Genomic DNA, 110,910 nt, shown 5'->3' with positions numbered 1-110,910 from the left:
TTTATGAAACAAAAAAAAATTAAATATATATAAAAAAAACATATTACTTAATTAAAGCACAAAAATATTTTATTTAATTAATACATAGTTTAATGTCCAAATTTATTCCATATATTGTCAATCAATTTCGACATGGAGGAGATCTCCATTTTGGTGTTTTAATGGCCGGAAAACACAGCTTAATCGGAGAAGATGGTGACCAAGAAGCTATCGCTGCTTTGGAGAGAAAGAAGGAAAACCCTAGCAGCTATTTCGAACAAATGGAGAAATGAAATGTTTTCTCCTTTGCAAAAAATCGTATCCATTCACGGGTTGCCACGTCAGGCTGGAAATGGCCCAAAATCAGTTCACGAAGACCCAACAACATGTTCTTCGGCTACTATTCCCTATATTTTCGATTTTAAAAAGGCTAAACACATCCAAAGTGTTGGTCCAATGCAGTTGGACTGTGTGGTGATGGAGCATCAGGACTTTGCGGAAATGAGCAACATCACTACTCCGTATAGAAGATAGATATCATCACTCATCAGTGAATGATAATAAAAATGTATATTTATGAATATCAAAGGAACACGTTTGCTGCGTCTAAAGATAGATACTTGAGATATTTCTTTTCACGCAAAAAAAGTAAGAGACAAATATCTCACAAAATTCACAAACATGTAATAAACAAGACAGGGTATATTAATATACCGAGACAATTACTGGGTGACAGAGAGCCTTGAACTCTTACCTAAACCAACAAAGCTGAAGAAAATTAATAAATTTTTGACCCAAAATATTTTTAACGGGTGCAAACACATGCTTGGCTTGCTTGGCCTCAACACCGGCTCTGAGTGTACAATGGCACGAACCAGTACATTTTATCACTTCTAAATACCTTTTAAACAAAAGAAACAAACAAACTTTTCAGAGCTTTGATTGTGTTCTTTTATTAAGTTGAGAATTGACCGTAAAAGCACGAGTTTGTTAGGCAGACAAAGATGATGGAGAGAAAACATGTTCAAAGTTTGTCTTACGGCCAAGGTTGTATGGCCAGGTAACTATATGCTTCTCATATGCCTAAGATAAAAAAACCATTAGTTTGGTCAGTGAGTTTATTATCATTTTCTTAGGCATGTTTTGTTTCTTCATGTTTTGCGAACGATTTGCTGGGGAACTACTTGAACCGGTTAATGAAAATCTTCGGGATACCGAGTGAAATAGTTCACATGCAAAATCTTCTAATAAAGTCCACACGTGTTATCCGCTAGCGTTAAAGTTTTCCCTGGGCGTTTGAAAGAACATGTTATACGGGTCGGGTTGTTCGGGTGGTGTAAAATTTGGATTTTAGAAATCTATGCCGAATAGAACCGAAATTAAATTCAGTTTGGTTTAAACGGGGTTAATCGGGTCGGTTATCAAGTTTTAAAAAGCTTCCGAGAACAATTGTGACTAGATACAACATAAACAGAGTACAAAAACAACAAAATAGAACACAAATCACTTGCCTTACATTATAGAAGATAAGCTAGTTTTTGATCGAGTTTTACATCTAGCAACCATTATAGACCCAGAAGCTAATAAGCTAGCATATTATCATGTTTTAGCTAGCATATCATCAATGTTTAAGCTAGCTATTACATGAAGAAGCGCCTACATAACCATCCAGAAGTTAACAACTCTTACCAGAGTTGTTTGCTGTGTGATATGATCCTCCCAAGGATTCGGCACCTTCGAGTTGGTAGATAGAGACACCTTGATTCTAAATACGATGAAGTCTCAAGAATAAGGATGGTGGAACGAATGGTCGCACAAGAGTTGCGGAAAGACTCTTGATATACCGGTTTGATCTTTTAGCCTCACACCAAAAAGATCGGATCTCTCAGCCTCGCACCAAGGAAATCGGGGTTTTGACTATTGGAATCACACCAATTAGTCGGTTTTGATTGTTGGAATCACACCAAGCAATCGATTTTGTTCACAAAGAATAGAAGAGAATCACTCTCAAAGAAAAGAAAAGGTTTTGATAAAAAGTTGGATGATTATTTCATTGATCTTACATGAGTTTATATAGGAAAGAAAACTTGGTAACAAAGCCAAGAACTAATTATTCTTGAAGACTAAAACATTAAAGATAGATAGTTGAATGAAGATTCAACTCTTGGTGCATGTATCCCTCCCTCCAAGGTGCATGTATCTCTTTTTGTGTCACTCTTCTCTGGCCACAAAATAAAATGATTATTTTGGGTTTTCTTGGACTTGAATTAGGCTCAAAGTGGGTTGGACTTGATAGACAACATCCCCAATATAATTTTTCATGCTCTCTTTGGGCATAAGCTCTTGAATAAGCCCATTTAGTGCATTCCTTAACTGCTTAGCTTTTGCTTTAGTTATTGGTCCTTCAGGTACAAGCAATGGTTCCTCCGCTACAAGCTCCTCTGGTTCAAGCTCAGCTACAATCTCAGCTGCAAGCTTCTCCTCATTAGCTCCATCCATGATCACATCACTGTGACAAAAGCATGCTAATCCGCATCAAAAAGTAGACAAAAGAGCAGCTTCAAAAGTCAGTACTATCCCCTGTTATCTCACTACAAGAAAACATGCCTATTGCAACGGCAAGATTTGTCGCATATCCCTCGCAAAACGGTCATAGTGACAGATTTCCGAGAAACGTCATTTCCTCGCAATACGCGTCTCGCAAATTGGAAACCGAAGCACTTCCCTCTCAAATTTTGCAACGAATATAAATCCGTCGCAAACCACACGCAAATTGCGATGGTCAATATTACTCGCAACTTTCTTGCAAAAAGTATCATCATTAATTTTGCAAGAGTTTTTCGACATCATTTCCATCGCAAAATATTAATAATCTTATAAACTCAGAAATATGTTTCCTCGCAAATTTGTAGCAATTATTTGCATTCATCGCAAATCCGTAGCATAAATTTGCTACGGATTTTGGTTTTTTTTTTTCATTTTGATATTTGTATTTTTGATTTTTGATTTTATATTTTTACATTAATTTTTATAAACAGAAAATGTAATCAAAATAGAAAATAAAATTTAAACATATATTTAAATTGAAACATTTCTCTTGATTAGCAAAAATAAATTGTCTTTAGAACCATGTTCAAAAAAAAATTAAAACTTATACAGAAATTGTCTTAAAAAGATGGTGATAGAGAGAGAAGTCCGGTTCCGGTTCCGGTTCTTGTTTTGTGCGAGTGCCGGTAGCAGTGTCGTCTGCTGTCTCAGGTAAAGTTGGATTGGTGCCTCCTGGTATGGTTGGATTGGAGCCTCCTGGTATGGTTGGATTGGTTGTTGGATTGGAGCCTCCATCTTCAGTCGTCCTCGGGGTTATGCTTCCAAACTTAGTAGCAAACTCAGGATCCTTCCCGGCAAGGTAGTCAAAATATGCATCATTGCATTTTTTCTTCATTGTCTTGAAGTTGATAGGCTTGAGTTGCCAGAGTAGTGGCTTGAGTTGCGAGTGTAGCTTCAGCGACAGCGAGCTTCTTATCAAGGACACCGGATCATCAGTAGGCTGAAGCGATGGACCAAAATGGGCTGATGATGCTTCATTTTACAAAGAACCAACTCCATAAAGTCTATTTTTCTTCTTCGGAGCAACCTGTCAGCACTACAATCAACATATGTATTAATGCTTCATTTTGCATTAATAGCCGTATGAAAGAAAGAAGCAACAACAAACATACAAGCTTCGGATCATAGAACAGACACAACAACACAAACTTAGCATATTACAAACTAATCTTAGCGTACCATATGACAAATTTAAACACAAGACAAGACATCCAATAAAACACAAGCTAATCTTAGCATATCACAAACTAATCAGTTCAATCTTAGCATATCATATGACAAACTTAAAACAACACAAACTAACACAAGACAAGATATCCAAAAAAAACACAATACAATAAGGCAACAACACAAAGGAGTTAGAAGTTTACCTTGACGCAAATTTTGTTCTTGGTATGACATTGTTCCTTGCATTATCCACTGTCACTGTAAAAACCTTTGAGATTCCCCAATCTTCTATGCAGTCCAGCAACTGCCTTGCAATGGTGTCTCCTTTGTGATTTGTGATGACCTTAAAGCTAAATATTCTCTTCTGCATTTCCCAGTTAGCATTGATCCAATGTCTAGTGATCACCATGTAGTTGTAGGAGGTTGTCGGAGATGTCCATATGTATGTTGTTAAAGAGACCCTTTGTTTTTCAACAATGAACAAGTTCTTCAAGGCAGCTTTCTGTTCCAGGTAGATCCTAACAGTTTCTTAAGTGCATTTCCTCCTATAGAATGTCTTATACATAGGGAAGACATTGAAACAAAACCTTTGCTAACCCTCAGATTCTACAAATGAGAATGGTAGCTCATTGACTACTACCATCTCATTTACTGACCTCCTAAACATATGTGGATCATACTTAATCACCTTCAAGTTCCCTTTGTTATCACCACTAAGAACCTGCTGCTTTTCCTTTTCTACCCAATCCTTGTACTGCTTACACATACGTATGTAACCTATCATAGGACTAGTGCCTACTGTCTTCGAATAAAAAGATATCTCTGCACCATAATACTTACAGTAGCTCTTAGTGAGATATTCATCTCTTTGCAGAAAGTGTTCCCAGCAAGGTGCTCTTTTAGCATACTTCTTCCGTGCTTTCGGTGGCTTATCAGCTCCAGAGGTAGGTGCCTTACGCTTATTCTCAGCTTGAGTTTGTTCTGCTTCTGTCACTTGCGGTTCAGGTGGAGGTTCCATGTCGATGTACTCTTCAGACATCTACAATATACAAAAGGAAAAGAGATTACTATTTGTTAATCTCAAAACATTCAAAAAAACACCTAAATCTCAGAGACAATCGAAGTTTTAAAGTAAACCCTAACCATATATGACCCAAATTAATACAAATACACAAGTTATGACCGTAAACAAATCGTAGGACAACAAATAAACAAACTGTATAATAATATAATCGTTTATGAAGAAAGCCCCAAATTGATTTTAAAACCCTAACCCTAAATGAACTAAATCGATACCATAACACAAGTTATGACCATAAACAAACCGTAAGACAACAATTAAACAAGAGAATAATCGTTTATGAAGAAAGCCCCAAATTGATTTTAAAACCCTAACCCTCAATGACCCAAATCGATACCGTAACACAATTTATGACCATAAACAAACCGCAAGACAACAATTAAACAAGAGAATAATCGGTTATGAAGAAAGCCCCAAATTGATTTTAAAACCCTAACCCTAAATGACCCAAATCGATACCATAACACAAGTTATGACCATAAACAAACCGCAAGACAATAATTAAACAAGAGAATAATCGTTTATGATGAAAGCCCCAAATTGATTTTAAAACCCTAACCCTAAATGACCCAAATCGATACCATAAACATAGCGAAAACTTAGAATAACATACACAGAATAACAATTAATCGAAGGAAGAAGTGATTAGGAGAAAGAAGAAAAGCTTACGTTGCAGATTAGGGTTTGAATCCCAGAGAAAGGCGAGAGACGAAATGATGAAGATGATGTCGAAGATGATGAAGCTTAATCGAAGATGGAGAAGAGAAGATTTGATTGAGTGAAAGATCGGAGAAGATGAGCAGAGATGTTTTTTCCGGTGTCGCCAAGGAGAGGAGACAGAGAACTCGAAGAAAAAAAAAGAGAGAAGTGAGCTCAGGGTTAGTGAAGAGCAAACCGTTTGGGACAATTCTAATCAGAATGCGGAGTCGGTTTCGGGTTGGCTCGGTAATCATAACCGATCGGTTTTACCTAAACCAAAAATTGGCAGCCATATATATGTCAGGTTCCTCGGTTCTGTTTGTCCGGTTTTCGCCGTCATCCGAGGGCGAATAATAAGGCATCTTTACAATAAGGACATGTCGAGCATGTTTTTTTCTGCATTTGTACTTATAAATATGCTATCAGATCAATTGGTGGCAGCTTGTCCTATGGGAAGGTTGTTAAAGGGTCGGGACCAGGGTTCGAGGAACGCCTGGCACACCAATAACCTACTGGTGGATTGGGATATCTATAGTGAGGGGTTAAGATCGATGCTCGCAGGGCAAGTTTGAAGTCCGTTTGGGCGGCTAGCGGTGGGCTAGCGGGGTCTACGGACGGTCCGTTGGGGCGGCTAGCGGTGGACTAGTGGGATCTGCAGAACAGATTGTCACATTATGTCATTATTGACACACCACGTCACGGTTTTTTTTTGAGAAATAAAAAAAATCATAAATCTTATGTAGATGCTTGGTTTTAACTTCATGTAGTTTCTAATTATCTTCCTAGTTACTATGATGCTTTTCAAGAAATCCAAAAATTCCTTACTCTGTTACGGAAAAGGATATTATTGTAGAAGAGCCACCAATAGTGGGATTGAGACTTAAAAAAACATAGACAATAGTCATTGTCACATATGAAAATAATAAGTCATCCATGGATGATGATCAACTTAAATAGGAGACAACAAAAGCAATTAATTATTTGCAGCTATGTGGTTTCGATATGATTAAGATTTAATTAGAGTAAATTAAGAGTGTGGCAATGTATAAATATTTATGCTCGATTCTAATAGAGTTTATTGATCTATAAAATATTTTTCAAGTTCGTAAATGCTACGGAGGAAGTAATTCAGAGAATATGCTTATATTGGTAAACTTTTTTTTTTCAATGTTAACCTTGGTTTTTAAACAAATATTTTTTTTAAAAAGTTTTGTATGTAAACATAGTCATAAAAATTCAAATATCTTCTAGTCAGAAAAAATATTCTTTAGTATATGTGGAAGAGCCAGCTATGTTAAGAAATATATTATTAGTATATATGAAAGATGCATCAGTGGTAACAAAAAACGAATTGTAAACGTTTTTTTTTAACCAAAAAACCTAAATGCCCTATAAATAGAGCTTGTAATTACAATCTAAGAAATCACAGAACAGATTTCTCCAATATTATACTACATTATAGTTGATAACTTGATACATAGAGTATAAAACAAGCAAGAAAATGGGCATCACAAAGACTTCAGTGACCTTTTTACTCTTGATAGTATTGGTAGCTTCTTTGTCGAGTTACAACGTCTTGGCTTCAGGTAACATTTTTATTTCTATGTTGTTTTTTACTAATTTAAGTTTCATTATTTGAAAGCAAAGAACATTGACATATCTATAATCTACATATGATTGTATATGATATGTATGCATGTGTGGTGACTTTGTGGACATGCAGAGATCAAACCAACAGGGAGAATCGATGATATGTGCCCGACTACTTGTTCGGCAACGTACGGGAATGGTAAATGTAAAGTAGATTGTATTAAGGCTGGGTTTGCATCCGGACAATGTGCTACTTCTGATATATTCAAAAACAAATGTTGTTGCGCCAAGTGATCATCAAAACCAATATTTGTCTTTGCAATTAGCATTGATAGTATGTATTTTTTTTTTTGCCATGATGAACACAAATGCAATAAAATTATCTTGTTTTATGTCTTTCTAATCAAAAGTACCAAGTATACACTGTATATAAGTCCATCCAACTATCACCATGCACAAGTTTTCTTTTTAAGATAAATTATATAAAAAAAAAAATCATAAACTTTATTTAGATATATGCTTGGTTTAACTTCATTTAGTTTCTGATTATTTTCCTAGTTACTAAAATGGTTTTTAAGAATTCCAAAATTTTTCTTACTCTCTGTTATGGAAAAGATATTATTGTGTGTTTGATATACATATTTTAAGAACAAATACTCTAACCATAGTGGGAATGGGACTTAAAAACAATTACACAATAATCATTGTCACATATGAAAATAATAATTCATCCATGAATGATATAATGATGATCAACTTAAATAGGAGATGACAAAAACAATTAATTATTTGCAGCTATGTGGTTTCGATATGATTAAGGTTTAATTAGAGTAAATTAAGAGTGTAGCAATGTATATATATGTATGCTCGATTCTAATAGAGTTGATTGATCTATACAAGATTTTTCTTGTTTGTAAATGCTATGGAGGAAGTAATTAAGAGAATTTGATTATATTGTAATATATGAAGCAATTGGCTTATGCTTATGTTTAATTAACACTCAAACTCAGATGCGTACTTTTATATATCCATCATAATGATGTTGAAACGACCTGACCCGTTTTTTTTAATAATAATAATAATAATAATAATAATAATAATAATAATAATAATAATAATAATAATAATAATAATAATAACTAACTAACTAACTACGACTAGTGGTCCCATACCCACTAGCCATCTAACCACAATCACAAATAACAGCAGAATAACAATACCAATTAAATAACCAATAATAATCCATAATCAAATAACCAATAACCAATCCTAACCATTTCAATGTGAAACAACAAGAAACACCAAACCGGCAATCCTAATAATGTTTCTAATGACCCAACTCTAGCTAGCAATGCCATACAACATCCAATCGAGTCCCTAGAACATCTTCCTCTTCATTGCCTTGATTCCACGATCACACTTTGCCTTTACCTGCACCACAAACACAAATTGAGATGCATGAGTATTTGATAAATACTCAGTGAGGAAATCCTCCCATCTACTGGGCTATACACACAAGCAACAATGACTCCAATGTTCCAAACAATCAACAAACAAAACACACAAACCAGGAAAAACGAACATCGTCACACTGGAAGGGAGGTGTCGACCGACACCAGCCTAGTGTCGACCAACACTGGCACTGGTGTCGACCGACACTGGCATTGGTGTCGACCGACACTACCACACAGTGTCGATCGATGCCCATTTCTGCTGGTGTTGATCGACGCCCACCTGCAACTACGATCCGCACGAAGCCGAGAGTCGAATCTGGCTTCCCAATCTCCTCCAAATCATCCAATACTCAAAACCCATGCCGGAAACATCATTAGGAACCTGTATAATCCAATCCCCAGCAAGAAAACACACAAAACAACAACAAACAAGCAAGAACAAGGAAATCAAGGGTTTAGATTAGCCATGGTCATGCACTCACCTCTTTGCAGGAAGTTTCTGACCAACAATGAACGAATCCACACTCTCAGCAAGCTTCCCACACGTTCCTAGCCTTGAATCCTCACTCCCACAGCAAGATCTCACCCACAAAGCCTTTAAATCTCACAATCTCCCTCTAGAACCTCTAGAACAGTTTTCTCTCTTTTCTTTTCTCTCAAAGCGGCGTGAGACAATAAAAACACGACCCTAGGTCGTTTTCTCCTTTTTAAACCTTGGTCCAATGGTTTCCTTAAACTAAACCGGTCCAAATCAATAATTAAAACAATCTGGTCGAACCAGAAATAAGTGGTGTCGACCGACACCAACATGGGTGTCGATCGACACCCACCCCCAAAACGCAGAGTTTTGGTTTGCGGGAGTTACAGATGTTCACATTCATATAAAAGTTTTGAAATCGTCTAAATAAGAAGGCATATGGTGTGGTTAAGATTCATGACATGTTTACTTTAATTAGTGCTAGCTAGTAAGGAGATATGAGCCATTGATGTGTGTGTATACTCGATTGAGATGGTCAACGTAGCTGAGCCATTGTCCATTTATGTGTGCGGTATGCTTGATTTGGATGGTCAGAGTTGTTTAAAAACATTTTCTAAACAATTCTAAATAAATTATCTTTAGGAGGGTAGTTTAAAAAATAAAAACTAGTCTAAAACTTGGAAAATTTCACCAAAAAAAATCATCAACTCCATGGATGCGGGGGAAATTACTAATTTTGAAAGAAAATGCTCAAAATGGAGTTGTAACTATTTTCTAGACCTGTATATGATTCTCAGATAATTCGATAAAGTTAGTATATGATTTTATTCTAGCATCCGGTCAACCTTATTTTTTATTCAAGGTTAACCTTGGTTTTTAAACAAATTCTTTTAAAAAAATATTTGTATGTAAACATAGTCATAAAAATAAAAATATCTTTTAGTCAGAAAAAATATTGTTTAATATATGTGGAAGAGCCAGCGATGTTAAGAAATATATCATTAGTATATATGAAAGATGCATCAATGGTAACAAAAAACGAATTGGAAACGTTTTTTTTTTAACCAAAAAAACCTAAATGCCCTATAAATAGAGCTTGTAATTACAATCTAAGAAATCACAGAACAGATTTCTCCAATATTATACTACATTATAGTTGATAACTTGATACATAGAGTATAAAACAAGCAAGAAAATGGGCATCACAATGACTTCAGTGACCTTTTTACTCTTGATAGTATTGGCAGCTTCTTTGTCGAGTTACAACGTCTTGGCTTCAGGTAACATTTTTATTTCTATGTTGTTTTTTACTAATTTAAGTTTCATCATTTGAAAGCAAAGAACATTGACTTTGTGGACATGCAGAGATCAAACCAACAGGGAGAATCGATGATATGTGCCCGACTACTTGTTCGGGGACGTACGGGAATGGTAAATATAAGGTAGACTGTATTAAGGCTGGGTTTTCATCCGGACAATGTGCTACTTCTGATATTTTCAAAAACAAATGTTGTTGCACCAAGTGATCATCAAAACCAATATTTGTCTTTGCAGTTAGCATTGATAGTATGTATTTTTTTTTTCTTTTTGCCATGATGAACACAAATGCAATAAAATTATAATATAATTATCTTATTTTATGTCTTTCTAATCAAAAGTACCAAGTATACATTGTATATAAGTCTATCCAACTATCACCATGCACAAGTTTTCTTTTTAAGATAAATTATATATAAAAAATCATAAACTTTATTTAGATATACGCTTGGTTTAACTTCATTTAGTTTCTGATTATTTTCCTAGTTACTAAAATGGTTTTTAAGAAATCCAAAATTTTTCTTACTCTCTGTTATGGAAAATGATATTATTGTGTGTTTGATATACATATTTTAAGAACAAATACTCTAACCATAGTGGGAAATGGGACTTAAAAACAATTACATAATAATCATTGTCACATATGAAAATAATAGGTCATCCATGGATGATATCATGATGATCAACTTAAATAGGAGACGACAAAAGCAAGTAATTATTTGCAGCTATGTGGTTTCGATATGATTAAGGTTTAATTAGAGTAAATTAAGAGTGTAGCAATGTATATATATGTATGCTCGATTCTAATAGAGTTGATTGATCTATACAAGATTTTTCTTGTTCGTAAATGCTATGGAGGAAGTAATTAAGAGAATTTGTTTATATTGTAATATGTGAAGTAATTGGCTTATGGTTATGGTTAATCAACACTCAAACTCTGATGCGTACTTTTATATATCCATCATAATGATGTTCATATTCATATAAAAGTTATGAAATCGTCTAAAGAAGAAGGCATATGGTGTAGTTAAGAGTCATGACATGTTTACTTTAATTAGTGCTAGCTAGTAAGGAGAGATAATCCATCGATGTGTGTGTATGCTCGATTCGGATGGTCAACATAGCTCAACCATTGTCCATTGATGTGTGTGGTATGCTCGATTTGGATGGTTATAGTTGTTTGAAAACATTTTGTAAACTATTCTGAATAAATTATCTTTAGGAGGGTAGTTTAAAAAGTAGAAACCAGTCTAAAACATGGAGAATTTCACCAAACAAATTCATCAACTGCATGGATGCAGTGGAAATTTTTATTTTTCAATGAAAATGCTCAAAATGGAGTTCTAACTATTTTCTAATCCTGTATATGATTCTCAGATAATTCGATAAAGTTAGTATAAGATTTTATTTTAGCATCCGGTCAACCTTATTCTTTTAAAAAAGGTTGACCATGGTTTTAAAACAAATTAAAAAAAAAAGATAAGTTAAGTTTATTGTGAAAGCGTCTTGAAATACTGAGAGAGTCATCAATGCATATGCTTAGTCACACATTACACTTTTTTGCATCTACAGTTTACATTTTACATGTTAAGTTATTTTATTTTCTTAAAAAACATAGCATTTTAAGTTGGTAGTTATATTATTAAATTGAATATTGATCAGTTAAAATTTTCATAATAATAAAAATTATATATATATTTGGTAAGATCACTTTTTAAAATGATACAAGTTTTACATCAATAAAAACTGATGTTTATTTTAATTTTTGTTGTCATAAATTAATAAAATTTGATGCTAAAATAAATTATGTTAATAAAATTAATATGTACTTTTATTATTATTTTAAAACGTGAAAGCCTCCTTGATCCCGATGGATGGTTAATGCTTCTACATCAGGAGATATGGGATTCCGGAGCCAAAGATAATGTGATTTATGAATTATGTAGAATAATGCAGAACTAGGTACGGATTCGCACGTATGTGCGTGATTGATTTCAAAAACTATGTTTACTATAAGGTTTGTAATATAGTATGTACACATAGAGTTACATTTATAGATATAATTATGTACATAGAGTTACATTTACAGATATAATTATTTGTTAAATCATTTACAGTTCAAACTTATATTAGTTTGGTTTCATTCAGTTTGTGATTTTGGAAATAATAAAGGTTTCAACATAAAATTAAGATTCACAAAACAACAAACCCGAATCTAACGTTTATCGAATTAATGATTAATCAGAACTGTATATAACTTGTAAATTATGAAACGGATAAAAACTATCAAAAAGATTAAAACTTCTCGAAACGAATAACCTGAATTCTTAAGCGGGTCAAACCCGTTCTAGTAGTCATACTCCATAAGGGATATAATATCTTTTTGTCTATAAAAACCCATCTCTCGAAATCTTTAAAAAATAATATTAAATATCTATAAGATTTTATATTTTTTAATATGTTAATTTTGAAATTAAGGAATCTTTAATATATGTCAGTCTTATATATTAGAAATTTTCTATATGGAAAACTCAAAATTAGTATTTGCATAAGTTTAAATATTTTATAGTTAAGAATAAATTTAAGATGCCGTCAAATTTTTAAAAAAAGATTTTCCAATATCTATTATTCAAAATTAATTTCAATTTCCTCTTTGGTCAAAAATATTTAAACAATAAAAAATAATATTATTTATATTTTTGAAAATATTATTTAAATATATATTTTTACATCTCATGTTATAATTTTTTATCATATTACAATAGATAGGTTTTGAAAATAATTTCGAAAACATGTAGGGGATAATCTTTATTAATATTTGAATAATATTTACCAATTTTAGAATTTATAGGAACAAAATATTGTGCATATAAATAAATTGAATAGCAATGACAGTTTTATGTAATATTATAGAATATTAAGGGCAAGTAATAAATTGGGCACAAAGCTCTCTGGCGATGACACGTCAACTTTTCTTTAAGAATGCTTCTCTTTTAATATAGAGCTTTTCTTTAAGAATGCTTCTCTTTTAATATAGGGAGATTGGCACTGTGGCACACTTATGTAAGAAAGTTGTGCAAATAACACACTTCTTGTCCATAGGGCACTTTTGGGCTGTAAGAAGACTGACATACCCTTTAACTAATGTCTCTGAAATCGGAAATCGTAACTAGAAGACTAAGCGACATCGTTTTTGTTGTTGAGGAGATAATTCACTTTTGTTTTTTTTACAAACTTATTATTGGGATCAATTATTTTTTTTTGACCCCGAAGTAAAAAGTATTTTCTCGTCTTCCGTCACTTTGGAAACCTAGATCCGCCGCTGGCGATTTTCTGGAAATTCCTTCCGTCATAGTCTTGAAAAATAGCAACCCATGTTTCAGTCGACCTTGTCGTCAGTGTTCGTGCATCTATTCCGATGACAGGTAATCGTCGTATCACTGGTTTTTTCATACGTCCATCAATTGAGAAACCTTACTCACCAACAAAAACCAGTGTAGAAACGGCGGAGGAAAGTAATTCGGAGTGGGACATTCGGCTGCCTCCACGGTTATTTGCAACAGACCGCTACCCAGATGCAAGGCTTAACATATACTCAAAACCCGATATTCTCAATTTAATACGCGATGTGCTGAAAGGGACACAAGAAATGGATCGGATTTTGGATTCACCATTGGGAGCCTTGTTTAGTTTATCGGTTGCTAAGTGTCCAATATCTTGCAAGTTACTTCACGCTCTATTATGCATACTGGTAATATCCAAACAGAAGTATGAATTGTGGATAGTGTTCGGTGGACAGCCACTTAGGTTTTCTTTGGTTGAGTTTGGTGCTGTAACTGGTTTGGATTGCCGAGAGTTCCCTGAAGAATACGACCCAGATTACGACCATGTTACTGAATCAGAGGAGAAAAGTTTCTGGGATGAGTTGATCGGAGAAGATCGGAAGAAGACATTGGCGGATGTTAGTAAAGTCTTTGAAGACCCATTAATCAAAGATGGGAACAAGAAACTTCGGCTTGCACTGCTTCTTATTGTTGATGATGTCCTAATAGCCAAAACCCAGACACATCGTCCGACTTTCAAGTATGTGGAGATGTTGCAAGACGTTGATGAATTCCTCGCTTTTCCTTGGGGGCGAGAAGCTTTCTTGAAGATAATAGCGTCAATCAGGCCAGAGAGTAGGTTGCCAATAACTCATGTTAACAAGAGACTGAGAGTTGTGGATAAAAGCAAGGATGTCGTTGCTACATTTACAGAGAAATTGCAGCAGAAGACTATCCGGTTGTCAGGTTTTCCTTGGCACTACAGTTACTTGCTTATAGCAACATATCCGGCCTGCTGGAGAAGATACCAGGGGCTAATGACAGGAGGACCATATTGGACTGGGATTCACTTGTGTTTCCCAAAAACAACCTTAATTTGAGAGACATTCATGTTACGGAAAGAGCAGGCAAAGTAAGTATATTGGTTTTTCTTAGTTTTTTTGGAATCGTGGATAGTATATTTTTCAATAGGTGACCACGTGGATAGTATGATTACTAACATATCCGAGTCCACAGTTGGTGGTTAATTCGTATCGTGTTGTTGATCCACCGGACGAGGGCTGGGGAGAGTGGGATGATGAAGTTAAAGACAAAAAGATAATGTATTTGGAGGCGCCGATAGTAAGAGGACACGTTTTCTCGAAAAAAGAGTGGTCAGGAGGGGATATGTCATTGCCTTTAATTACCGTTAGAGACAATAAAGAGAAGACTGTGTACAGAAAGCACATTTTCCCCCGCCAAGGAGTTCAGTCGCAAAAACTTTCAGTAAGGCGAGGGAGCTTCAAAAAGAAGAAAAGTCCTACAGTGGTGGATGACGTTGAAGGTACTGAGTTGTCTGAACTAAAGAGTTGGTTCGGGAAGCAGTTAGGTGATCCTAGGACCGAATATGAAGTGACGTTCAAAAAGTTAGAGGGGCAGTTCAAGAAAATGCAAGGGAGGTTGAAAGAGAAAAAGAAGAAAATATGTTTGGGCAGAAAGTTTCGTCAAGTTCACCGGATCAATAGGAAAAGTATTAGTTACTCCAGTCAAAAGCAAATGAAACTATATCGGCGGACGAGGATATATCATTGAAGGGGGACAATGTTGATGGCGTTGGTGCTGATAATGTGGCTGATTCAACGTCGAAGGCCAATGATGGGGCAGAGGATGTTTTCGCAACAGAGGTCGACCGAAGTGGTGAGGATATTCTGGAAGGTCGTCACAATTGGCATCAATATGTTGCTGAATTACCACCAGAGGTTAGTAACAATTTCCCATAGTATGAATTAAGCTAGTTGATTTGCTCATAAACTTTTTTGTTTATTTCATTTTGTTAGAATGAACCTGATTGGAAGTTTGGCGTAGATGTTTGTCCTGAACTGACGGTCAAGGCAATAGAGGTTTGTCCATAGTTATCCCATTTTTTAGTGGTATTGGGTCGACTAGCTGTAGTGTTCCTTACAGAATGTAGTGTCATAGTAGACGGGAAGTCATATGAAAAAATGTTCGGGATCAAAGGTGGATGTGAATGATGAGAATGATATGCGAGCTAATGAGTTAGAGGTGATATACATATTTAGTCTTTAATTCTTGTTAGTATTGTTATGAAGAAATAAACTGTGGTGTTAGTTAACATCGATCTGTAATAGCAGGTTGATAGCGGTTATGACTTTACAAAGGATAACAACTGTGGTGGAGACAATGGTGTAGAAGACAGAGACGGTGAGAGGAAAGACGAGTTTCAGGTTGGTGTCTCTTCTGTTTTGTTTCATGATACATGGTTAGAAGAGTTTTATTTGTTACATTGCTTAAATCCCCAACTGACTTTCACAGACGGAACAGGGAGACAATGTTCATGTTGATATGATGGATGTGTTAAGGACTCCTTCGTCAGAAAGGGTTAGTGTGTTGTGTTTTTTTCAAATTTTATTTTAGTATCAATGTATGTATATTGATCAATCTGGTTGTAATACTTACATACAGATCGGGGCCAGTAGCATGGAGAGGTTGTGTTCGGTAGACATTCCACGATATGACACCGAAAGCAAACCTCTATTCATTGTAAGGAGACAAACCATTTGAGATAAATTATGATTCGTTTTGTAATGGGAAAACGTCGTAGATATTATTGTATATGTCGCAGGACTCTCATGGTGTGTCCTGTTTATCTGATGTGAAGCCTATCTATGATACAGAGGTGAAAGACATCGTAGATGAGGTAAAACAGGTACCACAATCATTCAATTTCTTAAGTAAGCGAAATGTTACTAATTTTTTGGATGTTTATTGTAGAAGAAAGCAAAGGATGATGGATCTGCAGCACAATCTACATTGGAAGATGGGTGCCAAAAAATGAATACAATCCTTAGGTCATTGTTTGATCCTAACAATGACACACAACAACATGAGAACATTGAGACGTCGCCGAGTGGGTATATTGAGGTAAATATGTTGAGCTAGTATTACTTGTTATATATGTATTTTTGTATAAATTCAACTGAACACATGGATACGATTTGGTGGTCAGGGAGAACGGAGAAAAGTTGCTCATCGAGAAACTTTCGAAGAGGAGGTGAGGAATAGTTTTTCCGTAACTTTTATCTATGTTGATAATGAATGATGGAGAAGATAAGAAATTAGAAAGTTGTAGCAATAGCTGTAGATTAGATCTCATGAAATTGAACACATGGATAATGATTTGTGGACAGGGTGAAGGGATACAAGACTGTGATGAAGAATTTGGTGAAGATAAGGTGGTAAGTAGTTGGTAAACAAGTGTTATATTTTGTAGAGTAATCTAAATGTGGTTATATAGTTATGTTAGGAAACTAGGATGTGGGAAAAATTACATGTTGTAGCATTGATTGTATGTTACTGAACATATGGATATTTATTTGTGGATAGGTTAGAGGGTCAGTAGTTGTTGAAACTGGTATACGCAAGGCTTTCACTGCAAGGCGTTCACTACAAGGCTTTTGTCTAATTAGTATATGCTATACATTAGTATCTAACTGGAACCATCTCTCCGTCAATCGGATCCTTTGATTGTGTGGTACTGAACATATGGATATTTATTTGTAGATAGGTTAGAGGATCAGTAGTTGTTGAAATTGGTCAGGAGAATGTGAATAGTTGGCTTTGAACCACATTTTGATTTGTTTAGTTAGCGGCGTTGATGTCCACATGGATGTGAGTAATAAAGATGACAAGTTATAGCTTTGATTAATGTTATTTAACATATAGCTACATATTTGTTGGCAGATAAAAGGTGCAGCAGCCGTTGAAGCAGAATGTGGTCAAGAGAAGGTGATTGGTAGTCATATAATATCATTTTAGTATTTGGTGTTAGCGATATGGGTTCAAATAATTATGATTTTATTCATGGACAATGGATAATCATTTTATTAGTTGAAGCATGAACACCTCATTCGGTTATAGTTAGTTTTTTTTCACTGAACATATGGATACAAATTTTTGGTCAGGGTCATGGGTCACCAGACGGCGCACAACATATTTGTCAAGAGAAGGTGTAGAAACGTCCTAAGGAACCTGATATTGTGGTTTTATTATCATTATGGTACCTTGTAATTGTGTTTTGTTATACCGTTTAAGTTTTATCTTTTATCAACTATTAGGTCATCGAAGCATCAGAGACTATAATGAGCCTAGCCGCAGAGAATGTATCAGATGAGGTAGATCATGCAGCGTTGTATTTCATGATTCACATTGTGTCATAGCATTAATCTGTCTATATGATTGTTTGGATATAATACGAAAATCAATCTTATTGTCCACATGGATATGGGTATGTGTACAGGTGAATCATGTATCAGACGTTGAAAGGGAGTTTGATGAAGATAAGGTGAATAATAGTTTGTAATGACATTTTTTCAGTACAGTAATCTTAGTGTTTCAATATTTATAATGTTTAGTAAGTAACAATTGTGGGTGTTAATGGCAAAAACAATAAAACAATTAGGTGAGGGTAGTATCAGAGACCATACTGAGACTAGCGTCAGAAAAGCTCGATGATCAGGTACATTGATTATGTTTGGCGTTGTACATGTGGATGTGTATGCGGATTAACTAAGGTTGTTTGATAGTGTTGTTTTAGGGAGTTCCGGAAGTTCCATTGACCCATATTGAGGCAGTTGAAGGCTCGTCCAGCGATGAAGCGGAGGTATAAATAGTTGGCATAAATCTCTGAATGCTTAGTTTGAGGGGATGACGTATGCTAACATATGTTGTATAATCCTACAGGAGAGAGAAGTTGGACCTGAAAATATTTTAGATGTAAGTGATTCTTCTCCACCACAGGAGAGAAAGGTTGCTATATTGACCGAAGGGGAACAAAAACTTGTTGTTGAGTTCTTGAAGAAGGACCCTCACAGTCCTTCGAGAGGGCATGATTTGTTACCTCAACTGGACACCACTCTGTTTAAATCCTTTGAGAAAACGTTGAAGGAAGCACCTAACACGTAATTAATGTTTTTCGTTGTATTTTTTTTGGTATAATATTCTAGTAGATACTAATGTATGGCGTATACTAATTAGATAACGCCTTGCAGTGAACACCTTACACGTTGTAGTCACCTCATTGACAACAAGTTTTTTCTGGAACTTGTTGAGCCACAGAAATGGGTGTCTACATTGGTAATTCCTGCTCTATTTAGAAGGATTAGTCTGTATACCTAATGGTTTGGGATTATTTAGGTCTTGTTTTATTGTCTTAAACATTATATTGAGGTCATGGTGTCTTTCTTAAGACAAAGATATAGATATGTGCTAGAGAAGGAGCGTTCGACATTTGCCTCACCTTGGCTTGGGAACTACCTCTTTTAGAAGTACAAAAGTTTTTCAGTTGCAAAGAACAAGTATAGAGTGCGGTGGAGAGGATTATTGGACCGGTATTTCCCAGGTAGTCCTTGAGACTGGTTTGAGAATATTGACATGATATATATGCCGATGATCTGGAAAAACGAGCATTGGGTAGGACTCGCCATAAGCCTACCAAATTGGTGCGTTTACATCCTTGATCCAAATGTGGATTTGTATGATATCAGAAAGGTGGAGAAGTTTGTGGCTCCGGTTGTGGAGATGTTACCGTTCATCATTCACAAATTTTGCAAGCCACCCATCTCACAGACTCATGGATTTGAGAAGTTTAAGTGGGTTAGATTTGAAGGAATTTATGTGAACAACTGGTGCGGTGCTTGTGGCCCGGTAGCTATGAAGTTTCTCGAGATTCTTGCGAATGACAATGGACCAGAACAAATGGCAGCCATCACAGACGAGATTGTTGATGAATTCAGGGCTCAATATGCAATGGAAATCTACACTGAATTAGTTGCCCTTATCTATACATCACAGAACGAGTAAATGGCATTTGGTTTTGGGCTGTTCTGTGTAGTTTAATGTACATCATGTGTATCGTGTCTCTAGAGACAGTTAATTTGTGTGTTTATTTGTTATGATGTTCTACTCATAACATTGGTGACTTAAATCAAATCTGTAAGGTTTATTTTTAGATTTGTAACTTCTATGTGGAAAAATCTGTAAAAGCAATACTTGTTTTGTTGTTTAACATAGACAGGAATTTAGAAATGATGGCTTATCCACAACATTGCTGACCATACAGTACCGAGGTTGTGTGGATAGGAGCTAACTGTTTGTTGCGTGTTTACGAGAATATGTGTGGATAGATCTTAACGTTTAAGGTCCACAGAAATTTGGATAGGTTGTTTAACACAATGTGTGTGGACAGGGTATATATTACGGTATCCACAAAAATACGTGGTCGTATCTACAGATAACATAAGTGAATTATGTTCATAATTCTTCCAGATAGAAGTTCTTAATTAGGATTGGATTTTGTATATTTGATAATGAAACATTGGAAGCATAACAAGGTTACACAATGGAAAGAACAAGGGAGAACCATCATTTTCATACTAATATCACATATAATAGTACAACGATGTGGTTTTCCTAAGGGGACTGTTGCTTACAGGTGTTTGGCTGGTGTGAGGGTCTTCTGCATCGGGGGCATCTAGGTCTACCCACTATCGGCTGCCTCTTAGGTGGGTGTAAGTCTTGTCGATCGATGTGGCTATCATGGATTGGTAGATTTGTTTATGTGGGGAAGGCATAAGTTGGGGCCCATTGACCCGCCCTAGTGTATTGATGGACCAGAAAATCAAACGCTGACCCTTTGTTAAGCTCCGCCAATAGAGCGTACGGATTCTGTTTTTCAAGGCATTTTCGGAAAAAAGCATTGTAGCTTGACTGTGACATGGTCCACCAGATGAAATGTTCAGATTTGTCTAGACGAACTATTGACAGGGTTTCGTTGGAGAGGACTGCATCCTTGCAATCAGGCCCAGCCTGTATCAAATTTTTAAAAGCGTCAACCCCATCCTGAGCAACTAAGCTTACAATTTTTGCAAGCAAATGTGGAGGGATGTAAAAGTCGGTGGTGGTCGTAACCTGCACAGATATTGAAATAGTTAAGGAAAAAATAATTGAAAGACGATATGAAAGAAGAAGTGAGTTGTTGTTACCTCCATTTGAAACACAATGCTCTACGGTTTACGTAGAAGGTGAGAGACTGTCTAAATAAGTGAAGGTTAAAGACTGGACTTGACGGCTATGATTTGATTTAGGAGAGGAAGAGTAAGGCATAAAGTATTATTAGTTTAAAAAGCTACTTATTTGCATCGAGGTCGGAATGTTTTCCGCCAGTAGTTTGAAAATGTTTGGAAAGTATAGTACATCAACAGTAGGGAAAGTAGGTGACAACTTTGCATTTATGAGTTTCTTTCAGCAGTAGGAGAAGGTTATATCTGAAGGGGAAGGTGATATCTGTTTTGTCTAATTTTGTGGATAACATTTTGAAAAACGTGTAGACAAGGTTTGTGTGGCTGCGGCTTTGAGGCTATTGTATAGAGGAAAACCCTAATGGTAAATCTGTCCACACATATTTCCTTGTTCACAAATGTGTGGACAGAGAATATTTAATGTTGTCCACGAGGAGACAGGAGTAGTATATTATTTGAAGGAAAGTCACACAGTAAGTATTAATAGATCCCTAACAATGAACAAGAAGACCTAAACTGTATGAACCCTAAACCCTGAACTGCATTAACCCTAAACCCTGACTGCATTAACCACAAGCTGTAAACCTTAAAACCTAAACCCTAAACCCAAAAGGGTAAACCCTAGACCCTTAACCCTAAACCCTAAACCATGGACACTTAAACGTAAACAAAAAAAAACAAAACCCTAAACAGTTAACCCTAAACCCTAAACCCCAAACCCTAAACAATAAACACTAATCCCTAAACCCTAAAACCAAAAGGGTAAACCCTAAACCCTTGACCGTAAACCCTAAACCATGGACACTTAAACGTAAACAAAAAAAACAAAACCCTAAACAGTTAACCCTATACCCTAAACCCTAAACCCTAAACACTAAACACTAACCCCTAAACCCTAAATCCTAAACCCTAAACCCTAAACCCAAAAGGGTAAACCCTAAACCCTTAACCCTAAACACTAACCAATAACCCCAACACCTACTAACTAAACACAAGACTGAATATTACCCACTTACTCTAAAGTGTAAAACATAAATGTTAAAGATTGAGGATGGTGTAGAGTATTAATGCGAGGAAAGAGTATTGTGTTGAGGATATGGACATATTAATTGGAGGATTGAGGATGTGGTAATGTATGTTTGACTTAATTTAGCAATTTATTGTGAACTTATAGTGGGCAGCTATTGGGTGTGTATTGTACTAGCTTTTAAGAAAATCCTTTATAAGGTGATAAGTCGAACATTATCTAGTATCCACATGGATTCATGGCATTCAGCAATACATAATCCACGTGGACATATCCATGGAAACATAACGATTTTGGGGGTATATTGGGTTTTGTCTTAATAATGTATTTTGGTCTATATAAACGTAGATTGTATCTGTTAGTCAATTGGTAAAAATGGTTCCGACATACAAAATCGTTTGTGAAAACTGCTCTCATGGTAAATGCGGTCATGGTCGATTACTACCACGAAGACATTTCCCTCGTCCTCATAGTGCTCGGACACGTGTGAGTGACCGCTACCCAACTAAAGAACCTATCACTGAGCCTCTTGTTCGACTGAATCCTGAGGTTTGTTTTTTGTTGGTTTTATTGTTTTTTAAAGATTTTAATTAATAGATTTGGTAGATATGCTGAATTTACTCGTTATTGCTTTTACAGATCCCTACACGTAAAGATCTTTACATTCCAGCACCAATTCTGGCAAAAATTTTAAGTTTGGTAGCTCAGGATGACATCAAACATTTGAGGAGCTGGCTTGTCGCAGGATGTGCAGGTAGAGTAGCAGTTCACTCTACGGAAACACTTTCCGCTGTTAGGAAGGATCGCAATTACGATTTTGTTAGTTGGTCAAGACCCAATTCTGTGTACGATGACTTTTTTGGGATGTGTTTATACGCCAAGAATCCTTATGCTTTGTATGTGAAAAACTTATTCTTAGCTTTTCAATGTTGTAATTTGAAAGAGGCAATTGCAGTGGTGAGTACCATTAAACATGTGTACCCAATTGCTGAATTGTTGTGGATAATGTTGAATAGCTGCGAAGGGACTTTGGATATGGATTTTTACTGGAACTACAAGAAGAAGTCTCGATTTGGGGATGTTGATAGGCTGGCTGAGTCTCTAATGTACCATCCACACAATGCGGCCAAAGCGATAGGGGACTTATTCTGATACTTGGCACTTTGAAGATGTGCCAGAGTGCTGTTTTGCCCACAAGGCGCTGCAGGAATTCAATGGGGAGAGTTGTATCGAGTGTATCTTCTTCTTCCTTTCTAGAGATATACTGCTTTTTTCTTAGGATCAAATAATATTGGTTTTAAAATTATTTTGTATTTTGCATTATAATTCTCTGAAACTACTGAAATGTAAAATCTTTTTAAGATGTGGTAAGATCTCTATTTCTGACCTCGCAAATATGCTAATCTAGTATGAAATTGCTATGTGTGAATATCCACAAGCTAATAGTGGCTAGAACCCTAATTTGATAATCTAAAACTTGGAAAATTAGAATACCTGGTAAATGTATCCATCATTAAATGAGAAATCCAGTCGTAAGAGTAGAGAAGAAATGCGATGTTGTAAATGTCTTTTAGCCGTAAAAGATTGCTGTCCATGTGGATAGATTTTTGGTGATATTATGGAGGTGTCCACGATTGTGATTTTTTGGGTTATTAGCTTGGATGTACTTTCTTAATTTACGGATATTGACCATACGTGTATTGAACATAAACAAGTTAAACTCGAAAAGGTATCCATTCATAGGAATCTGGAGATATTGCATATATTGAAAATTAAAGCTAAACCAGACATTACGTATCAACTGTTAAAAAATAGGAAATAAGTGCATAAGTACATTAGGTATCCGTAGGAGTTTGGTGATGTGGTTATGCTATCATAGATAGCAAAAATGTGGTGTCATGATGACATTACAATAGGTATTCTCTAGGTGAACAGTAAACAGAAATTAAACATCGGGGAAACGCACTTCCAGTTTACACCAGTCAATTGGTGGTGGAACTTTGCACTGTTTGACATCAGCCGCCGCTAACTCTCGGGTCTCCTCCAACCGCTTGTGCTCTGCCTCGATATCGACTAGTTCTTGACCCAAAATCTGATTAAGCTGGGAGAGTTGAGCGTCAATTAATTCAACTTGATGCTGGAGTGCGGTTGCCTCCTCCTTCTTCTTCATATGCTCATGCAGCATATGGAGGATTGATGTGAAGCGATCTTTTGTCTCCGCCTCAACCACTGCTCTAGTCTTACTAAAGGCCTCATAAATGGTCTCAAGTGCTTCTTCTTCCCACTCAAAGTAGGAATTGAGTTTTGGACGTTTATCGGGATTAGCGTCGTCCATGTCTTCCCACTCTGAATCGAAGGGCCAACGTCTACTGGAACTTTCACCGGCCATAACTTGATTCTGTAAATGAAACAACCGAAACCAACTTTGGTTAAAACAATACGTGAAGATAAATAAAAGAAAGGAACTAACAAATTGAAGAGAAGTTGGTTTATAGAAATAGCCGGGGTGATTGCCTATAGAACACGGCGTGAAGAGGTGGATGTTGAAGATGTAGGAAGAACTGATGATATTCAGTGATGAATGAGAGGATATTTATAGATAAAATGATCGAATAAGGAGTTGTAGAGAAGGCAAATGAACAAACGACAATGAATGTACATATAACCAAACGGTACAATGAAAGTAGTCGAACCAAACGATAACTTCTAGTTACAATGACTCTAGTCGAACAATACCTACAATGAGACTACACGAACGAAACGATACGATTTATCGGCATATGAGTTTGGGCCACTTTACACAGAGCTATCCACCGATTGCTGTACATTTGGATAGACTATTTGTAATAAATTTATATGACGGTGTCCACGATTGTATTGTTTTGGGCTCGTAGCACTGGGTATCAGCTATTCCGCATATAGACGGTAATTAGAAGTTGACTAACAGCTATTGATGTCAATTGTTGAACGATTAATCCAGTATAAGCAGGGGTGTAAATAGTTGACCATCTCGAGCTGTCCACACTTAGGTATCCATATGGATTATACTATGTTGTCCATATGTAATAATGTAAAGAAGGGAAAAGAGATATATAGTGGAACGTTTCATAACTCATAACGTTTACAATAACATTAAGTAAGTACGCCATATGGATTGGATATGACAATGAGACTACACGAACGAAACGATATGTTTTTTCGGCAGATGAGTTTGGGCCACTTTACACAGAGCTATCCATCGATTGTTGTACATGTGGATAGATTATTTGTAATAAATGTATATGACGGTGTCCACGATTGAATTGTTTTGGGCTCGTAGCATTGGGTATCCTCATGGATGGACTATTGTAGAAACCTATTCCGCATATAGACGAGAATTAGAAGTTGACTAACAGCCATTGATGTCCATTGTTGTACGATCAATCCAGTATAAGCAGGGGTGTAAATAGTTGACCATATCGAGCTGTCCACACTTAGGTATCCATATGGATTATACTATGTTGTCGATATGTAATAATGTAAGGAAGGGAAAAGAGATATATAGTGGAACGTTTCATAACTCATAACGTTTACAATAACATTAAGTAAGTATGCCATATGGATATGACAATGAAATACTTAAAGTGATACTAATATTGCTGACGACACTTATCCAGCACTCACCTGGAAGGGACCAAAAAATTGCTACTCAGCACATACCTAACTCATATCGGTTACCGCAGCCTTGAAGGCAAAATAGATGTCAATTAAAAGTGAGCAAAAGTAAGTGTCTGGTTAAGAAGGCCCCAAAAAATTACTCATAGCCTTCTAAACCTAATGTTCTTCACCAAAAGATGCAAAACACCATCAAATAGGATTGGTACACGTAGAAATGTTGTGTCCTATCTTCTTGCATCTTGAACACCTATTAACCCTGGCAGTGCCATTTGAAGGTTTCTTGGGGGAAAAAATATACAATTTAATACATGATCAATCGCATGAGAAACATTTGAATAAATAGATGAAGCTTAGCCCATTCTTACCGGATATTCACCAACAGATGGAATTCTGGTCTTGATTGGCCTACCAGATGGCCGACGGGACTTTGGAGGGATTATGTTCCTCCTAACAACTTCATCGGCCATGCCCAGATCATTGGGGTTAACTTCAGGATTGATTACTCCTGCGTAAGTAGCTACCCATGTAGAAGTCTTATAGTACATGTCTACTAGTGTTGTTGGTGGAATACCTTGGTAGTTGACAGCGAACATTGCGTGTCCACAAGGGATCTTTACTCGATCGTATTGTTTGCAAGTGCATTTTTTCAGGTCCAGAAGGACATGGTGCTTCCCGTTGAACAACCCCACAATTTCATAACTCCAACTTGAAACAGTTGCAACCTTGCTTCCTTGTAATAGTGATATGTTCTTTGTCATTTGTATATCAACCTCCGGAGTTACCAACCTGTTGTGTCTGGTAGACTTTTTCCTCCTTGCACTAAACCAGAGTGTTAACATAGCCCTAATAAACTTAAGCAACTCCACTACTGGTGACGCCCTACCCTTCCATAATGCTTTGTTCAACGATTCAGCTATATTGCTGGTCATCAGATTGTAACAGTCTCCCTGAAAATATGCGCGTGACCAATGAGCAGCGCCGATTTTGTCAAGCCATCTAGCACATTCCATGTTTTTTCCTCTAATTTTTCCATACATCATCCAGAAAGAGCCAACTGTGTAGGCATATGCAGCATTAGTGACCAGTTTTTCAAGACCTTTGTTGTGAAATTTGGCATTTTCATTCCACGCCAAGTGGACAATACAAGCGGCATGATGAGATAGGGGGAAAACCCTATTTTTAGCAATGTAAATGGACTGACATCTATCAGAAATGATGGTTAGGGTATTGCTGTCAGCGATTATCCGTTCAAGCTTTTCAAAAAACCAAGTCCATGCATCATCATTCTCGCTATCTACAATAGCAAAAGCTAGAGGGAATACTTGAAAGTTACCATCTTGGCCACTTGCTGTCAACAACACTCCTTTGTACTTACCAGTTAGATGCGTCCCATCCACAACAAGAACACGTCTGAGCTTACTAAAACCTTGTATTGATGCACCAAATGCCAAAAACGTGTACAAGAACCTTTCACTACCATCTTCCTCGATTTCTGTTTTGATTTCTGTTACAGTACCGGGGTTTGCGAGCTTCAAAAGATGCAAATATTCAGCCAGTTGATCATATGAATCTTCATCAGAGCCAAACAAATTGTCTATAGCTATTCCCCTAGCCCTACGACACTTATTGTATGATGCTGACACCTTTAGGTCCTCAAGGACCAATTGCTGCAGGTCCATTGGTACCGGGGCTTTAGATGGGTCGCTAAATTGTGCTTTGAAGACAACAGCAATAACTCGAGATGACGCCTTCCTCATGTAATTGCACCTTGTTTCAACTGGGCATGTATGTTCCAAACATGCTTTACGTATCTCATAGTATCCATTTTTCAGTTCTTTAGCCATAATCCTCGAGTCGCATCGCTCACAAGAACAATTAAGAACAAAGTAGTCTCGCTTCGTCCGGGTTTGTTTAAAATGGAACTGTTTCTTAATTGCTTATATGGCTAAACCTATCTGGCAATCTTCTTTGCTGGCGAATTTTCTGCCCTTGTATATATGCCTTTATCATCGTCGTCAATGTTAAGATCAGGAATCTCATCCCTCTCATATTCTATGTCATCAAACTGAGGAGGAATATCAAACTCCTCATCATCAACATCTTCTAACCTCCTTATCGGTGTAGATGGAATCTGTTCCTGTCCACCATTATGTGTCTACGAGGTTATTGTACTATGGACAGGTTCACTGCCCGTTGGGACACCACTCAAACCGAAAACCCCACCAGAATCCATACCAAATCTCTCATCTTTTGGTAATGATGTCCCACTGTTGTCGACAACCCTATGGTCAAAGAATTCATTCGTGGTACACATAATTTCTATAGGATTAGCACGACCAAAATGATCTCCCACAAAGTTTCCCCAAAATTCTCGATCATAGCCTGTAGGAGTAAGAATCTCTTGAGTTGGTCCTTCTTCCTCTTCTTCTGCGTCTTCTTCTTCTTCAGAACTATGACCCCAGTCTTCAACATTACCCTCAGCCTTGTACCCAATACCTCTTCTCCAGTCTTCATTGTTACAACCTTGTTCCCAATACTTTGACTCTATTGCATCAACCTCAGCCAATAGCGATGGATCAACTTGGGTGGTAGGTATTATGGGGATAGTTGATTTCCTCCCAACAGTTCCTTCCATTTCAATATCAACATCAATTAAAGTGTTATTGGTATCAAAACTACACCTCCCACGCTTTACACTATTACCGAAACTACAACCAGCTGAACTTCCAGCAGACACACGCTTCCCACCTTTACCATTAGAAACTCCAATTTTAAAATTTTCCTCCATTTCAGAAAGACGTTCGAGGACGACATCATCCAGTTGGCTTCCAGGTGCCAACTCATCATTGCTTGTTGGAAAAATACATCCAGGCGACTTACCATAGAGAGGAATGCCACGACCAGAAATATCAGAAACTGTATCCCCTGTTTCAAACTCATCTGTGTTTGTATCTCTGTTTCTAGACTCTTGGAAGTTGACAAACATATTTAAATGACGGTTCTCCCTAAACAATTGCTTGAAGTAGTCTAAGCCAACATCGGTAGTAACAAGTACAGGAGGAGTTCTCTCACCCGTGGTGAAAAGCAGGTTGTTAGGAGGAGAGAAGCTGAAAGAAGCCTTCTTCTTCAGAACGCCGAATTCGAGTTTTATAGTCTCCTCAAGTTCAGCTAAAGTAACAGTGTCGGATAGGGGAACGACCTTCGAAACCAGAAACTTGTCGACCTCAAACGTCCAAACGCCATCCACAGAAGAAGCCCGCTCACCACATAGGAAAATACAATGTCTAACGTGCAATGAAGAACGTGTATTGGTTTTTCGTCAAACACATAATTGCAATCCACAGAAAAGATACAAAAACGAAGATGCAATCCACGGTAAACAACCTAAAAACGGAAAAGACATTTATTACCATGGCCGCCATGTTCTTTTCACCAAAACCCTATTTCTTTTGTGTTTCCCATATCCACACAAAAGATTATATACGGATGCCAACATCAACTTGGAGGAACAATACACGTGAAAGTCATACAACCACAAGATCAAATATGTTTAGTTACCAATGGAAGGAGGAGATTCTTTTGGTCTAACAATTTTAGTTAGAAAGTAAAATTTGGTTAGAAGGAGTTAAGGGGTAAAATTGTATAGATAAGGGGTGAACAATGTAAAAGCAAGGCAATAAGTGCCTTGTGGACAACAAGTGTGTTATGATGCAATAAAATGTATGAAAAGTGTGTTAGAATGCAATAATTCCTTTAATATATAGGAGATGTGTGATTATCGGATACTAGTACCAATACCGATGGTTGGTATGATCCAACAAAACTGTAGATCTCCGGTTCCCTTAATTAGAGTAATATATAAGAGTATCCTCATTAACAACATGTTATAAAATAGAAAGTATACAGATATTAGACATTGGCTTAAAAATGAGGCTAGTTTCCAAAATACAAACATAAATATGACATGAGAGACTAAACTTCAACATTGTTCTCACTTTGGTTTAGTTCCACTATCTTCTCCTTGTTTCTGTAGTGCAAAGTGTGGAAGTAAAAGCCTAAAGCCAAAACTGTTCCTACCAAAGCACCAATTCTAGGCCAACTAAACTCATCATCCATAAAATCAAATGCTAAAACAACAACCAACGCCATAAGTGGTGAAGCACACATATGAACAATATTACCGAAAACACCCGAAACATAGAGCACCAGACCTATCAGCCCGACTGCCCAAACCTGCCACGACAAAGCCAATCCAACTAAACTCAGAACGTAATATGTTTCCCCTTTCTTAAACCTCTTGCTATCTCCTTTCAATTCCTTATACTCACCGCTTACAAACAAACCCACAAGACAAACAAGCGAGGCAACAAAAGAGATACATATTTGCATCTCTAAGACCATTCTAAACACTCTCTTGTTACCATATCTTTTTGCCTTCACCAACAGTTTCTCGAAACCGAGTTGAGCTAAACAGAGAGATAGCGCGAAAGCAACCGAACCAGAGAAAGTTAACCAAGCTTGGATGCTGTAGAAATATTCGTTTTCAACCGGCTCTCCTGCAAATTGAGGACTACCAAAAGCATAGCTCACAAGAGTGAGAAGTATCGATATGACGATCCATCTGGTAAACTTGAAACGGTTAATGATAGCTGTGAAAATCAAGGTAAAGATCAATTGGGACGCGGAGATTAGCAAGAAGAAGCCATAGTCTGTGTATAGCTTCCCGAGTGCGTACAATTTGCTGTGAGCAGCAACAAGAACACCAAGGGAGAAGTAAAGCAAGATGAGACGAAAGGAGAGGAAACGAGTACTGTCGGTGTCACGGTAAGGTTTTGGTGAAGGGAAAATGAAGAAGAGAGGGATGAGGACTGGAAACGCAGCGTTTTGGACCAGAGCTTGCATCCATGTTCCTTTGTACTGTAGATGTTTGTTATCATCTTCTCCACGACGGTCTTGAACATAGAAGAAGTTCAAGAGAAGAATAACGAGACAATTTCCTAGCATAACTAAGAACAGACATAACGCAACAGCGACCCACCATTTCTTTTGCTGTAGTTGCAAAGATCGTCTAGGACTCAAGATTTGGTCTGGTTCTGGATTCTGAACATGTTCTGGTTTTGGTTAAAGAAAATTCGGAACTATCAGTTTAATTATTTATTTCAAGAACAAAAGCATTTAACCGAAGTTAAGACAGTGAAGTTACCACGAGTTGTTGTCTGTTTGGAAGCTTCGGTCATCTCCATGATTTTTCTATGCTCTCTTCAAAGATTTAAAAATTATTATGTACACTTGATTCTCTGTGGATATTATCCATATCTTGAGAATGGTTGACGAGAGATGAGCGTTAAACAATTAATTATTAGCTAGCTAGAAAACGACTCATCAGTTATGGTCCCGGTCCACTCGTTTTTGTCGACAAGTTATAAACATAAAATAATTATGGAATGGATTCTACCCAACATACATCAAATATGTAGTATGAATTTATTGAACTAATATTAACTATGAAAATAGATATATATTCTAATAATTTGTACAAAATTAAAGATTAAAAATGTAAGAAGAATAAAACAAATATTAGAATTTTTTTTCAAAAATCAACGATCGTATTATTCAGCTAAACACATAACCCACACATGAGCACCTAATTCTAAATATTTTGTAATTTAGAGGCTATATATATGTATCACCTCTCCCTTTCATTTGTAATCAAGTTAGAAAATTGTTCCAAGTCATATTTCTTAAAATTCTCTCTCACATTATACACTCTCTCTATTATATTAGTCTTCCAACACATTAATAGCTACAAAGTTTATTCGTTTAATTACGATCAACTATATCAATGTCTTCGTTTTCTTCCAACCATAGTGATTAGTGACAAATCTCATTAACTGATGAGTGTAGTAAATAAAAATAAAAATCAAACTAAATAGAACAATTAACAAATATATTACACAAATTTCAGATCAATACAACATGTTTTGGATTCAGGAGAACAAGAACATATTTTGAAACAGAAACAAACATTTGACATGAGAGACTAAACTTCAATATTGTTCTCTCTTTGGTAAAGTTCCACCATCTTCGCCTTGTTTCTCTTGTGGAGAGTGTAGAAGTAAGATCCTAAGGCCACAACTGTTGCTATCAGAGTACCAATTCTAGGCCAACTAAACTCATCATCCATAAAATCGAATGCCAACACAACAAACAAAGCCACAAGTGGTGAAGTGCACATATGAACGACATCACCAAACACACCGGAAACATAGAGCACCAAACCTATCAGCCCGACCGCCCAAACCTGCCACGACAAAGCCAACCCGATCAAACTCAGAACGTAATACGTTTCTCCTTTCTTAAACCTTTCGCTATCGCCTTTCAGTTCTTTATACTCGCCACTCGCAAACAAACCCACGAGACAAACAACCGAGGCGACAAAAGAGACGCATATTTGCATCTCCAAGACCATACTAAACACTTTCTTGTTACCATATCTTTTTGTCTTCACCAATAACTTCTCAAACCCGAGTTGGATCAAACAGAGCGATAGCGCGAAAGCAACAGAACCAGAAAAAGTTAACCAAGCTTGGATGTTGTAGAATTCTTCGTTTTCATCAGGCTCTCCTCCAAATTCAGGACTACCGAAAACATAAATCAAAATGGTGGTGATTATCGATAAGATAATCCACCTGGTAAACTTGAAACGGTTAATTAAGGCTGTGAAAATCGTGGTAAAGATCAACTGAGTCGCCGAAATCAGAGTGAAGACGCCATAGTTTGCGTATAACTTCCCGAGTGCAAACAATTTGCTGTGAGCAGCGACAAGAACACCAAGAACAACGTATAGGAAGATGAGACGAAATGAGAGGAAACGAGTATTGTTGGTTTCCTGGTTAGGTTTTGGTGAAGGGAAAATGAAAAAGAGAGGGATAAGGATTGGAAACGCAGCGTTTTGGACAAGAGCTTGCAACCATGTTCCTTTGTATTGTAGATCTTGGTCACTCTCTTCTCGGTTGTCTTGAACATAGAAGAAGTTCAAGAGAAGCATGACGAGAGAATCTCCGAGCAAGACTAAAAAAAGATATAATAAAACAGAGATCCACCATTTCTTTTGATTTAGCTGCAACGATCTTCTTGGACTCAAGATTTGGTCTGGTTCTGGATTTGCTGATTCTTCTGTTGTTGTCTGTTTGGAAGGTTCGGTCATCTTCTCCATGAGTTTTTTCTTCTGGTCTCAAGATAATATGTAAATTTTCATTCTCTGGATTGTTATATATATATATATATATATATATATATATATATAATAGTTTTCTAACTTTGATAATGATTGAGAAGAGTTGTGCGCGTTAAACAAACAATGACTAGTTCCATCTTGGCGGCGATATAAAAATATCTCTAAAACTTGCACGTAATCATGTGATCCCTTGACACAGATCAGATTTGGTACTTTGAAAATGACTTCTCTCAGTTTAATTTTTGGACATAATCACAATTTGTACCTTTTACCACGCTATTACTAGAAAGCTATTATATTATTATAATAATAATTTTAGTTTTTGACTAGTGAAAACGATTAGATTTTGATAGTAGAACATCGAACTTAGTATTAAAATAGTTTTGGTTTCTTATAACGTATATTTATATAATCGCAAATCATGGATGAAGCTAGTAATTTTATTGAAATGTGTAGAGTTACATTTATATCTATTCTATTAAAGCTAAAGTACTCACTAAACTCAAATTGGACCATAACTTTGTTTTGATAGGTTTTTCATTAAAAATGATTAGAGAATCACTTAATTTAATTAAATTATCCGATAGTTTCGATTTATTTAAATGACTATTATACCCATGGGTCGATCACTTAAAACTAACCGGGTCGGGACGCGGATCCTCTGTGACCCGAAAATAGAAGAAAAAAAATTTGCGAATCTGTTTGTTCTCTAGATTAATAATTTTTGGATCCTGTATATTATTTGATTCAAAAATAGTTACACACACAACCAAACCGAGGTATAATCCCTATAAATAAGGAAAACTCGTATGAGAGTATTTAATGGCTTCATTAATATCAAATATTAACTACTACCATAATTAATCCCTATTATTATTACAAATATTAATAATAATGAGAAATCTTTAACACTTATCAATTGTGACTTTGTTGCTTCTAAAATAATCAATAGATTAAATACGAAATTGTATATAAATATATATGTAAACTTATTTGATTTGATTTTATATTGTGAGATATTTACGGAAACAACAAATCAACTTAATACAATTAAATAAAAACAAATCATCATTTAGTTTAGATTTTTTTAACATTTCCTTAACGAAATTATAGTAATTAATTATGATTAGTATAAATGGAAAAAATAAAAACTGCAGAAATTATATATATGTAAAGTTGTAAACTAATTTACAGAAAATGTGTATTGTATATCCCACATCGACTAAATATTTTGGAATATGGTTCATAATCATTATAAATATATGACTAATATGTTTTGAGTACAAATGAGCAGGAAGCTTGATTTATCAGGTCTCCAAATTTAACAGTTTAATTTGGTATTATATTTGAGTATATTTAAACTTTTAAAAAGTAAACATATTATAATATATTTACGTTTTTTCAAAAAGTTTAAGAGATTATAAATATTTAAATTTTTATAGAATGTTTAAATTATTATAAATATTTGAACTCCGTCGAAAGTTTAAAATATTATAATATATTTAAGTCTATAAAATATTTAATTAATATTAATATTTTCACTCTTAAAACTTTTAAAAGTAAAATCTCAAACAAATCTGAGATTTTTATTTTGTTAACTTTATCTACTTAGTAAGAAATCAAACAAATAAAAATTAAGATCGTGAGGGAAAACCTCAAACAAAGACAACCAATGTTGTTTTTAAAGAAGTTTTCCAAAATCTCCATTAGGAAAAGAGGAATGGTAATTTCTTCCTAAATATTTGGTAAATCATAATTTTTTTTTGAATAATATCTATACTAATAACTCTATATTTATTCTATTTTGGTGTAAAAGTTATGGTTGAAGCGGTTAAGGAAGGAGTATGATACCTCCATCAGTTTATAAGTCATGTCTAATAATACGTATTTTTAATTTTTTTTCTTCTCTTATTGTTTATTTTGGATATTAAACATTCATAAACACAAATTATTATTATTATTATTGCTACAGCACAAATTATATATTTTGTTAGTTACTTTTTTTGTAATTTGTATTTTTGTAATGTAGATTTTTATTTTCACTTATTGTCTTTGTTTATATATTGTTTATTTGTTTATTTGGGTTATATAATGTATGAATTTGTATATTTGTATTTTTTGTATATTTGGGGTTATAGCTATCCAAGAAAAAGAAAAATTATCGGTATGTGGCAAGAAAAAAGAAAATTAAAAAAAACAAATTACTAAAAATAAATATAACCCCAGCACGGGAGATTCCCTAGTAATAAACTAAATGCAAATCACTTTGAATGTTGACATCGCCCTAACAAAATTTTCTACAAAAGTGGATTAATTAAGTAACTTAGTTGTACCTTTTAACTAATTAATTAGAGTTAATTAAACCTTACTTAACAATAATTGATGATGTGTCATTAATTATATATTGGGCTTTTTTAAAGATTTCATTCTTCATTTATTTTCAAATTTTTAATTTTTTTTTTGTAGCTCAAACACCGGTTTGGAGAGAACTATTATTTACACTAAATATTTGAAAAAACTTATTTAATTCAATCATTTCTAAAATCTCACATATGATAAATTTTTGAACCTTATTGTAAGAAACACTTTTTATGCATAATTATTAAAGAAAAATACCCTGAAATAGTACTAAAAAGGTTTTATTGTCAATTATATAGCATACATTCTATACATTTCCAAAAATAATATTATTTAACACATTAAAATATTTAAAATTAATTTTTAGAATTTTTTTTAAGGTTTAGGTTATCAATTTTATATTTAGGGTATAATTCTAAAGAACTATGGTTTAATATTTTGAATTTGAATTTTTTATTTTGAGATATTAGTTTTAAAATATAGTGTTATTTTTGGAACTTATGAAATGTGACTTTAAGTTTGAAAGAAAGATTTAAATTAGCGCTATTTTGTAATTTATAAGAAAAATATGAGAAGCAATTTGGGAATAGAAAAGAAAAATCAAACCAAAAGGGTTGTAATTGCTGACAAATTTCACACACAGACTTTCAAACTAAGATACCTTTAGCGTCTCGTTCCTAACCCTTAAAAGAAGAAGAACAAGCTGTAATTGAGAGTCAGCGGTCAAGTCTTGTGAACAACATCGAACACGCTTATATATGGATATGCTTCAGACAACTAAATATGTCTTCCCCACCAAATTAAATAAGGAAAGCTAGCTGGATTTCAATTAATTTTCCATCTTTTAAAATTAAATTTATTCATGTTTCATTATAAAGATTTGGTTGGTCTCTCAAACTTGTTTCTTTGACTTCATAATTACACTTGATAATTTGAATCCCTCATTATTAGACCTTTTAGAAACAATACACCCATGAACGTGACAGATCTAATCAATTATGTGATATACTGTCAAAGTTTATCCTACTATAACTACTTCACACTTTAAAAGGGTTTCCAAAGTTTTGTTTTCAACTTAGGTATTGACTGGTTCTCCCGCTATCTCCCGTAAACGCTGCGTTTGCGGGTGGTAGCGGTTGCTAGCGATTGGAACCAATCACATAAAACGTTCTCAATCGCTCCTAATCGCTCCCAACCGCTTCAAATCAATGAATTCCAAAAGCTGCTTCCTACAAGCGTTTGCGGTTGCGGGCGATTGCGTTTGGAATTTTTTTTAAAAAAACTTAAAAGAATTCAATCATAATGAAATTCTTTTGTGTTATATCTTCTATCTAACTATTTTATTCATTAAGGATGGGAGAAAATGAAATACGGATATGATTACAGAGATTATAAAATAAACAATTGGAAGAAAATAATATTCTAATTAACAATAACCCGGAAAACTTGATGTAAATTTAACGACGCATCGCACATAAATTCAAAAAAATCTAAATAAATATAATATTTCATCAGAATTTTTTAAAAATGAGATTATTTGTGAAAAAATATTAAAACAAATCACCAGTGACTCTTCTTAACTCTCACTTAACCATTCCTACCGATGCAACTACTGACCCACGATCTAAAAGAAAAGAGAAAAGATCTACGATCTAAAGCATATATTTTGTCATTTATCAAATTACTTGATTAAATTTTTGGTGAAAAGCCAAATGCATAAAGGAATAAGTATTTCAATATGAAATTTATTTATTTTGTGAATAATTATTTTAGTATTTTTTAATAAATTTAAATTATAAATCAAGTTTAATTAAATTTTTTGTGTATTTAAACATTTCTATATTATATCACATTTATTATGTTCCAACAAGGGAGGATGTGGATGGTGAACCCAGTGCTGTTAAGGCAAAATCACTAATGGTAGTCCCAATGGAGGGACTGTCCACCATTTGATGAGCATTCTAAGCTGGAATTGCCAGGGATTGGGGCGGCCTCAAGATCTGACAATTCCTCGTCTCATGGAATTGCGTAAAAAACACTTCCCTGAGGAAATGTTCTTGATGGAAACGATGAACTGTAAGGATGTTATTGTAGATATTCAAGTCTGGCTTGGTTATGAGAATGTATATACTGTGGACCCTGTTGGAACCTGTGGTGGGTTAGCTTTGTTTTGGAAAAAGAGTGTAGATATATCGGTGTACTATGAGGATAAGAATCTACTAGACTTAGCTGTACAGTTTGGAGAGTATAGTTTTTTCCTTACCTGCGTTTATGGGAATCCCAATTTCTGCTATAGACACCAAGTTTGGGAAAGACTGACAAGATTTGGGTTATCTAGAAAAGGAAACTGGTGTATGATTGGGGATTTCAACGAGATTTTAAACAATGAAGAAAAACTCGGTGGTCCAAGAAGAAGTGATAACTCTTTTCTACCATTCTCTACCATGCTTAAAGACTGTGGAATGTCGGAGCTTCCTAGTTCTGGCAATGGATTCACTTGGGGAGGGCGTAGGGGAACCCACTGGATACAAAGTAAGTTGGATAGATGCTTTGCTAATAAGGACTGGGTGTCGTGTTTCCCTGCGGCTAATCAAGCTTTTCTCCCCAAAAGAGGATCTGACCACAGACCAGTATTGGTAAGTCTTGTCTCTTCGCAAGATTTATACAGAGGATCTTTTAGATTTGACAAGAGATTGCTACACAAGCCAGGAGTTAAAGAAGCGATAAGCATGGTATGGAGGCAATCTGCTATTTCGGCTCCAGCTCCAGTTTCGCAGAGAATTAGAGACTGTAGAAGAGTGCTTAGTAAGTGGAAGAAGGAGAATGAGATGAACTCAAAAGTTAAAATCATTGCCATCCAAAACGAATTGGAATTGGTTCAGTCTTCTTCAGATCCTTCTGCATCTAGATTAAGATCTTTGAAAAACAAGTTGGTTGAAGCGAATAAGGAAGAGGAATCTCACTGGCAACAAAAGAGTAGAGACAAATGGATGCTTGAAGGAGACAGAAACACCAAATTCTTCCATGCTTCAGTTAAAAACTTGAGATCTAAGAATGGTTTGGATAAGCTCCAAGATCCAAATGGCATAGTGCACAGATCAGAAGCCTCCAAAGGTGAAGTGGCGGCCAGTTATTTTCAGAACCTCTTCTCCACTTCTTCTCCGGTCGATATTCAAGCAATGCTAGAAGGTGTTACTCCCAGAGTTACTGATGTGATGAATCAATCGTTACTAGCTAAAGTATCCAAAGAGGAAGTTAAAAATGCAGTTTTCTCTATCAATCCATCTAAAGCTCCTGGGGCTGATGGGATGACTGGTATGTTTTTTCAACAATACTGGGATATTGTCGGTCATCAAGTCACTTCTGAGGTGTTGGCTTTCTTTGATTCGGGTATCTTTCCAAAAGAATGGAACTTCACTCAGTTGTGCCTCATACCAAAAAAGGTAAACTCTTCTCTAATGAGTGATCTAAGACCAATTAGCCTCTGTTCTGTACTGTATAAAGTGGTGGCCAAGATTATCATGTCAAGACTCCAACCCCTTCTTTCTGAGATAGTGTCGCCTAATCAGTCTGCTTTTATCCCGGAAAGGCTCATCTCAGATAATATTCTTATTGCTCATGAAGCCATTCATGGATTGAGGACAGACAAAGTTATCGCGAAGGAGTTTATGGCTGTCAAAACCGATATGTCCAAAGCATATAATAGAATGGAGTGGAGTTACTTAGAAGCTTTGCTGTTGGGTCTCGGGTTTCATCAACGGTGGGTGCAATTGGTTATGTTCTGTGTGACTTCAGTCACTTATACTGTTTTGATAAATGGATAGCCTTTTGGTATTATCAATCCTCAGAGAGGACTCAGACAGGGGGATCCCTTATCCCCTGCCCTGTTTGTGTTGTGTGCAGAAGGACTTACTCATCTTCTCAACAAAGCGGAATCAGAGGGTAAGATTAATGGTATCCAATTTTCGACAGAAGGTCCGGCTATCCATCACTTGCTATTCGCAGACGACAGTCTGTTTATGATCAAAGCTTCAGAGGATCAAGGTTGTGCCCTTCAAAAGATCCTTTCTGATTATGGGGAGGTAACAGGACAATTGATTAATCTGGAAAAGTCATCAATCACTTTTGGAGCCCAGGTAGAGCAGTCTTTAAAGACAATGATTGCAACTAGGTTGGGGATTTTTAAAGAAGGAGGAGCAGGTACCTATCTTGGCCTACCTGAGTGCTTTAGTGGATCCAAAGTGGAGAAGTTAAGCTACATTCATGATAGAATGAAAGGTAGAATGTCCGGTTGGTTTGCAAGGACCTTGTCCCAAGGAGGAAAAGAGATTCTGCTCAAGTCGGTGGCTATGGCAATGCCAGTGTTCGCTATGACCTGCTTCAAGCTCCCAAAGAAAACTTGTGAGAATTTATCTTCAGCTATGTCAGCATTTTGGTGGGATTCAACAGAAAATAAAAAGAAAATGCATTGGATTTCATGGGAAAAGCTTTGCTTACCAAAACATGCGGGCGGACTGGGGTTCAAAGATATCCAAATATTCAATCAGGCTCTTTTGTCTAAACAAGCTTGGAGAGTGCTGCAAGACAAGGATTGCTTATTTGCAGGTTTTTTCAAAAGCAGGTATTTTCCTGATAGCGATTTCCTTAGTGCAACTCTTGGCTATAGACCCTCCTATGCATGGAGAATTATCCTTCATGGAAGGGATCTTCTAAAAAGAGGGCTCAGACAGATGATAGGAGATGGAGCCTCAACCTTTGTATGGTCATCTAGGTGGGTGCTAGATGGGATCATGAGAGCCCCTCTTATGAAAAACATTCTGTTTGATCTGGATCTTATGGTGAAGGATTTACTGGATACCACTACTCAATCTTGGGACTTGGCTAAGTTGCAATATCACTTTTACCCTAGGGATGTGGAGCTAATTCTCAAGATCAAACCTGTTATGTCTTCAGAGGATTATCTGATTTGGGAACACACTAAGAGTGGTGCGTATTCTGTCAAGTCTGGTTACTGGGCAGCTTATCAGAGAGAAAAGATTGATCTACTAACAGAAGCTTTGATGCAACCCTCAGTTTTACCCATCAAGAATCAGATTTGGAAGATCAGCACTGCTACCAAAATCCGTAATTTCTTGTGGAAAGTAGTGAGTGGAGCTATTCCTGTTGCTGATAAAATGTTATCGAGAGGGATGAAGGTTGACTCTAGATGTCAAAGCTGCGGTTTGGAAGGGGAATCAGTCAATCATGTACTATTTTCTTGCACAGTTGCTAGACAGGTTTGGGCTAAGTTTAATTTTCTTGTCCCATGCAATGGGTTTGATTCTGAATCAGTTTTCCAAAACATCTATTATCTACTGTTGGTGAGCAAAAATTCGAAATATCCTGTGGAAGTTAGAACAGCCTTCCCATGGGTTGTATGGCAGCTCTGGAAAAACAGGAACTTATTCTCGTTTGAAGGCAGAAGTTTTTGTGCTTCTAGAACAGTAGCCAAGATTAGAGATAATGCTTCACAGTGGTTTCATGCGCAGTCCTTAACTGCTGCAGATGCGATATTTGAGAGGTCGAAAGTGGATTTGGGGAAAAAAGGTTGGTATCCTCCGGTCCAAGGATGGAAAAAATGCAACCTAGGATCTTCATGGGATAAAGAAACGAGTACAGGAGGAGCTGCTTGGGTTTTAAGAAACGAGAAAGGGGAAACTCTTATGCATAGTCGAAGATCCTTTGCTTCAGTTTTTAGCAAGATGGATGCTAGTCTTCTATGTTGGTTATGGGCAATTGAAAGTATGAAAAGCCTAAACTTTGATAAGATTGTTTTTGCTTCTGAGGATTCGGCTCTTATGGGAGCTGTTCAAAGACCTCCAGCTTGGCCTTCTTTCAAGTTTCAGTCACGCTCTATAGGTAATGCCCTGGGAAGTTTTTTGCAGTGGAAAATGTGGTTAGAAGAAAGAAGCTCTAACCTTGTCGCTCATTTAATCGCAAAGAGTGTTACAAGAGAGGATCGCCGTCAATCTTATGTAGCAATCGGATATCCTTTTTGGCTTCATAACCTTTTTGTCTCTGATTGTGCTTCTATTCGTTTATAGAGCTCTTCAGGATGGCAATTCCTGTACTTTTTGGTATGCTGGTTAGTGGGTGCTTTTGTAAAGATAAAACAGCTAATATCCTTTCTAATATATATTATTCAGTGAAAAAAAAAAAATTATGTTCCAACCGCTATTGCACTCGCTGGTCAACCAGTCGTAAACCTCCCGCAAACACACCAATTTTAAACCGCTAAACCCATCGTTCAAAACGCTTGAAACCGCAATCGCCCGCTTCCGTAATCTCCCATAACCGCAGCGTTTGAACCAGTCAAGCCCTTTGAAGATTACTAAGCTAATAATAAGTTTCTCTCAAAAACTCTCAAACCATCCTTCGTACTTGATAATTCATCCCGTATCCCAACAAATTGTTAGAATCTTATTTAATTAATTTGATTTAATTAAAGGAAAATTGGTAAAAATAACTATAAAAAAATTAAGCTGCTAACCATTATAACCATTAAAATTTATATTATTGAGAACTTCATTTTTACCAGCATCACCCATTCACATTTATCACCATCACTCCTTACCATCACCGGCCATCACCAATCCCTCCAATCACTAGCTCCGGCCAATATTGCTGACTACCGACCTCCGGCCACCACTACCGGCTACCGACCTCCGACCACCACCTTCGGCCACTAGCTCCGTCCACCACCACCGGTTACCCAGCTCCGACCACCCACCTCCAGCCATCTGGTAATAGGGAAAACGGCCAATTCCCCCTGAACTAAGTTACTTTATTGTATTCATGTATCAAGTTTTAATGTGTGCTTATAACCACTTGAACTAACTTATAATTTGAATTTACTACATAAACTATTCAAATGTGGTTGAAACCCCCAAATTTCCGGATGTCGTTAGTTACACCGTTAACGTAGCTGACTTGGATGCCACATAGACTGAATAAAACGACATTGTTTTGTTTTTAAAAAAAAAAGATTTTAAGAAAACGCGAGCTTAGATGCTCGAACCCATGACCTCCGACAACAATATACAAACTTGACTCCTAATATGCTATTAGAATTCTCAAAGAAATGCTATACATAAATATACTTATAATGTTCTTCGTCTTCTTCTTGTTGATTTAACATTGGGATATCTACAGAAGTACAGATTATGAAACCACACTCATATCTTCCATAAACAACTTTCTCTTCGATTATCACAATTTTTTTATAAACAGATCTGACATGATTTCTTCTTGAGATTAGCTTGAAACATAGAACAATTGATGAAATGCCCATAAGTCATTGATTAAAAATTTAAAATCAACCCGTAAAAATCAATAAACTCGTCTCAGACATTAGATCTTTCACAAACATTGAACAATCCATGAATTGGACTAGATCTCCAGTTTTCACTGCTAATGGAAGTGTAACGGAGAAGAGTAGACCCGAGCACAAACGCGACATAGTTCCAGCTATGATCAAGCGATTCTTCTGATGGGAAATTGAAAACCGGCTTTAGATGGGTTTGGTGGCCTTCCGCTTCCTGCGCCTGTACGACTCTTTTCCTCTTCAATTACAAACTGTAGACACAGAACCGAGGAGGAAGAAAAGAAGAAGAATATAATATATATGTTTATGTTTGACGCTATAACCATAATTGTAATAGCTCATCTGGTATTGGCTTACATGGATGTTATATAGGTCAAGGGTTCGAACCTCAAAGATGTCTTTTAAAAAAAAAATCATTTTATACGTAGTTTTTAGTTCTTTTTCTTAAAATACAGTCTATGTGGCATCCAAGTCAGCTACATTAACCGTGTAACTAACGGCATCCGTAAATTTGGGGGTTTTAACCATATTTTAATAGTTTATACAGTAAATTCAAATTATGAGTTAATTCATGTGGTTATAAGCACACTTTAAAATTTAATATATAAATACGATAAAGTAACTTAGTTTAGGGGAGAATTGGCCATTTTCCCTCTAGCAATATTGTGTAATTTCTTTTTACTTCTTTGGTTAGTCATCTAATATTCAGAATTAGTGTGCTATATTCTTCAATATATTTCTAATTTTTTCTATCTAACTAATTAACCCTTAATTAAATTAAACTAAGAAGAGAACATGTGTCTATTAGTGAACATACCCGTACCTTCACTCTTCGTATACGTCGATTGGAAAGGACACATATACATTGGTTGTAGAAAAAACGTTTGGAGTAATATATAAACACATCACTTGGCATGAACAAGAGATATAATAGCTTCGTCTCTTTTTCTTCTTCCCATAAATTTCTGAAAAAAAAAAAAATAGAGTATGTTTGCCAGGATCACCAAAGGTGTGTAATATAGAGATTGATAATTGAATCCTCAAGATAGACGTCCACTAAACTACTTATACCATAATAGAGACTAAATTCTGTCTTAGGAGATTGCTTGAAGCAAGCCTCCTCCATCATTTACCTTGAAGAAGAGAAATCATCAAATGAGTTTCTATTTGATATGTGTTTGATGTGCTTCTATATTCTGGAAAAAATACAAATAACATATGAAGTCATGATTCCTATAACTCGATTTGATTCAAACTTTACTTTTATCTATGTTTACCGTTCTTTGGAAAATTACTTGGTCCCAAATTTGAGTTGAGCGTCAAAGTGCCTAAAAAACCCATCACACGAGAGTTGCTTGTAAATTTTTAATTGTTGACCTATCATATATTCTTTTGAATCAATTATGAGAAAACCATTTTTTGAAGTGGTTTTTGTTGATTTTACCATTTTTTGAATAGTTTGTTGATTTTACAAAAATTTAATTAAACATGCGCTTTATTTGTTATGTTTGGGTTTAGTCGGTTCTATTTGTTCTTAGGGTTTAGTATTTGGTATTAGGTACGTATTGTATTTTAAAAAACGGAAAATACGTATTTTTTTCTTCACAAAAATGGTAAAATCCATAAACTTTTTTAAAAATGGTATATCCAAAAAATTTCTTCAAAAGTGACATTATTAACAAGTGTCCCTATTCTTTTGCTTATTAAATAGAAGTCAACTCATCCAGGAAAAGTCAAAAAGGTTCCCAAGTTCTAGCTACCAATTGGTGATGTGATTCTCCCCAGAAATCGACGCTCTAAGGTAGGTAGACTGATATTCTTAGAATTCCGATGACTTGTGAAGCGGATGATAAGGGGTGAGATAAACTCAAAAATCCTTATGCCCCAAAATCTCTTAATACAAACCAAACAAAGCAAGGCGGTAGAGTTTTAGATAGAAGCTTCGCGGAGACATATGACAAGGTGTGAGAAGAATCCCGAAAATTCTTGTGCCCTAGACTCTCTTATAACGACTCTTCAATCCTCAGCTAATGAATGGCAACATCAAGTGCTGTATAATCACTTGATATACCGAAAACTCATTGTTGTAACCCACCAAAGAGAAAGAACAAGTTCCAAAAGGAACAAAAGGAGTTTAACCACTCTCAAATAAAAGATAAAAGAATTCTTGATTGCTTGATTTCTCAAATGAGATTACATGTGTTTATAAAGAGATAGAAAACTTGGACACAAAGCCAAGTATTATTCTTGAAACTAAAACACAATACAGATAGTAAGTTGAATGAAGACACAACTCTTGACGCATGTTTCTCTTTCCAAGTTGACTTGAACTCTATTTTCGTCACTCTTCCACCACAAAATAAAGTGATTATTTTGGGCTTTCTTGGGCTTGTATTAGGCTCAAAGTGGACTGGACTTGATAGATATCATCCACAATATAAATTCCCATGATTTCTTTGGCCATAAGCTATTGTATTAACCCATTAAATGTTTCCTTGATCTTTTCTCTTTTTGACTCCTTGGTCAACCTTGCTGATGAGAAATATATTCCCCTTGGTCTTAGTAGAAATGCCTCTTGGTTGCCAAACATAATTCTGGAAGCACCTAAACCAATTGGACCTAAAACTCTTCATGTGAAGAATTAGATTGTCCTCTCTTGGCAAATGAAGTGTATCCTTGTATTCCTTGGGCCAAATCTTCTGTTTATGAGCTTCTTGGAAACATAAGAGATCTATTAACATCCTCCAAGTAGTTTTGTGTCTCAATTGTTTCTGAGTTGGTTTGTGTAATACGATCTTTTATTCAAACATGAAACTGGGACTAAGATTGATCCACTGGCTTAAAATATTTATATCTTTCACATATGAGCTGATCTCAATGTGATTTCAATTCTCCATGGTTCCGGAATGGATCAAGATTCCAGAACAGTTTGGTTCATAGCTCAAATCCCTCTTACTTGGTTGGAATCCTCCGGTTAATGCTCGTAGGTCCAAATCGCGTAGCCCGGAATTCACCTGATTTGTAGAATAAATAACTCCTTCATCCAAACTCTGATTGGATTGATTCAATTTCGAGATATACTCTAAATGAGGTAATAATGTATCCCAATTAATTGTTTGGCTGGAAGAATTGATCTTTGACTTTGTTCGTGTTGAACAAAACTCAAAAGTCGTCTTGGATGGTCTCATGATCATATCAATTATTGGACTTCCAAAAATACGACAAAACAAGCGTCGTGCATGTTTTGTTTCTAATTAAACAATTTTCTGTCAATATAAGGTCTTTAACCGCGCTACTCAACCAACGAATGGTTTAAACCAACTTAGCAGTGTCTAGTTTGCATCAATATTTCTGATAATTTTGTCTAAATCGCAGTGTTGTTTTTTTTTTTTTACTTTTAAGAATACATAATGATATACTGTATCATATTTTTCACGAGAATTGAATACCTGTTAATCACTGAATTTATTCTTATACAATTTTTCAATAAATTTAGTCTTTTAGCAAGGGAACCCATCATTTTCAGGGTTATTCTGATGCCCCTTTAAATTCTTCAGCCGGTTGTTGTGTTTGGACCGTTGTGTGCGATCATTCCACTTCCTATGCGAGAATCTACCTCTTAGCTAAGTGTACTATATATCATTCTAATAGAATCCTCGTTAGTGTTTTGAAGTGGAACTGTGAAACAAATAAAAGAAGGACATGCATAAATGTGTGAGAGGTTGGAGTGTAAGAGCTAGCCTTGAATGATTGTGAATGCCTATAAAGAGTGAGGATTTTGGCCTAAGATTGTGTAGTCTGGATATGGAATTGAAATAGCATCCATTGTGATCATTGGTGACAGAATAATCTGCAAACCGTCATGTGGTCGAAGAGAGAGCATGACCACTGAAAAGGGCATGCATGATGCATGCACTTGGAGACTCCACATAAGATAATTTATGGGAGTACCCAGTACGGTTTGTGACTTAGGTGATATTCAGAAGAGTTTGGTTGTCGGGACTAATGTTAATGGGAGATGATGTGTTTTAACCAGCTGACATGATGTCACCGGAAACGAGAAAAGAAAAAATAAGGGTGGAGGCGGCTGATAGCCTGATACCATATATTGTAATAACTAAACATATACTTTTATTAGTTAACATCAAGAGCTTTAACTGAAGAAATTGGCTTCGTATGAGTAAACTTTTATGTAGCTTAAATGAAACAAATCAGAATAATTATGATACAACGACTAAGCTAAGAGAGAGTATAATATATTAGAGGTGGGGAGGCCAGCGAATGCCTTCTCTCCGGCAAGGAAATGGCGCCGAAAGAGCTATGTACGACGGCAGCTTTTCTCCTGGCATCACCACGGACACATCTGACGTACTAACCGGAATCTGCCATTTTACACATTTTAGTTATGCAATTACTTGATAATAACATGGCCTTTGACGTCAATGTTGTGGGTTTGTAAACAAACTTACACATGTTACTTTTTTCTTTTCATTAAAGCATAAATCTATCAAAGTAAGATCATAAAGTACTAAAAATCTTTTTGGTGCCCTTCAATTCTTTTGAGGAAAATAATATCTTTGATAAATGTAAGAATAAGGCACATAAAAATAAATAAAAGATTTTTTACCATAGAAGATTTTTGAGCATGTTGCTGAAGCTGATCAGCAGAGCCATCGTAATAAGAAGAATGATCGGACCTGAAGAGATGTTCCAGGATTGCCAATATGATGAACATTAAAATCAATATTGCAGTCGCCACAAACCCAAACCAAATCGCATTCATCGATGGCCCTGACGCATCCTTGGTTTTGTATATGCTCCATGTTCTTATCGTGTTTTCCGACCTTGACTCGGTCATCAGCTTCAACACTCAGGTTTTCCTTTAATGTAAGAAGATGCAGAATCAGAGACCAAGATTGAAACATAAATGAGAAAAATCAAGTAATTATGATATCTTTCACTTAATATTTATAGCTCTTCTGTTTTTTTTTTTCAAGTAGAACAGAACATATATAGAAGAATATAAAAACACAAAGCACACTTTGTATATGCTTATATTTATTGTGGTGAGATATATACACATATATATATTTATATACAATCTTTATATCCTAGATAAGCAATTTCTTCAATTCTTTATCATTATTTGATGGCAACGTAAATATGAGGATATCTTTGTTAAAACAATGTCTGAAATCCATGTTATTTTGAGTAATATTCGCGATAAATAAAGCAAAATATCTATGTCATTTTTTAACATAAGGTAGAATTAGATTATCTCGATAATCATTTATATTTGTAAGATAATATCATATAATAGAAGAAAACAAATAGATTATCAAACATAGTAACAAGACTTTAATCTGTATGATAATAGTACCTAGGGACTATAGGAGAAGTCCTTTGGTCCCTGGGACTATAGGAGGAGACTCCTTCATTGTCTTCTTAAAGTGATAATTTCACATTTGTCCATGGAATTCTTTCATATAATTTATCTTCACTCTAAGTATCATTTGTATTACTTTCTTTCTTTAATTCCCCTACTAGGCTATTACCAAGTCTTCTAAGGAAATTACACATTTATTGTTATTCTTCTTTTTGTTGATAAAGAATTATTCGAGTCTTGAACAAATTAGTGGTGGAATAGAATTTGAAATATCAAAGGATCGCTTAGTAACCAAGAAAATTAGATGCGGTGTGTGAAGTATATCGCAAAAAATATTTTATACAATTCAATTTGTATAAAATATTTTTCTCATTGTAATAAAAACATGTTTGAAACGGTAAATTCGATAAATGATATGTGGTCTCGTATTCTTCCTAGTTGCACATTGAGAAGTCGAACCATTGCGTTATAACCAACACTGTCCTAATTAATTTAGTTAGTCTTGGCGTATAAGGTCTCGTGAATACTCTGCACAAATTTGGGGAACATGACAAAATGTGAAGACAAAGCTATATTATAGCTAGCTTTTGATCAATTAAATAAAAAAATTCCATGCCATATAGTTGTTAAAAACATAAATATTGTCCATCCTTTGTGTTTCTTTTTCATTTTTATAATCTAACAACGGCTTTAAAGTTTGATGTTTCGGTGCACAAAAACAAAAGTTTGATGTTTCATGTACTTTACGTTAGCGGGTACTATATCTTTGTCGTTTTTATGTTTACAAGAAGCAAGCAAATTAGAATTATGTGCAATAAAAGTTAAATAAAACATACACTGTTAAAGAATTAAGAATAATAATTGTGATAGATGCCCTTCGTGTCATGAGAAAGAAACAACAAAAAAAGAACCATTGGACATTGGTTATTGGTATTGTTATTTATAACCCACACAGAAGCACCACTTGAATTAATTACGATCATAACATACTTTTTTTTTGTAGGGTAGATTATATGTTACAGCCATAGAACATGTTTTTTGAATTACTTTATGTCATAGCTGATGTTTGTTTCCACCTTTTAGCCACCTGCATAATTTTGGACAGAAATATCTCTAACAAGATTGTGATCTAGTTAGAAACAAATCAATACACCAATGTTTCTCGTTAGCTACAGTCAAAAAGAAAAATATTAATTTAAAGAAATAAAAAAATAAAGGAAAATAATAATTAAAAAGGTTATCATAATAAATTAAATATATTTTTTTCTCCACCTTTTTGTTTTTGTTATCACATTTTCTCTATTTTCACTTTTATAATTACTTTTTATTTTTGTAATTTGGATTATAACTATTTTTTTCAATCTTTTATGATCCATTTTAATTTTTTAAATTATAATTTTTTTATTTTGAAAACTATTCCAGCTTCCCAGTATCATATAAATATGTGTACGTCCATGATATTAGTTTTTCTTATATGTATGTACATATTATAATGTACGTACACAATATTTCTTTAGGGTTATTATATGTTTATAATGTACACAACTAATATACGTACACAACATAATGTGTACAACTAACTATATCAGAACCAACCAATTAAGTTTATAATGTACACAACTACAATACGTACACAACAAAGAAACGAAAAAGAAATGACTGCTGCAAAGATTTCTTTTTGCAGCAGTCATTTCTTTTTCGTTTCTCGTCTCTTTTTGCAGCAGTCATTCACAGTTTTTTCATAATTCTTTGTTTTTTTTTTAGACATAAATCTTGTAAATTTAGCATATATTAGCATATATAAATTTAAAAACGAGATTCTAGAATACCACCTCTCCTCTTCTGATTTCTTTGGATTACTCTTCACCCAATTTTTCCTGGAATTTAGTCGTTTGTTGCTACTAATTATCTCTTAAACAATTAATTATTAGCTTTCCTATTAGATGGTTTGAGAAAATAAAATAAACTAAGATTTCTCACTAATTTCCAGAATTTGTTTTGGTGAAGAAGACAGTTTTTTGAATTTCCGCTTACTCTTGGTTCTTCTTTCTTTTTCTCATCTCATAAATATTTTTTTTTTATAAATTGAAACAATGCAACGGTTAGTTTATCCCCACATAATTAATTATTTTAATCAAACTGAATCTCAGTACATCAGTCACAAGGTATAGTTGTTTTATTTTTACTAGGTGGCTAAAACTTGGAAAGTTTTGTTGAGTTTGCCTTCCCGTGAGAGAAAATGTTGACTTGGAGTGGTCAGTGAAATTTTTTTTTTTATACTCCTTCTATTTCATTTCAAGTGATGTTTAAGATTGTTACACACTAATTAAGAAAACTTATAATTTACCTCTTTTTAATAAAAATATTATTCAATAAGATAAAATCAATTAGTAGCAAAATATAATGTAAAATATGATTGGTTAAATATTCATTTTTGTATTCAATTTGAAAACATCACTTAAAATAAAAAGAATTTTTTTTTGCTAAAACATCACTTAAAGTGAATAGAGGGGGTATTACGTAACTTCAGGTAGCAATAATGATGAATAACTTTTGCTATTATGAATTTATGATGAAATATTATTGAGCTCCGATTTGATAAATGTGTGCATGCTTCATTGCATATGGTAATTATGTTTCATAATTATTTCAGTTTGAATTTTCCTATTTATTGACTTTTTAGTAAACAGTGGTTAATGTATGTGTTATTACCGCTTAGATTTTTTAGTTTTTTAATTACGCTTATGTACGTTGAATGTGAATTGAAATCGAACTATTTAACTAATCTTTAGATTGAACATCTTGCTATGGATTTACTAAAGCAAGTAATACATCCTTATAATTAAATTTAAACCTTCCATGTTATATAACATCATATCAGCATGCAATTTGAGACCATAAATAATTAGCCATCAATCAAATAATGAGTCTGAGTCGCTTGTATAATTACTACAGTTTCAAAATAAGTGTTGTGCATTTCATGATTTTGTCTCCCGTTATTAGAAAACTTGGCTAAATATGGTTTCATGAGTTCGCCATGGACGTGAAATTGTGCTTAAGCTTTTTACCAAGAACGTTAAAACCAAATGGTCAACAAGAAAATAGAAACTATATATGGAAATCAATAATAATACTCAGAAACGAAAACATTGTTCTAATATATAATATAGGAATGATTGAATTATTTATTAATCTAAGCTTTGATTATGCCATAGAACTTAGCCTTCTCCTGAGTACTTTGGAAACGACCGCACGAAAATTTGGGAGACGTATCGATGAACTTGATCTTGATTCAAAGCAACCCTTGACGTCTGATTCACAAATGTCGGTCTTAGAGTCAACACCCGCTTCTTTGGCCCCATGCAACATCCCTTGATCATCAAATAGTCTTCTTTCACTACACCATAATGCGGGTATCCTCCCACTGGTGTGATTTTTTTCTCAGTTCTGTCAAGCTCAGTCATTGCTAAATGAGTCTCTTGGTCAACCTTCCCAATTCGGCAAACTTTCTTGGTTATCTCAGTACGGTGGTGGTATCCGTTTGGCCCGGCTCTAGCTGGATACCAAGCACCTATACAAGCCATCTTGCGAAGACCACTCTTAGCTACATCTCCACCATTGATTTGAATCTCACTCAGATGAGCCTTCTTCTGCTTCAGCCATTTCTTCTTTCTTATCTAATGAACATCCAAACAAATGAATTAGGAACAAAGATAAAACAAGTTAGCCCCTACAATTAGAGAATGATGGAATACCTGATTGTGAGCAAGAACTCTTATGACAGTGCAATACTTCTTCATCCTCTCCAACTGACTTTGAATGTCTTTTTTACCTTCTTCCGTTTCATGTTTCATTGAGTACTTAGTGAAAGCCTTCTTCTTAGACTTGTCCCAGTTCTTGTAGAACCTCCTCTTTACATCTTCACTCAAATGCTGAGCCCACACAGTGTCTAGAGTGCGAAAACCACGGAGTGTCTTCACGTACCCAACCACACCAACCACAACCATTGGAGGTGTCTCAATCACAGTGACAGCTTCACACGTTTCCTTCTTGTGGAACCCTGGTACTGGTAGTGTCAGTTTACAAAGATCAGCACAAAACACTTGTATTCATATTGAATCAAAAAGAGAAAGAGAGTGAGATAGCTAGCACACTTGCTCCTGGCATTTCAATTTCTCTCACAATCTGAGTCATCCCAGCTTTATATCCCAAAAAAGAAGTGAATCTGCAAGGCTTAGTAGGATCATCCTTATGGAAGACCTTCACTGGAAAAACGAACTAGGCTTGTCTGATGAGACTACACAAGCCATATGGCAAACTCTTAAGATCTAACTACCTTTGCCACGTTGTCTGTTAGCCCTTTTCTTTGGAAGGAAACCCAATGAACCATGTCTTGGATGCTCAAACTTTCTGTGAGTCATACTTTATATGTATGTAACAAACACTGAAAAATCCTGTATGAATCAACAGACAAAAAAGGCAACCAATTTTGAAGATGAAACAAACAAAATACTTGCAGAGTAACTATGAGACTTAGCACACAAGACACTTTCTTGAATTCTGATATATGATAAGTGTTCCCTCCATCAAAGGCCTATGGCATATCATTACAATGCCAAATCTCAAGCTCAATAAGAGTGTTTCAAAACCAGAAACCAAATAAAAGGTTTCCAGTGACAGAGCTGCTTTGAGATATCCTTGATTTTTATTATGTAGTATCCGAGGGCTATCACTTCCAATCAAAACCAAAATCCCAGACAATACAGATGTGCCAGTCACATGAAATTAGTACAGATCAGAGACAAACCAAAGAAGCAGAAGAGAAAGAAAAAAAAACACAGCTTTGTGTACCTTAACTTAGACGTTAGAGAAGAGAGAAATGTAGGTCGTGAATCGATTTGAGAGTCGAGGAGATATATTTATACTGTACTGACGGCTGAGATTACATTTTCTAACCTAACCTAGCCTAACCTAACCGAGAAATAAAATAAAACTAAAGATTCTATTTAGCATAATTCCAAATTCGAACCGGAGGAACATGTAACAAGTTGTCCATAGTAAATTTCGGTTTTTGTTTAGATACCACTATTCATAAACCAAAATTTCAAATTCCTGAAAGCAAATCGGAATCCGAATTGAATACCCTCAAAAGAAAACTAAACCTAAATATTTAAACGTGACAGGCTTCTCAGAAATTTAACGACCAAGTTTTCCCAAACAAGTTTCAAAGTGAGTGAAGTCACCGGTTAAATTCAAAAGTGGCAAGGTGTTAAATTTAAAACGACATGCAACCTAGGTTTCCGTACCGATTAAAAAATATTGGTATAACAAACCGATGAGAGATGACAAAATTTACTTGATGAGAGTAATTGTGGGGCTAGCTTCCCGCCTTCCCCTACTCTCTAAAATTCTAAAATATAAGCGATTATCTAATCTAGGGACGGATTATGTATACTAAACTTTTTGCGTGTCTGTGGAAAGTTTAAACAATGAGAAAAAAATGCACACCATTTACGTATGGATTCTATATACAATAGTCTCACACCTCATTAGTATATATGTTCGACTGTTCGTACTCTACTGTACACTGTTTACTGCTTGTATGATCAAATATCGATCTTATAAGATTGATTCTGTTTGTTTACTTCCAAATCTTTATGGAGTCGTCGTAGCTACCAGACGCAACTATTCCCCTTGAAGGCGAGTCCGCGAGAGCTGGGATGAGGTCTTCGTGAGCCGCCGGTATATACATGATTTTGCCAGTAACCCAGTCCCATACCTTCAAAGACTGTCATTAGATTTGGTTAGATGCCTTGTGATAAAAACTACATTTTGAGCTTTGCGTCAGAAACAAAGAGTTCACATATGATTCGATCAGATTTAATATATATTACGCGATGAATCATGTAAACATAGATAAATAAAATTTACCTTGTAGCCACCGATGATCAAGAGTTCGGGAATGCTAGGGTGAAAAACACAGAGAAGAACTTGTGTTCATCATCGCAACTTAGCTCGGAGATTTTATCTTCTGTGCCTAATGTCGACACGTGTACAGAGTCTACGGTGACAGATGCTAAATACTTCCCAGTTGTGTCCCAGGAAATAGATAGTACATTGGTGTCATGTCTCTATCAAAAATCCACGAGACATTTAATAGATAGAAGAACACTCGTGTCATCAAATTATAAAAACACATTAGGATTAGTAAGAGATTATACTGTGAATCTCTTTCTTATACTTAAAAAGACTTCAAGCAACAAATCTTATACCTCTAACTGCGAAAGCAATTTATGTGTAGCAACATCCACAATTGACACGAATTCTTCTACAGCTGTAGCAAGATATTTTCCATCTTGTGGCTCGAACCGGACCTGCGTAATAGACCCTTTTTCCTCCTGCTCGGAAAGTCTAAAAGATTGGAAAGCAGAGGTCAATGGTGGAGAGTGGTAAGAGAAAGTTGTGAAGCTTGCCTTAAAAGTATCAAGAGAAGAATATGTATCGGTGTTCCAGTAGCGGATTACACCGCTGCTATCACAAGAGCAAAGCAACTCGGTTTTCTTAGGGTGAAAGTCAAGGGACATCACAGGAGCTCTATGACCAGCCATTCGTAGGCAGTAATTATAACCATGCTGCACAGATTCATTGCAGTTAGTCTCAAAAGAAAACCAAATGCAATGAAAATACGAGACATAAATATTTTACCTTAGAAGCATCCCAGAATTTTATAGTTTGGTCGATTGATGCTGTTGCAAGTAGAGTTGAATTGGATCTGAAGCGAACATCAGTGATAATATCCGCATGTACGTCAGGACTGGTCTCAGCGTGACCTGTTTCCATGTTCCAGATGAACACCTAGCAACAATAAGAAATAAGCATCCACTTTATCTGCTCTTTCACAAACAAGATCTTATAGTTACCCAGATGATCTTTAGTCGTTATGTCATTGCGAGTTTATAAACAGATGAAAGAAAAATCTATGTTCCTTTTTAAAATATTAACAACAGATGATGTACCTCCCTATCATGTTCCGTACCAAAAATCTATGTTCCGTAGGTTTTGGTACGGAACAAACCTCTCTGAGATCGAAGTCTTAGACAACAAAAAGGACTGTGATTACTAGACGTAATCTACTTTATGTAGCCAATAATACTTTTTGAGGTTTAGGCAACATGCTCAGCAGTGTTCTATTCTATAGTGTCAAGTATTTTACCTTCACCATCTTGAACTGTAGTAAATTCCACATCTCCAAACTGTTCCATGTTAACCAAAAAAAACCAACAATTACCCACTAATCAAAACAACACCATGATGTGTATTCAGACTGGCGTGGATCCTTGCTTGACAGCCGTTGAAGTAGGTGTGTCGGTGGTCATAAAGAGAACCTTGGGATACGGCGGATGCAAGTCCTTTAGAAGGACGAACCCTGATGGAGCTAGCTTCACCGGTTCGTATCTGCTGCTCTCCATAAACTTTATGTATTTCTCTTGTGCAGGGACTACCCGCGTCGGGTTTCATAGAATCTCAAACATTGCTTCTGACTCAGCCTTCTTCTCCACCGTTGCTGCGCTATCAGCCTGCCAGTACATGGATAATCTATCGTAAGAGTCTACTTATGATCAAGACTCAAGACAGATACTATTCATAACATAAGACAGAGCAGATGCAGATTGCTGATCTTGCATTGGCGTTTAGATGATGTTAATAGTTTGATTGCTTATACCTGCATAGTGTCTGTTACCTTCTCAATTGATGACTTGCCTTTTCCAGCTCCACTTTCATTGAAAGACTTTTCAGCACTGGCTGCTTTTTCAGCGATAATCTTCTGCTCTGCTTCAGTCTTGGTTATATCCCTAGATTTAATAGCCTTCACCGCGGTTGAAAGCAGGGCAGTTGGTAATTTTGCGGCGGTGTTGGAGGTAACAACCGCAGTTCGTTTTGGATACTCAAACAAAGATGGTTTTGCGAGCGACATGAATTCAAACTTTGGGAATTTGAGATCGTAGTTCAAACCGATGAACGCGGTTGGTGAGAACGCCAAGCATATGAAATAAATTAGCGGATACCAATACCAAAACTGGCTGAAGATGGCAAGGCCAACAACCGCAGTGACTTTGTCATGTTTTGTCTTCGAGAGAAGTCGTATTGTCACATTCCCTCCACCAGCTTCAAGAATACCTGAAGCCAAAAATGCTCCCGTAATAGTGCTCATTTCATCTGGAATCTCGTCGGGTAAAATCTTGTCAAGTTGGTGCCTGCAAAAAAGAGGTCAAAGTTTAGTCTACCAGAGATATCCCTCTCAAAAAAATACAAAAGATACAGAACATAGTCAAACTTTGGTGTACCGGAGATATAAGACTGAGAAATTTTCAGAAGTAGAATTTTATCTGCATGTTATTGCTGAATAGATCAGAGCTCACTAACCTAAATGCTCCAACGCGAGAATCGCGTGCTTCACTAACTTGGACCATCACCATAGCCATGGCAATTATAGCACCTTGACGAACAAAGTCAACCACATCTGATGTAAGTGGTTCCAGCAAGGATATCGCTTCACTCAGGCCAGTTCCTGCACAAGATATGCTTACGGCAAGAGCTGCGCCATAGCGGACATGCGGATTGTACGACTGGGAAAGCAGGGATACAATACGGGGAGTCTACAGTCGAAATATTCAGCAAACCCATTATGAGTGAATCTGAGAACAAGAGCCCTGAAGGGAGAAACAGAATATAGACTCAACATGTTATTGAGACAAAGGAAATATGGAGTGACCTGCTCTGGATCAGAGTATAAGATGAATCCAAGTGCGAGAACAGCAGTCCTTTTGACATCGTCACAGACATCAGAGACAGCAAAGTGCAGAAGTTGACGCATGGCTTTGTTGTTTGCAGTTCCTCTGTAAGCCATTGCCAGTGCGTACATTCCACCACAACGAATGATAGGATCACGATCTCTAGTCATCTGCTCAATCAAAATATCTGCTTCCTCTTCTCTACCATATACTGTGAGAGCTGTTCCTAGAGCCAGTCCCCTACAAAAACATGATTAATGAAACATTTTGAAGAACTTACCAGAAATATACCCAGACTTGAAATTACCTTATTATCTTCTCATGCTGGGTCTTGTGAGCATAAGCGAGCATCTCACTTGCCTTATTTGTTGTAGTTCCAACAAATAATAGACCCAGGCTGATGCCGGCAGCTTCACCAGCAACTGCACTGTCAGTGTATAGCACTTTTTTTATATCTTCATATATGTATTCATCAGTTGTCCCAAAGGATGCCAAACCAAGACCTAAACAAGCTCCATGTTGAATAACCTGCATCAATATATTTCCAGATAAAAAATTAATGCTCTTAAGAAAAATACTATATTCTCTGGTGATATAACAAAAAGACTATCTTGAGGTAAGATAAGGTTACCTCAGCACTAGTACTTCGTAGGCTATCACGAAGATATTGCCTGATTCCCTCGCCATGGTTGGCATGAATAATGCCAAGGGCATATAAAGCACCACCTTCAGAGTAAGGACTCCCACCACCATCTGCTCCTCCTTGAGGCAAATATGGAGCCATCACTGACCTACTTTGTTGTAGATGACCTCTATGAATAACACCTAATCCCGCTATAGCACTAAACTTAGCCCAATTGGTGGCCCTACTTAGCCAAACCTACCAATCCAAAAATGAATGGAAATAATAAGAAGGTTCTATACTTTTCTGCGCCATGTATGTTGAAACAAGTAAAAAGTGATAGGGATAGTAATATTTTTACCAAATTCTCCTTGTAAAATGTGTCCTCTGCTGTTCCAGCATGCATTATCGCATTACCATATATTGCAGCACCATTCGACTGACACCACGATTCAACAGACTGTTCATTTGTCTCCATGATAAACAGGAATGATCTACAGAAAAAAAATGGCCATCGCTGAAGCATGTTACTATCTGGAAGAAATGACTTAGGAGAAAGAATATCCTATCGAGATATAAAAATCTAAAAGGGAAATTCACTGCCTCACTTGTTATGTTTATCAAGAAATTGGGAGGTCAGCTGTGTTGATGTCTCTCCAGATAAAATTCCCTTAATCTTTGTTAACCTCTCAGCGTAGACAGCATCTGCAGGATCTGTTTCATCCGTCATCTGGAGATTCCCTGCAGTGTTCTCCCTCTGAGCGGTAGAGGTTTCAGAAGCTTGAACTGCTACTACAGGAAGGATCTTGGGCATTGGAAGGCTGTTTCTAACACTCATGAGAAATCCATGGTTCTCGTTCTCTACAAGATCAAAAGCGATTTGCAATGCCAGTAAAGCTTCATCCTTGTCCTCTGAATGAAGAAGCTTCTCCAATATGCTTGCAACATCATGTGGTTCATCCAAGAACATAAGGCATTGACAAATACTCAAATAATCAGAAGGAGCCTGCTTCTGGTAAACATTAACAAGTAATCGAAAAACCTGCAACAATCAAGGTTCTATAAGATCAACTAGAAAATATTTTTGAGAATATAATACGAAAACTATAACAGGATTTTGAGTTACAGATAAAGACATAAAGGATGCAAGATACAATATGGGGACTACATGACCATAATATTTGCTAGGGAAGATAAAATAAGATGGATTCTAATCACTCAATAGTATCATAAACATATTCCATATTGAAATAAAATAAAAAGTAGCCACCAGACTCACCTTATGTCTATAGTCTCTACGGTTGATATAAGAGTGAGAAACATTGATGCAGTAAGATAAACTTCTCTGAAAATCTTTGCTCTTTGTTATAGCTTCTTCCAACTTATCCAATCTCCGGCATTCTATAGCAATACTCATGGCTTGTTGACACTTTTCATCACTAATACATCTGTCAAACAGATAAACGATGTACGAACTGAAAAACTAAGAAGACAGAAGATTAAAAAATCAGGCATTCCATACTTTTCCAACATTTTTTCAACAATAGCCTCCAATCTGTGATCAACGTCCACCGTCTCATTTAACTCGACTGCCTTCGATCTGAGAATAGCATACTCATCCATTGCTTTGGCTGAAAAGAAACCATAAGCATCTGATCAGTGAACATTCAACATCAAACATTTATTAACAGTCAAGTCTTAACATGTCTCTGAATAATTATTTCTTGGAGCACAATCTTATTGGTTAAAAGAATACAGGTCTTAGTTCTTAACTCAAAAATTCCAAAAGCATCCAACAACATCTTTTTCCGGGGATTCGCAGCAGGAGGAACAAGATAAAGCCTCAAAGAAGGGGTAGAAAATACAAGATCGGGAGACTAGCGGAGATCTCAGGCCAAAACTGATGAACGAATCTATTGAGATGTGAGAGCGCTTGACGTTTCAGTGAAGGATGGGTTTCGTTGAGCATTGCGAGTAAACTACTCGCCGAACTAATCATCGCCGTCTCCATTTTCTGACGAAGAACCCTAATTCGGAATCGGAAATATCAAAACCCTAATCGGAACCTATCTCCGAAGAATCTCGTCTCTATCTAACGGATTTGAAAGAAGAAAGAAAAAAAGAGACTCGTTTCAGTTTCAGAAGTTGAAAGAAGAAGACTCCAGAGAGAGAGGGAAACGAAATATCAAGTAATTAAACAGATGCCCCTTCTAAATATATATATATATATATATATATATATATATTACTTACTTTTACCTCCTCTAACATTGCGTTTTGGTCCCTCTATTTTCATTTGTTACCAGACAGACCCTAAATTATGAGTAGTAAAAGTCTGTATCCTTGGACATTACAAAATTGAAGCTTTCTTCCATATTTAGTTGTCTGAACAACTCATGGTAGTAGTCATTAGTCAATACTAGGAATTGATTTATCTTAGAATTCATAACAGTTTTATGTTCTGTTTACAATGACAAAGATGCCTTATGGTGATTGGTGTTGAATGTTAAAACATATCTATAACAGGCAAATCGAAAAATGATAGCTAAACACTTATGTTACATTTTGAGTCCTCACTACTTCATCAGTGCCTCCACTGCTTTGTGTAAAGCACTATTACGATTTGGACCTCCACGACTTTTAAACAGTGAGTGAGGTCCGTTCCACACGGACGTATGGTTGTTGTCATTAGGGAACAGAGTCTCACAGAGACTTAGAAGCTGCGGGTTTCTGACTTCGAACTTCTCTTGCATCTTCATCCTCCATTCATTTCGCTCCAACTCCTGCCGTTTCTGCAATTTACGAAATAACACAAGTTACCTCAATTTGTGCTTTTAATCAAAACATCATAAAGCTTCAAACTATCTTTCTCTGATATATATATAACAAAAGAGAAGGGGAAAAAAATGCCTTTTGCTTTTGTAGTTGTTTTTCCTTCTCTTCCTCTTCATTCTGAGTCGATTTTGGACCTACAACAGAAGCTAAAGCAACCAATTTCTCTGTAGCACTAGTCACTGGTTCATCACCAGTCTCATCCATTGATCTATCAATCGATTGAGTCTTATCCTCTACATTAGCTTCGGCTTTATTTTCACTTTCCACTTCTACGTTCTCCTCCTCCTCCTCCACCTCTTGTTTACTTTCAGTCACTCTTTGTTTCTCTGACACCGGACTATCTAGTTCTACGATTTCTGTTTTTTCTTGTTCAGTTTTGTTGTCGACATCAGTATCCATGTCCTGCTCATCACCCATGTTTATTGATGAATTACCCACAGACGGACTACCCACAAATGAAGATTCCTTCAAGAAAGAGAATTAAAGTTAATACTTGTCACAAAAGTTAACATAACACATTTCACGCCTACAGATATATGCGTGCGTCATGTAAGCAAAACAGATTACTAACCTCTTGTGCTCCAGAATGTCCTTGAGTATCTCGTTCACGTTCTCTTTTACGTCGCTTCAAAACACATACTGCACACATGCAATCACTCTTGTGGTGCCTTCTGCAAACGAAAATGATGACTATGTATGAAAAACTGATTTCATTCCCCAGTTTTGGAGGCCAAAGGATGCTACCAATTAAAAACAAATGAAAGATGTATGGACTAGGCTACAGAATACATTTTGGCGAAAAGAAACCTAAATTAAGCTACAAAATATCTGCCTTTATAATCATTGACTAAGGTTGTCTATGGGGCAGTAGATATTGTTCCAATCGCTTTGTAAAAGATAACCTCTTGCTTATAACCAAGAAGATTTATGATACACATTAAATATGAATATGAGGCCCTACATATCAGAGGAAGAAAATTTTCAGCGACATACCCATGGCGTTTATGGCTTTTCTGCTTTGATTGACTGCCTTTGGTGGATGTCTTCCCACCATCGTCTGTATTTTCTCCTGATAAACAAATAAACCAAATAAGCTAAATTATAAGTACCTAAATGCATAGCTGATAGACACACTCAAGTAGTGTACTGTACTGTGAACACTTTCCACATACAGTATTAACCTATCAAAGAATTAAAACTGAAAAAACAATGCAAACTCGACGTAAGGCGGTAATTGTAGCCAGATGTTTATGCCACTGCATTCAAGATTAACTCATTTTTCTAAAAGCTCGGATGGATATATCAGATGTTTATGCCACTGCAAGATTTTAAACGAAGATAGTTCTTATCCGCTTATTACTAAAATGTGGCTACAAGCATTTCAACAATGATATTTCATTCAATAGAATCAACAATGACCATTGTCAGACGCATATAGCGTTTCTGAATATGTTCACAATGTCTAATATATATGCCAAGGGAACCAGAAACATAACTTTCTATATAGAGAGCTGTAGCTACCAATTAAACAATGCTTCACCACAAGAGTTTATACATGGGGAAGATAAATTTTGGTAATACCTGCTGATTGCTCAGTATACAACCCTGCTGCAGTCCAGTATTTCATGAAATTTTTCTTCACTCGCTTCATCAGATCCACAATATAATCACCTTTCTTATTATACTTGGAACAGTTATTCCAAATGTACTGGACATCCTTGTAAACATCCTCAGAATTCATATATTTATTGCTTTTCTCAAAATTGTTGCATATTGTTCCAAAATCCATAGGTGTCTTGATGATATCAAAGTAGTCCTAATTACATAACCAGAGAGAAAAGTTACAAGTGTCAGACATCAATTCATAAACCCCTTTAGAAGCAAAGAGCATAGAAGAGATAGGAAGAATGTAGGAGAAAACATCCCATATTGAAGTTTCATGACAGGGGAAAGGAAGTCACACAACATGGTAATATTTTCATTATTCATCTTTGGATAGTAAGAATATAAATCATAACTCATAAGAGCTCTTAAAATTTTGCAGTAACCAAAATGCCAAATTTATTCCCCACGGAAAGAGACAATTTGTTTCCTTAGCCTAATAGATACATCCAATCTGGTCCAGTTACACGCAAATAAACAAGTAGGCTTCCTTTGTCCACATACTGAAAGAAAAATATGAGATCCCTGTGGTGAGCTAAATAATAGAACTAGTTCATGTACTAGAGCATTTGTCAACTGAGACCAAAATGATTCCGTTTGTTCACGAGAAAAGTAATTAGAGTGCAAAACTAGAAGGGACTATATACCTAGGAAGTTCAACAAAAACCATGTCAAGAAGATCTACCAACTATAACAAATGTATAGCTGAAAAGTCACAAGGGACAATTAAGATGTAACAGGACTCCCTAAAAAAGGTGAACCTATCTAACAAAGATGTAACTATTTCTGCACTTACAGGAATTCCAAGAGCTTCTGGGTTGACGGGAGCATTGAAAGGATCAGCAGCATCCATCTTCATAATCTTCTTGATCACCTAGAGTACAACAGTAACACAGAGAAGGCGCATTAGACATGATATTCAACTTGAACTGTTGGTACCTTTAAAACAAGAGCAATAAATTAAGTAGACAAATCAGAGCATACAGTAAGAGAATCTTCCAGTTCTTGTTTGTTGTATCGTGAATTTAGATCAGACTTCTTCTCCTCTTTCTGCAAAGAAATCGGTGTGTTTTCTGGCTCATTCTTACTGGCTTGAGGCTTCTCATCAGGCGTTTTCGTCTCCTTTTGAAGCACTACTGCATCCTGAACCTTGACAGCATCCGCACTCTTCTCAGTAACTGAGCTAGATCCATCAAGCGCCTTCGAAGTCTTAATCTTTATACCTTTGGTTTTCCTGTAAACATTCAGAAACACTGGCCTTCTCTCAGGCAAACCAGGAACCAACTCCTCCTTTTTCTCATCAGGTTTTACACACACCGCTAGAGAACTACTCTTATCATTACCAACATCATCGGGTTCTGGTGCTTTCGAAGTCTTCAGTTTAACCTTAACACGCGCAACCGACTTCGCCGCTGGATCTACACTAGCAGCAACAGGTGAATTACCACTCCCGGTAGAAGAAGGAGCATCAACCTCCATTCTAGTAGATTCATCATGTTCACTCTTCTCACACTCAACATGACCTTCAGAACTCTGCTCTGAAGTTTGAGTCTCCGCGTTTTCGTTAGACTCAATCAAGTCACCAGACTTGGATTTCTTAGACTTCGTCCCTTTCTTATGTCCTCTTTTACGCTTCATCCTCTTCAGCAACACAATACTATAAACCTCAACACAGGAAGCTAAAACAGACTCCTACAAACACCAAAACTGACTTAAAACATCTTAAAATCTGAATCAATCAACTCACCAAAACCAAATCATATGACAAAAATCATAAAATTAAATTGAATTCAGAAACAAAAGCAAAGAGAAATTTTACCGGAAAAGGAAACCCTAAATCAACGTCGTCAAACCAGAGAAATTGAAAAGATCAGATCCGTCGTCGAGTCGAGAGAAAGAAGATAAAAGAGGGAAGATTCAAAAAGTTTTAGAATGAAAAGTTTGGAGGCAAATTGAGATTTTACCAAAAAAACGAACTGTTTTAACTAGACCGGCGCTAGTTTCTACTGGCTCACCAAATTCTTCGAACGTCGCTTATTAGTTTTTAGACCCGAGAGATCGAGACGGAGCCCTTCCTAGTTTTACTTTAAGATCTGCAAATTTCATCGTTACGTCGTCGTTTGAACAATTGGGCTTCTTATGGGCCAGATGAGAGTAGTTTTTTTTTTAACTAGCGTTGTGCCACAAAAAAACACCTAAACCAAAACCGAACTAAGCATTTAATTATTTAATAAACCGGGAATGACGTCCTATTTCCCCCTTATAACTATGATATGGTACTAAATCTATGTAGAACTTTAATCTCATCTGTGTCTCCCTGAGTCAATAATAGTTCTAAACCTAATTCCACCTGAATCCCATAGTTTTCATCTATTTCTCCAATTTTTTTGTTTAAACGGTTTATGATCCAAACCTGATAAAACCAACATAAACCCGGTACGAAATCAATTTTTAGAGCAACCAAATGTTAAAAACCGACCCGACCCGTTATCTTCTTCATCTTCTTCACCCGCTTCCATGGTTGCTAGTTTAATTTCGTATATTCATCATAATGTTTTTTTCTCGGTATGTTTCCCAGCTTCCTTCTTCTTCACAACAAGATCAGCCTCAATTTCAATCTCCACCTCCTCCGTCGCTTCTGGTTTTTTATTCATCACCACCGCCGCCACCACAGTCGTCCAATCTCCGCTAACTCCCTTCTATTCTCCTTCGCTGACTCCGCCTCAGTTCAACACGCCTCCGCCACCACTATCATCACCTTCGCCTCCTCCTCCTGCGCTAGCTTCTCCTCCACAATTAAGAGATCACAGATGGAAACGAAATTGAGTCTTGAAAAAGAGATTGATATTGGTCACGTTTAACTATAATTGAAGTTGGTTCAATCTGGGTTAAGATGGACTGGTCACCAAGCTGCTTCGGCATAGTTAATCTGGGTTAAGATGGATCAATCACGTAAGGTCAACGAAGCTCCACAATATAATCATAGTTAATTCTATTTCACTATTTGTATGGATCTGATTTGTAAAGATCTCTTTCTCTCGAGTATATATGTATGTGATTCGGTATGTGTATCACATTATAATCAATCAACACATAAGTTCTCAACCTCTAATCTTTCAAGTGAATAGAATACTTATCCAGAAAGGGTTGTTCGAGGTTGGTGATTTTTTGTCGGGTTTGGAGATTTTTTTTAAGGAGGTTGGGGAAGAGGGAAGAACCGGTATAGGTTCTTAATGTTAGGTTTTGATGGGTTTAATTTGAAATCGGGTTGAAATAAGGTTAAGTCCGGTTAGTAAGATTAATTAGTGGTTAAGCAATTATTAAACCAATAGTAAACCACATCAACCCAGATTCTTGGGGCAATAGATGATATTTGATATTTTGAGGGGGAAATGACAATAAAACTATTGATTCGGGTGGAAATAGGTCTAAAACTATCGATTTAGGGAGACACATAAAGAGGTTAAAGTTCTGTGTAGGTCTGATACGATGTCATAGTTACGAGGAGGAAATAAGACGTTCTTCCAATAAACCGGTTTAATTAATTTATTTTAAAATCCATAAAACCAAATTTAATAAATCATTACGGCTTCAATTGGTGACCACATTTTAGGAAAAGAACAAGGAGGAATGTGATATTCCTCTCTATTCCACAATTTGTTTACCATTTGATAGTAATAATTTTTCCTTTACATTCCTCTACATTCTAAAAGACAAGAAGGAACAATAGAACAAAAGTGTTCCTCCCCAAAATTGATGAGGAACAAATAGAACAGAAAAAAGAACAAATATTTAAATTCGTTTTTATATTTTAAAATAAATAAAAAATAAGTTTATTAATAATATTCCATTTTCTAATATAATAATTTTCATATTTTCATAATGTATTGACAGAAAAAATAATTTTGATATGAATTTCATGTTGAACTAATATTAAGGCTATTTGAAAACCATATATGAATAGTAAAATAAATTTAAAAGACTCATGTTTATATCGTAAATAAAAACTAATTTTTTTTTTAAATTACCCTTAAAATTGTATTGTTGGTTAATATTAAATATTAATATTTAATATGACATATCTAAAATTTAATTTACAATTTAAAAAAAAAAATGAAAAATTCATTGTATATACATTAGAAGTAGTATTAGTATTAATACTGAATTTGATTTATTTAATATTTACTATATTTAAAAATATATTTTTATTGTTTGGTTACCATTTACTATTTAGTTCATTCTCTGCAGATTTTCCTTTCATTACTCAAAAACTATTTATTCTATTTTGTATTGTTCTTTTTATTCCTTTTCTTTTTGTTCTTCTAATGGTTACGAGTAGGACCCTACGTGTTTTTCTGAAATTGAAGATGTCGGTTGTCACCAATTAATTTCCTTTTTTTATTTATAAAAAAAAATTGAAAGTTTTCAAAGAGCACACCAATTTTTTTTTCTAAGTATTTCTTTTTTTATTTATTATCACCTGTTCAATGCGGCTTGGGTGTTTTATTATAAAGGCAGTGTTAAGCCTCTTTGCTTTACGGATCATCATCTAAACAAAAAATTCTAGGTTTTAATCTCTCTTCCCCTACTTTATAAGCTCTCTCGATTCAGATTTGGATAATCGTTTTATTAACATTGGTCTATTTGTTACTTATTAAAGAAAGTGAAGTTTTTCAAAGACAACACCAATTGATTCCCTTTTCCAAAGTATTTTTTCTTTTTTTTTTACATTTTTGTTTTGACAACAAAAGATTAGCTCATATGAGCCAACTAGGTATAAAACAATTTATATGAAAAACATGATACAGAATTGTACGCGTCAAAACGTCCACACGTATATTGATTTTTTTTAACTTATTTAATAAAATTGAAGGTATTCAGAGAGCGCACTAATTAATTTCTTTTTTTCTAAGTAATTTCTTTTTTACTTATTAAAGAAAATTGAAGGTCTCTAGAGAGAGCACCAATTAATTTCTTTTTTCTAAGTATTTCCTTTATTTACTTATTAAAGAAAATTGAAAGTTTTGAGAGCACACCAATTAATTTCTTTTTTTAAGTATAAACTTTTTTTTACTTATTAAAAAAAATTCACCAATTAATTTATTTTTTCTAAGTATCTCCTTTTGTATTTATTTATTAACGTTTTAAATGGTTTTAAAAAGTTTAAAAAGGTTTTTACAAGGTATTTTAAAAGGTTTTACAAGGTTAAAAATATAATAAAATATATATATATATAATTTTTACATGTATTAAGGTATTTTGTATAGACTTTTTTTTGCTATATATGTACATAACTTTTCATATACTTAAATAATGTTAGACACTAATTTGAGTATATTTTAAAAAATTGAATATTTTTGAAAAATTGGTATGAACACTAATTTGTATTATTATTTAATATACACATATTTAATATTTAGATATATATATATATATATATGTTATTTCTATGATTTTATATAAATTAAACCTTTATTTGTATTATTATTCATATATTCGTTTTATTATATGATTTGTTTCTTTTATATAGAAAAAACTAAGTTTGAACCTTGCAGGCAGTCGTTTTTAGGGTTGTGCCAAAAAAAACACCTAAACCAAAACCAAATAATTTAATAAACCGGTTTAGTTTATTTTAAATTCCACTAAACCAAATTTAATAAACCAAACTTTTTTAGAAAACAAATCGATGATACAAAAAATTGTAGAAGTCGGTTTCAGAGAGTCACCAAATTTCCTTTTCTAAGTATTTCCTATTTTCTATTTATTAAAGAAAATTGAAGGAAAAAAAAAACTTCTAGGTTTAATCTCTCAATTCTCTAAGCTCTCTCTAGTTCTCAATTCTCAGTATGGATTTCGAGGCGCCAATGAGATACTCACAGCCAAGGAATTTTGGAGGAGTCAAGAGACAGCCGCAAGCTTTCGCAGCAGATGTAGTTCCGAGAAGACCTTATTCCCCTTATGACAATACAATGAAGAAACAAGGTCCAACTAAGTTGTCAAGGAATCTGGTTTGGCGTCAAAAGAGTACAAAGTGCCAGAGGGAAACAGGCCAAGTAAGAATGATCAAGCCGATAATGCGTCACCAAAAACAAAACCACCAGTTTTAGGCAGAGGATGTTCTGTGTCATCGTCGAACCAGCCGAGAAAAATTGCTATTTATGACACCAAAAAGAGTGTATGTTGTAAGTTTTGGAAAGCTGGAAACTGCAGGAGGGGTGAGCAGTGCCAGTTCTTACACTCTTGGTCTTTTCGTTTCCCTGGATTGGCCATGGTAGCTTCGCTTGAAGGACACAAGAATGATATAAAGGGGATCGCCCTCCCTCAGGGTTCAGATAAACTCTTTTCAGTCAGTAGCGATGATACATTGCGGATTTGGGACTGCCATACTGGTCAGTGTGTACATACCATCAATCTCCAGGCTGAGGCTGCGGCAGGTTCCCTAATCAGTGAAGGCTCATGGGTTTTCCTTGGCTTGCGTAACGCTGTAAAGGCTTTTAATGTTCAAACCAGTAAAGATTTGCATCTTGACGGGGTGGTTGCAGGTCAGGTTCATGCAATGACTGTTGCTAATGGAATGCTTTTTGCTGGAACAAGCTCTGGCACTATATCAGTCTGGAAAGCTAATACTGACTCTGATGATGTGTCTGATCCTTTCAAGTACCTCACATCTCTCGAGGGACATCATAGTGGTGAAGTCACTTGTTTTGTTGTTGGAGGTCAACTACTATACTCTGGTTCTGTCGATAAAACGATAAAGGTGTGGGATCTCAACACCCTGCAATGTGTAACGACACTGAAGCAACATACCAACACTGTCACGTCACTCTTATGCTGGGACAAGTGTCTGATCTCGTCTTCCTTGGATGGGACCATTAAAGTTTGGGCTTTTTCGGAGAATGGATGCTTGGAAGTTACTCATACACGCAGACAAGAACAGAGTGTTCATGCTCTCTGTGGGGTGCACGATGCAGAGGCCAAACCCATCATATTCTGCTCTTACCAAAATGGAACTGTTGGCATTTACGACCTACCATCTTTTGAAGAAAGAGGAAATATGTTCTCTACGCACACCATCAGCACACTCACGATTGGTCCTGGAGGATTGCTATTTAGTGGTGACAAGACTGGGAACTTGCGTGTATGGAGCTTAGCTGCTGGCACCAAAGTTTAGTCATTTTCCACATATGAATTTATGATCTCTTTTGTAATATGACTCAAAGATTAAGTACTGTTTGTCAAATTATTTGTAAGAAAGAGTGCATGAATATGAAATTTGAGTATAGTGTTTTCGGATTATGAATTCATAATGCTGATATATATAATATATTATTTACAAAGAGCCCATAGACGGAACTTAAGCTCATAAATACTATTATGGCATTCTTGTTTCATCCATATAAGAAGATATTACACAGCTGCTTATATGTTACATGTGTTAAACCAAAGAGATGCTTTCTCAGACTATGCCAAAGAACCTTCATGTTCGCGATATATCTCCTCCGCATGAGCTGTTGTTACGTAAACTGCATTGGCGAGCGAGCTGTGTTTTCGGCCATAGAGAACATACACAATCACTCCAATCAGCAGCCACACCGATACACGAGCCCATGTAGCAGATCTGTCATGTTAGCAGCTCAATAGATTAGAGGAAACAATTGAGAAAAAACACCATCACCAAAGGACACAGATTCACATAAATTTTTGCTCCTCCTATCTACACCAACAAATTTGTTCATGCTAAAACTATTTAAAACTCAACAAAATTGTATGGTTACGAGTCCCATGCTTGATAGTTTATGTAGCTGTAGAAACAATCAAAAGTAAATGGTAAATGAAGGCACAAGTGAGTGAAGAGATACTAACCCAAGTTTAACCAAAAGGTACATGTTGATGAGAATGCATATGATCGGCAGAAGGGGAATAAACGGGCACATGTAACCTATTCAAATAGGAATTTCAAAACAGTTTTTTAGTAAACACAAGACATATATAAGGACTAAAGCTTTATTGTGCAGTACAGATTGTTTACCAAATCAATTATATAGCATTACCTCCAGAATGTCCAAAAGTGTGCCTGGCATCATCCTGATCTATAGAACTCAGAGCAATCAAACCAGCAAGGAGGAAACTTCCACCAATACCACACAACGAATATCTAAGAAGCCTATTAACCAGCCATTTGGAATATATTAGAAAAAGAAAGAGCTAAGATGATATGATAAACAATAAAAGTTTTGAGGAAAAAGACAATGCTTAAAAGTTAAAATAGACAATGATGAGCTAACTAACCCTGGGAAGCTCACGCTTGATGCTGCATAACTTAAAAGGAAGGCCCCAATACAGGTGAACATAATGCTCCATCCAGCGACCATCCTTCTGTTTTCTTCGCTGACCCCTGCAAAATCATTGACTAATGTGACGTTGTGCTAAAACATGTATGTTCCCCAAAAAAAGAGCTGAGTTTCTTGATGTAACTTACAACACCCTAGAGCTTCTTGATTCTTGATAACCGGGAAATCGACGGACGCATCACTTTTGCTAATTAAAGGTTGTTGACTGCTATTGGAAGTGCCTGCATGACCGGATGACTTTGTTTCACCACATAAGAAGGAAACAGAATCAATCCTCTCTTGAAGAAATGACGGAATAGGTAGCTCATCTGGAGGAACATATCTGAGTATCAACACTGATACCGCCACCATTGTAAATGCCAGAAGCGTCCCAACACTCACCTGCACCATCAGAAGCCCTCAAATACTTAATAACAGGGCATATGGCAAAAACGTTCCGTAAACCAGGTATTAAGAAGGAAAACAAACTGTCTTACCATTCCTGCAAGCTGCGACACATCCATAAAGAACGATAAGGTTGCAGCACACAACCCAGTTGCCACGGTTGCTTTAACCGGAACCTGTGTGTGTCTATTAACGTCTGAAAAAACAGAAGGCAGCAGACCATCCCTAGCCATTGCCATCAGAATTCGTGGCTGGAAAATGAAATAGTCATATTACGTAACAAGCACACACCAATGAAAACACCCAGATTTTTCTGAGATCTAACATTGACTGTCGTTGATGTGTGTTGAGAAAATTTACCTGAGGGAGAAGGGCACCCATTAAACCTGAGCAGAGAGCCATGACGGCTCCTAAAGTTATTAAGTATCTACATCAAATTCCCAGATAGAAACGATCAATCTCATAAACAAGTCTAAGAGGATGAAACAGACTGGATCTTAAATGATCATATGCTTACACAGCCCATTGCATGTCATGACTAGCGAATGCAGAGGATATCGGAGTGTCAGGATCCATGGCATAGTAAGGAATTAAACCAACAATTACAATGGAGACCATCATGTAGAGAGAACAGCAGAGCAAGAGAGCAAGACCAATACCAATCGGTAAATCCCGTTGGGGATTTTTCACCTGCATATAGCATTTTCAGTACCTTGTAAGTGCTTGAAAGGGTGCTTAAAAGCAAAGTTATAGCAAGCCTCTAAAAAACATAAACTTGCAAGAAAAGCATGGCTCCAAAATTTACCTCCTCTGCAGTACTTGCAACCGAATCAAACCCAATAAATGCAAAAAAGACTGTAGCAGAACCAGCAAACATTCCATCCACTCCGAATGGAAAGAACCTAAAAAGAAAAATGGTTAATTTTCAACGTATCTTAAACTCTGATGACTCAAGTCATTATGAATGCTCATCTTACCCTGTCGGAAGTTCATAACCAGCCCAACCTGTCTTGAAGCCCAGATAACTGCCAGCTACTATGACAAATAACAAGACGCACACATTGATTGCAGTTACAATTCCCTGAGCAAATGTGCTCTGCATAGAAGATATATGCACATATGAGAATACAATTTCCAACGAAGTTGAAATTTATCCTGATGTCGGGATCAAAATCATATAAAGCTTGTACCTCTTTTATTCCCATGCACAAAAGGCCAGTAACAACGAACACAAGTACAGCAGCGCAGGGATCAACAACAACATCAAGGCCTGGTATCTGGTGACGTGCTAAAATTGCAGGCAAACCATCTTCACCACCAAAAATTAGTGCCTGCAAATATGTTTAATACCCATAAACCTTTAGCGACACACAATTATTGATGCTAAGAGAACATGAATGTGAAAAAGAGATAAAATCTTCCTTATGTTTTTGTTTTTATTCCATAACTCCATCTATATAGGAAGAATCCATGAGAGAGGAAACATTCATAGTCCCCACACGATATTCACGTTATGTAATGTGACTAATGTCCCTTAACTAATAGAATACATCCAACCAGACAGATATCCACACACACACACAAAAAAAAAAGAGGATTTTAATAAATAGCTCATCAAGAAAAGGCTTCATGACAAGAAAACAGACAATTTAAAGAATACACCACAAACCGAACTACCAGTGCAAACTATCACTATCAGCAATGTCACACACTAAACAAAGGAATTCAAGTACATTACACATATTGTAAAATGGGACTGAAAGGAGTACACGACAATAAGTTCCTGACCAGATTTGGAGATATGCCGCGGGCAATAGCTGCCCCACCAATCGTGTATTCCAGAATTAACGCCCAACCGATTATCCACGCAGCACTTGATAAAGGACAAGATAAGAATAACATATATAAGACAAAAAACAAAAAAAAAGCCTTGATAGAATTAAGTAGGGTAGTAAGCATTAATTACCCTTCACCAACACAAATGTAGGAATAGTGATAGGCACTCCCAGCTGAAGGACAACGACTAGAGAGTTCAGCATAACAAAACGCAGAAAGACCAGCAGCAATCCCAGCAATAAGAAAAGACAAAGCTAGAGATGGTCCTGAATACTCTCTCGCTACTGTTCCTACAAGTATATAAACTCCAGCTCCTATTGTTGCTCCAACACCTATATAAATTATACGGATTTCATAAATAAAAAACCAAACTTTATCAATTGAGCAGACAAAAAAAATCAAAACTTATAAACAAAAACCCTAGAAATGAGAAAATGAGGGGTTACCAATAGCAACGAGGTGAGGAACAGTGAGGGCTTTTGCGAGTTGATGAGGACCATTATGAGATTGTTGACCATTAGCAGAGTCGACTTGTTTCCTTCTCACCAAACTCCTAACGTAACCCCATGAATGCCCACCTCCTTCCTTTTGCGTATCCACCAAAAATCCCATCAATCAAAATTCAAAACCCTCCCCCCCAAAAAATGATAATCTAATCTTTATACAGACGAAGAAGAAAATGAAATTCAAATATCTGCCCGCTCGTTGTTCCCTGAGATTATTTTTTTTTAAAGATTCTTTTTTTTTTTTTGTTGGTGGCGATGACAACACCAACGAGAAACGAAGAAGCGGGCAGAGATTTTTTTTTTTTTTTTGGTTCTTTCTTCTTCTTCTTCGTTTTTTTTTTTTTTTTTTTTGGGTTGGAGAAGAAAGTGATTTTGATTGATTGATAAAGGAAGGAAGAAAGGAGAAGTTTTTGTTGGTTTGCGTATGAAAGTAGAAAGATAAAAAATGATTTTAAAATTAGGAAATTATTGAAGCGTGTGAAAACGAGCCACTGACAATAACGTTATCCGAATGGCCTCTTCCAGATTCCTTTGGGTCAATTTTTTACGACGTGTTTATTGCCGTTTCGACAACCTTTCCAACTTTTTTTGGGCCAATCTATCTTTTTTCCTTCGGCCGTAATATCTTTACCGGTTTGATAGTTAACCACTTACCGGTTTAGATCTACTTGCAAAACGATTCCCAATTTGACAATTTTCTAAAGAGAAAGCACATTCAAAAAAAAAAAAAACAAGGGTTATGTGATTTCGGGACTCATTATGCAGTCCACAAAGCAGGCAAAGGGGTTCTACATCCAACCCCTATTGAATCATCCGGTCTAAAGTAGGGTTCTTGTTTATCATAAACAACCAGACTGCGATTGCATGTTTGGGCACTGCCGCCTTATGCCAGACCAGAGAGAACCAAGGAACAGACGGTTTTACCAACCGTAGAGAGTTCCACATTTCCTTGGAATGGTAGAACTTGAATTCCTTGTTGTTAATGATCCAGGAGGGGGAGTCCCTTTGTGAGGAGGGGGATAGTTGTGATGAAACTGAGGACTTGAAGAAACTCCTCTGATCTCGCTGGGAGCAGAGTCCAGACGTCCCTTGCTTTGTAATCGGAGACCAGAGAAGAGACGGGGATTCCAAGACGAGAAGGAGCGTCATAGTAATGACCCTCACCAAGGGGTAAAATTTAAAATAAAAACCCCTCGCCAAAGGACTTGGAAAGGACATGAAAAGAAGGCAAGGAAGGAAGGAAGAAGAATTACTGAAGAAATGTCCGAGAAATTCTGGACGGACCGAGAGATGGCCAATGGTACCATGTACCATACCACGTACCATATACCGCGGACGTACCACGTACTGAGGGACCGAGACATACCGCAGAGACGTCCGTGACCCGCTGCAGTACAGACTGTGCCGTGACGAGGAACGTCGACTGCACCGCAGCGTAGCGACGCGACTAGACAAGAATCCTGAATTGACGAATAGGAATTCATGAAAAGTGAAGAGACATAATCATTGTGTCTTCACAAGAAGTGACCAATGAGATTGCATGCAAAGTAATCATTCCGTAGTTGGAAAGAAATTGAGACAAAATCATTGTTCACCTTTGGAGTTGGCCAATAGTCTCGCATGTAAATAAAGAAGTAGGAACATCATCATTCCTTCGCCTACGAATTGCCCAATGAGGAGACATGCACCAAAGATTCTGCGAGACAAGAATATTCCTTGGAGATTTCTTACTTGGTCGCTAAGTTTGCAAAAAAGGAGGAATCGAGTGCGGATAAGTGGGGGACATGAATTGGTCCACTCCACCGCCCAAACTCTCTATATAAGGAGCCCTTCCTTCTCATTTTCGCACACCATGAAAGCAAAGTGAGGAAGAAGAGAAAAGAGAGAAAAGAGAGAAGGAGAGGAAGAAAGAAAGGAGAAGAAGAAGAGAAGAGGAAGAAGAGCAAGACAAGACTATCGACCGCAGTCCAAAGTCTTGCATCGAGAAGGAATTCAATCACAAGAAGAGAGCAGATCCGAAGTGCCGCCGAGAGAGGAACATCGCCGAGAGATCCGTCCACTCCACCAAGATTTCGCCGTTTTTCTGTGAGTTCAGGCGCATTTTACCGAACTAGATGGATACCAACAACCTCCATCTAGTAAATGGTTTGCTTAGAGTTTTAGTTGCATTATTTACTTGATTTATCTTTATGATTCTTCTTGTTTAATGCATGTGGTGTGAGGTTACTCTCGTTGCTAGATCGAAACGATCTAGTAATGAAAATAGTAACTCGGTTAAGAAGTTACACCGGCTGCTAGATCGAAATGTTCTAGTAGTAGAGGTGGTAACTAAGAATTGATACTTGTAAAATTATGTGCTTAAAACCATAAAAACTCAAGTATCAACTGGTTGGAGTCTTAATGCGTTTAGCCCGCGACAAAGTCCGGCTAGCGTAGTAAGATTTGGTATGGCTTCTCCTTAGAATTTCCGTACTAGCATGCAGCCGCGATCTTGTAACCCATGTCGTTGAGTTGTAGGGTTGGTACGAAGAGCTTGGAGGTTACTGGGCTCGCTACCCTGGCCGAAGCTGTCTACACGATGGTCTGGCTCTGAGTGATGTTCCGGTTGCATGCCTTTGTGGTTGCAGCGCGGGTGTTCATGAGGGTGTTGAAAGGAAAAGGAAGCATACCGGCGCCCCAAGAATTAAGAATTAAATTTGTTTAAAATATTTCTTTTTTTCAAGTTTAATTGTTTTGTAGTTGATTGATTGCTTGCTAAATTTGTTGCTTTTTAGCTCATTATCTTCCGCATTGCTATCTCTGATTGATTGTTGATTGTTTGCTTGCTTGCATGTTGGTAGATTCGTCTTGCATGTTGATAGTTTAGCTTTGCATGTTAATAGCTTAGTCTTGCATGTGATAGCTTAGGCTTGCTTGTTTGTTTACTTGCTTGCTTGATTGTTATTTTGGGTTTGGGGTTGGGAATTTATTGCTGTTATGCAGGAGCCCTGTAACTCACTGAGTAATCTTATATTACTCATGATAATATTTTGTCTTGCAGGAAAACCTTAGAGGGAACTAGAGGGCGTGGTGAACGATAGAACCCCGGAGTAGATTTTTGTGTATGTTTGTAAAATTCAAGTATGTTTTATTATGTAACCGACCTTTTGGGACTAGGCCCTATCATCGAACCTTATAATCTTTTGGTAGTTATTTTGTAATAAACTCTTTATATTTTAATGCAATCGGATTTATATTCGTATGAGTATTAACTGATATAGACTTTGTCTAAGTCGGCTCAACACCTGGAATGTCACAAGGGTTGCAAAGTCTAAATGACGTACCAGTCGGGTGAAAACCCCACCGACGGACTGGCTAAGTGTCCTGATTTGTTCTCGAACCTCAGCCGGATCGTTGGTTTTTAAAGTAGCGTACTGGGGCTGTCCGTGGTCCGTCCGGCCATAGGACGGTTCGGGGGGTTACAACGGTGGTATCAGAGCATGGTTATGATGCTAGTAGGACTCGTATTTTCAAACGTTTTATCGAGTCAAAATGGTCGCAAATAGACACCTTAGGAATCCGGTCTGTTCACCACTTTAGGATTAGAGGGGATGGGATTAGGTAACCCTTGTTGTTGTCGATGGATGCAGATGTCTGGTCAAGGATCTGAGTGGTCTAGATCGATGCACTTCACGCCGGATCCAGAGAGGGGTTCAAGTCAACAGTTTGGTCTGGAGGAATGGGGTCCGCATTTTGGAGATGAACCAGGAGTTGAGTCGTTTTCAGGCATGTTCGATCCTAACTTTCACATGCCTGAATGGGATGTTCCTAGTGAGATGCCGAGGTACTCTCCATCAAGTTCCACCCGGTTTAGCACACCTGGGAACATGTATCCGCCAAGTCGAGAGTTTTCGCCAGATGCACAATTCGCTACTGACCCAAATCAGAATATGCCAAGAGAAGACCAAGGCCATGGAGGAAACCCGAATGAGTAGAGAGTGCCCGAAACCTAGCAGACGCTAAGGATGATACAAGATCTCCTTAACCATATGATCCAGCAGCAGCAGAACCAAGGAAACCAGCCAGCCGAAACTCCATCGTCAAGCTTTCTGAGGCTAGTCCTGATGATGATAAACCTAGGAGTCCGCAAGTTCAAGGGAGAGCAGAATACGGTGTTAGCAGACAAGTGGCTAAGGGAGTTAGAAATGAATTTCGAGACGTCAAGATGTCTGGATGAGTATAGGAGAGCGATTGCAATCAACTTTCTGGAGGAAGATGCACGCGCATAGTGGGATAGCGTAATTCCTCGCTATCACTACTTGCCAATAACCTGGGAGATTTTCAAGAAAGAGTTCAAGCAGAAGTACTTTCCACCAGAGTCTCGCGATCGATTGGAGAATCAATTCTTACGCCTAGAGCAAGGAGAGATGAGTGTCCAGCCTACGGACAAATCTTTGCCTGACTCTGGAGGTATCTGTACAAAGGAAATGATGAAGAAGAAGCTATGGCGCGTAGATTTCTTTACGGACTATGGCCAGAGATAAATGGGAGATCGCACGCTGTGACATATAGAAGTGTCGCTGAAGTGGAGGAGAGAGCAGTGAATGTCGAAGAAGGTATATAATTGGAAAAAGAAGTCATGGCCCGAGAGAAAAAGAAAGAGCCAGTGCAGCAAGCGAGAGCTGCAAATTTTCGCAAGGTTAACCAAGTAGCTGGACGAAACTTGAACGCGAATCGTGGTAAGGTCAACATGACTGTTAACCAAGGAGGACGTATGACGACCAACTTTGATCCAAGAGGATGTTATACGTGTGGTCAACTTGGACATTTTGCCCGAGCTTGTCCAACACTATCTGAAGTCAAAGGTTCCAATTTGGCATCAATCGTGTGTTTCTACTGTGGAGAAACGGGACACTATGCGACCTCATGTCCATCGAAGCCGACCAAACTGAACGCCCAAACTGTGAACCGTGCTCAGACAGTGCATCAAGTGAAGGAACCCCCAACAAAAAAGCAAGCGACCCCAGCTAATGTTTATGCCTTAGGATTAGAGCCACCCAAACCTCCTAAGCCTGCGAAAGGCCCGATAACAGGTTTGAATGGCTTCTAACTCTGTTGTGATTGATTGTGTGATTGCGTGTTTAGTTTTTGCATTGCATGTTTATTTCTATTATGCATTTAGGAACATTACTAGTTGGTGGTAACCCCACTCATGTATTTTTCGATTCGGGAGCGTCCAATAGTTTTGTGACTCCCGAAGTGGCCGATAAGTTCGGAGAATTGTGTGAAGAGGAGGAGGTAAATATCAACGTTTTCACCGCTGGTAATCAACCGCCCCTCAAGACCGAAGAATGCTCAAAGGAGGTGTCGATAGTCTTGCAAGAGGAGAATCTTCCGGCAGATCTACTTGTGATGCCGATGGAGAGATTTGACACTATAATCGGTATGGATTGGTTATCGGAACACCAAGCCCATATTGACTGCAGCCGGAGCAGAGTCATATTGGAGAATGGAGGAAAGACACCTCTAGTTTTCTACGGAATTTGCCCAAGTCGAAAGGCTTATTTCGCGACATCGATAAGAATTGGAAATTCTTCTGAAGAAGGGAATGTTTACCTAGTCACTCTTACCGCCATCAGAGGAGATGATAAGAAAGACCTGGAGGTTAAGGACATCACAATAGTCAATGACTACGAGGATGTATTCAGGCCGTTAGAAGGATTGCCTCCACCAAGAAGCCATCCTTTTACCATAAACCTCGAGCCAGGAGCTACCCCGATTGCTAAGGCACCATATCGCATGGCACCAGCCGAGTTAGCTGAACTCAAAACATAGATAGAGGACTTGCTAGAAAAAGGATTCATTCGACCAAGTTCATCGCCATGGGGAGGCCCAGTGCTATTTGTCAAGAAGAAAGATGGAAGCATGCGTTTGTGTACTGATTACCAAGGTATCAATAACATAACCATCAAGGACAAGTATCCGTTGCCACAGATTGAAGAGCTGTTAGATCAACTCAGAGGAGCAAGCTGGTTTTTGAAGATTGATTTAGCCTCTGGCTACCATCAAATTTCAATCTCAGAACCAGATGTGATGAAAAACAAGGTATGGTCAGTTCGAGTTCGTAGTGATGCCGTTTGGACTTACCAACGCGCCAACAGCATTCATGCGACTCATGAATGAAGTCTTTCATGACTATTTGGATCAATTCGTGATAATATTCAACGATGATATCCTTATATACTCACGGAGTGCTGAAGAACATGAAGAGCATTTGAGGAAGGTGCTAGAACGACTAAGGGAAAAGAAGTTGTTCGCCAAGTTCAGCAAGTTCTTAGGACACCGAGTCTCGGAGCAAGGAGTGTCCGCTGACCCAGATAAGATTGCCGCGATCCAGGATTGGCCAAGGCCAACGTCTATGATAGAGGTCCGAAGTTTCTTAGGCCTCACCGGCTATTACCGGAAATTCGTAAAGGGGTTTTCATCTATTTCTAAGCCCTTGACACGACTCACCGGGAAAGGAGTACCATTCATTTGGAGTGAAGAAGTGGAAGAAGCTTTTGGGAAGTTGAAGGAAGCGCTGACTACGGCACCAATCTTGACATTGCCAGAGCCAAATCAGCCTTATGCCGTATACACTGATGCATCAAGAGTCGGAGTTGGATGCGTTTTAATGCAAGGAGACAAGGTAATTGCCTATGCCTCAAGGCAATTAAGGAAGCACGAAGAGAATTACCCCACGCATGACCTAGAAATGGCAGCCATGGTGTTCACGCTAAAGATATGGAGATCGTATCTATACGGAGAATTGGTTCAGGTATTTACGAACCATCAAAGTCTTAAGTACTTGTTCACGCAGCCAGGTCTTAATTAGCGCCAGCGAAGATGGATGGAGTTCGTTGCCGACTACGACTTGAAGATCCAGTACCATCCAGGCAAAGCAAATGTGGTGGCAGATGCACTAAGCGGCCGGATGGTAGAAGTGGATGTCGAAAGAGACATAGAGTCCCTAGTCGACGAATTGGAGAAGGTAAGGCTATTCGCCTTAGAAGGAGAATCTAGTGAGCCATTAGGTATACAAGCCGTTACTCAAGCAAGTCTAGTTCAACGAATCCGCGAAGAACAGCCAAGGACGAGAACCTGAAGAAGATTGTCAAAGAACTAAGAGGATTAGACGGGTCGAGCGCTAGTGGTTATCATTTGGCAGATGGTGGCACTTTACTTCTTAACGGAAGAATCACCGTACCTGACCGGATTGGACTGCGACAGGAGATCCTCAGAGCAGCCCACAGCTCAGCTTTGAGTATTCACCTAGGAAGCACCAAGATGTACAAAGATGTGCGCAGGTATTATCATTGGCCCGAATTGAAGCGAGCAGTAGCAAACTGGGTAAGCCAATGTGATGCGTGTCAGAGAATCAAGGTGGAACACCAAGTGCCAACAGGATTACTTCGTAACTTGCCCATACAAACATGGAAGTGGGAGTCTATCTCGATGGATTTCATTACCGGACTACCAACAAGGCCAGGAAGAATCAATGACGCAGTATGGGTAGTGGTCGATCGTTTAAGAAAGGTCGCCCACTTAGTTTCAGTAAAGAGTACAGATCAAGCGCCTATCTTGGTAGAGAAGTACATAGATGAGATTTTAAGATTGCATGGAGTACCAACCAACATCGTCTCCGATCGGGATCCCAAATTTGCCTCGATATTTTGGCAGGACCTGCATAGAGCGCTTGGAACAGATGTTCATATGAGCACCTCATTCCACCCGGAGACTGATGGGCAGACAGAGAGGACTATCCGAACCATAGAAGATATGATTCGACTATGTGCATTGGAATGGTCTACGGATTGGGAAAGGAATCTACCGTTGGTTGAATTGGCGTACAACAACAGTTATCACTCAAGCATCGGCATGTCACCGTTCGAAGCCATGTACGGAAGACCCTGTCGAACGCCTTTCTGTTGGACAGAAGTTGGAGAAAGAACTAGTTTCAACCACGAGTTGATCGATGAGACAACAGAGAAGATCAAGTTTATTCGAGAAAATATAAAGAAAGCGCAAGACCGCTAGAAGAAGTACGCAGATCGGAACAGGCGGGAAGTGGAGTTTGAAATTGGAGATATGGTGTATTTGAAGGTTGCACCTCAAAAAGGGAAGGATCGGTTCGAAAAAGTTGGAAAGCTCGCGGTAAGGTTCATAGGACCATACCGGATTGAAAAGAGAGTTGGCGAAGTAGCCTACCGGCTATCTATGCCAGAAGTTATGCGACTGCATAAAGTCTTCCACGTTTCACAACTACGGAAGCATGTTCCAGATCCTAACATGATTGTACCCGAGCCTATCGAAGAGTTGGAGACAAACCTCACCTACCAAGAAGGACCCTTTGGGATTGGAGAGCGAAGGACGCGGAAGCTCAAGAACAGGAACATTCCTCAAATTCAAGTATTTTGGGGAAAGCAGAACTGCAAGGTCACCACATGGGAGGACGAAGATAGGATTCGAACCAAGTATCGTCAACTCTTTATGGAAGAAGATGAAGCAGGGCCATCCGAACCTTATGGAATTCGGGACGAATTCTAAATAGGGGGGTGGGAAAATGTAATGACCCTCACCAAGGGGTAAAATTTAAAATAAAAACCTCTGGCCAAAGGACCTGGAAAGGACATGAAATGAAGGCAAGGAAAGAAGGAAGAAGAATTGCTGAAAAAATGTCCGAGAAATTCTGGATGGACCGAGAGATGGCCGATGGTACCATGTCCCATGTGCCGTACCACGTACCGTACCACGTACGATGTACCATGTACCGTACCACGTACTATGTACCATGTACCACGTACCATGTACTGCAGACGTACCACAAACTGAGCGACCGAGACGTACTATAGAGACGTCCGTGACCCGCCGCAGTATAGACTGTGCCTTGACGAGGAACGTCGACTGCACCACAGCGTAACGACGCGACCAGACAAGAATCCTGAATTGACCAATAGGAATTCATGCAAAGTGAAGAGACATAATCATTGTGTCTTCACAAGAAGTGACCAATGAGACTGCATGCAAAGTAATCATTCCGTAGTTGGAAAGAAATTGAGACAAAATCATTGTTCACCTTTGGAGTTGGCCAATAGTCTTGCATGTAAATAAAGGAGTAGGAACATCATCATTCCTTCGCCTACGAATTGCCCAATAAGGAGACATGCACCAAAGATTATGCGAGACAAGAATATTCCTTGGAGATTTCTTACTTGGTCGCTAAGTTTGCAAAAAAGGAGGAATCGAGTGCGGATAAGTGGGGGACATGCATTAGTCCACTCCACCGCCCAAACTCTCTATATAAGGAGCCCTTCCTTCTCATTTTTGCACACCATGAAAGCAAAGTGAGGAAGAAGAGAAAAGAGAGAAAAGAGAGAAGGAGAGGAAGAAAGAAAGGAGAAGAAGAAGAGAAGAGGAAGAAGAGCAAGACAAGACTATCGACCGCCGTCCAAAGTCTTGCATCGAGAAGGAACTCGATCGCAAGAAGAGAGCAGATCCGAAGTGCTACCGAGAGAGGAACATCGCCGAGAGATCCGTCCACTCCACCAAGAGTTCGCCGGTTTTCTGTGAGTTCAGGCGCATTTTACCGAACTAGATGGATCCCAACGACCTCCATCTAGTAAACGGTTTGCTTAGAGTTTTAGTTGCATTATTTACTTGATTTATCTTTATGATTCTTCTTGTTTAATGCATGTGGTGTGAGGTTACTCTCGTTGCTAGATCGAAACGATCTAGTAATGAAAATAGTAACTCGGTTAAGAAGTTACACCGGCTACTAGATCGAAATGTTCTAGTAGTAGCGGTTGTAAATAAGAATTGATACTTGTAAAATTATGTGCTTAAAAACCATAAAAACTCAAGTATCAACTGGTAGGAGTCTTAATGCGTTTAGTCCGCGACAAAGTCCGGCTAGCATAGTAAGATTTGGTATGGCTTCTCCTTAGAATTTTCGTACTAGCATGCAGCCGCGATCATGTAACCCATGTCGTTGAGTTGTAGGGTTGGTACGAAGAGCTCGGAGGTTACTGGGCTCGCTACCCTGGCCGAAGCTGTCTACACGACGGTGTGGCTCTGAGTGATGTTCCGGTTGCATGCCTTTGTGGTTGCAGCGCGGGTGTTCATGAGGGTGTTGAAAGGAAAAGGAAGCATACCGGCGCCCCAAGAATTAAGAATTAAATTTTTTTAAAATATTTCTTTTATTCAAGTTTAATTGCTTTGTAGTTGATTGATTGCTTGCTAGATTTGTTGCTTTTTAGCTCATTATCTTCCGCATTGCTATCTCTGATTGATTGTTGATTGTTTGCTTGCTTGCATGTTGATAGATTCGTCTTGCATGTTGATAGTTTAGCTTTGCACGTTAATAGCTTAGTCTTGCATGTGATATCTTAAGCTTGCTTATTTGTTTACTTGCTTGCTTGATTGTTATTTTGGGTTTGGGGTTGGGAATTTATTGCTGTTATGTCGGAGCCCTGTAACTCACTGAGTAATCTTATATTACTCATGATAATATTTTGTCTTGCAGGAAAACCTTAGAGGGAACTAGAGGGCGTGGTGAATGATAGAACCCCAGAGTAGATTTTTGTGTCTGTTTGTAAAATTCAAGTATGTTTTATTATGTAACCGACTTTTTGGCACTAGGCCCTATCATCAAATCTAAACTCTTTATATTTTAATGCAATCGGATTTATATTCGTACGAGTATTAACTGATATAGACTTTGTCCAAGTCGGCTAAATACCTGGAATGTCACAAGGGTCGTAAAGCCTAAATGACGTACCAGTCAGGTGAAAAACCCACCGACGAACTGGCTAAGTTTCCTGATTTGTTCTCGAACCTCAGCTGGATCGTTGGTGGAAGTTTTCAAAGTAGCGTACCGGGGCTGTCCGTGGTCCGTCCGGCCATAGGACGGTTCGAGGGCGTTACAATCATGCCCGAGGAAGCTAAAAAGCGAGCCAAAAGGAGTCCAAGGATCCCACCAGAAAAAGGTATCCTCCCTTGTTCCCACCTTTATCTAGAGGAATTGTAAAGCTTTGTGCCTCAACTTAAGCAATTTTCTGAACATCCAAGAGACTTGAGATGAGTTTTCATTAAGTGCCCAAAAGCTTGCAGAGGAGAGATATTTCCTTCGAAGCCATGCCACCCAAATAGAACCTGCTCTGAAGTAGAGCATCCAAATAAGCTTCAAGGTGCAGGTTTCATTCCATGAAGTCCATGATCTCAGACCAAGCCCTCCTTCCCTCTTAGGATAACATACATCTGCCCATGCGACTTTTGGCCCAGACGACTTATCCAGGCAACCATGCCATAAAAAAGAACTTGAAAGGCTGTTTATGCAACTGAGGACCTTCTTTGGGAGGAGGAAAGCACTGGTCCAGAACCCTACGATACCTGAGATGATGGTAGACAGTAACGGCAACCTGCCCGCCCTGATCTTTGAGATTAAAGGGTCGCAGTCCTTAATAGTTAACATTCTGGAGCGAAGAGAGAGTCCCAGATATCGCACAGGAAGAGAAGCAAGAGGAAGCGAAAATCGTGTTCTCATACGATCCAACACATCATCGCTTAGACCAGAAGAAAACATGGAGGTTTTTGAGATATTTGCAGAGAGGCCCAAAAACTTCTCAAACTGCGACAGTGCCGTGAAGACTCCAGCCAAAGAGGATTCAGAACCATCCAGGAATATTAGTAAGTTATCAGCGAAGCATAAATGAGTAAGCTTTGTTTCCTCACAACCTGGATGATAACCAAAAATCTCGTTCTGCGCCGCTTTAATTATCATGAGTGAGAGGATTTTCATTAGCATCACGAAGAATATTGGAGATAACGGATCCCCTTGCCGAAGACCAGTTTTCCCTTTGAAATAACCTGAAGTAATTGTGTTAATGCTTAAAGAGAAGCTTGGAGAGCAGATGCAGCTTTTAATTCACTTCACCATGATTTTAGGAACCCCATAAGAGGTTAGAGCTGATAGAACGAAGTCCCACCGAACAGAGTCAACGCTTTAGAGATATCTACTTTTAAAGTGATCCTTGGCGAGAGGGAATCCAAGTGGTAACCTTGAAGAACCTCTGAAGGTAAGAGGAAATATTCGATCAACAGTCTGTCCTTGAAGAAGGCTGTTTGATTAGGAAGGATCGTCTTTAGTCTGTCGGAAATTATGCGAGAGATCACTTTGTAGTTGGTGTTCCGACAAGAGATTGGTCTGAAGTCCTTTAGATCTTCTTCTCTTGGACGTTTGGGGATCAAAACCAGAGAAGTGACATTGACACAAGATGGAAAGAAGGCAGTGCAAAAAACTCTTGAGCTGCCTTAATGAAATCCTGACCCACAGCTTGCCAAGAAGCTCTGTAGAATTCAACCGGATATCCATCAGGACCTGGTGTTTTATTCAGAGGCAACAGAATCAGAGCAACCCTTATCTCCCCCAGAGTAACCTCGCTTGCAAGTAAGGATATGTGGGGCTGGTTCAACTTTGTTGAAATGAGCCTACCTAGATAATCTGTCAGAAAGGGACAATAGTATCCCCTGGGAGTGCAGAGGATGGATGAGAAGTACCTCTCTACTAAAAGATGAACCTCCTTCAAGGATTCAGATCTCGTCCCATTAGGCCTTAGCACATACTTGATGGCGTTTGAGGCATTTCTGAACTACATCATAGCATGGAAGAACCTAGAATTTTAATCGCCAACTTCCATCCATATAATCCTTGATCTTTGCCTGAAAAACCTCTTCAGCCAACCTCAGAGAAAACCAAGCACTTCGAGCAAATGATTCCTCAATCATGTTTTGAGGTGAGGGATCATTAAGCGCCCGAACTTGGAGAAGAAAAGAGTTTGCTCTGCTTCAGCCACCCTCTTTTATATATCACTGAAGCGATCCTTCATTAAAGATTTCAGTGGTCTCTTTACCTATTTTAGTTTGTGGCAGAAATCCGAAAGATTTGAGACTGGATCACCAACGCCATTCCACGCATTTTCAACCACCTCCGCAAAGTTAGGAACTTTGGTTAAAAGATTGAAAATTTTGAACGACCGAGAACCAAAGGACGGCAAAGGAGAACATATTCTAATGTGACAAGGAGTATGGTCAGAGAACTGAGGGGACTCAAAGGAACAATGGCTTGAAGGATAATCCAGAAGCCACTGACCATTTACCAAAGCGCGATCTATCTTTGTGGCTATCGGATTTGAAAATTGGTGATTAGACCACGTGAATCTTGGACCCTGGAAAGGAAGGTCGAAAAGGCCTGCGTCAGATAAACACTCCCTGAAGCTTCTCATGACAGAGGTTGAACGGATGAGACTAGCGTTTGATGATTCCCAAGTGTTTTAAATCTCGTTAAAATCCCCACACACTAACCAAGGACGTGATGAGAGAATTAAAAAGATGCAGGTATCAGTAAGAGAAGTCCACAGCTCTTGCCTTTCTTCAGCTAAGTTTGACGCATACACCGCCGTTAAAATTAAATTCTTCTTCATCCAACTTCACTACACAAGTTATCGACTGCTTGTCAGAGAAAAGATGTGAGATGGTTACCAGGGACTTATATAAAATCCAGATAAGATCCAGATCCGAGTGTTGATAGTTGTCAAAAGTTGTCCATTCCGGACCAAAAAGAGACAAAAATTGGTTCTTGCTTGATTCCTTAACATGCGTCTCCAATAAAGCGCCAAAAAAGATTTTCCGAGAGTTTACCCATTGAGCAAGAGGTAAATGCTTAGAGGAGTCATTTATACCGCGCACGTTCCAAAAAAAGGTGTATGACATATAGAAAATTAGTGGAGGGGATGGCGAACCCTTGTTAATAGAGGAGTGCCACCACCTTGAGGTCGGGATCTAGATGCTGCTAACTTGCGCTTCTTCTTACGCTGCTTCGAGGAAGATGAATCACTATGCTGAGTGGAGGCCACTGCAGTAGTGATTGGTAGCTCAACATCAGGCGATTTCATATCAGTCTGTTCCTGGAGGATATCTAAAGGATTGGTTGATGATGAGACCAAACTTTTATGTTTGACGCGTGGAGCCGCCGTTGCGTGAAAGGTGTTTGTGGCCAGTTGGTAAGGATGGTCCTTTTGCTCGTGATGTTTCTGTTTGGATTTAATCTCCACCAGATTTGATGCATGCTCCTTAGTTGAAGAGATGACCATTTGCGGGTTTGCCCGTCCTACATCTTTGGCAGATGTCGATTCTGTAACCTCCGCTTGTTAGGGTGTCTTTTCGGAGGTAGTAGTATTTCCTTCCTCTACAGGGTTTGGTTACCTGGTCCTTGGGAGTAGCCTCACACGAAGTTTGCAGTTCCAAGGAGGGAGTTACGTTAGGCCGTGGAGGAGGGGAAGAGGAAGAAAGGACCTGCGAAACATGTTCTGCAGTTTGGGAGGTCTAACGTTCCTCCGGTTGATGTGTCTTGACGCCGGATTTAGGACAAAAACTTCGTTTGTGCCCTATCTCATTGCAAACAGAGCAAAGGGGGGGGGGGTAACCATGGGTAGGTGACAGAAATGGAAACAATTGTCCCATCCTCACGCTCCACTTCTACAGAGTTTGGAAGGGGCACTTCAAGATTAACAACAACCTTAATTTCGGCCAGCTCACCAAAGAGAACGGTTTAACATCGACAAATTTTCCTAGAGGCCTGGAGATAAAGCTTAAACCCTCCTCCGTGAGCAAATCGAAAAAGACCTGAGTTAAAGTTGCCCAGATTGGTGCCTTCTGCAGAAACGGTGGGTCTAAGCTGAAGGAGGCCTTCCATTCGGTGACAAAAAAAGGAGAGTCACCAACTCTCCATAGCTCATGCAGACTGCCCTGACTTTGCCATACGAAGGAGCATTCCCGTAGAAAATTCCAACTATGTAATCAGAATGAAGTCGGGCTCCTCTTTCGAAAACCGCATTTAAAACCTTGATGCGAGGTTTCCCTTCAGCCGTAATGGAGACCTCAGCTTTGACGTTAGGAAATTTTGTAGCTCCCTTACAACGAGAAGCCTAGTTGTGCTTAGGGGGAGAAGCATGAGAAAGCCCTGGGTAGAATTGGTGATGTACAGCAGCATCGCCACAGACCGATGGATCAGTTGAAACCGGAATCTTCGAGGTAGGAAGAGAAGTGCCCGGAAGAGCAGCACAGACAAGTGGAGGAGTGGCCCCCAGGATTTCTTTGGCAAGATCTGGCAAATGGTTGCAGATCTAGGAGTTGGGGGAGGTAGAAAAAGGAGCGATAGCTAGAGGCAAAGCCGGATCTGACTCTGCCATTGTCGCATCTGGAGAACCAGCCGCTCTCGCCAATGGCGAGGTTTGGGGTGGGTGGTCAAGAGGGACTGAGGGGATTGGAGCCGGAACGCCGCCCATCGGATGATAAATCACAACGACCTTTTTGGAGAAATTAGGGATTTGGAAAACACTGTTCACGTTCTCGAGAAGAGAATCCTTTTTTGCAAGATCTAACTTTGAAACATTTTCTCTAACAACTGGATTATAAAAATATATTCCATATTAGTTCTTTTTATTGTGTTATATTTGTTTATGATTGAACTTGTTAATTTATTTAACAATAAATAAACATATATATGATTAAATTCTAATTTTAATAAAATTTCTTAAAGTTCATAACTGATATAATAAAATTAATTGTTGAATAGTCCTAACTTTTTAATTTTTATCTAAACTAATATTCTTAATAGATAAAAACATGTATCCGCACTACAATTTTTTCACCAATCAAAAATTATTTTGCACTGCTTGTTATATGAAAAACACACTTGTCCCGCAAATTTATTTCTCCTGCACATATCGCAGTTGAACCGTACCGCACTCTTAAAATATTATTCCCAAATATCCAAATAGGCAGTTACCATTTAAACCCTTATATTTTAAAGCCATGAATGGTGACCAATAAAAGAAGGATGGTGTCATAATATATAGAAACCCGCATTAACTTCACTAATCACATATTAATTGTTGATTTGCGTTTTTTTTAAAACAAAAAGGTAAATCCGTTTTTACCTTCCATTCTTTTTAGGTAAAAAAATGCACCTTCCAATAAGTACTCTTTACTTATGGTGCAGAATTCTCAAAATCCGCTTTTATAATTAATTAATTAATAGAAAGTGAATAATTATGTAATAAAACATATTAATAATTATTTAAACTATTAAAAAATAATTTAGTAGTATACACATTTAATATCCCCAGATAATTTGATAATAAATAGATTTATTTTTGAAACTTTTAATTTGTTGTGTAGTTTTTTTATGATTTAATAAATTTAGATATTTAAGGTTCTTAATATTTTTCTATTAACACAAAGCACATAAGAATTAACAATTATATTAATCATTTATATTTTAAAATTTATTCATATAATGTTTTCTATAATAATAATATATATACAAAATAAAAATACTTATTAATACAAAACAATATAAAATATATAATTATACTAGTTATTATTAATAAGATAATATGAAATTCGTACCACAAATAGTTTTTCACCAATCATATATTATTTTGTGCAGCTTAATTTGTATTACACGCATTTGTCCCGCAAATACAGTTGTCCCACACATACCGTAGTTTAACCGTACCGCATTATCAAATTGTTTGTCTCGCACAACCAAATCCGATGTTACCATTCGGAGCCTAAGAATGTGGTACGGTTGAACTGCGGTACGTGCGGGAAAAATATGTTTGCAGGACAAGTGCGTTTTTACATAATAAGCGGGGCAAAATAATGTTTGATTGGTGAAAAAAATGTAGTGCGGATACGTAATTTAATATATTAACAAACAGTTTTAGTATATCATTTATGAACTTTAATATATGAAACTTTATTTAAATTAAAATTTAATTATATATATTTATATATATCATATACTCCCTCCGTTTCATAATATAGGATGTTTAGAGAATATATATATATATATATAATATATACTCCTTCCGTTTCATAATATAGGATGTTTAGAGAAGTATTTTTGTTTCATAATATAGGATGTTTACAACTTTCTATGCAACTTTTTGATTAATTTTATATTTTATATTATACAGTCTTGTTTATGATTGGTTAAAACTTTGTAAAAGTAATTATTCCTTAATATGCGTTTTTAAAGTAAAACCTCCTATATTTTGAAACGGAGGAAGTATATGTTTATATATTTTTAAATAAATTAACAAGTTCAATCATAAAAAATATGACACAATAAAAAGAGCTAATATGGTGAAGTAACTTTAGTGCAGTAGACCAATTGTAAAAAGCCAAATAATGTATTATCATGCAAACACTCATATATTATGGATTCTCCATGTGAGGGAATATCTAAAAAGTTTTTATTTCTCTTTTGGAAATCTCTTATCTCCTTTATTTTTCATACCCCTTTCTCTTTTAATGAAATGTGTTGAGACTACGATTTTACCGTTCTTTTTTTTTTTCTCTCTCTCTCTCTCTCATATAAGTTTTATTTCATATGTTTTTCAAATGATTTAATACAAAATACACTTTTAAACGAGTTTTTAGATTTTAAATGTATTAAAACAGAATTAAGTGCCTAATAAATTAATTTTCAATGTTGATAAATAGATTTGTAATTTGTGTTTTACGTGAATCTTATTGTTAAGTAATTAATATTTTGGAAAGTAAATAATATTATTGTATACGCTATTTAAATATTATAGTGGTTGTTAAAACATTTATATATCATGGAGTCTCTATGTGGAGTCCCTAAATTTCAAATGAAAATCTGAAAACTCCCCATGTAAACCTGTTTTATTTTGATTTATTTTTAAATGGAAAACAAACATAATTACAATCTTACCCTAGCTAAAACTCAGAAATTACCTAAAATACATGGATTTTTCCCCCACCCACAAACCCAGTCGGATCTAACCCAACTATTTCTTTTAATCCCTAATAACCATTGTCTCTCTTCGTGAAAAACTAGGGGATACTAATCGAGAGTGAAACTCCTTTGCTCTCTTTGATTGTTGTGTTGTTCGATCGATTGTGAGACTCATCGATTGTTAGCAGTAAGATGGCAAAGACGAGGTGGACGAAAAGTAAGAACAAGATTCAGAGCCGACGGAGATTTCTCATCCGGCGGATCTCCCTGCGGTTGGTGATGGAGATGGTGAGGACGAAATAAAAAGGAGTGAAAAAGAGGATGAGGGAGTCGACTCAAAGACTGCAAAAGATGATGAGGAGGGAGATGAGAAGGAAGTCGGAAGTGACGAAGGAGAAGAAGAGAGCAAGCCAGATATCTATTGCGAAGAATGAAACAACCCGACCAGTTTTTTTTTTTAATAATAATAAGATAATGAATTACTCCATAATATTTATTTAAAACCCAAACAATAAACCAACAACAATTCAACATTCACAGCGGAAGACAAACCAAACCAACTCCAATTTAATATAAATACCATATAAATTATAACCAAATAAAAACCATCAACCTAACATGCTTCTACACAAGGTTCTAACATAAATAACATAACCAAGAACACACAATCAAGACCTTAGATCATCCTCCTCCTCACCGCCATGATTCCACGCTACACACTACCTGCACCACAAACACAATGAGATTCGTGAGTATTACCAGAAATACCTAGTGAAACGATTCTCCCATCTACAAGCTATGCACACAAGCAAATCAAGAGTACGAACACAAATAAAACATAACAAACCAGCCATTAAACTGAATACCCAATAACATATTCACCACACCTATCATATCATCACACAAAACAAGTTATACAACCCAATCGCTTAGATAAGCTCATGGTCACTCACTCACCTTAACAAGTGATTCACAAAAATAACTACAGCCAAAAGATAAGCTCTCCAATATCCAAGAACAACCAAACTCGCTCCTACAACGAATCACAACAACAAACAAACATTGAAAACAAACTGCCAAACAAATCAGAAAAGAACAACCTCACAAGTAAAACGACAAAATCAAAACGAACCATTAACTTTCCAATCCCTCCGGTGACAAGCAAGGTCTAGTCTTTCAGAAGCTTTCCACAAAATTTCAGCACGATCAGATCTCATATGAAACCGCAATCGATCCCGAAACACCCGCTGGTCTCAATCCGCGACTAAGAAGAAATGCCCCACGAAACTGCCGATATCTCCTAGAATATTAATTCAAATCCACTTATGTAAAAAGGAGAGTGTACAAAAATATCTTAGCTACAACCCTACCAAAATCAATACTCCTTCTCTCAAACCCTGACGATTCTGTTTTCTCTCTTACTCTAAAGAAAAGCTTGATCTCCTTCTTTTCCTCTTTTACACCAAATAACCAAGAGTTCTCTCTCTTTATCTCCCTCTCTCTCGTAACAATGTCGACAATAGCAAAAGAAATAGAGAGGAGGCGTGACATATGTGGTAGATTATGGGTTTTTTTGTTTAATTAGATTAAACTAGGATTTAATTAGATGAAACCAAGATTTAATTAAACCGATAATTAAACCGAAATGAATTGAAATCCCCGTTTGGTTTATTCAACACAACCCAAAATATAATTCCGGAACACGCATGTTACAAAGAAAAAGTAGATTCGGACGCAACCTTGGGAGAGACCGATTCGGCGATGCCACCGAGGCAATGGTAAGTATGGCCATGAATGGTGTCATGTAAAAAGCATAATTAGGGGGAGAAAAACATAAAAACGCAATCTGTTATCAATCAAGGAAAAATTTAACAATTTGTGGTTTTAGAAAGAGAAAAAAAATATAATGATTTGCAGTTTTATTCAGATGTTTGTAACATGAATCACTTTTGTTATAGAGAAGTTTTTTGTATCAAAATATAAGATGTTTTAGAGAAGTTTTTTGTATCATAATATAGGATGTTTTCAAGTTTCTACGCAACTTTTAGATTAGTTTAGTATTTTATATTATGCAGTATTGTTTCTTATTGGTTGAACTTGCTAAAAGTTTCTTAATCTGCATGCTTTAGTTAAAAAATCCTATATTTTGAAACGGAGGGAGTAGTAAATCAATATGTTGATTTATGATTTTTGTAGAAAAAATCATCATTTTTATACTCTATCGATAGAGATTTATTTTATTTGATTTAGACACATCAAAAAGGAAAAAAACATAAAAATACTTGATTTATTTTTTATTTGGACGTTTAATACCTCATTATAAAATACCTTGCTTATTTAAAATTTTCAAAAAAAATATTTGTTTGTATAATTGGTAATGGATTCCTAGCTAAGAGTGTTTACAAGACTTTTTAAATACATAAAATTCTAAATTTTTTGGCGGGAAAATCCAATTTTGTAATTTTGGCGGGATTTTTTTCGATTTTGATGACTGTACATTTGCTGTCACTCAAAGAAAGAGTAATTTGGTTATTTTGTACATAAAGAGGGGTAGTTTTAAAAATGATCAACATGGAGGGGTATTTTTAAAAAAAGGCATGGAAAAAGGGCGGTAGATAATTTTAGATATTAGATCCGGAATATCTTCTGCTGCAGGCACAGGGACGGTATCAATATCCTAGAACACCTTCACCTCCTTTCTTGGATCAGATAACCTTGTCGAACGAGCATGTTTTTTGGGGGTTATAAACGGATCTTGGTTCTCGAGATCTACATAGTCTTTGGTTGAAAAAAGCAAAAGCAGAAAGAAAAAAAAACAGATCAAATAAATATGCTAGGTTAACAAACAAAAAATTTCGAGCTAAAGAAGAAACGAGGGATCTTACCGATCATGGTGTTCGGCGAGAGAAAACTTTTCCTCAATGGGACTGGGACTGCGCAGGGAATCGAGAGAGTGCGGTGCAAGACCCTTAAAAGTTTGCATAAAAATGTAATATAAAACCCTTAAAGTTTTACCCAAATTGCCATAAAACGACCAAGTTTTTTTAAAAACCCTCAATTGTGCGATAAAATTCAACGCTTGTTGATATAGAGACACATTATTATGTGTGTTTAACGCCCAAAATCGCCAAATTACATCATGAATCCCCTACTTTTCATCAAATTGTATTTTGATGTTTACTATCATATAACATTTAGGTTTAGATCGAATCGAATTGAATTACCCCGTCCCATCCACATGACAAGTTTAATTTTATATTGTATGATTTTGTGACAAAGGAGATTGATATGTCATTATCCTTTTATTGGATATGTAATTTAATGATGAAATACCCTTTTTAATATATCATTTTTCAAAAATACCTTCTTTTTGGCCATTATTATTTTTGCTCTCCTATAATTTTAATGACTATTTTACCCTTACATGTAAAATATTTTAATTAATCAAATAAAAAAAAATTTGCGGCCAAAAAAAATTTCGACATAATTTCCCGCCAAAAAATTTTCGACATAAATTTAGAAAACGTTTTCTATTGTTCTGAGAAAAAGGATTTTGTATTCGAATATTTTGTACAATGTTGTACTAATTTCAGGAAAGATTTTTGTTTTAAATAGTTAAGTAGTTTGAAATCCAAAATTCTAAAATATTGAGAGTATGTATTCTACGGTTTACTCTATGTTCTAAACTATTTAGAGTATGATTAATATGAAGCTAAGTTTTTTACTCATAGATCTCACTACTGATTGTCCTCATGTCGTTATGATGAATAATACTCAGGTTACAATTTTTTTTTTCATACTATAAAAAGAAGAAAACAATTAGTTTGTGTGTGACATTCAAAGGTGGTGTTGAGGATAGTAGGTGTAACGTCATACTGGATTTGAATAAAGAACTAGGGGATTCAAGTGATTAAGATGACGATGGTAGAGTGCATGAATGCATACCTTAATTTGGGGTGAGTGATGGTGCCAAACAGAAGGATGTTTTAGATAAAAAGTCTTCCGACATAAACGCTGGTGATGGTGACGAAACGTCATTGAAGGTGTGAGCGGAAGAAGTGTTACAAGCAACTATGGAATTGTATGCGATTAGGTACAACTGTGACTACAAGGTTAAAAAATCTGATACGAAATTGTGGTGTATAAGCTGCATAGATGGTATTTGCAAATGGAGTCTCCCTGCTGAGTGTTTAAAAGGGGTATACGTATTTCAAGATCAACAAGTTTGTGGGGGGACCATATAGGTGCTCCTTCAAAGAAAACGAAATTCTGTAAGACACCTTCAGCAAAAACAGTTGGACTTCTCATTATACAGAATTATGAGGGTATATTTGAAGGGCCTAAAACGAATGATATCATTATGATTATTCGTACAGAGTATGGTTGTGAATTAACTTACTCCCAGGCATGGGAGTCTCGCGAATATGCATTGAACGAAGTTAGAGGAATTCCAGAGAAAAGTTATACTAAAATACCAAAATACTTGTAAATGATACAAGAAGCGAATTCGGGTACGTTTACAAATTAAGAAGTTGATTGCGACAGTATATTCATATATCTATTTTTCTTTTGGTCAGTCGATAAGAGGTTTCTACAAGGGAATCCAGAAAGTGATTGTAGTTGATGGAACATTTCTAAAGAACAAATATAAAGCAGGCCTACTAGGTGCCATGGTCGTAGATGGTAACTCTAATTTGTATCCAATCACATTTGGAATTGCTGATTCAGAGAATGATTCTTCATGGGAGTGGTTTTTTGAGCAACTTAAGGTTGTTATTAGAGATGATAAAGATTTATCTTTTATCTCAAGCTCCATTTGCTCCAGCATTCCATTGAACTAGTTTGTTCCCTGTTGAGAGCCTGTTATGAAAAGCAAGCCAGGTGACAAAAGAGAATTTAGGGGTCGAGTGAGTGAACCAAACAACTTTAGACGAGTCACAAGGAGGATGATGTTGCCTAATCAGAAGCCAGGTATCAGGAGAGGAGAACTTGGTCGTGTAAGAGCCATTGTGCTGTTTCCATAGGGGACGATCACCACCTTGTTGTGGCATCGAGAGACTTAAGGAATGAAGTTCCGCTTCAAGCTTGTTTAATAATTATGCGCTGTCAACGTCTGCGAGTTTGAGTCATTGCATCTGCTACAGTAGCCATTCGTGGTATCCCCATGTCAATGCTTCCCCGAGCCCCAAACAGAGCAAACAGTTGTCCCATAGAGCTCCATGTATCAAACCCAAAAGAAGTTCCATGTCCAGTTCTCACCTCTGTTTTATAAAGGGACATTGCTAGAGGCCTATATTTCAATATTTTCCTCCACATCCAAGAGCCCCCCGTACCCGAGTCACTAACAGCCCATAAGCAGCCATATCGAATCAGATTCTTGTAAACCCAACTGACCCACAAGGAGTTTCCAGCAGATAGGAGACGCCATATAACCTTGAGGATGTAGACTGTATTCGTATCGTGGAGACGTCGAATCCCTGAACCTCATTCCCTCTTCGGTCTACAAACATTAGACCATGAGAGCTTTGCCTTTTTTGAACTAAGATTCGGACCAGACCATAGGAATGCCAAAAATAAGCTTTCAATCTCCTGCAAACATTTTTTCGGCACGCGAAATGCAGAGAGCCAAAAATTAGTAAGAATGGATAGAACAGCTTTGATCAATTGGAGACGACCAGCAAAGGACAAAAACTGACAAGTCCAAGAGGATATACGGAGGCGAATACGCTGTATAAGAGGTAAATAGTCAGCACTTGTCATTTTCCTGGTAAGAAGAGGGAACCCTAGATACCAGACAGGAAGAGTGCCGACTTCAAAAGGAAAATGCTCAAGGATATCTTGTTGCTGCTGAGGTGGTAAACCAGCCATGAAAAGTGTGGACTTCTCAAGACTAATGTTGAGACCAGAGGCTACTGCAAACTTATCAAACACAGCTAGAGTTTCTTCAACCGAATGAGAACTCCCATCAGAGAAAACTAAGATGTCATCCGCAAAGCAGAGATGGGTTAGATGCAAGGACTGACAACGAGGGTGAAAGCCAATACGACGATCAGCAGCAGCTTTGTCAAGCATATGAGAGAAGACATTCATAGAAATGACGAAAAGATAGGGAGACAGAGATCAGCCTTGTCTCAACCCTCTTGTACTTTGAAAATAACCAGCTAACTCACCATTAACCTAAACAGAGAAGGAAGCTGACATAATGCACAACTCGATCCAATGGATGAAAATATCACGAAGATTGATAGCCTTGAGGATATTTAGTAGTAGGCCACTGAACCGAATCGAACACTTTGGAGATATCAATCTTCATTATACAACGAGCAGAGATAGACTCCTTGTGATAGTCTTTAACCAACTCCGATGCTAACAACAAATTTTCCATCATAAGTCTGTCCTTGATGAACACAAATTGATTTGGAGCAATGAAAGAGGGTAGAATAACCTTCAAACGATTAGCAAGGATCTTGGAAACAACCTTATACAACAAATTACAACATGAAATTGGCCGGTAATCCTTCATCTCCTTCGAGTCTGATTTCTTAGGGATGAGAGCTAATATCGTTGAGTTTACACCTTTAGGGAGGAACTCCTTGAGGAAAAAGGATTGAAAAGCAACAACAAAATCATTCCCCAGAATTGGCCAGGTATGCTTGAAATATTCTGCAGTTTAACCATTAGGACCTGGAGCTTTACGCCCTGCCATTTTAAATAGCGTTTGTCGAATTTCTTCTGCAGAAACCAGTTTCAATTACCCCTCTTGGTCCGCAGCAGAGCAACGAAATGGTACTAACTGCTCCAGTTGATCCACAGGAAGCCCGACATAGTCAGATGGTTCGCGTGTAAGAAACTCCTCAAAGAACCTTACCACCTCCGTTTTGATTTCAGACTGAGTTTTAACAGTTGAACCATCAGAGCATGTTATCTCACGGATAACATTTAGAGCTTGCCTAGAAGTAACAGCCTTATGGAAAAACTTATTGTTCTTGTCACCAGCTAACATCGAGTGCAACTTTGATCTCTGGTGAAGGAAATTTTCCTCCAAATCAGACACATGATCCAATCGCTGAAAAGCCTCCCTCTCAGCCTCAATGGATGTCGCGGTTGGATTAGTGAGGTTAATAGTTTGTCGTTCACAGAGAACAGTGTGAGCTTCCTCCACCTGTACTGAAAGGTTACTGAGATGTTGACGACTCAAAGAACGCATGAGAGGCTTGAGAGCCTTAAGCTTCTTGGCAAAACAAAACATAGCAAAGGTGGAATGGTAAAGACTAGTAGAACTGTCCCAAAAGGCCTGCACCACTGGTAAAAAATCTGGGGAGGACAGAATTGCATTTGAGAACTTGAACGGCCCTCGTGGTATGCAAACCTGATGCCCCACAGTAAACCTGCATCGAAGATGATCTAAGCACCCACCCGCTTCAAAAACTCCATAAGCATCAGCAAAAAATCGACTCCAAGCCTCACTAACCAAAACACGGTCCAGCTTCTTGCGAACTGGCCCCTCATCCCTCTTATTACCCTAAGTAAACAGAGGACCATGATAATTCATATCCGCTAAAGAACAGTGACGAACCAGATCTTGAAAATCCCGCATTCTACCTGTCACAGTGGGAGAATTTTCATAGTTAGAATGCTCCTCACCATCAAGAATCTCATTGAAGTCCCCAACAAGTAGCCATGGTTTGTTCGCAAACAATGGCGAGTCATAGTGATGTTTAATATCTTCCCACAAATCTTTACGTTCATCAGCAAAATTTAACGCATACACGAAAGAAACAAAAAACTCCCGAGTATCCCCAGGCATGAGAATGGAGCAAGTAACTATCTGTCCACTCTTAAAAACTAGGGTAACTCTGACATCCTCCTTCCAAACCACCCAAATTCTTCCAAGACGGTTAAACTCATAATTTGTTATCGAAGACCAACCTCGGAACACTGACGAGAGAATCCGAGGGGCATTGTTTTCCTGGACATGCGTTTTAAGTAAGCATCCAAATTGCAATGATTCAGCTTGCACCCACTCACGGACAATAGAATGTTTTTTAGATTTTTTAAAACCACGCATGTTCCAGAAAAAACCCGACATTAATGACGCTTCCTGGAGTTCTTCTTGCTCAATATGCCAAGGGAAGCTCCCTTAGTCTGCTGAGAAAAAGACTCCATTGAGGACTTGTTTGTAATTTTTCTTTGACGAGGTAAAGAAATGTGAATGGTAGAAGCAACGCCATCAACCTGCTTTGTACCATCCCCTCGATTCCTTGAAGCATTCTCTGAGGAAACCAATCCCTTAGTAGTATCCAGACCCATCTCAGACTCTGCAACACTCTCCAAGGATTCACCTGCATCCCCGAGAACAGAGAGCCGAGAAGAAACTCGAGCTGAACCATGACCCATCACAGACGGACTTTTAAATTTCTCCCAGCTCTTACACCCTTTACCTGGGGAAACTACAGACCAGCCTGCTTTCTCCTCTTCGATCTGCTGAATAGGAGAACTAACTACTGCAGGACAAACCGAAACAGCAACTGTGGAACTAGGCGTAGATGAAACCTGTGGAACTGGAGCACGAAGAAGCGGTTCTGCACCTGTTTGAACTGGTGGAACAACAATCTCCCCCTCCTCAACCTCAGTGACTGGATCTTTCTTAGGTGAAACGGGACTTGTCACACAACCATCATCTGAGTGTCCCCACTTTTTACAATGAGAGCATCATGGCAGGAGCCACGGATAGAAAAACTCCACAATTGTATCCTCCTCTTTAGACAACTTGAATCGAAAAGTACTTGGCAGCTCACTCGTTAAGTTTACTTCCACAAAAACCTTAGCCTCATCAAACTTACTACAGAGCTCAGTTTCAGGGTGAAGTCGGATAGGGTTACCTATTGGACTTGTTAAGAAACCAAGACCCTCCCAAGAGAACAGAGAATGAAGGACATTCTTCAAAGTGACCCACAAAGGCATTGAGTTTATCACCGGATGAGCATCCTCAGGGAGAGGAGACCACTTAGCCAACATCATAGGTACCCCCGCAATGTTCCACATATCCCTACGCAAATCCCTCAACCACGTAGACTCATCACGTATCCGTAACCGAACCGATGTTGTAGAGTTTTCATATACATCAATGCGAATGGACTTATCACCAAGTGGCCAGATATTGTTTACAATAACATGGATCTTAGCGACATGGGGAGCCACCGAAGGAAATCTACCCACCAAAAAAATCATCATACAGAGGCACTGAATCCTTAAGAATCACCTCAGGGACCGTAATTATTGGAACACCATCAACCAAACTAATATCAAAATCATGTTTCTTAAGCAGTGGACGTTTAGAGACCACAACAACATAGGATTGTTGCTTTGTTGGAGGAGAGGAATCATCTCCCGAAGGGGAGACATAAGAAGCTGGCTCCGACATGAAGGCACACCGACGGCGGCCGTCACACAAACCCTATCGTGGAAGAGACGCAAAAAACCCTAGCCTCTCTAACTTAACTAATTCAATATAATATTAATACATATATGCATTTTTTTTGAAGATATTTTGAAGATATTTGCAACATTAGTCCTGTGATTGGAGACTACCTAGAGGATGCTCAGGTTAGAAAATGGGCTCGATGCCATTTCGCTGGATACATATATGATTTGAATACAAACAACGCTGCATAATCGATCAATTCAGCTTTGAGATCACCCAGAGAGAATCCAGTATTCCCTTAGTTATACAACATCAGAGAGATGTTAACACGCTGATTTTTTGAAAGACGAGAATTAAGTGCAAAGCAAAAAGATTTCAAGAAGAATAGTGAAAGGTAAATTTTTTAAAAGTTATCCAGTTGGAAGAAACATATTATAGGTTTAAAGCGTATGGGGTAGACTTTGTGGTTGACTTGGAAAGAAAAACATATTCATGTGGGAAGTTCCAAATAGGAAAAAACCCTTGCAGACACGCCATAAAAGCAGCTTTTGATTAGGCAATGATCTATATCCAGATCCTGATGCTATTTATAGCACAACCAGTTGGAGATTGTACTATGATCAGACTATTAATCCAATAGGTATTCCAGAGAACAAATGGGATGTCCCAGACCACGTTGAGGCTGCAATAGTTTTACCACCTAAAACAAGAAAACACCCATGTAGACGAAGAAAACGAAGATAACAAGACAAGATAAAATCATCTCAACTAATACAATCGTCAAAGGTTATGTTCGAATCTTTGTTAGGTTTCTCAACCATTCTCAGTTTATTGTTGAATTATTCATTTCTAATTTATGTTTTAATTTTACTCTAGAGTAGGGGATTCAATATTTTACAATTTCTGGTTTTTTCCTTAACAAATTGTCATGTCTTAAAGCTATGAAAAAAAATATACAAGAACACCAAATGTTTGACAAATGTTTATGAGAAGTGATACGACAAATGTTAAGAACACCAAACCAAGTTAACTAAAAAACTGAAATTTTTTAAAACAACGAAGGTCCAAAGGGGAAAACATGCTCAATAGGTGTTTGTTTCGGTGGTTCAGATTCCACAATACTATCATACTCTTCATCAACCTAGTAATTTACTGCATTCAATCATGATCATGCACACTATCACTAAAAACAATCGTTATCTTCTTATTGCTTGCTTTTGCTTCATAAAAAGCATCTTTTATCTTCTCAAATATCTCCTTTTCCATCTTCTCGTAAAATATTTTCTCAAACTCCAATCTCTCTGTTATGAACTCTTTCAGATGCTTCTCAAATCCAACACTATTTTAGTTAATGCATCTCTCATTGACCAACGCCTCATCAACCCATTTAAAAGTGTGATCATCGTTCCTAAGCTACAAGAAGCCCAACTGTTATAATCAAAATAAAAAAAAAAATACAAAATTTAAAACATAACAATTTACCTTGTTTGCTACAGCAAATCCACAACAATAGTATCTCCGGTAAGGATTGGGATTCGACTTGGATATAAGTGCTACAATTCCTTCCCCGCACCAACATCTCTTTGGGACACCAACCTATCTTCCTCTTGCACGAGAACTTGGTTATCTGGTCAAATTGGTTGATACATTGCTCATCTTCACAATCGCAATCACACGGGAACTAAATCGATTGTAGGTTTCTTATATTTTGGGGATTTATGTGTTTCATTATAATAGATAGGGCTATGTGGAAGATTCATAATCCGTTAAGATATTAATTTGGGATTAGCTCTTAAACCAAATTAAAACAAGTCCGTTTGGTAATGAGTTTTTTTTTGTATCTTGGTTTGCTAGACTTTGCTAGACTAGTTTTTTTGCTAGACATTACTAGTTTCATTGCTAGACTTTGCTAGACTAGTTTTTTTGCTAGACATTACTAGTTTCATTGCTAGACTTTGCTAGACTTTACTAGTTTCATTGCTAGACTTTACTAGTTTTATTGCTAGACTTTGCTAGGCTTTACTAGTTTTTTGTTGTTTGTTTGCTAGACATTGATGGACATGTGGTAATAAATATATCAAACTAAATTTAAGAATGAAACAAAAGTCATACCATAGATCAAGTTAAAAATGAAACCAAAGTCATACAATGTGTCAAAGTAAAGACCTACTAAAAAGATGAAAAAAAATCAGTCAATTTCGATACTTTCGGACGACAACTGTGGAGGGACATAATTCTTCATACGCTCAATTAAAAGGGGATCATTTCCAGCTTTCCATAGATCGACAACAATCTTCAAACGCGCTTCTTTGATGTTCTCATCGGTTATCAAATCCAAACTTAGAGATTGCATATGACACTCGATGTATTTCAATGCATAGACTCTGCAATTGCTCTGCGTCGGACAACACCTTCACGTCTGTAATTTCATATTGTGTCAAAACAGGTTCTTTTCCATTCACCTTTGCATTAATTTCTCTCAAAATTTATGGGATGCAGGTTGCGAATGAGTTGACATGCCTTCTATTCTTGTGTCCAGCACAGTCGAAGACTTCAACAGTTCTTAAGACAAAGTTAACACAAACAGAAATCCAGCGATTTCCCTTGACGAAAATCGGAGTGTAGATTCTGTCAAAATCTGTACCCCATTGTTTACATGTCTTTCCATGAGAAGGAAACTCACCATTAGCATAATCTAGAAGTCTACTATCCCATTTGTGGCTCCGCTTGTTTGATGTTTTCATGTGCTTGGTGTATTCCACTTTGAGTCTCTAGCTGAACATGAAATTCATAAAACCCACACGGTCTGAGTTCATTCGCCCTAAAGATGTTTTCTCCCGGGTAAAATACATAATCTTATCCATTTCCTTGAAAACAAAAAAGGTTAAAATTAAATTTAAGTAAAAAAATGAACAATTTAAATGTTGAGAAAAATCAAGTTTATACTTACTTCATTGTGCACCCAAATTAAGCATCTTTCGACTATGAAATAAATTGTAATTTGTACGCTAGAAAAAAAACTGGACAATTATAAAATCAATAAAGTTATAACTGGACAAAAACAATTAGAAGAATTACTCAAATTGCATTTGTCATGCTTCCAAAGCATTCCATCTATCATCGGATGCGAAAACCAAATCAGCATCCTCTTCATTTTTTCCCCGCGTTTTGTGTAGGATCAAAGTCGGGTACATAGGGTTTTTGTGAAAGATGTCATAGTATTTTCTCTAAGGAATCTAGAGTGTTAATATTAAGGTCTATGACATCCGATTTGGTGAACAATTCATCAAAAACATTGTTGTCTTCCTGTGAATGAAAAGATCAATGTTTAAAATTAATCAACAAATACAAAAACAAAGTTTAAAGTTTACAATACATCACCAATCCAATTACAATACATAAGTTCACAGATAGTGTTTTACAATTTATAGAGCCGAATGTTTTTAAAAAAATACGTAGCCGATTTTTCCAAAACCTAATAACCAAAACAAGTTTCATCAAGTTACTTTTTACGTACAAAAGTCTTTGGCTGAACGTATGGTGGTTTCTCCTGAGTAAAAAAATAAGAATCCATAAGTTTAAGAAAATAATTAGAAATACAACACCACAAGCATATAAATTATTTTTTGACTTACCACATCTTTTGGTTTAACGGATGGTGGATTGGCATGTGTCGAGGTTGATGCTAGAGTGGATAGTAATTCCTTCACTTCTAATACATCCTTTCCATCTTCTTCAATTGCTGGCCTATTTCTTTCTTAAAAGGCTTGAAAGAAGCTTCAAACACTCCTTTAATGAATGACTTCATTTCTTCATCAAAACCATGAGTGGTTGCGGCTCGCTGACATAGCAGTTGCATTTTTTGACTCTCTGCGCCATGATCAATGTGCTTTGTCTTTATCTTCTTCATACTTGATACTTGCACAATTAAATCTTTCTTCTTCTCGCTATTCTCCAACCTAGAAAATTGATTATCTCCATCACTAAGCTTTGGATCTTCTTTTTCATCTACAATTACCTCTCTTTCCTTTTCAATATGATCATCTTCGTTTACAACCTCCTCTATCTTTTCTTCGTCAACATCATCAGTTTCAACATGTCCCCACACATGGTCTTTAAAATCGGAACCAGATTGGACCAAATCGTTTAATTTTTTTACTCCCACATCATTGATATCATCAGGCCTAAGAAAATCTGCTAACTCGAATATGTCATAATTTCCTGACATGGAAATGTATGAAAAAATGATATCCAACAAAACATATTTACACAAATGTTGGTTAAGCAACAGTCAAAAACACTACCAGATTATGACCATAAAAATTAAAAAAGAATACATAAGTCATGAAATTACTAACCTTTGGTCCAAACAATTGCTCTAGGAAGATAATGTCTTGATAAGACACTTTTGCTGTGCCATTTCAGTTTAAGCATCTATGACCGTTTGTGAATTCCTTGTTAATCTTCTCTCCCAACAATTCTCCAATCACTACAAGAAAACCTGCGTTTAGCGACTCCAATAATAGTCGCTAAACAGTCACAAATACCTACTTTGCGACTAATAAACAACTATTTCAGATGGTCGCTAAAAATGGTCGCAAAATTTACGTGTCTCAAAATGGTCGCAAATTGAAGACTGAATTATGACGTCTATCTATAGTCGAAAATAAGAGACTCTTTATATTTGGAACCTTCGGTCGTAAACGTAGTTACAAGTTCGTCGCAAGTTAGTGATTATTGTGTGACCAATTTAAAACTCCTTAGGTGTCGTCGCAAAGTAGTCCTCATATATTTGTAACCATTTCGACACTAATCTGATAGTTTCATAGAAGCAAATTTGGTCACAATTTGGTGACATTTTGGCACATAATAAACCTGTTTTAACTACTAAATTTGGAATGAATCACAATAAATTAAAATTGAAAACCAAATCTCTAGGAAAGATATCATAATCATTCATTTACCAAAAAAATTATCATAATTATTGTATTAACCAAAAAGATCATCCTAAAGCAGACAAGAAATAACATCAACCAAGCAATTCATGTATTTTAGAAAGACAATGTTTAGAACTTGGAGTAAGTGGAGAAAGGGGATGTTGTGGCTGGTGTTGTGTCTAACGTAGTGGCTGGTGAGTACCTGACACGGTGGCAGGTGGTATGATGTCTTCAGGTGTGGTGCTTGGTGTGGTTGCTGGTACAGTTGGTATAGGCAAGGAAGCCATAAAAGTTATTGCAAATTCTGGATCTTTATTTTTCATGTAGATGACAAGGTTATCGGTCTTCATTTGAGATTCTTGATGCTCCTTATCATGTCGTGCATTCTCAACATCTAGACGAGCTATCTTGCGGCGAAGTTGTTCTTGAAGCTCCACAAGTGTTAATGTTGATAGCTTTGTTTCCTTTTCCCTTTCCTAAGTGTCTCAACAAGAGATTTAAGACCAAAAAGGTTTCCCTTCTCATCTGTTTGAGTACACTAAAACAAAGAAAAACAAAAGCATTCTGTTAGTCAAAGCTAGAAACAAGTATTAAGAAACCAAAATGCTCAATAAATAAAGAAACCATGCGGATTAAGTAACCAAAATGCGGATTAAGAAAGCAAAATACACATTATTTTCATCAAAATAAATAAACTAAGGAGTTACCTTAAGAATAATCATATACACTTATCAAAATAAAGAAACTAAGGAGTTACCTTAAGAAAGATTTCATTCTTTTCATCAATGTTGGTAGTACGATGAGTTGAATGTTTAGAAGAATTCCCTGAACTATCTAGACCATCATCGTCCACTTCACACAGTCTCTCCTCTAATGTTTTCTCATAAGTCTCAGCTACTTGTTTAGATTTTTAATCAACAAACGATCTATCCGCTCGAGTGTGTGTTTTCATTAACAATTCACCAAATGATAGAGGACGCCCCAATTCTTCCTCCTACAAAGAAATTGTAAAATATTAAAATCATGGAAGCAATATTAGACGTAAGTGGATATAAGTACAAAGTCTCAAATTACCATTTCTTGATGAATTTGCACATATGATTTCTGACCGGTAAGGTGTTTGTGGACTCCAAGACCACCACGATCAGAGTTTCTGCACTCTGAAGCATTTGAGCTCCTCTCCATTACATCACGTTCGTTCCAATGAGCACACATCTCAGCCCACTGCTCTCCACCAATCCAAACAGGTTGTTTACCACTGCTTTTAGCTTGACTAACAATGCCTTTCATTCTTTTCTTGGCTATCTTTAAGAGCCCTTCTCTAACAAGCTCAGTAATCCCATTATCCCAATTGAACATCTGCTACATATTACAATTGAGTTAAGTTAGCAATGATACTAAGTCAGTTATGAGAGATAATAAAACTTTGAAAACTATATGACATTACTCCTAATGTCCTGAATTATCTCTCTTGAATGGGTGTAGGAGTAACCTTACAACTGTATTAAGGACCATCAAATTTCCTTCTAAATATTCCATCAATCACCCGAGAAAGTTTTCTTTGTGCCTGTTAAACCTGTCACAAAACGAAAACAAAGTATTAGGCTCCATAAAAAAATTGTAACAATCAGTCCTTTAAGACAAATACAAACACTAAGTGAATGTAACTTAAAGACAACTAAGCTAACAAAGTAAAGAAAAACTAAACGGATGTAACAATCAGTCCTTCAAGACAAATACGCTTGAAGACAAATACAAACACTAAATGGATGTAACTTAAAGGCAAATAAGCAAACAAAGTAACAAACACTTAATCAAACAAAGCAGTCCTTCAAGACAAATACAAACACTAAGCAGATGTAACAATCAGTCTCAACCAAACAATCAGTTAACAATAAGGACTCATGATTTTATTATAAAGTAGATCTAATAGTTTATGAACTTAAAATATTGTTTTTAAATTTTCATAAAATTACAAACCGTCTTATGAAATAACATATAACTCTTTAGAATGATTTAGATATTATGAAATTATTGTGTCTAAATACTGAAATGGAAAGCTTTGACAAAGTTTATATGACTGATATTGATCAATTTAAAGTAGAAATGTGTATAGAAACATGTTAACATTTCTGTAACGTGAAATTTCAAATTCAAAAAATCGCTAGTTGCTAAAGAGTCGCAAAACAATATCTAATTTAGGTATTAGACGTTAAAGAGTCACAAAATAGTATCTAATACATGTGTTAGATGCAAAACAGTTGCAAAAGTAGTTGCAAAGTAGTCACAACAGTGTTAGAAACTCGTCGGAAAAAAAGAAGAGTTGCAAAACTGGTAATAAGTTAATCGGACATTGTTACTCTATTGTGACTCTCAGATTTTAGTCACAATGCAAATTTTTGAAATCTATGATATCATGCAATTATCAATGCAAACATCTATCATATCTGAAGGCAACCCAAGACTATGTACCAACTTTTGTATCTAGTAGTATGACTCAGGAATAATATTATCTTCTGGCAAAATCTTGCTAATTAATTCAGCCCAAGAATCCATGCAAACCTCAGATAAATTATTATTTGTTTTAATGTTCATCATCCTAGATGCCACTGATAATCTAGACAATCCTTCTCTACGTCCATCGTAGAGCGGTTGATTTGCAGCATCTAACATAGCATAGAATTGCCGAGCATCTAAATTAGATTTGTCAGTGTTATCAGATAATGTTGTTGTTTTATGAAATGCATCGTTGACCATATCATGAAATCTATTCTTATTTTGTTGATCATAATCAAACTAATGATGCTCCAAATTAATATGAGGTTCCTCTACATGTTGAAAGATAGGATTACTAGACGATGCATAACCATATTTCCCTCACCATGCCAAAACCATACATAATAATTTGGCATAAATCCTCTATTATATAAATGCTTCCCAACGGTTTTAATAGAAAAATATTTACTGTTTTTGCATTTTTGACATGGACAATGTGTATTACCAGTTTCTTGCGTCAATGGCATCTAATTCGCGTTTACCAAGAATTCTTCTAGCCCATGTACAAACTCCAGCGTCACCATTCCATTGACGCAAGAAACTGGTAATACACATTGTGAGACATAATATCTCTAAGATTTTACAAAAAATAAAATTCTAAATTTGAAAGAGAGAATGTGTTTTTTCTTTGAGTAATTACTTGCATTCTAAACATCGGTTTATATAGGCATATGAATCAGTTTGGGGGAATTAGCGTGGACTATGCGCGATGACTTTGCGACGAAATGATATATTTGTGTCGCCTTTGCGTGTAATATATTCCTCGCAAAAAGTTAGTACAACATTTACTTTTCGTCTCAACTTTGATGCTCATGTTTGACAAAATATGCCTCGCGTATTAGTCGCAAGACTTTCGTCTATTTTGCGACATATGGTCCGGTTCCACGCTACGGCGACGCGAAAGTGTCACAGATTAGCCTCGACTTTGCGAAGAACTGAAAACAAGCAATTTGGCATGGATGTTGCTTCGAATTTAGTTTCCATGCTAAGCTCCTGCACATTCCTCGCTTATTAGCGACAACTCTATGGCCTCGCAAAAATTCCACGCAAAATACCTGCTTTCTTGTAGTGATGAGAGAGGGATATTTTTCTTCTCGTCTGTAGCCATCACCAAACCAGCTATGACACACACATATACAAATCTTATTTTGTCTTCAGATTCCCACTTGGGAGATTCTAGTAGGTGCACATCTATCAGCCTCTTAATGATAATCTCCCCATTTCTCTTCAATAATCTAGCCCCTTTGTCCTCTTTCCAACTGTCTTCTTTCCAAGTCTTTAAATCTAAGCTGAAATCATCCTCGTATTTGAGTCCAGTGACTGCATAATATTCTTGCATAGAAAATCATAGTGGCTTCCTTCCAAACACAAACCAGAGTTCATGTTTCTTATTTGTGACCAACTGCCTACACATGATGTTGTGTATCAAACGTGCAGAGTATCCTAGACCATTTTCGTAGATGGCAATCACATTTGCAAAGACAGGATCACTCTTCACTTTCTCGTACTCGATTGGCAAAACCTCCTTGATTCTTGTCATGATAGACATTTTGCAGCTATTGTTTATGTGCTTCACTTGTGATTTATTACCATCACTAAAAAGGCGTTTAGGTTACTCCTTTTCAATGCATGAACTAAACAATTAACAAAAATTAAATCAAACACAACAATAAGAGTTATTAGAAATAAGAGAAAAAAACTCTCATCAAGGGAAAAGCAAATATTCAAAAATTATAAAAGTGCCTGACGTTATCATTCCGATTGATCCTGCTTTTTCATCCATGTTCAACAAGCTAATCTTTCAAGTATACCTAACATGTGAAACATAAAACATATTACAATCAAAGAACTATCAAACCAAAAATGAAACCAAGAGCAGTTCAGACGCGATTAAATACTAACTTTTAAATCTAACAAAATTGACAATTTTATACAAAAATTGAGCGATCACCAACTCAAGCTAGCAAAACTCTTGAGACAAACTATGATACAATTAGATGAAATCAAGACAAGCCTTGCAATTTTTTCATTGGTCTCATCTTTGATAGCTCTATTTAGTTATAGGAATTCATAAGAGATTAACATAATCTACGTGCAACTTCTAAATCTATACAAAATGAGAAATCTAGAGGGATTTACACTGTAAGATCAAGCCGAATTTCAAATGATGTGAAGAGAAACAACAGATATTTAGCGATGGGAGCAAACAAAACCATTGGAGCAAATAAAACCATAAATTGCAAGAATAAGAGGAAAACAAATCAGGACGAGGACGATTTACCGCGTCGTCGATGTAGTTGAGGTTTTCTTTTTTTCCTTTTTACGATTTTGTAAAAGTGAAAGGAATGTGAAAAAAGGGTTTTCATGGTTTAGACGTAGAAACCTCTTAATCGATTAGAGGTTTCAGATTACCTTTTTTTGTTTGTTTTTCAATTTTATGAATAATTTAAAATTAGTTTATTGTATTTTCTTGTTTAAATTGTTTTAAAAATTAAGGGTAAAATTGGGTTTTAATTATTATAAAATATATATGGACATTTATCTTTAAAAATGCCTTTTTCCAATGCTCCCTAAACTATATATATTCGCCCTGGGCGTTCGGAAAGAACGGTTTAAACGGGTCGGGTTGTTCGGGTGGTGCAAAATTCGGGTTTTAGAAATCTTTTCCGAATAGAACCGAAATTAAATTCGGTTCAGTTTAAACGGTACACGGGTTATTCGGGTCGGTTATCAAGTTTTTAAAAGTTTCCGAGAAAAATTGTGGTCCTGCAGAATTCGGTTTATTTATACCGAATTCACCTGTTTTGACCTGATACTACATAAATAGAGTCCACGTATTTGATCAATTACTCTCCGGGCTTATCATCTTTTAGCTAGCATATCATCAGTGTTTAAGCTAGCTATTACAGAAGCATCAACCATCCAAAAGTTAGCAACTCTTACCAGAGTTGTTTGCTGTTACAAAAGCATGCTAATCCGCATCAAAAAGTAGACAAAAGAGCAGCTTCAAAGTCAGTATTATCCCCTGTTATCTCCAATAGTTAACGCTGCAAAGGTGCATCAAAAAGGACAAAAGTGCAGCTTCCTACCTACTTGTCCCATGCATACCAAACAATGTCAATAAGTAAATCAAAACAAATAC

The 110,910-nt window shown here is 36.9% G+C and overlaps 11 protein-coding genes and 4 pseudogenes across 17 annotated transcripts; 4 read left to right on the top strand and 11 right to left on the bottom strand.

Annotated features, from left to right (window-relative positions):
- The first annotated feature begins 6,979 nt into the window (after positions 1–6,979).
- Positions 6,980–7,526, top strand: LOC109129665 (defensin-like protein 43). Its single transcript, XM_087489910.1, has 2 exons — positions 6,980–7,119; positions 7,257–7,526. The coding sequence occupies exons 1-2, from the start codon at positions 7,035–7,037 to the stop codon at positions 7,415–7,417; spliced, it is 246 nt and encodes an 81-aa protein (XP_087346036.1). The 5' UTR covers positions 6,980–7,034; the 3' UTR covers positions 7,418–7,526.
- Positions 7,527–10,250: 2,724 nt separating this feature from the next.
- On the top strand, positions 10,251–10,689 carry LOC109129668 (defensin-like protein 43). Its single transcript, XM_019238201.2, has 2 exons — positions 10,251–10,335; positions 10,421–10,689. Exons 1-2 carry the CDS (start codon positions 10,251–10,253, stop codon positions 10,579–10,581), a joined length of 246 nt encoding a protein of 81 aa, XP_019093746.1. The 3' UTR covers positions 10,582–10,689.
- Positions 10,690–23,962: 13,273 nt separating this feature from the next.
- Positions 23,963–27,518, bottom strand: LOC104753531 (uncharacterized). Its single transcript, XM_010475773.3, has 2 exons — positions 26,040–27,518; positions 23,963–24,415 (listed from the first exon to the last, which is right to left on the bottom strand). Exons 1-2 carry the CDS (start codon positions 27,516–27,518, stop codon positions 23,963–23,965), a joined length of 1,932 nt encoding a protein of 643 aa, XP_010474075.2.
- A 1,960-nt stretch (positions 27,519–29,478) lies between these two features.
- Positions 29,479–31,070, bottom strand: LOC104750235 (putative purine permease 23). Its single transcript, XM_010472004.3, has 2 exons — positions 30,878–31,070; positions 29,479–30,785 (listed from the first exon to the last, which is right to left on the bottom strand). The coding sequence occupies exons 1-2, from the start codon at positions 30,915–30,917 to the stop codon at positions 29,647–29,649; spliced, it is 1,179 nt and encodes a 392-aa protein (XP_010470306.1). The 5' UTR covers positions 30,918–31,070; the 3' UTR covers positions 29,479–29,646.
- A 534-nt stretch (positions 31,071–31,604) lies between these two features.
- On the bottom strand, positions 31,605–32,993 carry LOC104750234 (putative purine permease 18). Its single transcript, XM_010472003.3, has one exon. It carries the CDS (start codon positions 32,888–32,890, stop codon positions 31,715–31,717), a length of 1,176 nt encoding a protein of 391 aa, XP_010470305.1. The 5' UTR covers positions 32,891–32,993; the 3' UTR covers positions 31,605–31,714.
- A 13,747-nt stretch (positions 32,994–46,740) lies between these two features.
- On the bottom strand, positions 46,741–48,100 carry LOC104750233 (uncharacterized). Of its 2 annotated transcripts, XM_010472002.2 has the most exons (3): positions 48,013–48,100; positions 47,260–47,512; positions 46,741–47,014 (listed from the first exon to the last, which is right to left on the bottom strand). In XM_010472002.2, the coding sequence occupies exons 2-3, from the start codon at positions 47,488–47,490 to the stop codon at positions 46,892–46,894; spliced, it is 354 nt and encodes a 117-aa protein (XP_010470304.1). In that variant the 5' UTR covers positions 47,491–47,512; positions 48,013–48,100; the 3' UTR covers positions 46,741–46,891. The 2 variants fall into 2 exon arrangements, with proteins under 2 accessions (XP_010470304.1, XP_087349433.1); XM_087493307.1 differs by lacking the exon at positions 48,013–48,100 and having other exon boundaries at positions 47,260–47,651.
- A 3,111-nt stretch (positions 48,101–51,211) lies between these two features.
- LOC104753530 (large ribosomal subunit protein uL3y-like) lies at positions 51,212–52,562 on the bottom strand (annotated as a pseudogene).
- A 982-nt stretch (positions 52,563–53,544) lies between these two features.
- On the bottom strand, positions 53,545–59,234 carry LOC109125174 (26S proteasome non-ATPase regulatory subunit 1 homolog A-like; annotated as a pseudogene). Its single transcript, XR_015585014.1, has 15 exons — positions 59,189–59,234; positions 58,955–59,084; positions 58,712–58,880; positions 58,041–58,474; positions 57,794–57,926; positions 57,442–57,690; positions 57,118–57,338; positions 56,792–57,050; positions 56,443–56,675; positions 55,742–56,273; positions 55,232–55,595; positions 54,724–54,873; positions 54,291–54,650; positions 53,950–54,149; positions 53,545–53,806 (listed from the first exon to the last, which is right to left on the bottom strand). The product of XR_015585014.1 is annotated as a 26S proteasome non-ATPase regulatory subunit 1 homolog A-like (transcript).
- On the bottom strand, positions 53,660–55,280 carry LOC147925314 (transcriptional corepressor LEUNIG_HOMOLOG-like). Its single transcript, XM_087492573.1, has 6 exons — positions 55,232–55,280; positions 55,094–55,110; positions 54,724–54,873; positions 54,291–54,650; positions 54,000–54,149; positions 53,660–53,806 (listed from the first exon to the last, which is right to left on the bottom strand). Exons 1-6 carry the CDS (start codon positions 55,278–55,280, stop codon positions 53,660–53,662), a joined length of 873 nt encoding a protein of 290 aa, XP_087348699.1.
- A 607-nt stretch (positions 59,235–59,841) lies between the features above and the next one.
- LOC104750230 (uncharacterized) lies at positions 59,842–64,041 on the bottom strand. 5 transcript variants are annotated; one of them, XM_010471998.3, is made up of 9 exons: positions 63,894–63,997; positions 63,749–63,762; positions 62,914–63,621; positions 62,726–62,803; positions 61,849–62,083; positions 61,261–61,336; positions 60,839–60,938; positions 60,343–60,732; positions 59,842–60,224 (listed from the first exon to the last, which is right to left on the bottom strand). In XM_010471998.3, the coding sequence occupies exons 3-9, from the start codon at positions 63,565–63,567 to the stop codon at positions 60,009–60,011; spliced, it is 1,749 nt and encodes a 582-aa protein (XP_010470300.1). In that variant the 5' UTR covers positions 63,568–63,621; positions 63,749–63,762; positions 63,894–63,997; the 3' UTR covers positions 59,842–60,008. The 5 variants fall into 5 exon arrangements, with proteins under 5 accessions (XP_010470300.1, XP_087348293.1, XP_087348294.1 ...); XM_087492167.1 differs by lacking the exon at positions 63,749–63,762 and having other exon boundaries at positions 62,914–63,636; positions 63,894–64,041; XM_087492168.1 differs by lacking the exon at positions 63,749–63,762 and having other exon boundaries at positions 62,914–63,650; positions 63,894–64,039.
- A 3,706-nt stretch (positions 64,042–67,747) lies between these two features.
- LOC104753527 (zinc finger CCCH domain-containing protein 59 pseudogene) lies at positions 67,748–69,211 on the top strand (annotated as a pseudogene).
- A 3-nt stretch (positions 69,212–69,214) lies between these two features.
- On the bottom strand, positions 69,215–73,483 carry LOC104753526 (cationic amino acid transporter 2, vacuolar-like). The gene is made up of 14 exons (XM_087491527.1): positions 72,947–73,483; positions 72,631–72,832; positions 72,453–72,537; positions 71,855–71,995; positions 71,642–71,760; positions 71,470–71,566; positions 71,182–71,354; positions 71,025–71,091; positions 70,757–70,915; positions 70,409–70,661; positions 70,219–70,324; positions 69,981–70,093; positions 69,793–69,868; positions 69,215–69,547 (listed from the first exon to the last, which is right to left on the bottom strand). The coding sequence occupies exons 1-14, from the start codon at positions 73,110–73,112 to the stop codon at positions 69,391–69,393; spliced, it is 1,914 nt and encodes a 637-aa protein (XP_087347653.1). The 5' UTR covers positions 73,113–73,483; the 3' UTR covers positions 69,215–69,390.
- Positions 73,484–81,112: 7,629 nt separating this feature from the next.
- On the top strand, positions 81,113–81,571 carry LOC109129471 (uncharacterized). The gene has a single exon (XM_019237730.1). The coding sequence runs from the start codon at positions 81,113–81,115 to the stop codon at positions 81,569–81,571; it is 459 nt and encodes a 152-aa protein (XP_019093275.1).
- A 15,512-nt stretch (positions 81,572–97,083) lies between these two features.
- Positions 97,084–98,940, bottom strand: LOC147925313 (uncharacterized). Its single transcript, XM_087492570.1, has 3 exons — positions 98,428–98,940; positions 97,642–98,373; positions 97,084–97,443 (listed from the first exon to the last, which is right to left on the bottom strand). The coding sequence occupies exons 1-3, from the start codon at positions 98,938–98,940 to the stop codon at positions 97,084–97,086; spliced, it is 1,605 nt and encodes a 534-aa protein (XP_087348696.1).
- A 3,523-nt stretch (positions 98,941–102,463) lies between these two features.
- LOC147925312 (uncharacterized) lies at positions 102,464–103,139 on the bottom strand (annotated as a pseudogene).
- Between the last annotated feature and the right edge of the window lie 7,771 nt (positions 103,140–110,910).

This window comes from Camelina sativa, chromosome 16 (assembly GCF_030686135.1).
Source record: "Camelina sativa cultivar CO46 ecotype springtype chromosome 16, ASM3068613v1".
Classification (NCBI taxonomy): Eukaryota; Viridiplantae; Streptophyta; class Magnoliopsida; order Brassicales; family Brassicaceae; genus Camelina; species Camelina sativa.
Note: the sequence above shows the minus strand (reverse complement) of the source record. Positions and strands in the feature narration are given on the sequence as shown.

Bases quoted from the DNA above. Each gene is read 5' to 3' on its own strand.
- LOC109129665 (XM_087489910.1), top strand. From the start codon at position 7,035: ATGGGCATCACAAAGACTTCAGTGACCTTTTTACTCTTGATAGTATTG. The intron at 7,120-7,256 runs GTAACATTTTTA...GTGGACATGCAG, and splicing joins TTACAACGTCTTGGCTTCAG to AGATCAAACCAACAGGGAGA.
- LOC104753526 (XM_087491527.1), bottom strand. From the start codon at position 73,112: ATGGGATTTTTGGTGGATACGCAAAAGGAAGGAGGTGGGCATTCATGG. The intron at 70,916-71,024 runs GTAAATTTTCTC...TTCATTTTCCAG, and splicing joins TGGGTGCCCTTCTCCCTCAG to CCACGAATTCTGATGGCAAT. The intron at 70,325-70,408 runs GTAAGTTACATC...ATGATTTTGCAG, and splicing joins TCAAGAAGCTCTAGGGTGTT to GGGTCAGCGAAGAAAACAGA.
- LOC104750233 (XM_010472002.2), bottom strand. From the start codon at position 47,490: ATGACCGAGTCAAGGTCGGAAAACACGATAAGAACATGGAGCATATAC. The intron at 47,015-47,259 runs GTAAAAAATCTT...GTAAAATGGCAG, and splicing joins ATGCTCAAAAATCTTCTATG to ATTCCGGTTAGTACGTCAGA.
- LOC147925313 (XM_087492570.1), bottom strand. From the start codon at position 98,940: ATGTCGGGTTTTTTCTGGAACATGCGTGGTTTTAAAAAATCTAAAAAA. The intron at 98,374-98,427 runs GTTCGTCACTGT...CTGTTTACTTAG, and splicing joins TGCGGGATTTTCAAGATCTG to GGTAATAAGAGGGATGAGGG. The intron at 97,444-97,641 runs GTACCATTTCGT...TTTTTCCTCAAG, and splicing joins TGGATCAACTGGAGCAGTTA to GAGTTCCTCCCTAAAGGTGT.
- LOC109129471 (XM_019237730.1), top strand. From the start codon at position 81,113: ATGGTGTATTTGAAGGTTGCACCTCAAAAAGGGAAGGATCGGTTCGAA.
- LOC104753531 (XM_010475773.3), bottom strand. From the start codon at position 27,518: ATGGCTAAAGAACTGAAAAATGGATACTATGAGATACGTAAAGCATGT. The intron at 24,416-26,039 runs GTAAGAATGGGC...TTTCATTTACAG, and splicing joins CATCTGTTGGTGAATATCCG to AATCAAGTTATGGCCGGTGA.
- LOC104750234 (XM_010472003.3), bottom strand. From the start codon at position 32,890: ATGGAGAAGATGACCGAACCTTCCAAACAGACAACAACAGAAGAATCA.
- LOC147925314 (XM_087492573.1), bottom strand. From the start codon at position 55,280: ATGGAACAGTTTGGAGATGTGGAATTTACTACAGTTCAAGATGGTGAA. The intron at 54,651-54,723 runs GTAAAATATTTA...GAATCTGTGCAG, and splicing joins AATTCTGGGATGCTTCTAAG to CATGGTTATAATTACTGCCT. The intron at 53,807-53,999 runs GTGTTTTTCACC...ATCTAATGACAG, and splicing joins ATGAACACAAGTTCTTCTCT to TCTTTGAAGGTATGGGACTG.
- LOC104750235 (XM_010472004.3), bottom strand. From the start codon at position 30,917: ATGGAGATGACCGAAGCTTCCAAACAGACAACAACTCGTG. The intron at 30,786-30,877 runs GTAACTTCACTG...AACCAAAACCAG, and splicing joins CAAACAGACAACAACTCGTG to AACATGTTCAGAATCCAGAA.
- LOC104750230 (XM_087492167.1), bottom strand. From the start codon at position 63,567: ATGAAGCGTAAAAGAGGACATAAGAAAGGGACGAAGTCTAAGAAATCC. The intron at 61,337-61,848 runs GTATTACCAAAA...TTTGTTTATCAG, and splicing joins GTATACTGAGCAATCAGCAG to GAGAAAATACAGACGATGGT. The intron at 60,939-61,260 runs GTATGTCGCTGA...TTTCGTTTGCAG, and splicing joins AAAAGCCATAAACGCCATGG to AAGGCACCACAAGAGTGATT.
- LOC109129668 (XM_019238201.2), top strand. From the start codon at position 10,251: ATGGGCATCACAATGACTTCAGTGACCTTTTTACTCTTGATAGTATTG. The intron at 10,336-10,420 runs GTAACATTTTTA...GTGGACATGCAG, and splicing joins TTACAACGTCTTGGCTTCAG to AGATCAAACCAACAGGGAGA.